Here is a 130624-nt window from a genome sequence, read left to right as displayed (position 1 = left end):
CGGCACAGAGAGGAGCCGACAGCCCTGAGTCACTCGTCGGGACCCGGGGCAGCGGCAGGAGGGATCGGATCCCCCGGTAAGCTCACCGGAGTTTTTCCGATCCTGGGTGTTAGTGCCGAGTCTGGGCTGTGATATCACAGACCGGCACCAGCGAGACCCGGTGTCCCGAAATCTTCTTCTGACGCGCCGCCGTAGCAAGGCGTCGCATCAGAAGTACCCTTAAGGGGTTAAAGGCTATGAGAAACAGAGCAAAGATATTACAGAACCACCTTCGGTTCAGAACAGTCTCTTTGGGCGTCTGAAGCAGAAAAAGAAACGGGTATTTCTGGTAGATACATTAAAAGATTAAGTGTAAGAGGAATGGTAATATCCAGAAGGATTTCGGTCCCCAAAGAGTTTAGAAACAGGTTATTGTTTGAGGAAAATGCGTTATGGAATTCAATACCAAAAGTTGATGTCCGGGTCACAAAGGTAGTTAAAAAGACATTGCCTTGATAGAAAATCTGATGCCCTATTAAATAGGGCATGGGAGACATCATTTTTAAATATTAAAACTAATATTGCTTCCACATCCGTAGCCATGACCCTCTTTTTCTGGCTTTTCGGAAATAGAATCGCACCTTATGAACGAAACCCCCAAGGAATCCATTATAGAGAATACCACTCCTTAAATTTGCCACAGCCGATGCTTCTGCTGAAGCTCCAAGATTCTCAGCTAAAGAAGCAGCTCTGACCAACTCTGTCTGGAGATCCCTCTGGATTAATGCAATGGGGGGGGGGGGGCAATGTTAAATCTAAAACTATGCTCTGCAACATCCCCTTTCAAGGAGATTTTGTGTTTGGCAGCGAACTAGATTCTATTCCTGAAAAAGTTGCAGATAGAAAGAAGGGGATCCCGGTTAGTAAGTCCCCAAGGAAGCCTTCCTTTCCCTTTTGTACTTCCAGGGAAGATTAATCTCCATTCATGGGCAAAGGTAGATGGAGCTACGCAAATGGAGGGCAGGTCGTGGTTACCTCTTTAACCCCGACCAAAAGCAGACGAAGCAATGACTTACAGGTAGGGGGGAGACTTTCTTTGTAGCCAAATGGGAAGAAATCGCCCCAAGTCCTTGGATACTCCAGACCATCCAATCAGGTTATAGGATAGCTTCTCCAAATCCCCCCACAAAATTTCCAGATCTCCCCCAGATTTTCCAGGAACCAAAATCTCCCACAACATTCAGCAGCTATGTCAAATGGATGTGATTGTTCCAGTACAGGAGACAAAAAAAGGATTTTATTCCCCTCTATTCTTAGTAAAAAAACTAAACAGGTTTATCAGACAAAAACATTTCAAAATGAAATCAATAAGATCAGCAACACCATTAATAGGACTAGACTACTTTCTGTGTACAATAGATCTCAAAGACGCATTTTATCACGTCCCTATCTGCCAAGATCACCAAAAGTATCTCCGATTTGCAATCCATTTCCCTGGTGGAGAAATCCTTCACTTCCAGTTCAGGGCCTTACCGTTTGGAATGTCTTCGGCTCCACGTATTTTCACCAAAATAATGGTAGAAGTAGTAGCCCATTTAAGAATGAGAGGTATAGTGATAGAACCTTACCTAGACGATCTTCTATTGATCGCCAAAACAGAGTCGGAGCTAAGGGCTCACCTTCAGGTCTCTATACTTCTTCTCCAGGACTTGGGGTGGATAATAAACTGGGAGAAATCGGAGCTAAACCCAGAAAAAGTAAAAAAGTTTCTAGGAGTAAGACTAGATACAAGGAAGCAAAGTTCCTTTTTTACCACAGGAGAAGGTTCAAAAATTAAGACAAAATGTAAGTCTCTTCCAGAGAAAGAATTCTTGCAGCATTCGGGCAGCCTTACGTCTCCTAGGTCTCCTGACATCCTGTATTCAGTGTGTGGCGTGGGCTAAAACCACACATGGATTATGCAGGCTTGGACTATTCGAATCTTTGACAAGAACCTACATCTAAACTTCAAGGTAAAAATCCCTCTTTTAGTCAAGCATTCCCTCTCGTGGTGGAAGGATCACCAAAATCTAAAAAACGGAGTTTGGTGGAACCCTGCCCCAGCCCTCACTATACGAACAGATGCAAGTCTACTAGCAGGCCATTATCTCCAGGGTCAGTGGGTCTTCCGAAGACCCGAGGCTATTTCGTTTTAACCCCTTCATGTGCTGATAGCACATTGTAATGAATGAGGAGGAAAATCCCCATATACTGCCATACTGTAGTATGGCAGTATATGATAGGATCGATCAGACAACCTAGGGTTAAAGTACCCTAGGGAGTCTGAAAAATACTAAAAATAAAAATTAAAAAAAGTTAAAAAAAAAAAAATTATAATAAAAAAACCTAAAATTTCAAATCCCCCCCCTTTCCCTAGAACTGACATAAATATAAATAAACAGTAAAAATCATAAACACATTAGGTATCGACGCGTCCGAAAATGCTCCGTACACCAAAGTATAAAAAAAGTTATTAGGGCCAGAATTTGGCAAAATCAAAAAAATAATTTTTGTACAGGAGGTTTTAATTTTTGTAAATGTATGAAAACATTATAAAACCTATACAAATTTGGTATCACCTTAATCGTACTGACCAAAAGAATAAAGTAGACATGTCATTTGGGGCGCTCAGTGAAAGACGTAATATCCAAGCCCACAAGAATATGGCGCAAATGCGTTTTTTCACCATTTTCACTGCATTTGGAATTTTTTTCCTGCTTCCGAATACATGGCATGGAATATTTAATACCATCACTATGAAGTGCAATTTGTTACGCAGAAAACAAGCCGTCACACAGCTCTTTACGTGTAAAAATAAAAAAGTTATAGATTTTTGAAGGTGGGGAGTGAAAAATGGACATGAAAAAACAGGAAAGGGCCCGGTCCTTAACCGGTTAAAGCAGTTTTAGAAACACTCAAACAAATTCACCTACCCATAAAAGGTCAACATGTCAGATTCCTCTCCGACAACACTACTACAGTACCATACCTTCGCAGACAGGGGGGTGCAAAATCAAAAAGCTTGACATCTCTATCCCAGCAGATCTTCAGGTGGGCAGAAACCTATTTTCTTTCCCTCTCTGCAATTCACCTCAGGGGCACAGAGAATGTAGAAGCAGACTTTTTATGTCGGGTTACATTGAATCCAAACAAATGGTCCCTGAGTCTGGAGACCTTCAAGGAAATGTGTTATCATTGAGGGACTCCAGTATTAGATCTTTTTGCGACCCACCTAAACAAAAAGTCGACTCAATTTTTCTCTCTAGACCCCGGGGGCTCTCCAATAGACCTAGATGCCTTCAGCCACTCATGGGGAACAGGGTCGGTCTATGCCTTTCCCCCCATACCCTTGATTCCCAAGGTTTTACAGAAATTGAGGACAGAGCAGGTCCTAATGATCCTTATTGCACCGTATTAGCCAAAAAGAAGTTGGTTCCCAGTTATCCAGAAACTGTCCATAGACAATCCTGTTCATCTGCCTTACAGTCAGGATCTTCTTCTGCAGGGCCCATTGTGTTATCAGGACTTACGCCAACTAAAACTCACGGCCTGGATCCTGAAAGGGCATTCTTAACAGCCAAAGGCCTCTCTATCGATGTAATCAGTACTATCCAAGCAAGTAGAAAGCCAGTAACTAATGCCATCTATCTGAAAATCTCTATTTGGTGCGGGGACCACCCTCCTTCTCAGGGCGATCCAAACCTAGCTCAAATTCTAGATTTCCTAAAAGTCAGGGTTTTCTCTCGGCCTCAGACCCAGTACACTCAAGGTCCAAATATCCGCATTTTTCTCGATTTTCCCTTAGCGGATCATCGGTGGATAAAAAGATTCATTAAGGGCTGCTCCCGTATGAAACCACATATAAAAAATTCAGTTCCCCCCTTGGAATCTTTCCCTGGTTTTAAATCACCTTGTAGGGCCCCCCTTTGAGCCCCTAGATTCAGGGAAAATAAAAAACCTTACATTTAAAACAGCCTTCTTAATTGCTATTACTACGGCATGCTGATTGAGTGAGATTCAGGCCCTTTCTTGTAGAGAGCCCTTTCTAAGAATTCTAGATGATAAGATTCTCAAACTAGATCCCCTCATCCTACCCAAAGTTGTACCAGATTTTCACCGTAGACAAGAAATCATCCTTCCCTCCTTTTGTTCAAACCCTAAAACCGAACGCGAAAAAGTGGCAGACCCTAGATGTCAGGAGGTGTGTTCTATTTTACCTAGAGGCCACAGAAGGGTGGAGGAAAGATTCAAATTTACAAATCAACTTTGGGGGGCAAGAATAGAGGGACTAAAGCCTCAAAAGAAATCTTAGCCAGATGGATAAAATGCACCATGTCTCTTTGCTACAAGACTGCAAACACCTCCCTTCTGGAAAACGTTAAAGCCCATTCCACTAGAGCCATGGCAGCCTCATGGGCAGAGAAAAGAGGTGCATCTCTGGATCAGATTTGCAGCAACGTGGTCAAGCACCTCGACCTTTGCAAAGCACTACCGCTTGGATATTGCCTCCCAGGAAGACCTGACGTTCGGCAGGAAAATCCTACGGGTGGTGGTCCCTCCCTAATAATGGTATAATCTGGTAAGACTCCTGGTGGGGGCCGTCATGGAACGTGGTGGAAATATGGAATTAGTGTTACCGGTAATTCGGTTTCCACTAGTGACCATGAGGCCCCCCTTATTTCCCTCCCTTCCTTCTTGGAGATGGGTCTAATTATTTTTCTATCTACACTTGCATCCTTCCAGGTGGTACTTGGCACTGTTGTTGGGTGCCACGGAGGAGCTTTTTAATCTCTTGCAACTTCTTGTTCCTACAGGATATAAGGAGCATCCACCAGGTGGAGGCCGTCATGGTCACTAGTGGAAACCGAATTACCGGTAACACTAATTTCATATTTTTCGTCCTTTCAAGAACACCAGAGAGTCTTTTCTTGGGAAAGGTAAACAAGGTCGCTGGAGCTAACCCAAAGGAGGAAGAGGAAGGGGCTTCCTGTTCTCCAACCCTCCTGACGGTACTGGAATCAAGAAACAGTGACGCCAGGGTGGGGGGTGACTTTTTGGGTTCGCATCTTAGTGGTCAAATATCACAGCGAATCCTTAGGTCTTGAATATTATAAAATAGGGGTACAGGATAGAATTCAACTGCCCCCCCCCCCTCAAGGTTTATCCCTCCCTTATTCTCTACTTCTCTCTACTCACTCTCTCATTTATATAAAAAAACAACAGTGTAAGAGTTTACGTGGGGCGCTAGAACACAACCACTTGAGCCCTTGAATGTAGGAGACCTCCTGTGGGGTCATATAAACCACGGTCCAGCCGATATAAATATAAGAAGTGATTTATTTCAGATCTTACCGATCAGTATGGAATAAAATGGTACAAATTAATGGTCCCTTTAACGCATTTCGGGTCTTGGACCCTTTCTCAAAAAACGAACAAGTATATACATATCAATGCTCTGACAAAGCCTTTAAATACAAATAGAGTATGTTACTTACACTCCTGGGTTGGTGGATTACATGGCGCCAACCAGGGGAAGTTACACCTGCGCACTTCAGAGGACAGTACGCCGAGTGGATTTTTTGATCCACTGCGCATGCGCCAAAATCCGGCTTGCCGGAAGTGACATCACCGTTGTCATGGTGACGCGTCCTCACCACATCACCTCCCCCGGGCTTATGCAGCGCCGCTGAAAGGTAATGTGGATCGCTCACCGTTGTTATGGTGATGCGTCCTCATGAAATCGCCTCCCCTGGGCTTGTGCAGCGCCACTGACAGATGTTGCGGATCGCTCACCGTTGTCACGGTGATGCGTCCTCAGCAAATCACCTGTCACGGGCACCGATGACAGATTTAATGTGGCGAGGGTTGCTCACCTCAGGGATAATTGTATTTAATGCCCAATGTGGTATAACATCTCTGGAGACGATGTGAATTCTTACATAGGTATGCATATTTTAAAAGACATACCATACACAAATGGCAACATACATAAAAGACAGCATACATGAAATTTACACATAAAATTTTTTTCTTAAATAAAAAAATAAATAATGCATGAGGGAAATCACATTGCATTATTTATTTATTTATGAAAAAAAAATTTTCTTAAGGAATCGGTTGACTCTTATATCAATAAATACCGTACTGAGACCCAAGAGATTAAAAAGAAGAAATTCTTCCGGGATTCTGAAGATTATAGATTGAACAAAGTCTACAGATGGCGGGATACTTCCGGTACCTTCGGCTTTGGGGAAGATTTGGCGCACGAGGCAGTCGGCGTTACTCCAGCTCAAGCAGCGACAGGAGTGGAAAACAACGTACACATCGTCCTCCTTTTCCAAGGGAACAGATCGGGGAACCTCCAGGAAGACAAGACGAGGGGGTCGCCACCACCGCCGTAGTTCCAGACCCGATACTGACGAGAGCCCAGGTAGTGATCAATCGCTAGTGATTAATATTTCGTCTAAAGTGTTGGACCCTGTGCAGTTGAACTTACTACAGAAGGGACTATCGTTTAGTCCAACTGGACATTTTGATTGTTTTGAGATGGAGTTAGATTTGCAGAGGTTTTTTTAGAAATGTTAGACTTAAGGCATTATTTCAGGAGTTGGATGTGATACAAAGACCTCAGGTTGAGGTTTGTTAAGGAGGTCGCACTGGTTTCGGACGCCATCTTGACTACTGTCCGCCATCTTAGATACAGCGGCCACCTTGGGGGGGAGTATGCTTCCCTCTTAGAAGCTATAGAGTTAAATGTTTTAATTCAGCTATTTTTCTCATTTAAACTGTTGTTTGCCTTTTCACTATATCCTTGGCATTTCTTACTGTCCTTCGGGCCTCTGTATTCTTGTTATTTATTTTGGTTATGAAGAAGCTTCTAGGAGCCATTGTGTAGATAAGCATGGCTGTAAACAAGGCCTAGTCATTTTTCCCAGAATGTGCTGGTACAAAAACATAATGTCCAATAGCTTTGCAGTATACTATTCACACCCCTTTGATGACTCTTCTGTCTGATATATATTATGCATTTTGATTATTAAACGGTAGAAGATCTTGACTAAGAGATTGACGTATGTCTTGGTCCTTATGTTCAATCATGAAAGGGTTAATTAGGACTCACCTTACAAAAGTCAAGAGGGCTGTTGGGGCCCTGCATAAAAATCCCTAACAATATTTGGCGTCCTTTCCTGGGTGGGCTTAGAAGTAAACAACAACAACACCGAGACAGCCTCCGTGAAGAGTCCCCGCCGGCTTGGTGAACAGAACTGACCAGAGAGCTCTCAGGGTAAGAGATTAATTTTTTCTTGTCTACCTTGATATGTCACTTCTGGTTCACTGGTTGGACGGACCGGGTAAGACTGTCTCTGTGTTATGTATTTGCCACTGTTGTTCACTGTAACCTAAGCTCATAGTTTTTGGCAAAGAACCACTTTGTAAGGTGATGGACAGAGACTGGACAGAGACTGGACAGAGACTGGACAGAGACTGGACAGTGACGGATGGTCAGACAGTCTGTGGTGTTATCTGGTTGGAGCTGTGGGACAGGGAAGAGTAACCCTTAGATGTCTGCAATGCTAGAGTGGGAGATATTCTGTTGTGGTAGTCGGATTATCATAGTGTCTGGGATACTGTTTGTTTGGGACTGGTTTTTCCCATAGATTGTGACAGAGTTCAGATTGCGGAGACCCGCCCTGATCAGGCGAGCGCTAGACTTTCTTCGGGAGTCTGAGCGGTCTCGTGTGGCTGTGAGAACTAGTGGAGGACGGCGGCATGTTTTAGTCAGTCTAGTCAGGCAGTGGCTTGGTGTAGCGTCCTTTGTGAGATATTCTCTGGTAGCTAGTTTCTTTGTTTGTCAATAAATCGAGATGTTGGCATCCGCTGAATCTTTGGGGATGTGTCCCTGTAACGGTATCGTAGTTGTAGATACAGAGAGCACAGCAGAGTGAATTGGAATTGAGCCAAGTGCGTTGCATTGCAGACATAGGCAAGAAGGAAGATTGTGTCCCACATGAAGGGGAAAGATGCACAGAGACAGAAGGTTGTTGAGTTCAGTAGGACTGATGGAAAAGTGCAAGTTGACATGATCGGACATAAGGCTGGTAGTTTTGTGTTGAAATGAAAAGTAATATTGAAGGTTTGAAGGTTTTGGGATGTGTCAGATGATCTGCTGATTGTACGAGTGGGAAAACTTGATCAGATTTGGAAACAGACACTTATAGCCTCTGACTGACGGACGGACCAGGACAGAGTGAAAGGAATCCTTCAGAGTGCCCAATGAAGAAAGAGACAGGCGATAAGGGACATTTCAAAGTTTTTGATGTGGAAAGAATTTGAGAAAAAGAGATTTTATTATATTTTCCTTGGAGAGAAAAATGGCCCCTGTAATCCAGACTCCACCCCTGTATCTGGTGGTTAGAGAAGATGACACGCCCTACCATCCTTCAGTGGCGGCCATCTTAAGACGATCTTCAAGTTGATGAAAGTTGATTGCTGTTGGCAGCCATAAAAGCTGTTTTGGGGCTTTGTAGGATAACAGCTGACCATGCTTGGGGCGTCTGCTAGGGGTCTTGGAGTGTGGGATGGAGGTTGTTTGAGTATTATTCAAATTTATTGATCCCGACAATTAGAGAAAAATTACTATAAAAAGTGTTACAATGTCTCCGGTACCTGCTTTCTGGCATTTAAGGGGTTAACAAAAGGGTGGGGGCTGTTGGAGCTGCGTTTTGTTTTGTGAAGAACTGACATGTGCTGTGTCTGTCTTATCTACGAGAGAGACGATAGTGACCTTGATGTTCACGGAAAACTGAATTTCTCCATATTGAGTTGCTTGGAATCTGTGTTCTGTTATCTCGTGGTTTACAGGCTAGTGAGAACATTTACATTTGGGAGGGGTAGATCGCTGCATTTAGACTTCTCCCTGACAATCTAAAAAAGACTTGAAGGAAGTTATTTGGTTGTGGAACAGGGATACAGTATGATGTGATGTCCTCCTGTGTACCCCATGAACAGACTAGGCAGGAACGAGCCCCCCAGCTGTGTTGCAGAGCCTATGACTGACTTTTGCTCCTTTTTGATTAAAAACCATCTTAAGTGTACCTGGATTTTATTGAGACGTTGGAGTCTGGCCAGAACTTTATAGGAAGCACAGAACACTGGGCTGGAGATGTGGTGGAGGGACATTGACGTTCAGAGGGAATAGAGGATGTTTCATAGACCACGCTGAAGGGAGATTAACAACATCTCCGGAAGTCTCAACCGACCAACCCAAGTGGGCGTTGCGGGGAGGAGACATTACTGTAGTGAGTGGCGGAGACGGCCCCCACAGGGCAAGACAAGGGGGGTGGTTATGGACAAGGATGTCAGCGAGAACAGCCCCCCCAAACAGAGTTATCGCCTTTCATTGTAGAACTCTCCTCTGCTAGTCCGATGATGATTTTAGCCCATTTCCGGTCAAGAAAAGACTCAGAAAGAACAGCCGGATACATGTAGCATGGTCCATGACCTCCAAGCTGCCAATGAGTGTACTGAAGCCCAGTGGTCCCTAGCCCAAACTGGCAGAGAGTGACATATTATTCACTGTTATTGATTTGGCAAATGTTTTCCTCTCTGTGCCCCTACATGAAGATTGCCAGGACCTATTTGCCTTTACCAGTTCACTATTCCAGTATATCTGATGCAGATTCCCACAAGGGGGGTAAAACTCACCCAGCCAGTACTCGATACTACACGGCCCTACAGGGAGTAGACTGGCAGACTAGCCCCTTACTGGATGTTCTCCTTTTCAGTATGCGGAGGACCTACTGTTTTTGTTTGCCAGGATGCATTTATTGACCTTATGTGTTTTCTGTTCCAGAAGGGTTGAAAAGTTTCCTGAGACAAACTCCAGTACCGCCAGGAGAAGCTGCCCCTTTCTGACTGCATTGCCTCTTCCCCATTTGCCCTTAGTCAGGAGGCAATTGATGCATTTCATAGCCTTAAGCTGGTAAATCCTGTCTGCCCCGGCCTTAGGCACATGCCACTGAACCAGACCTTTTATTTTATTTTGCACTGAGTATCTAGGCCACGCCACAGGTGTCCTAGCCCAGGAACGTGGTGGCCTCCCCAGTGGCCCACTATTAGGCCCGGTTAGACTCAGTTGTGAGGGGAGTCCCGCATGTGTCAGTAGCTGCAGCTAGCAATCTGCTCAGCAAGGCCAGTGAGTTGATCCTAGATCACTCAGTTACAGTGCAAACCCCACATACCTTGCACATTGTCCTCACCCAAGTACAGCCCAAGCATCTGAGCAAAGGCCAGACAGCTCAGACTCCAGTGTGCACTCCTGATGCCCCAGGATACACTGATAAGGTGCACAGCTCTGAATCCTTCATTCTATCGCCAGTCTTCCAGGATTCAGAGGGGGGAGAGAAGGGTAATTAACCCAGATGTTGAGATTTTCTCATAGATGTCTCCAGGTCTGCAGGAGAAGACAGACGGTTCTACACTGGATATACAGTGGTCAGTGGCGCACATGAGGTAGTACAAGCAGAACCACTCCCTCCACACAGGTCAGCGCAGGAGGTGAAGTGACGGCACTCAGGGAAGTGCTACAGCTGGTGGAAGGTAAAAGGGCAAACATCTATACTCAAGGTATAGTTCTGGGGTCTAAACACGACTATGAACCCTTATGGAAGGCTAGAGATTTCCTCACCTCTGCAGGGACCCCCTTTAAGCATGGCACGCTGGTTAAAGAGCTCATGGATGCTCTCTTACTTCCACGAGAGGTGAGGATAATAAAAGTAAAAGCACACACAATTTGGTAACTCCACAAGCCAAGGGCAAGTATGTGGCCAACGGGATGGCGAAGGCAGCTGCACAGATGGAGCCCGGAGACTGTCCTGAAGTCTCAGCGGTGAGTTCTGAGCTAAAAGTTTGATCCACAGGTGTTCCAGTCCCTGGTGGCCCGGGAGTCATCAGAAGTGAAGGAAGAGTGGAGGAAAGCTGGAGCCCAGATGCCGATGGGACCTGGATGCTGGGAGAGAGAGTGTGCCTGCCCGGAGCCCTGCACCCGACAGTAAGTCAAGTAGCCCACGGACACACACACATATCCAAAATGGCCATGCTAGTGCACATAAACCACTAGTGGTTTGCCCCGGGCATTACTACCCCTGTCACTAGACTAGTGAAAGCCTGTATAGTCTGTGCCCGCCACAACCCGGGTAAGGTGGTAAAGTCCCCACAGAAGGTGACACCCAAGCTGCTGTATCCCTTCCAGAGACTGCAGATGGATTTTATCCAGCTACCAAAAAGTGGTACGTAGGAATACGTGCTTGTGTGCATTGATCTCTTTCCAGGGTGGCCAGAAGCTTCTCCCATGACCAAGGCTACTGCCAGAGCTGCAGCCAAGAAGTTGGTGAGTGAGATTTTTCTGCAGGTTTGGACTTCCAGAGACCATAGAGTCCGGTCGCAGAACCCACTTCACTGGACAGGTAAAGACCTGAAACCTTGTCCCTCCTGGGTGTAGAACAGGCCCTGCACACCCCTTGCCCTTCCCAAGTTGGTGGTGCGTTTGAGATACTTTAAACAGCACTCTTAAGTTAGAGATCCAGAAGGCCATGGAAGAAACAGGGAAACCATGGCGCGAGTGCTTTCCTGCTGACCATCATTCAGTTAGGACCACACCCCAAAAGAAAGATGGGATTGTCCCCCTTTGAAGTACTTTTTGGCTGTGCACCCAGACTAGGCCCCTAGTTCCCATAGACCCTAGAGATGATGGCAGGAAACCAAGTGGAATATGCCACACAGTTGAGCCAGGCCTTGGAAAAGGTCGGCAAAAGTGTTTCTGATTCCTTTTTCAGATGCAGACAGAGACCTCAGGACGCATAACCTGAAGCCTGGAGACTACGTGGTGGTAAAGAGACACCAGAGAGAAAGTCTGGAGCCTCGCTACGACGGTCCTTTCCAAGTCCTGCTGACCAGTGCCACGTCTGTGAAGCTAGAGGGAAGTCAGCACGCTTTATATTCCATGCTTACTTATTCTTCCTGCTAGCTGGTCTCTTCTGACTGACTGTATGCTCAGGGACACCCCAACCATGACTATCACTGTATCTATAGGGCTGACCAGGATGCCCCCAGGGTAGGAGACTTTACCTACGGTTGGTGCAGACAGTGACCTTCTTTAACATTGAGAGCACAGGTAACCCTGTATTAGCAGTGTCTGATGTGTACAGGATTTGTGGGGATAGGAGAGTCAGGTCAGGCCTAGAGGCTGGGAAGGTGAGTGTACTGTGATAAAGTTTGTGTATTCCTTCCTCGTGATCCCCAGGGATAAGATTGATCAGACACATAAGAAAAGGTAGAGAATCCCAAAGGATTCTGGAGGTCTGAGAGAAGCACCTAGATGACAACGTTTATATAGATACAGTGGGAGCACCAAGGGGGGTCCCAGATGAGTACAAGGCCCACAATCAGATATGGGCAGGTCTAGAGTCCATTGTTCCCCAGAGAGCTATGAGCAAAGATGTTGGTTGGGTAACTGTTTTTTTATTGTAATCAACAGAGATTTGTGAATTATATCGGAGATGTTTCCCAGAACCGCACGGCTTTGGACATGACCCTTGCTGAGAAGGGAGGAGTCTGTAAGATGGTGGGAGTGGCCTGTCGCATATACATCCCAGATGACATTGCCCCCTATGGATCCATTACCCATGCTCGTGAAAAGATTGAAGGACTGTCCAGGGAACTCAAGAGAAACTCTGGGGTGGACACTTTGTCCTTTACTTTGTGGTTGGGGGATTGGAAGGGTTTGCTTTAAGTGGGGGTGATATTGGGGATTGTGATTTTGCTCTTGTCACTTATGGCATGTTGTGTGGTCCCCCTCATCAAGTCCACCATGTCCCAGATGGCCGTCCAAGCGGTAAGAACCATGACAGGAGAAGTGCCCGGAGCGGAGGATGATGCTGCCTGTTTACAAACCTATGGACTATGGGAACTCAGTGATGTGATTTGAGTGTGCGGGCCTGTAACCCCTGAGTGACCAGCCTCCAGGGGATCTGGTGAAGAGTTAACAAGTCCAGCAGGTAAGGGCTTAGCCTACCTGTGGGTACCTGGAGCTTGAGGAGGTCGCTCAGGATGGAGTTACAGGCCAGCAAAGCTCAAAGGGGGGAATTGTTAAGGAGGTCGCACTGGTTTCGGACACCATCTTGACTACTGTCCGCCATCTTAGATACAGCGGCCACCTTGGGGGGGGGGGTATGCTTCCCTCTTAGAAGCTATAGAGTTAAATGTTTTAATTCAGCTATTTTTCTCATTTAAACTGTTGTTTGCCTTTTCACTATATCCTTGGCATTTCTTACTGTCCTTCGGGCCTCTGTATTCTTGTTATTTATTTTGGTTATGAAGAAGCTTCTAGGAGCCATTGTGTAGATAAGCATGGCTGTAAACAAGGCCTAGTCATTTTTCCCAGAATGTGCTGGTACAAAAACATAATGTCCAATAGCTTTGCAGTATACTATTCACACCCCTTTGATGACTCTTCTGTCTGATATATATTATGCATTTTGATTATTAAACGGTAGAAGATCTTGACTTATGTCTTGGTCCTTATGTTCAATCATGAAAGGGTTAATTAGGACTCACCTTACAAAAGTCAAGAGGGCTGTTGGGGCCCTGCATAAAAATCCCTAACAAGGTTAATGATACTAATGTCTTGAGTCTAAACAATCTTGGGTTAAGATTGAAAAGTTCGTTTTCTCTGCCAAAATAATCTCACCCTACTGAGACATATATTAGTCTTGTTAAAAGAGATGTTGATGCCTTGCTTAATCATATTAAAATGGGTGATTTTATGGTCAATCTTAATCGTGATGAGTTTAATGCACTTAAGTCACTGATGTCTGATAAGGAGTTAATTATAAAACCGTCCGACAAAGGCGGATCGATCGTGATTTTAGATCGATCCGCCTATGTCAAAGAAATAGAACGACAACTTACCGACACTAAAACATACTTATTGCTACCTGGCAATCCGATCTCTCAGATTAAATCTAAGATCATTTCATTGGTCGATAGTTACAAAGAAAAAGGTATCATTGATGAGACACTTGCTAGATATTTAATTAATCATGATCCGGTTACACCGCTACTATATATACTACCCAAGGTCCATAAGACCCTTGTGGATCCCCCGGGAAGGCCCATAGTGGCATCTACCAATTCAATCTTTTCCCCTCTGGCCAAAGTGCTAGAAAAAGTAATGACACCGCTGGTCATGAAGACACCTGCATTTTTGCTGGATACTGCAGCTTTTTTGACGTTAATCAGAGATATAAAACAGGTGGGGAAAGATGACATTTTAGGGACAATAGACGTGGTAAGTCTTTACACGTCGATAGAGCATGACAAAGGTATTGAAGCCACAAGAAGGTTACTCTCGAGGGACCCTAGGCTTACACCTGAACAAAGAGAGTTTTTGATTGATATTCTTACAGTAGTTCTAAGGGATAATTATTTTTTATTCCAGGACAGCCTTTTCTTACAGAAATGCGGGACGGCCATGGGGTCGAACGTGGCCCCGCCCTATGCAAACTGTTATATGGCAATATTTGAGGAAGACTATGTTTATTCCCATCACCTGTTTCAGAAATATGTTAAATTATGGCGTCGTTTCATCAACGATATTGTTTGCATATGGGCGGGGCCACGTGAGGCCCTTGATGAGTTTATCATTTTTCTTAACTCAATACGAGAAGAATTACAGTTCACTACTACCTCTGATTTGGCTCAAGTGAGCTTTCTTGACACATTATTGATGAAAGATGCTGGGGGTCTACTAACTACTGATTTATACCGCAAAGTGACAGATAGGAACAGCATTCTTCATTTTAGAAGTAGTCACCCATATTCTATCAAAAAATCTATTCCCAAATCTCAGTTTCAAAGAATTAACAGGATTGTGGTAGATCCGGAATTAAAAAAGGTGAGACTAAAAGAAATGGAATATAGGTTTAGACAACGGGGCTATCCTGAAAGGGTTATAGAACAAGCTAAATTGTCAATGGATGTACCTCGTAGCAGTAGGACCGATGTAGAGAAAAGGATTGTTTTCTCACATCGTTTTCATCCCTTCAATTGGAGAATTGATACGATTGTTAGAAAACATTGGAAACTTTTAGGAACTTCGTTCCCTGATGTAGAAGAATTTAAAAACCCTCCACTAATCTGCAATAAGAAAGCGCTTAATCTGCGCACAAAATTAGTGAAAGCAGATATTGGTAGTACATTTCTTGCTTCTAGGAAGAATGGGACATTCCCCTGCTTAAATTGTGCACAATGTTCTAACATAATAAGAGGTGACACATTTTACCACCCCCGTTCAGGTCACCCATTTAAAGTAAAAGGTTTTTTTACCTGTAATTCCACTAATGTGGTTTACCTGATCAGGTGTCCTTGTGGCTATTTCTATATTGGAGAGACGATGCAGCGGATTTCTGAACGCATCGGTAAACATAAATCTACAATCCGATGCAAAGATATGTTTCAACCCATTCCCTCTCACTTTCAGAAATGTGGACATACTATTGCACAACTTAAATTTATGATAATTGAGAAAATTGAACAGCCGAGACGAGGAGGTAGTGTGAAACAACTCCTGCTGCGCAGGGAAGCGTTCTGGATTTATACGTTGAACACCCTGGAACCACAGGGGTTAAATTGTGACTTTAATGTTACTAGGATGTGACTTTGTTTAATTGTATATATGAGTTTATTCTTTTCTATTTACTCTGTTCTCTCACCCATAGAAACGTTTGGTGAAATGATGATGTTTTGAAGTACCGCCTCCTGATGGTTTCACACCTCGATCTGGATTTGCCGAGGATGTGACGTCCAGTAGGGGACCTATTCACAACTAAGATAAATAGTGTCTGTAGCATGTACATTTAGCAGTTGATAAAGGCTTTGTAAGCCGAAACGCGTTCTGTCATGTGTCTATGACTCAATAAATTTGCCGCAACGAAGCATATCGTGAGTGCTGGGATATTTCTTTCTATGCTATTTGGCGTGCATCTCGCCTGTCCTCTTGCACCACAACCAAATACGCGGAGTGCCGTCCTTACTTACACTTAAGAGACATACCTTGAACTGCCCACTGTCATGTGCTATGATAGTACCCCTACAAAGGACTACACATAGAGGAGACCCTTTGCATCTTTATTGCACTTTTCCCACTTCAAGGGCTGTATCCAGAAGATGGACTTTGCTATTAAAGACCTTCTGAGAGACTTTTGCCAACCTCAAGGAAAAGTTGCTACTTTATTTATTTTTATATTGCACTTAATGCCTTCCTTTTAGGTACGGACATTCTACATGCACTTTTATGCCTTTCCTTTTCAGGTAAAGAGACATTCTATGCTGCTACCCTGAGTAGCCTAATTATCTGTAACGTTTGTAATGTTATAAGATGTGTACCCATTGGGCTCCTAAGCCAATGTGAGTTTACAGCATGTTTGCACACTGTCAATATATGTCAGTAGTTTGCACTAACCTTTTATAGGCTTTTCAGATTGTAGTGTGGCGGATCGTCAAATCTGTAAACCTTGACCGCTATCTTATGCCTCAAACCAAAGCTTTGCAAGTGGGGGTAGTCTGTAAACTGCGGGTCCTTAGGGGACCGGGGTTGTTAAAGATATAGCACCTGGATGCCACTCACACAAGGGTAAGAATGTCAGTCGGCAGGTACTTGTACATTGCACAATGTTTTATTGTGTCACATATGCCCATGTAATGCATATATACACTATATATTTGTCGCCAGGGAAGAAGTGTTTATATAACAAATATACAGGCCCCGGTGCAAGGAGTGGATTACAGTACATGACACCACACCTTTCCTACTGTACAGTTTGGTTTAATGGCGTCAGCAACCAACTGTCACACATGTCCTTGTCTTAGTCCGACACCAACCCAGGTGCCTGTATCCAGGACCATGGGCGGTTTGTCCCTACATATCATGTAGCCTGCACTTCACAGAAGTGCCCCTATCTACCTCTGCGCCCCAATCAGTCTGTAGTCGAGCCGAGGGCGGCTCTTTCAATTGCCCCGGGGGTATGCAACACCCCCGCCGATGCAAGGCAGAGCTGTGTTTGCAAATATGTGCCACCATGTAGCTTGCAGCCTGTGTAGGGTCTGATTAGCCTCACAGCATGTCACTACATAACACTAGATAACACAGATGAACTCTGCAGTGGTAGATCCTGCCTGGCAAGGCAGGAGTTAATTCTTTGATGTGATGTAAGATGTGTCATCCAATCACATGTATTATCCTAATATATTGTAAGCTGGGATGTAATTGGAGGAGTAACCACCACATGACCAAAAGCTGAGAAAAAGTGACGGTTGGAGATTTCCAACAGTCAATTCAGTCAGAGAAGTGAGTCTGACAGGATTCAGTCAGAAAGACTAGCCAGTCAGACCAAGCAGTGAGTTAAACAGGGAGAGGAAAGGGGTATCATCCTACCTTCAAGGGTGATACCTGAAGCACTCCAGGACAAGCTGAAGCTTCCTATTAGGACACAGCTACCTCCCAGCCTGCCCTCTGCATCCAGGCTGGCGATCTACCTCCTGTGGCTCCCTCCAAGTACATCTCAGCAATCCACTACTCTGTTAAAGGCACGTTGCTGCGGTTCCTGTCGGTTCCAATAAAGAACTGTAAGTTCAACCTCTGCCTCCGTCTGGTCCCTGCTACTACAACTACCATCATCACAGGCACCCTGTCCACCACACAGAGGCTCATACTCTAGACACCAAAGGGTTGCCCCAGGGAGATCCGCTATAGCAGCCTCTCCCTCATCATTTCTTGCCAACACCACCCTGCTGGAGACCTGCCAGGCTGTAGTACAGCCCTCCGGTTCCCCATACCAAGCACCGTGACACTAGCGTGCCTAGGCCGCAACCGCCAGCCACTCAGGTACTGCGGGCCCCGGCTGACTCCAGGCCCCGAGAAAAGGCTAGACCCCGCTGGGGGATGTTGCACATACTCTATTTGTATTTATAGGCTTTGTCAGAGCATTGATATGTATATACTTGTCCGTTTTTTGAGAAAGGGTCCAAGACCCGAAACGCGTTAAAGGGACCATTAATTTGTACCATTTTATTCCATACTGATCGGTAAGATCTGAAATAAATCACTTCTTTTATTTATATCGGCTGGACCGTGGTTTATATGACCCCACAAGAGGTCTCCTACATTCAAGGGCTCAAGTGGTTGTGTTCTGTCCCTCTATTCTTCCCCCCCAAAGTTGATTTGTAAATTTGAATCTTTCCTCCACCTTTCTGTGGCCTCTAGGTAAAAGAGAACACACCTTCTGACATCTAGGGTCTGCCACTTTTTCGCGTTCGGTTTTAGGGTTTGAACAAAAGGAGGGAAGGATGATTTCTTGTCTACGGTGAAAATCTGATACAACTTTGGGTAGGAAGAGGGGATCTAGTTTCAGAACTATCTTATCATCAAGAATTCTTAGAAAGGGCTCTCTACAAGAAAGGGCCTGAATCTCACTCAATCAGCATGCAGTAGTAATAGCAATTAAGAAGGCTGTTTTAAATGTAAGGTTTTTTATTTTTCCCTGAATCTAGGGGCTCAAAGGGGGGCCCCACGAGGTGATTTAAAACCTACTGTCCTCTGAAGTGCGCAGGTGTAACTTCCCCTGGTTGGCGCCATGTAATCCACCAACCCAGGAGTGTAAGTAACATACTCTATTTGTATTTAAAGGCTTTGTCAGAGCATTGATATGTATATACTTGTCCGTTTTTTGAGAAAGGGTCCAAGACCCGAAACGCGTTAAAGGGACCATTAATTTGTACCATTTTATTCCATACTGATCGGTAAGATCTGAAATAAATCACTTCTTTTATTTATATCGGCTGGACCGTGGTTTATATGACCCCACAGGAGGTCTCCTACATTCAAGGGCTCAAGTGGTTGTGTTCTAGCGCCCCACGTAAACTCTTACACTGTTGTTCTTTATATATATGCTTTTACCAAAACCTTTGGTTTCGGGTATGTAGAGTTGTGGGAGCTGCTGATCTTCACACACAGAGCCAAATCCGGATTGGAAATACCAAGGACCGTTCCCCAGGAGTGGGAATTTATGCATAACACCAAGCTTCTCACAAGGTGAGCATCCTATATACTACCTGTAAGACTCAAGTACCCGGCTATATTACCCAAGGCGCCGTCCTCTGTTGTTCCCGTTTTTTCTATTTTTGTAGTTCCACTCTCTCATTTGGCAGAAAGTCTCACATCTGATCCACTCATGAGTGGTGGTTCCAGTTCCTCGCGATCAAGAGAAGTTGGGGTTCTATTCTCCGCTGTGTCTGATCAAGATGCCAAACGGTTCGAATCGTCTGATCATAAACCTGCAGAAACAACTACATCACCTACAGAAAATTCTGCATGGAGACGGTAAGATCTGCTACTCAGCTTATTCACGCCAATTCCTGTATGTGCACAATAGATCTTCGGGATGCCTACTATCCTGTCCCAATCTGAGGTATCTCAGATTATCGATCCTCTCTCCAAAGGGCTCTATTCTGCATTTTCAATTTTGACCACTTCCCTATGGTATTTCCTCAGCCCCAAGAATTTTTACCAAAATTATGGTGGAAGTAGTGGCCTTTTTAAGACTGCAGAATGTATCCATTATCCCCTACTTAGATGATCTTCTTGTAGTAGGGAAGGACTAGACAAGCCTATTGGTTGCAAGGGAGCTTACCCTGGGGAAACTCTTAGAGTTGGGATGGTTAGTCAACTTACAAAAATCTGATTTAAAACCTTCCACCCAAAAGATATTCCTAGGGGTTCTTTTGAATTCTACTTATAAAATGTCTTTCCTTTCCCAGGGAAAAGCGGACACCATAAAAGACCAGATGCAATCCTTCAGGAGGAAGGTTTCCATATCGGTCAGACAGGCAATGAAGATCCTGGGTCTTCTTACAGATTGCCTTCCTTCAGTAGCCTGGAGTCAGAGCCACTCTTGAGTTCTACAGAGCTGGATCCTACGTTCCTGGAACAGGAAGTCTTCCGGCCCAGACAAGAAGGTCACTATTTTGTCCTTTGTAAAAAGGGACCTCCTGTGGTGGCTAGATTAATAAAATCTGGAGAAAGGAGTACCTTGGTCCTGCCTTCCGTGTGTCACCATCATGACTGACGCAAGCAGTACGGGTTGGGGAGCAGTCTTCCCTTCCCATTCCGCTCAAGGATCTTGGACTCCATCCCAGTCAAAGAAGGCTTCGAATTATCGAGAGCTAAGGGTGGTCTGGGAAGCCCTAAGGTCAAACTCGGTCCACCTGGAAAATCGCCATGTCCATATTCTCTCAGACAACATCACGGCGGTATCCGATCTGAGGAGGCAAGGAGGTACAAGATCTCCGGTCCTGTCAAGTCTAGCTCGCACCATATTTTCCTGGGAGGAGATAAACACCCTCTCCATCTCAGCAACACATCTGAAGGGAATTTTAAACAGGGAGGCGGACTACCTCAGCAGGAAAGACATCTTGCCCAATGAGTGGTGCCTCAACCAGGAGACCTTTCTTCAACTTTGCAGCAGCTGGGGTACTCCCCGAATCGACCTTTTTGCCACAAGAGAAAATTCATAGTGCCGGCTGTTCTACTCTCTGGAATCCAACAAGAGCAGAGATCATCTGGACGCCTTCAGCCATCCTTGGAACAAGAGTCTTGCTTACGCCTTTCCCCCTATTCCCTTGGTAGCAAGGGTTCTCAAAAAGATCTTGCTCGACCAGGTGAGGGTGATTCTAATCTGTCCAAATTGGCCAAAGAAAAGTCGGTATCCTCTGCTGAGGTCCTTGTCCCTTCAGCAGCCGATTATTCTACCAGCACAGAAGGACCTCTTGAACAAGTGTCCCATCTTTCCTCCAGACCCGGTTAAACTTCAACTGGCAGCCTGGATCCTGAGTCCGAATTCCTAAGTTCACAAGGACTGTCCAGAGCTGTAGTTTCTACTCTCAAGGCAAGTAGAAAGTTAGCTTTGCCATACACCACAAAATATGGAAAAGGTTTGTGACTTTTTGTGGGGCTAATTTCTCTCTCAGGCTAATCCCAATATTTTTCAGGTCTTGGACTTCCTACAGAAGGGCCAAGAACTCGGGTTGTCTACCAGCACCTTGAAGGTCCAGGTCTCGGCTCTTAGTGCCTTTTTCGACCATCCTCTGGCTGATCACAGGTGGGTCAGGAGATTTATTTTGGCCGCATTCAGGATCAGACCTAAGATCCTCAAGAAGGTTCCTTCCTGGGATCTATTCCTAGTACTAGAAGCCCTCTCCAGGTCTCCCTTTGAACCATTGGATGGTTGTAGTATTTAAAATTTGTGGGCCGTCATGGAGGACTAGATGGAAACCGAATTACCGGTGAGTACTAATTCACCATTTTAAGAGCAACCTGGTCATCCTGGTATTTTAGCATTCTTATGATTTGTGCTAGGTAAAATGTATTAATAGTGTCAACTAGTTGGTCACAGTTAGTTATTGTTCTGGTAAAAAAAAAAGGATAACAGTAAAAACACTTGAGGAAATGAGACCAGCTGACACCATGTACCGATAATATTTATTATCCCATTATGTGCACATCAACATCATCACTCAACATTTCAGATCCTAATTAATAGTCAAATATTTCTAATTATAAAATAACAATGTATAAATAATAAAAAGAACTTGTCACTTACTGATTGAGTTAAGAAGACAAATGTAGCCCTAGTACTAGATCACTTAAGTAGAAATAAGAGACAATAGCATGTGATAATATATTTTAACCTTGTGGATTTAAAGTAAAAATTATTAACCTTTGTAGGGTTGTGAGAAGTTACTCCACCATATTAGCCTAGACCTAAAAATCTGACTACTGTAACACCCTACTAATAGGCCTTCCACTCCCTAAACTCTCTCTACTCTATTATTCATGCAGCAGCCATGCCTGTCTTTCAGAACAAACGCTACACAGATGCCTCTTGTCTGCCTAGAAGTCACTAAACTGGTTGGCCGTCTCGTACCAAATACAGTTTAAAATAATCACTCTCATCCACAAAGCTCTGCACCTCTCTTCTTTCATCTTGGTCTATTGCCCATCCAATGCTCTTCAATCTGTCACTAATCTTATATTATTCTCTTCCTTAATACTTCTCCTCAGCTGCACCAATTCTCTGGAATGCCTACCCTGGGCTGTCAGACTAATACTCAACTTCCAATGTAACTTCAATTCTCTTTTTGCCAACCCATCCTGTGGCTCCTCCTGGCTTTTTTACAGTAAACCGCAAATACCAATCTACAGGCTTCTCTGCAGTCCCATTGACCTTAAACTCTTTATATAAGATGGCAGCTGATGGCTGGATTTTTTTAAGTTCTTATACAGTACCTCTTGCATCACCCTGTTCATCCTCATAGACTGTAAGCTCCTGTGAGTAGGGCCCTCACTCCAATTGTTCCATATGCCTATGTTTTTATTCTGTAATGTAATATTTTATTTGTATATGTCCCCCAAGCGCTACCGAATATGATGGAGCTATATAAATAAATGTTATTATTATTATACCAACACCATTTTACATAAGAGGGCAGTTAATGGTATCTTTAGAATTGCACCCTATATGTGGATATATTTTCTTTGGGGTCTGGTGCCATCTGACCTATCAGCTTCAACCCCTAATATAATGGAGAAAGGGGAAGGAATGAGGGTAATGAAATGTATTTCAAAAGAAAACTGTAAATGCTATCATCGTTCTATTTTTTTTCTTGAATCTGCTCCATGTAATATGTAACACTTACATATAACACAGTTCAGTTTTCCTCCACACACAACAGCTCTTGTTCCCAATGAATAAGGATAATTTAATTTCCCTATTTTGACATGATCCCACATCCCGCTGCCAGGGCGTAGTTCAGTGGGAGTCTGAAGACTTCAGGGGAGCTGGGGAATTCTCACTTCTGCCAAGCTTGGGGGGTTAAATATTGACATTACTGCATATTAGGGAGGGATGAGCAAGAAATGAAATGCTGCTGCCATTGGGAGAGTGGTGGAGCAGATGCTGACGCTGCTATTGAGGGCCGATGTGGGGTTGGGGGAAAATTAAGACTGCCATTATGAGAACTTGGAAAACATTGCTGTTAATCGGAAAGAGTTGAAGGGGAAATTCTGCTACTAATGGAGGAGGTGGGGGAAGGTAGACATTGCTGTTGGTAGTATTGTTACATACATATTTGCTGGTGATTGGGGATGTTTAATGTGATCTGCAGTGTGATATGTGCTTGGGGCTATTCAGTACTTTGTTTGGTAGTTATATTTTTGTAGGTCTTTACCATTTTGCTATTTGGGAATATAACAGATACAAAAATATCGATTTACTAAATAATCCCATCCACCGACCCATCCTTCAACAGTGAGAGAAAAAGCCAAGAAAAAAAAAAGCAGTTAAGGCAGAAAGAAAATGTCCCCTATATACCTATACTTCTGTTAAAACCAATAGTCAATATCCCTAATTCCCTAACAACTTAACCTGTACCAATACCATTACATTTTGGGGAATCTCTAAAGCATATAATTAAACCTGCCTCATCATCTAGTACACCTACTATCGTCCCTAAGCCCATATCTTCTAAAGCGTTTAGGTATACAGGCAGTCCTTGAATTACGTACAAGTTAGGTTCTGTAGGTTTGTTCTTAAGTTGAAACTGTATATTTTATCATTAACCCCAGCCAAATTTTTTTGGTCTCTGTGACAATTGGATTTTAAAAATGTTGAATACTCATAAGAACCAGGATCAACAATAAAGCTTAATTGCTGGGCCTTTGATAACTGTTATAGCTATTTATTGTAGCCCAAGGCTGAAGTACAGTAAATTGGCAACATCCAGAGGTCCGTTTGTAACTAGGGGTCGTCTGTAGTCGGGTGTTCCGCCCATATAGTAAGCCATATCAAACATGAACATCTCAGAGGATAAATACAAAAAGGTGTTTAGAACCATCTGATAAAGTTTAAGAGCTGTGTCCTATTGATTTCTGGTTATGTCCCTATGTCTGACGACCCCTTTCTTAAACATTAGTAACGTTTTCCATAAAAGGTGAGAGTGTTCCCTCTGTGATGAAAGGGCAATTGTGCATATTAAAAGAAAATGACATCATGGTAACCAGAACTCTGGTGGTATATGGTTGGCCCTGCTGAAATTCACAAAGGCACTGCATGCTGGAACTCGATACAAAACACACAATGCTTACTGCCAATCTACTGGATCACTTACACCTCCTCTGTCTACATCACTGTTAGACACATACATAATTTTCTCCAGAGACTTAAAACTATGCCCATTAATTCTGTAATGTCCTGTGTGTCAAAATCCCTACCAAAACTCCTATATCTATGTAAACCGCATAGTCCGTACATACTGTATTTCTCACACAATGAAGTGTCTCTTGTGATAATGTTTACATTTGTGCATTTTGTATAGTAATCTGCATGTAAAATATATTATCTTTCTATTTGCTTATATTATTTGATAGCAAATCTATAGATTTATGTTATACTTATATGCATAAGACGTTGTGTTACTTCCTTGTATTTTGCGTTTCAAGACATTGTTTCGCAGAGAGTGCAGTTATTCTCTGACAGAACCAGGTCATCACTTTTCATGCCTGTTTGGCTTATGTCACGTATTGTGCTTTTAAAGATCTCTGCTACCGAGGCCTCTAAATGTGTGCGGAAGGCTTTGCTGATTAAAACATAAAGAATAGGATTAATACAGCTGTTAATAAAGGCCAGGCTAGTGGAAATAGGGATTCCGATCCTCAGCCATTCGATATGAGAATCACTGTGGTGTATATGCAATTCCAGCAAGCTAAATATGTGATAAGGAGTCCAACACAGGAAAAAGGCCACCACGATAGCTAGGACCATCCAGAAGAATTTACTGTTTCTTTCCGAGGTTCTTTTCTTCATGCGGATAGAGAGGATTGTATAACAGGTAACCATGGTTAGCAAAGGGAAGAGATATCCAATAAAGAACTTTACCAGAGTCAGTGAGGTATGGATCTTCTGGATAATGGAATAATCAGTTTCATGGAAATTGTTGAAGCATATGATAGCAGATGTTTTCATCTCTGTGTCTCTGAAGTACAAGGAAGGACTAGCAATAACTGTAGCTAACAACCACACCAAACCACTTACAATTCCTGCCATCCTCATAGTCCGATGCCGTTGTGTAATGCCTGGCCAGACCAACGTTATGTATCTGTCCAGGCAAATTACTGTTAGAAAGAACACACTCGCAAACATATTAAGAATAGCAATGAAAGAATTCAGCTTACAAAGTAGCTTCCCAAAGGGCCAATGGAAGCCGGTAGCCACATATGTGATGTGTAGCGGCAGAAACAAAATAAAGATGAAATCGGCAATAGCCAGATTGAGAAACCACACAGTGCTTACAGTTTTCTTCCATTTAAATCCAGTGAACCAGATAACCATGAGATTTCCTGGTACTCCAAGAATAAATGCCAGCGAGTAAATAACAATGGTTGCCACATGGAGTGCATGGGGTTGTTGCTCGTTGGTTGGTACCTCTTCAAAGTCATCATAGTCATACACGTAGTTGTAGAGGTAATCTATGGCGGAGTCATTCATCGATGTGTTCATGTTCATTTACGTAGCTGAGAAGAAAACACAAGAGTAAAAAGTATGAAGACAGCGCAAATATTACTCATATCTACAGTTTAAATGGCTGTTATTGTGGTTATATAGGTACTTTATCATGCATCCTTAAAATGGCTCTTCTGAAGCTTATTATTATTCAGCACAGAACATGACTGAGGAGGACAGTTAATGGATGTCACATATCTGGACTATATTGGGTCATCACTGCACTGACAAAAGCAACCACTGGCAAGGCATACCAGGCTATAGCTTAGGAATAAGGCTGTCGGGGCTAACTTTATGCTAACATTTTGTAGAGACACAGTAAGAACTATTTTTTTCTACCCCTCTAAATAGACATATACCTATAATGGAACATTTTTTATATTTTAAATGTTACGTGCATCTGCTACTGGAGGGAGTTTACTGCATACTATTCTGCATTGAACTCAATGATGACACAGCATGTAGTTATTCCTCTAGTAGTCTCTGCAGGTGGCCTTGATGCAACTCTGCCACTATGCAGCGAAGGGAGCCAAGTCAGGTAAAAATAAACAATTATAAAGCACTACTACTATTCAGAAGTTTGACAAAGGCTTATTTAAAATTAACAAACAATAGCTTTTTGGAACCTGTCATCATTGAAAGATGACCTTCTTGATAACAGATCCCCTTTAAACTGAGCAGCTGCAAGAGGAAGAGATGGAGGGCAGAGTGGACAAAGCAGACAAAGATAAAGCCTGGCAGCAGCAGGGGGTCCCTGGCAACCTAGGAACCCAAACCCAGCCAGACCCAAACATGGACCAACCACAGCTGACCAAAGCCAATATCATGGTGCTGATAAGCAAGGCCCAGGAGGTACATGTCAGTGACTGGAGGACATCATAGAGTCATCTCAGAAGCTGGCCATCTACCAGGGTCTATAGAGAGACTAGAGACTGGCCTCGTATCTGGAGAAACTACCGCACCCCAGATCCTGAGCCACTATAGACTGAGCGCCCACAACCTGCCAATGGAGTCCGGGCAGCACAGACAGAGGTATGTACCCAGGGAGAGCAGACTGTGCCCACAGTGCCAGGACCAGGAGGCCACCGAGGATGAGATCCACTTCTTGCTACACTGCTCCAATTACTCAGCAGTGAGGGACACTTATAAATATTTGGTACTGCCAATAAAGCTTTTATGAATGGAATTTGAATTTAAGTAGTAATTACTCAACAGAGACCAGAACTAGCCCAGTCTGTATCTTGTTTTACTCTATGGCTGTTCTTAAACAGAATGCTAGGTTGACGCTAGAGGGTTCAGACAGGATGAATGCAGAACATTAGCAAAGAACCATCTGAAAAAAGGTAGTGACTGTATATTGGAAAATATGATAGTTTTCAGCTATTGCAGCTATAGAAAAAACTTTAGTACCCTTTAGTACTCATTTCACTGTTTGTAATGCAAACATAGGCAATGGGGGGGGATTTAGGGCTTAATATTTTACTTATTGTAGGTCCTCACTCCTGCTTTCCTCTCCCCAGACTCCTACACACAGCAACTGTAACCTAATCCATGAGTTAAGCTAAATGTACCTTAATCTGTCTAGTTCTGCCTCGCTTAAAATGGGTATGGATATGAATAGTGAATGCATTATGGCTGATCTGAGCAGGTGGCAGGGCTTTATAACTGAGGAAATATATGAGAGAAAGAGACCTTTCTAAAAAAAGGTCCCGGGCCTCAAAAGGTCGTGGGCCGTCTGACCACAGAGCAGACTTCCAATGCAAAGGTTCTGTCTTCCTGGTGACCGGTATATGTTCAGGAAGCGGAGCCCATTATTAGGAATCCTGGCAACCCCACATTAACCAATAATGTTGGGAAGTATTTCTGACACTCACACTGAACATACTGTAACTTAAAGTGCATGGAATATGCCAGACCATTATATCCTTTAAACAGGCTAAGTATCTACAGCAGGAGCATGTACTGAGCAGTGGAGGGTTATGCTATAGGTAGTGTTAGGAGTCCTTGCTACTATTAGGGTACAAGACCACTCAAACTGCCAATAAAAGACTGGATTATACCTTTACGAAGCAGATAAAAATTATTATGCATGTGCCATTCTCTATGACACAGTCGCCTATGTCTTTCTGCTATATAGCTTGGAGAAGAGGCAGGGTCTTAATCACTGTAAAGTTTAAGTTACTACTATTGTTTTTGTATGTACCATCTGCCGGGGTACGCTGTACAAGGTAAATATATTAAGGGGGCACATTATATAAATAAATGTAATGTGGGGGCACTGTATATAAATATATTATAGGGGCACCATATGTAAATAAATATACTAGGGGGACTGTATATAAATATGTTATGAGGGCAGCGTATGTAAATAAATATATTATGGGGCACTGGATTTAAATAAATATATCATGGGGACACTGTATATAAATATATTATGGGGCACTGTATATAAATATTTTATGGGCACTGTATATAAATATATCATGGGGACACTGTATATAAATATATTATGGGCACTGTATATAAATATATTATGGGCACTGTATATAAATATATTATGGGCACTGTATATAAATATATTATGGGGGCAGTGTATATGAATAACTATACTATGGGGCATTGTATATAATTAATCCATCACTGTTCTTGATGTATATTCTAAATATGACGATAAACATTCTACAATATAGAATGACGATGATGTAAGCCTACAACTGGGACCGGAGTCTATGTGGTACCAGGTTTTCCACAAAGCCCTCATCAATAAAGCAGGTTAGACTTGTTGCGGCGTGGTACCACCAGATGTCATGCGGGCGTGACTTTGTCTGTGGTGGGTCCAAGGCAAAGTACAGAGTAGTAGAGCAGAAAAGTAGTCAGGAACAGGCAGGAGGTCAGGACAGGCAACACGGGATCGGAGTCGCGGACGTAGCGGAAGGTCAGGGCAGGCAGAAAAGGAGCGTAGTAAGAGACGGAACCGGGGTCACAACTGGAATTCACCAAACAATCACACAGCATAGGAACAATCTTTTCACGAAGGCACAAAGATCTGGCGGGACATAAGGGAAGAGGCTGGCAATTTATTAGATTGCCAGGTGGTGCCAATTACTGGCGTGCTGGCCCTTTAAATTTTGAGAAGCCGGCATCTGCGTGACATAGGAGGTGGGGACATGCACGCCGGATCGTGGGACACAGTGCTGGATCGCGGACAGGTCAGCGAGCCCCTGTGACCCGAGAGGGGGGTCGCAGGAGCACCTGTAACAGTGGACAATAACAGAAATGTTGTATTCTGGCCATTGTCCTGCATAAAGTATAAACTTTACAAATCATACACGTTGGATACGTGAACATTTCGATTCCAGGAAAAAAAGAAGTGAAACTGAGAAGTCTGACTCATTTCCTAAAGGAATGTAAACACTGCAGAGCACATTGCACAACACTAAACCAATCCCAGATTGTTGCCAGGGTCTCAGATGGCCAATACCTACAAATATTGTCAACAAATATACAAAATAAGACTTCATTAATACTGGTCTGAATGTAGTGCTGTAAATTATATACGGTAGTTTTATTCAGTATAGAAGGTAAAGAGCTTCTAAAATGCAGTCAAATCATCTCCTTATCCCAACCACATTCATGTGACAGGTTTTGGATTCATCATATATTATGCATTATGGGTTTTTAAAAAAAACACCACCCTCTAAAAGGCCACTTGTCGATGCATGTTAGGGCATCAGAATGGGGTTTTTAGTACATATATGAAACAATCTTCCATTGTCAAGCTTTGTCTATTTTGTGGATAATATGGAGACTATTATTATGGTTTTCTAAAGAGGAAGTCACATAGCTCTCCTCAATTCCCGAATGCCTTCTATGAAGTAAGCTAGAGCCAAGCAATAATTCTGTTTATGGGTATGAAATTAGTAATTCTTCTTCTTCTTTTTTACTATGAGAACTGTGAATCTGTGGAATATCCTGCCCCAGGTTCTGGTCACAGCAGGGACAGCAGAGAGCTTCAAGAAGGGCCTAGATGCCTTTTTACATCTAAATAACATTGACGGGTATGTGATGTAGAATTGTTTCCCCTCAATCCCTTCCTCATCCAATCCCTTCCGTTCCTAGGTTGAACTTGATGGACATGTGTAAGTATATAACTTGTTGCACTAAATGTTGTGGTTTGTAGGACCTTGTGGTCACAACATACGGTAACCACATTGACTGTCTTTAGGTGCAATGGAAAAATGCAAGATTCTACATGCAGCTCTATAACCTTACATTTGTTAAGGGCTCTGTTTGCATAACAGAGCCCCTCAGGCTGTTGTAACGAGCAGAACATGTCTAACTCCAACCCCTAAACTCTCCCTCTTCCAGTTGCCTGTGTAATCTAGCAGCAGCAGGAATTACAGGGGGAGGGGAGACCTGCTTTCTTCATTGTAACAGCCTGTAAAGCTACAGCACTGAGGTGCTTTGGAAACCAGAATAATTATAAAAGTTGATTATCAGAAGGAAGGAGGCCATAGATAACAAATATAAGAAGAAAACCACAGTCATTTTGTAACACTGGCAACGGGTTCCGAAACTGGTCACGTTCCCCTTCGCAGGCTTACCTTTAGCTGCTGTGTCCAGCCATGCTTCAGCTCCCTTAGGGTGCGGGCAGCGCCTTTTCATCCTTCATGATGCGAAAGGGCGTTTTCCAATAGCAAGTCTCAGAACATCTCGGTGTGCCTCCAGCCTTATTGCCCAGCTTGCCCTGCTTCCCGCGTCTGAGCAAAGGTTCTGCCCAATGGTATTCTGTCTCTGTCTGCTAACCGTGTGTGACCCCAAAGCTTCTTCCTGTCTCTGATTTGATCTGCACTGCCTAGTATACAACCTCGGCTTGTTTGCTGAACCTGTGCTGCCTGCCACGACCCTCTTCCTGTTCCTGGATTTTGATTTCTCTACTGGGACCACCACAAGAGGTAGCGGCCTTGCGATCTCTCCACAGCAAAGTTCTGGGATAATGCCCTAGGTGTGCAGCCCAAAGTCAAATCAGTTAGATAGCATGGTGGGTTCACAACCTGCTGCTTGTTACACATTCATGTAAAAGGGGATGAACAGCAAAACCAATTACGACCACTGTGCATAGTAAGGAGGCTGCAACACCTTAACTGAACTCAGCAGTCTCTTCATAGCTGGAGATTGTTAAGTGTGCCCATTATCCACTAATATTGCACGACCATCCAAAGGATAAATTAATCCTTAAATACCCCTGGGTGACAACCCATGTGACCCATATAATATCTAGCATTTTGGTGGGAACCCAAATTTCTCAGAAACATTTAACAAACATTAGAATAGTCATGTATATTGTGAATAAAGCAAGAAACTTACCAGAAGAAAGTTTTCCCTGGGCACTTAACAAGGGTGTAGTCTGAGAAAATATAAATCTGTGGATCCTCCCTTCAGCCTAATTGCAGAAAACATATTTAACACCCAACACCCTGAATGGAAATTCATGGTTTTAGAATAGGAGCAATAGTCTGTCTTCTAAAGCAGACCTCAGGATTGACTTGGACTTGTTAAGTGCAAATTCATGCATTTTTAAAGTTAATAATATTTATCTTAGAAACTGAAAATGTATTTCCTACCAAATTTATCTTATGCATATAAATCCAAAAACACAAAATATTACTGATAAATGGAATCATTTCATGGGTGAATCAAGCCAAGCAAAACTTTGCCAAGAAAAACTCACTCCCACTTTCTATTTCTAGACTTGAATTCAGATTCTGGAACAGTGACTCCATTTTACAGACTCAGAGCTTTTATATTGTCTGTAGCTGCTTAGCTGTGGAGTATGAATAGCGGTCACTTATTCACCGCTCTCAGAGAATATTACATAAAAGGGATTCTATAGGCTCCCGAGGTTATCCCACAAGTAAAAGTAGTTTATAAAAGTCACAGAAATATCTCTCCAGTATTCAAGTAATTTGTCTTTTTAGATAAAAATAAATATTTATCTTTATGCAATTTATGCATCTGGTCGGACCTGTTAAAGCTCTCGTTTTCCCCCATCTTATAGGAGGGATGTTACTTTTAGTGACAAGAAGTGATGCTGATTGCCACATCCCCGCACAAGGAAAAGCTGCCTGGAAAGGAAATACTTGCTGTGTGAGAGAGGAACAAGTGATGCTCTATTTTATTAGTAACATGACCAGATGGTTCATGACACTAACACAATGTCCTGATGGCTTCATGAACCACCCAAAGCAGGGGAAAGTCAGAACCAGGAGAAATTGAGTAACAGTTTGGCAGGAAAAGACAAGAATGAACTACTTAATCTAGAATTAACTAATTTTATTTTTCTGCCTGTAGATCACAGTTAAATAAGATATAATACATAGAAAATTATTTATATTATTTATTGATTATGTAATCATGTAGTAAGCATTCTGTTTTATTTAAAGTAAATCTACCATCAAAATAAAACTTGATAAAAAGGGACACTTACTCATCCAGGCACCAGGACTGTGGTAATCTTATATTTGTTATCCTTGACTTCCTTTCTTCTAAAATAAACTTAAAATTCTGCAAATTGTACCCTCCATGCTCTGGATTTGCAGTCTGTTACACTGTGCAGGAGATTTCATAAAGCAGAAGGAGGCGGCAAGTGATCCTACACAGTGTAACTGCCTTTAAATCTCAAGCACAAAGAGGCTCTGGTAATGCCCCCAGAGTCCTTTTGGCTCCTTAGCATGGATTCTAGACGAAAGAAGGCCATGGATAACAAATATAAGAAGACATAAGTGATAAAGTCAAAGTCCCTGGATCTATGAGTAAGTATTCCTGCTCTATCATGCTTGATTTTGTTTGTAGATTTCCTTTAAAGGGAACCTGTCACAAGAGTGCTATTTTTTTATTAGAGGACAGGTTGCTATAAACAAAGTACTGTATACGTCAAAATGTTTTTTAAAAAATGTCTGCGTTATATGGTGTTTTAAATAAAGTATGTGAAACTTTCACTGGCTCCCAGCCAGTTGGTCCCAGAGAGAAACATTTCAAATGGCAATGTCTGCTGTATATTATATTCACTGCTCTCCTGGCCCTGCCCCTCCTCCCCTTGATGACTGCAGACAATCGCTCTGACTGCCAGGAGAGCAGTGAATATATTACACAGTAGATGGAAGTTGTCATTTGAAATGTTCCTTTAAAGTGTTTGTGTAGACCAGCAGGTCTCTGCCTTTGCTGATAAGGATGTGGTTAGGATATGTACAAAACACAACTGCTGAGCATTGATTTTAACAACCACATTCCAAGGTCAGTACAAAGGTTTGTCTAATATTGAGACAACTAATTTTCCATGTGGGTTTTTTGTCACATATTTTAAATGAAATATACATAAAACCGTATGTATTCAGACTCCTATTGTTTGTAATGGCCCTAGTTTACGTATTTTACATTTCCATAGAAAAAATAGAATAGACATGTTTTTGTCTACCAAAATACAGTTGCAGTTAGCCACAATAGAATAAACAATGTACAAATATGTGGAAGTTACACCAAAATATAATATATATTTTATATATATTATATATATATACACATATACACAGTCTGTAAAGCCAGATCACAGTGGGGCTAGGGTAGCTGCTCAGACTCAGGATAATTTAAAAGTTGATTTTAGATGGAAGGAGGCCATGTGTAACAAATATAAGAGTCATGTTACCTGGATCTATGGGTAAGTGCCGCTGGTTTATCATGCTTGACTTTTTTCAGCTAATATGACTGATCATAAATCAGCTTAATTTATTATTTCTGACTACCAGGAGAACACAGATATACACTTAGCCCCTGAGCCCTCAGGCTTGGTATTTGCCTACTAGAGACAGGCAGCCATGATATGCCCCTACTAGAGACAGACAGCTGTGATATGAGCCTTCAATAGACAGACAACCATGATATGCCCCTCCTAGAGACAGGCAGCCTGTATATGACCCTCCTAAAGACAGGCAGCCATGATATTGGCCTCTCAGAGACAGGCAGCCTGTATATGACCCTCCTATAGACAGCCAGCCATGATATGCCCCTTCTAGAAACAGGCAGCCATGATAAGACCCCCTCTAAAGACAGGCAGCCATGATATGCACCTTTTAGCAACAGTCGTGATAAGATTTTTCTAGAGACAGGCAGCTTTGAAAATTCACACCCAGTTGCATACTTTCTAATTCTGTAAGAAATAAACATAGAGAACTATAAACTGGTATTTAAGTAAATGTGCCATTCAATTTATTGTCAAATATATGTGCACTGCTCAAAAAAATAAAGGGAACGCTTGAATGACACGTCCTAGATCTGAATGCATGAAATATTCTAATTGAATACTTTGTTCTTTACAAAGATGAATGTGCTGACAACAAAGTCACAGAAAATCATCAATGGAAATCAAATTTATAAACCAATGGAGGCCTGGATTTGGAGTCACCCACAAAAGTTGAAAAACACACTACAAGCTGATCCAACTTTGATGTAATATCTGTAAAACAAGACAAAATGAGGCTCAGTATTGTGTGTGGCCTCCACGTGCCTGTATGACCTCCATACAACACCATGGTTGCAGATGGTCTCCTGAGGGATCTCCTCCCAGACCTGGACTAAAGCTGGACTAAAGCTTGGAGCAAGACATGATGTCCCAGATGCGCTTAATTGGATCCAGGTCTGGGGAATGAGTGGGCCAGTCCATTACTTCAACGCCTTCATCTTGCAGGAACTGCAGACACATTTCAGCCACATGAGGTCTAGCATTGTCCTGCATTAGGAAGAACCCAGAGCCAACCGCACCCACATATGGTGTCACAAGTGGTATGAGGATCTCATCTCAGTACCTAATGGCAGTCAGGCTACCTCTGGTGAACACATGGAGGGCTGTGTGGCCCCCTAAAGAAATGTCACCCCACACCATTTCTGACTCACTGCCATACTGGTCATGCTGAAGGGTGTTGAGGGCAGCACACAGCGTCTCCAGACTCTTTCACGTCTGTCACATGTGCTCAGTGTAAACCTGCCTTCATCTTTGAATAACAAAGGCGCCAGTGGCGTATTTGCCAATCCTGGTGTTATCTGGCAAATGCAAAGCGTCCTTCACAGTGTTGGGCTGTGAGCCCAACCCCCATCTGTGGATGTTGGACCCTCATACCATCCACATGGAGTCAGTTTTTAACCACTTGTGCAGACTCATGCATGTTTGTGGCCTGCTGGAAGTAATTTTGCAGAATCTTGAACAAAGGCAGCGGTAGCGCTCCTGCTGCTGGGTTGTCGCCCTGCGTCAGCCCCCTCCACGTCTCCTGGTGTACTGGCCTTTCTACTGGTAGCACTTCCAGCATTGTCGGGAGGTCATACAGGCAGGTAGAGGCCACACACAATACTGAGCCTCATTTTGTCTTGTTTTACGGATATCACATGAAAGTTGGATCAGCCTGTAGTGGGTTTTTCCACTTTAATTTTGTGGGTGTCTCCAAATCCAGGCCTCCATTGGGTAAAACATTTGATTTCCATTGATGATTTTTGGTCATTTTGTTGTCAGCACATTCAATTCTGTACAGAACCAAATATTATTCAGTGAGAATATTTTATTCATTCAGATCTAGAATATGTAATTTGAGTGTTCCCTTTATATATCATATATAAAACTGAGTGTATGTATGTATGTCCGCTAAAGAAGTCTGCACAGCTGCTCTCTGTGACTCGGGGAACGTCATAGACTAGGTTTTGAGATGAAATTTTGACCCCACGCTTTCCAAAATACACTTATTACCCACCATATACACGAGCCATGCTGCTGTGGCAGTTGGAAGCTGAGCCGTGATTGTTTGCTGTTCTGATACATGTCATTAATATGAGCTCTGAGCCGTGATAGGTTACTATAGGCAATGAGTATAAGACAGCTCATGTGTGAGGTAAGATGGATAGGAATACAGAGGTAAAACTGTTCCAGTTGCCCATGAAAAACAGTCAGAGATCAACTGTATAAACAGCTGTGGTAAAAATGAAACTTGAGCTCTAATAGAGCAGTTTTGCTCTCAGACACTTATGATAAATCTACTAATAGACAAATTGACAGTCAGAGACAAATACAGAGACGACAGAGACAGTCACAGTCAGAGACAGACAGAGAGTAGACAGTAAGAGACCATCAGACAGTCATAGACGATTGGAGACATACATTGTTAGAGACAGTCAGAGACGGAGACAGTCTGAGAAAGTCAAAGACAATCAGAGATAGAGACAGTCTGAAAAAGTCATAGACAGTCAGACAAACCTGAAGTAAGAAACAGAAATAGTCAGAGACACACAGAAACCGTCAGAGACACTCAGAGACAGAAACGTTCTTGAGGGGTGAATAGAGAACTTAGCAAACCTTTGTCTCTGTCCACTATTGTTTCAACAGACAAACTAGTTCAGTATTCAACACTCATCATTACCTGATCTTACCTGTGTGTGCAAAGATATATGTTTGTATTTCTTATGATTTGATTACTTGTGTATATTGTAAGCTCCCCTTAATTTTAAAAAGGGAGACTGTATTGTGATGTTTTATATATTATTTATGTGAGAAATTTATCTTATTTGTGATTTTTTTTTTGCAACAGGTGCAACCCAAAGGTGTATTCCTTTAAGACTCTAGGAGTATGGGAAAATATTTGGGTATATTAATGACACATGTGTACATGGATTGTCTCTAGGTCAGAGTGTCTGATGTGACTACAGGGGAGCTGCTTGTTTCAAGGCAGCTGCAACCTAATCCCTGAATTATCAGCATTTTTGTTCTTGCTATATTCTGTTTATTTTTTTGTTCAAATAAATACAAGCCTTTTCTTTTGACCTGAAGCCTGAGTGAAGACATGTTTTTTAACAGCCAGAAGATCTTAAATCTCAACGGACAGTCAAATGCTTTTCACTACCTACAATTGAGAGATGCATATATGAAGACGGTAGATAAAACCTGTTTTCTGGTTCACAAAAACACGATGGTTGATCAAATTTTCTTTAATTGGAATTTCTAGGGATAAGAATGATTTTTCTTTTGTACTGTAACTGCTTGGATAACTATATTGTTCAATACAATACTGTAAAAAGAATAACACCATCTTGGTGATGGTGGAAAGAATTGATAATGTAAATTTATATAACCAAGCAGTACAGTATTGTGATATGTACCTATTTTTAAAATGTATGTTAACTTATACAATAAAGTTTATAAAAATTAAAAAAAAAGAGAGATAAAAATAAAATATTTTTTGTTAACCCATTCTATTTTGTTATAGCTAAAAGCAGTTATTTACTACCCCAAGCAACGCCGGGAGCTACAGTTAGTATATATAGAGAGAGAGAGACAGTCCCTGGGTTATGTACAAAAGGTTTGTTCTTAAGTTGAATTTGTATGTAAGTCAGAACTGTATATTTTATAATTGTAGCTCCAGACAAAAAATGTTTTTGCCCCGTGACAATTGGATTTTCTATTTTTTGATGTAATGGGACCAAGGATTATCAATAAAACTGTACTGTCACCTTACAGCTGATCAATGCAGCCTGAGACTAAAGTAAAGCATCCAGAGAACTTCAACAGAGGTCACAATGGGCAGAGGGGTCTGTCTGTAACTAGGGGTCATCTGTAAGTTGTGTGTCCCTATATGTGTGCGTGTGTGTTACCGATAACAAATTGTGACTAAGGTTTAGGATATTAATACAAGCTTCAATTTCAAGACAGTTGTAATTTCTTCTATACTCTTTGGTATTTCAAGGAAGATATATCCCCTGATGTCCTTGTAATATGCTGTGTCTATGTCTGCAACCTTGAAATATAGACGTGCCTAGAATATAGATATCTTTGAAACAATGAAATTAAATATAATTCAATTCTCAATTGTACTGATAAAACACAAAATGTATAATAAACATCGGAGACATTTTGCAACTACACATTGGGGCACATTTATTAATGGTTTTGCAGCATTTATGCTTACATTTGCACCTGTTCAGATTTAGAGAGTGTCAGTTTTCTGACACTCAATTTGGGCACAGCTCTTGAATCGTGACAATTTTCCTGCTTCTAGTTTCCTGACACTTTTTTGGTGAAATTTTTGACGCATAATCAGACCAACAAAAGTCTCCCAACTTCTAAACCCCTTCATGAAAACCCCTAATGAAATAGTGTCCACCCTGTTATATTTGGCTCACTGAATATACAGACAAATCTTTAAAAAGCTCCTACGCCTGATCAAAAAATGTTAACAACATTACTAACAACTGATAATAATTAGTCAGTGAAACAGGCAGAAGTGGCATCTAGTACCTTACAGGTGACAATGATCAGGACTTCATTACAACTTCTCCCAACCATGGTTTATCACAGTTGAATTCACAACCAGATGTCTTCACCATCACCTACTTTTCTATTTGAAAGTATCTAACAAGTAGTAGCCATCACTTCCTTTTCAGGTACTTTTATCATAAATCTGTCTAATGTGGTGTCAGCCAGGGGTCCCCAACCAACGGGCTGCGGCCCAAGACTGGGCCGTGGAACACCCGGTCTGGGGCCATGGCCAGAAGAACTTAAAAAGAAAAACTGTATACTTACCTCCAACGCTCCTCTTCTCCCAACCGCTCCAGATTTTTCTTTGCTCCGCTGCTTCCCGGCAGATGGCCAGAGGCACTTCTATGTGCATGGCCAGTGTACATACTCTATGACACGGCTGATTGCATTATAATTTGTGTGCACTGGCCGTACACATAGAAGTGCCTCTGGCCGCCTGATGGGAAACCGCGGGGCAAAGAAGAACCTGGAGCCCTGGGGAGAAGAGGAGTGTCGGAGGGAAGTATACAGTATTTTATTTTTAAGGGGGCTGTGCAAGGGACATTACTATGGGGCCTGGTCTGCAGACATTACTATGGGGGCAGGGCAGGGGACATTACTATGGGAGCTGGGCAAGGGACATTACTATGAGAGCTGAACATGGGACATTACTATGGGAGTGGGGCTGAGGAAATTACTATGGGGACTGTGCTGGGGACATTACTATGAGAGCTGAGCAGGGGACATTACTATGGGAGCTAGGCTAAGGAAATTACTATGGGGATTGTGCTGGGGACATTACTATGGGGACTGTGCTGGGGACATTACTATGAGAGCTGAGCAGGGGACATTACTATGGGAGCTGTGCTGGGGACATTACTATGTGGGTGACTATTTTTGCGACTTTGCCAGGGTCTTAAGAAGTTAGTTGGTTGTTGTGTCTGTTGCAGAGTTCCTAAATGTATCTTTCCAAGACAGATGTTTGCTTTGTTTTGCAACTTTTTAGATACAAATTAGAGACTTTTAGGTACAAAACGAAGCACAACTGACCCCATGCTTATTTCCATACATGCACCTCAAAAGTTGAAAAAAATAAAGATAACATTGCAAATCAGAGACAAAGTAAAAAAACAGACATGTATCACAACAGCAAATTTAGAGAGATACATAATACTGCTCAAGTATCCTGACTTTAAAAAGTTACACATCTTTCTACATAAAGTGCTTTCATAGATGAGTTATCTGGATATAAGCCTCTGGGTAAAATGAATGAGTGTCTGTAGATGAAACATCCAGACAGGCTGCGTACATACAATAGATTCATAGACAGGACATAAACACACAAAGCATGCATAACTACAGTACTTTATCTATAGATATTTTTAATGTTCTTACAGTCCGACATTCAAACATGGTAACATTGATATCAATATTATTTTTCTCTGTTTATCATTTTACCTTACCACAATAATTCACTCTGTTACTTTATTTATTAAAAAAAAAAACATTCTGACCTCAAACACTGATGCAGGATTCTCATGGAGCATAGCCCTGCACACCAGAACGGACAAGAATGCCCCCATTCACTAATCTTCAGAATTCAGTTGGCAAATAAAGCCGAGCTTTCCAACATGAATGGACTAATGCCAGACTGTTTCAACATTACGTCACAGGGCTAGATAAACTCTATCTCAGGAAGGAAACAGGAGGGATGTATGAGGGTAGAGGCCACAGAAAGCTATTGAAACATTACTACAAGCGAGATATGCGTAGATCAGTGATAACATCTTCCTGGAAGCTTTGGTTAATCATACATTTATTATCAGTCTGACTGTATTTTATTATTATTGTACAATAGGATTATAAATTATAAATAAATAGTGTTCGGTACACCAGTTTTCTTCCATTTAAGGACAAGGTGTGACTCTCCTTAGTTTGTAAGCTGGAATGGTCTCATTGGAGAACTGTAGCATGGTGCCAATAGTTAAAGGAAATCTACCAACAAAATCCATCATGTTAAACCCGGGGAAAATCTAGGCCATTTGATTGTGGTAATCTTCCTTTTGTGGTAATTTATTTTCCATGGCCTCCTTCCTCCTAAAATCAACTTTTACAATTATGCTAATGAGCCCGAGGGGCTACCCTAGCCTTTCTGTGATCTGGCTTTACAGACTGTTACACTGTCTTATTTACCCCCCCCCCCCCTTCACCCTTCATACTCCCTCAGCACTGATAATACAGCACACAATAGAAGGGGGGGGGGGAGTAATAAAGTATATTTCAAAGTTTACTATTATCGCTTCCACTGTTCATTTATGCAGTTCAGCTTAAAAGTTTAGTTACACTTTGGGGGTAATTTACTAAGGGTCCAATTCGCGTTTTCACAACGTGTTACCCGAATATTTCCGTGGCATGCACGCGACGGAAATGGGGGGGCGTACCCGAACGAAAACCCGGCAGATTCTGAAAAACCGTGCACTGAGAAAGTTTTTGATAGACACCTGAAATATAGGCCAGGACATACTCCTACCAAATACAGTCATTTTCACATAGCACCCAGTGACCTGGCATACATTTTTTGAAACAAATATATAATCTGGTATAGGTTATTGTAGTTAAGGCTACAAATATACTGGGGGCATGTGCAGGGACTACCTATATACTAGGGGGTAGTGTGCTGATGTTACCTATATACTGGGGGCAGTGTGATGAGGTTAACTATATACTAGGGGCCAGTGTGATGGGGCTACCAATATACCGGGGGTCAGTGTGCTGGGGCTATCTATATACCGGTAGCAGTGTGCTGGGACTATCTATGTACTGAGGGAAGTGTGATGGAGCTACCTATATACTGGGGCATCTGCTGGGCTACTTATATTACTTACATACTGGGAGCAATGTGCTTGGGCTACCTATATACTGGGGGCAGTGTTATGGGTACACATTTGTACTTCTTTCAGTGACACAGAACAGTAATTATGCTGCCATTCTGAATATTCATTGTTTGGATTCTTTAGTTTTCGCCCTGTGGTTACCAGCACAGCGCAGGGGTGATGGCTTAGTGGTTTACAGCGTGTGATCATTGATATGTGTACAGATGCATCATCACATATATGTATCTAAAAGATAGGTTCACAGTATATAAATATCTAATAAAGGGAGGATGGTATTTAATAGGTGGCACAGTATATAGCTAATAAAGGGGCACAGTATGAATTAAAAGGGGGAACTGCATGCATTCATTCTTTACCGAGGTACTGATTACTTGTAAATTATAGGGGCTTTACACATATGTAAAATCATTTGGGATACTGTATATATGTATATAGGGACCAAATATTGGTTCCGGTGCTGTGTTTCTGTATGAAGTTCAGTTCTAGTACTGCACTTATGTATTATTAATAATAATAATAATAATAATTCTTTATTTATATAGCGCACACAGATTACGCAGCGCTGCACAAAGCATGTCAAATTGGATTAAACTCAATAATGGTGATGTATTTATATACTAAGCTTTGTTGTGGTAAAGAATATATGTAAATCGCTATTATAATAATTCATAACAGACAATATTGTAATTTGAAAGACATTACAAATTATACTGTACATATACTAGAATTAATTTGGGGGAGCAATGTCTGAGCTAAATTATTGGGATAGTGCTGTTTATGCTAAAATTCGGGTGCATTGTATAGATTTTAATGACCTCGGGAAAAGGGCGATTTTTTACCTACAAAATGCCTTGATCCAAGGTAGTCTAAGCTGTCTAAACATAGCTGTTCCACGCCATTTCTGTAACTCCAATATTGGTGAATATGAGAGAGTGACATTCTTTCTGTAACCCCAATTCACCTCTTTGGGAGTTTAGGAAGCAGAGAACAACAGCCACATTGAGCTGTTGACAGTGATATACTATTGAAGTAGTCATCAAGGGGTTGCTATATAGTAATAATTAACAGAAGAGTTAAGAAAATACATTTTTTTATCTCTTTGCTGTGAATACCCAACCTCATGAATGAAGCCTACTATTCCTAATTAGGGAAGAACATTACAAAAAACAGTGAGCTAGTTGTGGAACTTCTTTGCTTGTAATTCCAGACATAACATTTTGAATTTAGTATTGTGAGTAGAATATACATTTTGAAAGAGACTTTGTTACGCAGTTTAAATGGTGTCCATTGTTACAGGGATTAAACAGACAGGCTTTGTTAAAAGGGGGATGGGTATTTAGTAAGGAAGGGGTAATGGGTTCTGTATTGTAACCTTCCACTAATCAGTGTATTTACAGTTGCTATACATTTCTTTGCTGTTATTTGCTATGCTGTTATATGCTGGAATATCCAGTGAAAAAAAGACAAAAGCAAACTACCCATACATTATGAAGTCCTATATATATATATTATACACTCACCGGCCACTTTATTAGACTTTATTACACTCCTCTGAATTTGTTCATCTGATCTTGTGCTGTGCTGTAGTTTTTCTATACTATTACCATCAAAATCAAGCATAGAAAAAACAGGGACACATACTCATAGATCAAGGCACTGTGACTGTGGTAATATTCTTATGTGTGATGTCCATGTCCTCTTTCCCTCTAAAATCAACTTTTAATATAATGCTAATGAGCCAGATGGGGTCAACAAGAGCTCCTGTTTAAACAGATCTCCATCTCGTGGCAGCACACAATATATAACAAATATAAGAAGGTTACTACAGTCACAGTGCCTAGATCTATGAGTACGAGTCCCTGGTTTATCATGTTTGATTTTGATGGTAGATTTCCTTTAAAGGGGGTTTTCCACAAAAGAAAATTCTCACATCTCAATCCCCTGGTGATGCTAACACAATAAAGATCATTTTAACCCCTTACTTTACAATGTACTCAGTTTTATTGCTGTTTAAGCTCCTATAACTGTCTATGCAGCTGGGTGTAAAATCCCAGGGTGTGGGCTGGGCCTCTCCAAACAAACACTCTGCTACATCTCACAGATATGTGCCTGCCTCTCCCTTACCCCCGGATCACTTATCTCCTTGTAGCTTATCTCTCTGCTCACCATGTGCTGACAGGAATTGATCAGTGAGTGTCTCTGAGCTCCGTGCAGGGGGCGTGGCTACAGCCAAACAGCAGAGAGATACAGAAATCTCATCTGCATGATCTCAAACAGAAATCCAAGACGGCCATCATTGAAATTGTACAGCAGGTCTGATAGAGACAGGTTGCACTTATATCTGTGAAATGCTGTATTTTTGTTAATAACAGTGAGTTAGAGAAAGTGTTTTTGTTATGCTGAGTACATGTAAGAAACTTTGTGGGAATACCCCTTTAGGATCTGAGTGATCCTCATTTGACATCTATGAAGGCAGGAGAGTGTCTGAGAGGTTGAGGTCCTTAGCCTCAGCAGGCCAGTACACCAAACACAGCACATTATTTTATGGACTTTGCTCAGAGGAATGCTCTTATGTTGATATTGAAGGAGATTTCCACAGGGTGTTGTCACAAAGATAAAAGGATGTAATACCCTAGAATAACATTGTTGAATGGGGCCTAACATCAGCCATGAAAGACAACCCCCCTGTGCTAAGCCATAATTTCTCCTTCACTAAACCTCATATGTGGCCATGTTCATTAGGGCAGTAGGCTTTCTCATGGTACCTGCCAGAGGATGAAGCCTGAATTGAGCCTTTGAAAAACAAGTTCCTACTTGAATTGCCACGGTCATAAACTGAGGATAATTTGTTCAAAACATTTTTCTTCCAGACAAAACTAAAACTTTTGCATATCCAAGGCTGGTTCATGTTTGTATCACCACTACAGCTGAAGAAAATAATTATCATTGATGCCAAACAATACTAGCTGGGGTAAATGTCAGCTTCTGCCACAGGGAAATCCTGATGCACATAACCTTGCAGTGTTAAAAAACATAGACAGCATATTAAGTATAAGTGATCCAGTGTGCGGACTGTTTCACTTATAATTCAATCTTTTAAGCATCTCTTTGTGTGATACTTTGTTTTACATCCTAGGTTAAAGTGTTGGTAATAAAACTTCAGTCTTTCATTATAAACTACACATTCCTTACATAGTGAGACATTCTTTACTTTTTCTATGGTCAGTGATGAAAATTCAAGGTGGTTGTTTGGGATTATAGAATTTATGTGACGTGATTGTAATGTAAATGGATGGGTTCATTACAGATTATTGTACTGTTTAGATAGTTCCAATGAGCACTGATCTACTATAGCTCACCAGTCAAGATGTGTTCACATACTGCATCATAAAAAAGTGCATTCAGTTCTGGTAGTTTTTTAGGTTAAGTTTTTAAATTTAAAGTAAAACAGATCTATTTAGGGGGTACACAATAATATAACAGATTTGACATGTAAAATAATCTGCAACAAAAAAAATTATCAAAACTGTATCCTTCCCTTGAAAATGTTGTGGTGACGCTACAAAAATGTAGTTTAGTTACAACATGTGGACGCACCATCATGAAGACTAAGCTGCAGGCAGCACGTTACAGAGCAAGAGGGACTGAGCCGATTGAGATAAGTTCAATTTGAATACTTCATTCTCTGCCTTTTCTAATGCTGTGTAATGGAGGCAATCCGCTGTATCTATCATACAGAGATAGCTGCCAATCACTATCAGTATAGAAAGACCAGAGATTTAAATCTACAAACCCTTTTTTATTACGGATTTTGACAGGTTAGCAAGTCCATTGGTCTCTCATTTAATAGACAGTTGCCATTGTGGACCTGTAGAACTTTAGGAGAAATGTTCAGTTGTCAGCCCCTACTCCCAAAAAAGTCAGATCCCAAGGTTTATTCAATGAACAAAAAATACAATATAACAGCAAAACTGAAAATGTGATTTTCATTAATTTCGTAAAGAGAAAAATTGTATTTTAATGTCAATCTATTCTTTGTAATTCCTTACCCCAAACCCCTGTCCCTGTAAGTGTTTTGGAAAGTGGATAAAGAGAACTCACCTCAATTGCTGCTGCAGTCACACACGAAATGAATTTATCTGCAGCTGTTGGGCAGAGAGAAGTAGTGTGATTCATTTTCTCCTGAGAGCCCAGCAAGTCCTTCCTTCATGGGAGGGACCATATAGACTTCATATACATTGAGGATGCGACACCCTGCATCTGGACTAACAGTGACGGAGGAACAATTGAGTGTGTAATCCACACAGGGGGCTGCTGGATTACATAGATCTGTTGAAAAGGGATTACCGTGATCTGTCACTCCCACCCTACTGGGATGCACACACAGAACGTAAGCTGAAGGCTGGATTCACACTCACAGCTTTCAGACAGTTATTTTTTAAACAAAACACAGAAGTGAATATGTAATAAAGGAAAGGTATTTGTCTTTTGTGTATACATTTGCTTCCTTTAGATCACTTCCTGTCTAAAACAACTGCATGTGTATCCAGGACAAGAGTCACATCTATTTTGGAAAGATAGAAGAAGCCCTTTGCTCACTCTCCACATGTTATAAAGCATAGACACTGGGGGGAAGGGATTTACTGAGTTAAATACACAATAATTCCGTTTAATTTCTTTATTTAGAATTATTTCTATGAATAATTGACAAAAAATGGTCTATACATTTCTCCATTTTTACATTTTGTCTGAATGGTGTCCAACCTCTGTCTTTCATCTTACGTAGAAACCACAGAGATCCCAATCCTGATAGCCGGATATTAGTGGTCCTACAGTTAAGTATTCCCCTCAGGGTAACTGACGTGGATCCCTCAGTTCCAGATGAGATATTATTCAAACACATAGATGAAAAAGACCGCCACATGTGTAATCAAGTAAACATTTAAAATATTTCAAAAGCTTTAATAGGCACAAAAAAGAATGTTTAAAAGGTCTTGTATCAAAATGAATCCTGCATTCCAAGTTCATCAAACACCCGCTGACACTGATGGAGGAAGACACCACCAATGTGATTGGGAGATCCCCTCCGTGTGGTATTTACATTGCGTTTCTAAAAACAATACAAGCACCAAGTGTGACCATGATAAAAGTATAAGTAGGATTATCTAAGGTACTTTATAAGCTTTCTAGACAAGTTTTCTAGTGTATATTCTCTAAAATTGTAAGGGACTGCATGTCACTCCACTGTGGGCACTCAAGTAAGGTACCAGTCTGTATAGAAACATATCTTTAACCCCTTAAGGACGGAGGGTTTTTCGCCTCATTTCTCGCTCTCCAACTTCAAAAATCCATAACTTTTTCATTTTTCCGTGTACAGACCTGTGTGAGGGCTTATTTTGTGCGTAACAAATTTTACTTTCCCGTAATGTTATTTATTTTAACATGCCATGTACTGCAAAGCTGAAAAAAAATTCCAAATGTGGAAAAATTGAAAAAAAACCGCACGTGCGTCACGTTCTTGTGGGCTCAGTTTTTACGACTTTCACTCTTCGCTCCAAATAACACGCCTACTTTATTCTTTGGTTCGGTGCGATCGCGGTGATACCAAATTTATACAGGTTTTATTGTGTTTTAATACATTTTCAAAAATTAAACGAATGTGTACAAAAAAGAAAAAATTTTTTTTGCCATCTTCTGACGCTAATAACTTTTTCATACTTTGGCGCACGGAGATGTGTGAGGGGTCATTTTTTGCGAAATGAGGCGACGTTTTCATTGCTACCATTTTGAGGTCTGTGCGACATTTTGATCATTTTTTATTTCATTTTTTATGTTATGTAAAAAGGTGTAAAAGTCGCATTTCGGACATTTGGGCGCCATTTCCCGCCTCGGAGGTCACCGCCGGCCGTAACCGTTTTTATATTTTGATAGATCGGGCATTTTGGGACGCGGCGATACCTAATATGTCTGTGATTTTTACTGTTTGTTATGTTTTATATCCGTTCTAGGGAAAGGGGGGTGATTTGAACTTTTAATATTTTATTAATTTTTTTTATTTTTTAAACTTTTTTTTTTCTTTTTTTTTTCACTATCTTTTAGACCATCTAGGGTACATTAACCCTAGATAGTCAGATCGCTGCTACCATATACTGCAATACTTCTGTATTGCAATATATGGCATTTTTGCAGCACATTCATTACAATGAGCCACTGGCTCATTGTAACGAATATGCAGCTGCCAGATAGCCTCGTGTCAAAAGAAGACACGAGGCTACCATGGCAACTGATCGCCGCCCCCCGATGACGTTCGGGGGCGTGGCGATCGAAAAAAAGATGGCGGCGCCCACGCGCCGCCGTCTTTTAAACGCCGCCGGCGACTTTGCCGGCGGCGTTTAGGGGGTTAATAGCCGCGATCGGTGCAAGCACCGACCGCGGTTATTAGCGGTGGGGGTTTTGTGCAAAATGCAAAAACCCCCACCTCTGTATGAAGAGGACTCAGCCAGTGAGCCCTCTTCATACATCCCTTATACCTCTGCGCCGTAGAGCTACGGCGCAGAGCGTTAAGGGGTTAAAGAAAATCTTGGTGCTCCTTCATCAATGCAAAAGATAACATTTAATAGTAAACAGTAAACAATCTAAATTTGTGTAACGTTTCAGTCTACGCTACGACTTTCCTCAGACACTAAAAATTTATATAAACTGTGAGACACTGAAGGGGTTAACTGTGGATCAGTGATATATTTCCCCTGGGTTTTCTTTTTATGCAAGGCCTTATTTGTTGGGGCAGATGTCCTGTGCTGGATTTATATGGAATGGATTCGAAGGCTGGTAGTGGGGCGGTCCATTCCACCTCCCCATTGGGCTAGGTCAGGTTTTGTGCTGTTCAGCACTTTGGACACAAGTGGTGGTAGCAGCCTAATCAGGCAGCATAAAGCTGCTGAGTATGGAGTTCTCTCTGAAAGGAGATCTGGCACTGTGCACTAAATCACTGACTTCCATGCCTGGAAAAGAAATGTCCTTGCAGATGATTTTGTATTAGTGGTGAGTTAGGGGAACTCTATGTATAGCTAGCACCCAGACAGGTAGGTGCTTATTTATGTTTGATGCCTGAATGGGAAGGCTGTTTTGGTGTCACTGTCTTGAACTGCATCACAAATCTCTGCTACCTCAGAACTCTATTGGGCCAAATCTCCACAAAACCTAAAGAGTCCAAGTATCCAGAAAACCACAGCACTCTAAATGGCAAATAAAGATAGTAAAAAGTACAGGTACATTTGGAGTAAACAGAGTTGTGGGTGCAAAGGATTATAATACATAGCAACATGTTACATAATACAGGGATAAATCAGATGTAGTACAAAAATAAATAACAATAATTAAAGTAGGTAACAGTACATGGTAGGTAATAGTACATCGTCAGGAGGGACATATGGGTGGGTAGGCAATATAAGTATCAATGAATGTCGCAACAAAATCTTCCATAGAGATTATCAGGGTATATGCAGAGCATCAGGGAAGGAGCAATGAGCGTGCTACTAGCATCACACATGATGAAATAAATGCTGTTACAAAGTCAAGATGTCTATGGTGGAGAAAATGCATATGCAACACCCCTGTCAATACATAGGCAGGCTGGTAGTTGAGAATACCGCCCTCTCCAGGTTAGGAGCTGTCAGAGGGAGTCATGAACCCTCTAGTAAGTTTCTAGCACTGAGCGATTATGTAATTGCAGCTGTAGACTCTGCCTGGCAAGGCAGCAGTTAAATGGTGTAAAGTGTTATCCAATCAGTTGCCTGTATTGTAAACTGAAGTGTTATTGGAAAGGTGCTACTACCTAACCAGGGGGGAGTATAAAACCCCTGTGCAGTGGGAGCATATTTTCCTTCAGAGTCTGTTAGCAGTCCAGACCGCATGGTCTGTGTGAAGAGAGAGAGAGTGTGGAGCACACATTCAGTGTTGCCACAAAAAACAATCCTAGGAACTAACTCAGGAGACTCTAAACCAGAGCTGAAGCTTCCACAGTTTGCACACAGCTACATCTCCATTCTCCCAGCCTGCATATACCATCAGGCTGGGGCATTATTTCTGCAGACCACTCTCCACGACCACTCCAGTACCAGTAATCCTAATCTGCTGTTTGACCATTCTGGCCTGTTTCCTGCTATCTGTTGTTCAATAAAGAATCGTGAGTTGATTTACACAATGTTGCCTCTGTCTGATCCCTGGATACGGCTGTCTACCACCATGGGCTTCCCCATCCTCTACCCAGGGACTTACCTTACAGACACTCAGGGATTGCCCCAGGGAGAAACAAGTACTGCCTGTCCCTCTCTATTTCTTGCACACACCACCTGCTGGAGACCTGCCTGGCTGTAGGACACCCCTCCGGTCCCCATACCAAGCACCATGACATCAGCGTGCCCTAGGTATTCTGGGCCCCGGCTGCCTCTAGGCCCCAAGAAAAGGCTAGGCCCCAGTGAGGGATGTTGCACATACTCCCCGTATTGCAAGGTAAATCAGATTGTAAGTAAAGCAAAGCTGACCGCTATGATGGCACCAGGCTAAAGGAAAGGATGGTATGTCCGGCCAGAGCACATACCCTTGGGAAAACAGGAAAGGTATGGAAACACCTTCCAGATGGATGGAGAGAGCTCATGGGCTGGGCCTATTTTATACAAGGTAGATGTTTGCTGCATATTGCAGCACACACCCAACAGTAACACTGGAAGTCGATGCTGGCACTGATTGCATATGTTAACCATATAAATGCCACCGGCGATGCTGCACACTGCCATATTGGATTTGATTGGTGACCCCCGTGAGGTCATTAAGGGGCAGCGATTGGTTACTATGACAGCTGCAAGTCTATACTAGACCCCCAAACTTGTCAATCAGCCTGATCTCTTAGAGATCACTAGCAAACCTGCAATAAACTGCAATACTGCTGTATTGCAGCATATGGTAGATTCATAAAAAATTGTAAAATAAAATCATAGACATGTTAGGTATCCCTGTATCCTAAAATGCCAGATCTATCAAACCATAAAAATGGTTATTTCCAGCAATGAACCCTGTAACAGAAAATAGTGTCCAAATGTCCAAAACTGCATTTTGCATTTTTAAAATTTAAAAGTAAAAGTGATCAAAAGGTTGTACAGTCCCCAATATAGTAGTAATGAAAATATCACCTTGTCCTGCAAAAAAATGACACCATATACAGGTTTGTTTGCTGTAGTGAAGAAGTTATGAATGTCAGAAGAAGATCACGTCCTTGCTCATGGCTTGCAGCAGTACTCTGTGAGCAGTGAGCTGACGTCACACAGGGGATGGGGGTATGTGGGCTGACGTGATCCAGGAGCAGACATTTTTTTAGGGTACATTCACACGCGGTATGCCCGCCGTGCGGGCATACCGCCGTGTGCTGGAGGTGAGGAGGAGGTGACCCCTCCTCCCTCCATAGGAAATAGCGGCACACGGCCGCACATCCGCCGAAAGATAGAGCTTGTTATCATGTGTGGCACCGGATCCCCGCCGTGCCGCTATTGCCGTCTATGGGGACGTACATGCGGCCGCAAATTTGCGGCCGCATGTACGGCCCCGCAGACGGCAGTGTGAATGAGCCCTTAATTTGAATCCCAGGCCACAGGACTTCAGGGGGTTGTTGGCAGGGAGCCAAGTATCTGATGTACACATCCTACCAATATGACAAAAGCACATATGCTTTTGCAGTGTTATAGGCTTTTGGAACATGTGATAACCATAAAATAGTGCGTTGGTGACAGGTTACCTTTAACCCCTTAAGGACGCAGGGTTTTTTCGCTCATTTCTCGCTCTCCACCTTCAAAAATGCATAACTTTTTAATTTTTCCGTGTACAGAGCTGTGTGAGGGCTTATTTTGTGTATAACAAATTTTACTTTCCTGTGATGTTACTTATCATAACATGCCGTGTACTGTAAATTCCAAATGTGGAAAAATTGAAAAAAACACGTGTGTCACATTCTTGTGGGCTCAGTTTTTACGACATTCACTCTGCGCTCTAAATAACACCTCTACTTTATTCTTTGGTTCCGTATGATTGCGGTGATACCAAATTTATACAGGTTTTATTGCGTTTTAATACATTTTTAAAAATTAAACGAATGTGCACGAAAAAGGAAAAAAAAATTTGCCATCTTCTGACGCTATTAACTTTTTCATACTTTGAAGTATGGAGCTGTGTGAGGTGTCATTTTTTGCTAAATGAGCCGACGTTTTCATTGCTACCACTTTGAGGACTGTGCGACATTTTGATCACTTCTCATTACATTTTGTATGTCATGTAAAAGGGTTTAAAAGTCGCATTTTGGAAATTTGGGCGCCATTTCCCGTCTCGGAGGTCACCGCCGATTATAACCGTTTTTATATTTTGATAGATCGGACATTTTGGGACGCAGCGATACCTTATGTGTTTTTTTATTTTTACTGTTTATTATATTTTATATTAGTTCTAGGGAAAGGGGGTGATTTGAATTTGTAATATTTTATAAATTTTTTACAATTTTTAAACTTTTTTTTTCTTAATTTCTTAGACCCTCTAGGATACATTAACCCTAGATGGTCAGATCATTTCTACCATATACTGCAATACAACTGTATTGAAGTATATGGAGTTTTTGCATTTTGCCAGTGGCTCATTGTAATGAATCTTCTGAAATCATTGAGCCTCGGGTCTGACAAAGACCCAAGGCTGTCATGGCAACCAATCGCCGCCCCCTGATGACGTTAGGGGGAGCGACGATCGGAGGTAACATGGGGGTGGCCATGCGCCACCATATTTTAAAATTTTTTTTTACTCATGTACAGTGGGTAAGAAATGCATGAGATTGACAAAGAAATGGTTCAGTGACAATGACGTATAGTTGCTGGATTGGCCCCTCAAACCATAGAGTTGAAGAAAAACCTGTATTTTTTATCTAAAGTGAGTCTGCCAGTATACACCAAAATTGAGAACATCTAGCAGAGACCTGTAATCAAAATTCACTTGTGACATGCTTGAATCTGATCAAGGATATACCTAAAAGGGTTCAAGAAATGGGGATATTTACAACATAACATAAATTATTGTACTGTACTGTTTTCAGATCACTGGTATTGATAAAAAAAAATCACCAAGACAGACTGAGTGTTAATGTGGTATTCTGTGTATCCATCCCACTATAATTGTATCTTATTCCCACATGTTTCCATTTATAGGCTCTCTACTGCTGAAGATCATAATTTCCCTCCCTCTGATTTTCTTTTATAATCTCTTTTTCATGTTTATTTATACATTTATTTTACTTTTGCATGAATTCTTTTTAATAATGGTTGTCATCTGTGGTGGATACACACTGGAAATGCTGTGCACTGACAACAGGAGCAACAAGGGTGTAGGGATCGAATTATGTTGTTAACTTTTTTTTTTTTCTACAAAATGCCTATACAGGCGGTCCCCTACTTAAGGACACCTGACTCACAGACGACTCAAAGTTACAGACAGACCCCTCTGCCCACTGTGACCTCTGGTGAAGCTCTCTGGATGCTTTACTATAGTCCCAGGCTGCAATGATCAGCTGTAAAGTGTCTGTAATGAAGTTTTATTGATAATCATTGGTCCCATTACAGCAAAACATTTGGAAACACTGATTCTCACTGGGGCAAAAAATGTTTTGTCTGGATCTACAATTATAAAATACACAGTTTTGACTTACATACAAATTCAACTTAAGAACAAACCTATGGACCCTATCTTGTACGCAACCCGGGGACTGCCTGTACAGGCAGTTAGGTACAAGATAGGTTTGATCTTTAGTTGAATTTGTATGTAATTTGGAACTGTATACTTTTTAATTGTAGCATCAGGCAAAATTTTTGGGTCTCTGTGACAATTGGATTTTAAAAATGTTGGATTGTCATAAGAACCAGGATTAACAATAAAGCTTCATTGCAGACACGTTTGATAACTGTTATAGCTGTTTATTATAGCCTAGGACTAAAGTACAGTAAATTACCAACATCCAGAGGTCCGTTTGTAACTAGGGGTCGTCAGTAAGTTGGGTGTTCTTAAGCAGGGGATCGCCTGTATATATATATATATATATATATATATATATATATATATATATATAGCCTCTAGCTTCCAATATTTATTTAGTTCCAAGTGGACAAGTAATATGGTGTTCTTTCGGTTTACTGGTGATGATAGAGCACCTCCTATGCTGGGAAGGATAAGTAAGGGAATGTCTGACTCACTTTACCACAGAACTTCAAGTTTCACTGAGCAAGTTATTACTGAACTGTCAATACACTTCACATCTTCAACACATGAAAATAGTTTGAATGAATGACTGCAACACCCACAGTTATCATCCAAAATTACATGTTATGGCTCCAGATTGTGATTCCAATTCTATTCAAATATTTCTATTTAACCTCTCCCTGTCCTGAAATAGCACATCTTATTAGGTGGGTTTCTTTTGAAAAACCACCATATAATTACATGCTGTTGTCAGCGGTAAAAAGTAGTAAAAGTAAAAAAATATATAAAAAATGTAAAAATCACCTCCATTTTCCCCAGAACTGATATACAATAAATAAAACCATAAACATGTTACGCATCGCCACATACAAAACTTCCTGATCTATCAACATAAAAAAAATGGTTATTCCCAGATGTGAACCCCACCACTTTTTTGCTATTTTGCAATAGCAAAAAGTTTTATAAAAAAACGTTCAAAAGGTCATACACTACCAAAAATATAAACACCATCGCGTCCCAAATAAAATGACACCTTATAAAGGTCCATATGCTAAAGTATGAAACTTTTTTTTTTTTTGTATTAAAGGTTTTCATGTTTTTAAATCTACCAAAACGTTATAAATATATAAATTTGGTATTCCTGTGTGTGACCTATCCAAAGAATAAAGTAGAGGTGTCATATGCAGTGTAAAGGGAAAGCCCTAAAAACTGTGTCTGCAAGAAAATGGTGCAAATGAGTTTTTTCTACAGTCTCATAGCATTTGAAATTTTTTTCCAGCTTCCCAGTCAACGGCATGGAATATGAAATGCATATGATGTAGCTGTGGCTCTGGTAGAATGAGCTCTGACATTAGACGGTATAGGAAGACCTTTGACTTTATAGTAATCTTTTATTGCCATACATAACAACCTAGCAATCAATGATTTTGAGGCATACTTCCTCTTCTTCTACCCTGAAAAGGACACAAAAAGATTTTTGTCTATTCTCTGGGGGCTGTATTTTCTAAATATTGTAGAACGACCCAACTAACACCTAGGGTAGTGATGGCGAACCTTTTAGTGACCAGGTGCCCAAACTACAACCAAGACCCATTTATTTATCGCAAAGTGCCAACACAGAGATGTAATTTGTGATTTATACTCCCTGCTCTGTCACAGCTTTCATTGATACCAGCCCCCTAAGGACACAGATAAAGCAGAATATAGAAGAAATTTGGATGGTCATTGTAGCTTCCTTCCAGGAAGAATTGTCAGGGTCGGAGCAAGAGCTACAATGATAATCCAGATCTGTCCACACCTTCCCACTCCTCGAGTAGTCCCAGGTAGCCCTGTCACTTTAATATAGCTCTGTGCACAGCAAGTCCTGGGCTGTCTGGGACTGCAGGAAGATACCTGGAGTCCTCTCTGGTGATGGCCTGAGTGCCCACAGAAAGGGCTCCTAGTTGCTACAAAAGGAAGGGAGAATAACTTTGTGATCCCTATGAAAATCTGAGAATATCTTTGATAGGAAGGTGTGATCTAATCTAAAGGTGTCCTCAGTGATCTTTAAATCTCAGTGTCTTCAGTGATCTTGTAGTTTTTTAAGCAAACTACTTTAAGTTACATATTTTATACGGTTGAAAAAAGACACATGTCCATCAAGTTCAACCAAGGAAGGGATTGAATGAGGTAGGGATCTATGGCAGAGGTGGCACTCAGAGCCCTTTCTGTGGGCACCCAGGCCATCACCAGAGATGAGTCCAGGTATCTTCCAGCATTTCCACATACCCCATGACTTGCTGTGCACAGATCTATTTTAAAGTGCCAGTGCTACCTGGGACTACTGGAGGAGTGGGAAGGTGTGGACAGATCTGGATTATCATTGTAGCTCCTGCTCCGGCCCTGACAATTCTTCCTGTTTATGGGACCCTAGAGGGAAGCTACAATGATCATCCACATTTCTTCTATTTTCTGCTTTATTGGTGTCCTCCGGGTGCTGATATGAATGTGAGCTGTGACAGAGCAGGGAGTATAAATCACAAATTCAATTTTTGTGTTGGCACTTTGTGAAAAATAAGTGGGTGTTGGTTGTAGTTTGGGCACTTGGTCTCTAAAAGGTTCACCATCGCTGCTATCTAACATATCCATTAATGGATAGAAGGGGAGATTGCTAGTTGTAATTCCCTATGTAGGAAAAAGAGACGTCTGGATGGCACTGAACCTTGAGAGTAAAGGTTTTCTTTTATTCGGAAGGGAATGTTTTGGAGACAACACGTTTCGCACTATGCAAAGTGCTTCATCAAGTCTAATACAATACACAATTATATTAAGTAAAAATTAGATAACATGCAAAACAAATGACAATAAAATAAATCGATACACAAATCAATATTTAAGCTAAAAATCCATCAATGTTATTTAGATGTAAAAAGGCATCTAGACCCTTCTTGATGCTCTTTGCTGTCCCCGTATGTAGTACTTTTAGCAACCCTTCCAATATTTTCCCCACAATTAAAGTTAAGTTTACTGGCCTCTAATTTCCAGGCAAAGTTCTAGAGACTTTTTCAATATTTACACCACATTGCGCCAGTCACTTGGCACCATATCAGTCATTAGGGAATCTCTGCACATAGCAATAACAGATCTGAGTTCTTTAAGAACTCTAGGGTGTAACCCATCTGGTTCAGGAGCCTTGTACACATTTATTTTATTGAGCTTAGATGTGTTAGACTTCTCAAATTTAACTGGTCTAAGGGCTCAAATGGAGAACTAGACAAACTATCTAAGAGAAAGGTCCAACTGAGGTGAATGTAGTTTTAGAGATGGTCTTATCTTAAAAGCTTCCCTAAAGAATACCGTGATCCACCTATCCATTCTGAAGGAGACCAATATTTAAGCAATACTGGGGTGATTCTGATCTGGAGGAGAGTCACCTGGCCAGGAGATGAACCTTTTTTAGATCTTTTTATGTATTGCCATCGTCACAGGTTTGCAGCTCTTTTATGCTGAGAGCTTCAAAAAAGGCAGGATTGGGATGCCAGACTGGGCCCTGGTGACGTAGGTCCGACCTGTTGGGGAGAAGGTTTGGCTGTTCTATCGTTCTGGAGACAAGAAAATCAGATCTTCTTTGGTCACCATGGAACGATCAGAATGATTTTGCACTCCTCTGTCTCTAACTTCTGAAGTGTCCTGTAAATCAAGCACAGAGGGGGAGAGGCGTACCCTAGCTGGAATCCCCATTTCTTTCTGTGGGCATCTACACCTGAGATTGATCTTGAACCTCTAGGGAGAAGGAAGAATTTAGTTTGGTGTTTTGACGGGGGTGGGGGGAGGATTCTGAGGTTTGCCACATTTCTTGACAATTTCCTGGAAGATCTCCTGATTAAGGGCCCATTCGTTGCGTTCTATCTGGTGTCGGCTTAGTAAGTCCGCAGTTTGGTTCTCTTCCCCCCTGAGATAGAAGGCTGTAATTGAGAGGACATTCTTCTCGCCCCATCTGAATATCCTCTCTGAAACCTAAATAAGTTTCCCTGTTCTTGTGCCCCCTTGTTTACTTAGGTAGGCTACATGATGACATTGTCTGAGCATATTTTTAGATGACATTGACTTAGTTAGTAAGAAAAGCATCTTCCCATACAGTTGCTAGTTCCCGCAGATTTGAGGATTCTTTCTTCATTGTGGGGAACCATGTTCCCTGGACATATCCCTCTGGAAGTTTGTCCTCCCACCCTGCAACCTTGGAGACCGGCATCTCCAAGCATTGTAGGCAGGTTACCAGTCACTGTCTCCAGAGACTCAATGTTCTAATTTTTTTTACTTTCTTTCACCATAGGAGAGATATCTACTTCTGGAGGAAACCCTCATTACTTGGTCCAAGGACCGATTGTGATGATCCCAACTTTTCAGCAGTCAGTTCTGGAGGAACCTTGAATGGAATTGACTCCAAGGGACACACTGCATCGTGGCCGTTATTAGTCCTAGCAGCCTCACAGCCTTTTTGATGGAGTAGACCTGACAGGAGAGGAAATGCTCCACATTATTTATTAGGTTTTTCATCCTGTGATCTGAAAGCAAAGATTTATGTAAGGAAGAATGTAGCAGAACACCCAGGAACACCTTTTTTTCAGGAACAAAATTGGATTTCTCAGTTGCTTATGATTCCCCATAAATGTTGTGCAAAAGTCTGCTCTGAGCCTTGTGTCTGCTATTATCAAAAAGTTGTCTAGATAAGGAATTATTTGGTGACCCAATTCCCTTAGGACCCCCATTACTTCCGCCATTAGCCTCGTAAAAAATCGGGGTGTAGAAGAAAATAGGAAGGCTACGAATTGATCTTGAAGATTCTACTGCAAATCTTAATAGATACTAAGAGTGATTGTGAATAGGGAGGCAACTACACGTGTCTTAAATCCAGGGTGCACATGTAAGGTCCTGATTCCGTCTTAAACTGTCTGTACTGCACCAAATTTTTCAAGAATTTCCAATTAATAATTGGTTTATAAGCCACATTAGTTCTTTTACCTGGACCTCTGTTTTGAGATTAGAAATCTTGATGGTGGGGGGAATTTAGATCTATTTTGTAACCCTCTTGGATGATCCTTAGAATCCAGCTATTTTTGGTTACTGACTTCCACTGTGGTTGGAAATGTAGAAGTCTCCCTCCCCCACCCCACCCCAAAGTCATTGTACAGTCCTCTAAATGGTATAAATGTAATAGTTATCTCATATTGCAAAAAATGGTATCTTAGACATCTCCATACAAAAAGTATGAAAAAGTTATTGGTCTCAGGATATGGCAAAATTAAGAACTTTTTTTATACAAAAGATTAAATTATTTAAATCTACTAAAATCTACTAAAACGTGATCGTAATGACCCAAAGAATAAAGGGGAGTTTTCATTTGGAGCGCACAGTGAAAGCTTTAAATACAGGGCCCAAAAGAAAATGGCGCAAAGCATTTTTTTTTGTCAATTTTACCACATTTAGATTTTTTTTTCCAGATATGGAATATTTAATACTGTCACGAGGAACTACAATTTGTTACACAGAAAACAGGCAGCTCCCTACACAGTAAAATAAAATAGTTATGGGATTTTGAATCCTTAGGGGTTTAGTCACATCTGGTAAAATAAAAGCAAAATAGCAGGGCACTAAAGGGCAGTGAGGGGCTGCACTCTTCTTCATTAGGCAGTCCGCACACTGCTACTGCTGTACACTCCCAGCTCTGCTGAATTTCCTCCCTCTTCTGCGCAGAAGTTCAGTGAGGAGGAGGAGGAGGAGGGGGGCACGGAGCTGCAGCCGCTACACAGAGCTCAGACAAGTCTAGTGAAGGCTGCAGCTAAGCAGCTTTGCTGATAAGTGAATCCTCCGAGGGCTGCTGTGTGTAGTGGCAGAGCAGAGAATATCACTCTCTCCCACTCATGTTACCTCCATTCATGCCCGTAGAATGACTAGAGCTCCCGGCATGTGGTAGCATCCTGTTCCCGGCAGGAGCTTCACTGATAACACAGCCCTGGTGGGCGAGTGGGGAGTGTGCAGACAGAGAGGGCGCTGCATCTTAGGGGTGGATGGCGGGATAGAGATGAAAACCTGGGACTGTCCCACTAAATCCGGAATGGCTGTGAGCTATGCATACAGTCCCATGTAACATATACCTCAGCCCCCACCAGGCATGCAGTCCTGTGTAACATACGTCTCTTGTACCAGTTCAGCACCCCTGACCTTACTTAAATCCTCATAATACCCTCACCTCCATACACACACATGTAAACAAGCATTACTCCTGAGCACCCTCCCTCCTCCCACTCCACGTGTAGTCAGACATCCCTGCTATGCTATGACACCTGTGTAGAAAGCCACACTCCTTTCCACAAGCCCCACCCTTCCCGTGACATCATACCTACTGGGAGGACTGATGCAGGCTTGTCTATCCCACATCCCTACTCCATGGTATGTGTTGTTTCCGGGAAGTACAAATGAAAGACCCCGGAATGAAATGGAAACCTGGGAAAAGTAGTAGAAAAGAGGCCTGAACAATCGGGACGGCGGGAACGGCTCAGCTGTCATAACTGAGGGTGAGAACTGTGAGAAGGAGTGTCTGTGCAGCCCTGACAGGACGCCATTCATTACAATGAGCTAGAGCGGCAGCACCGCCCGCTGGCTGCTATGTACACTGCACAGTGTGGACACCAGTCACATCACTGTCCTGTCACCCCCTGTCTTATAACTGACCTCTATGACCTGATGTAGTGCTCTGTCCCATTAGTACGTGACAACTTGTTCATAGCTCCCAACCGTCCAGGATGTGACAGGACAGTGCCAGTTTTTCATCTCTGTCTCGCATTCACAAGCAGTTGGGAGAATGTCCTGAATATTCCCTCAGTGTCCTGCACCATCCTCCGGCAATCTCCACAACAGGCTGTGCAGTCTTGAGCACAGCCCGGCACCTGCCTTATCAACACCCCTAACATGCAGCACCCACTCTGTCTACACTCTCCCCCCTCGCCCACCAGGGCCATGTTATCAGTAAAGCTGCGGCTCTAGCCATTCTCCGGCCATGGATGGAGGTAACATGAGTGGGAGAGAGTGATATTCTCTGCTCTGCCACTACACACAGCAACCCTTGGGGGATCCGCTTATCAGCAGAGCTGGTCAGCTGCAGCCTTCACTAGACTTGTCTGAGCTCTGTGTAGCGGCAGCAGCTACCTGCCCCCCTCCTCCTCACTGAACTTCTGCCCAGAAGAGGGAGGAAATTCAGGAGAGCTGGGAGTGTACAGGAGTAGCAGTGTGCTGACAGACTAATGATGAAGAGTGCAGCCCCTCACTGCTTGTAAGGAAGGGAAGTCAGGTTCTCCTGATGTCTGTATAGCAGCTGCTGTGTGATGTCGGGTTCTCCTGTGACTGCTGTCTGTATAGCAGCTGCTGTTTGATGTCAGGTTCTCCTGTGTCTGATGTCTGTATAGCAGCTGCTGTTTGATGTCAGGTGCTCCTGTGACTGCTGTCTGTATAGCAGCTGCTGTGTGCTGTCAGGTTCTCCTGTGACTGATGTCTGTATAGCAGGTGCTGTGTGATGTCAGGTGCTCCTGTGACTGCTGTCTGTATAGCAGGTGCTGTGTGATGTCAGGTTCTCCTGTGACTGATGTCTGTATAGCAGCTGCTGTGTGATGTCAGGTGCTCCTGTGACTGCTGTCTGTATAGCAGGTGCTGTGTGATGTCAGGTTCTCCTGTGACTGATGTCTGTATAGCAGGTGCTGTGTGATGTCAGGTGCTCCTGTGACTGCTGTCTGTATAGCAGGTGCTGTGTGATGTCAGGTTCTCCTGTGACTGATGTCTGTATAGCAGGTGCTGTGTGATGTCAGGTGCTCCTGTGACTGCTGTCTGTATAGCAGCTGCTGTGTGATGTCAGGTTCTCCTGTGACTGATGTCTGTATAGCAGGTGCTGTGTGCTGTCAGGTTCTCCTGTGACTGCTGTCTGTATAGCAGGTGCTGTGTGATGTCAGGTTCTCCTGTGACTGATGTCTGTATAGCAGCTGCTGTGTGATGTCAGGTTCTCCTGTGACTGCTGTCTGTATAGCAGCTGCTGTGTGATGTCAGGTTCTCCTGTGACTGATGTCTGTATAGCAGGTGCAGTGTGATGTCAGGTTCTCCTGTGACTGCTGTCTGTATAGCAGGTGCTGTGTGATGTCAGGTTCTCCTGTGACTGCTGTCTGTATAGCAGGTGCAGTGTGATGTCAGGTTTTCCTGTGACTGCTGTCTGTATAGTAGCTGCTGTGTGCTGTCAGGTTCTCCTGTGACTGCTGTCTGTATAACAGCTGCTGTGTGATGTCAGGTTCTCCTGTGACTGCTGTCTGTATAGCAGCTGCTGTTTGATGTCAGGTTCTCCTGTGACTGATGTCTGTATAGCAGCTGCTGTGTGATGTCAGGTTCTCCTGTGACTGCTGTCTGTATAGCAGCTGCTATGTGATGTCGGGTTCTCCTGTGACTGCTGTCTGTATAGCAGCTGCTATGTGATGTCGGGTTCTCCTGTGACTGATGTCTGTATAGCAGCTGCTGTGTGATGTCAGGTTCTCCTGTGACTGCTGTCTGTATAGCAGCTGCTGTGTGATGTCAGGTTCTCCTGTGACTGATGTCTGTGCAACATCCCCCACCGGGGCCTAGCCCTTTGCGGTGCGGCCTGGAGACAGCCGGGGCCCGCGGTACCGGAGTGGCTGGCAGTTGCGGCCTAAGCACGCTATTGTCACGGTGCTTGGTACGGGGGGAACCGGAGGGCTGTCCTACAGCCTGGCAGGTCTCCAGCAGGGTGGTGTTGGCAAGAAAAGATGAGGGAGCGGCTGCTATAGCGGATCTCCCTGGGGCAACCCCTTAATGTCCCGAGTGTGAGTCTCTGGGTGATGGACAGGGTGCCGGTGATGAAGGCAGGGGTAGTAGCAGGGACCAGACGGAGGCAGAAGTTGAAGAAAACAACTTACAGTTCGTTTATTTGAACCGCAGGAACCGCAGCAAACGTGCCTTTAACAGGTGGAGTACTGGAGAGGTATTTGGAGGGAGCCACAGGATGTATTTCACCAGCCTGGATGTATAGGGCAGGCTGGGAGGCAGCTGTGTCCTAGAGGATGCTTCAGCTCGGTCCTGGATCTCTTCAGGTATCACCCTTGAAGGTAGGATGATACCCCTTTCCTCACTACACTAACTCTAGTCTTATTGCTCCACTTCAGGCAGGGGCTAGGCTCTTCCTGCACTGGTCTGGTGTGCTAGAGTCTCTGAGCTGCTGCTCAGCTAACTGCTCTCTGCTTGTGTCCTACAGACCCAGAGGGCCTGACTAGGACCGGTCTCTCTCCTGAGAGAGATTTCTCTCTAAGAACTCTAGAACATTCCTGGCCAGAGGTTTTATTACCTCCCTTTGGTCAGGTGGTGGCTGCTCCTCCAATTACCTCTAAGTGCACAAAGACAGGATGTAACACAGACATTGGTTGACATAATTACATCACAGATTAACATCTGCCTTGCCAGGCAGGATTAACCACTGCAATTTCCCCTTGATCCTATAAGGACCATGTAGTGTAATGTGGTGTTACCTACAGGTGGGACGTATTCGCAAGCACTACCTCGCCATTGCATCGGCGAGGGTGTTGCATACCCCGGGGGCAATTGAAAGAGCCGCCCTCGGCTCGACTACAGATGTTTTGGGGCACAGAGGGGGCTAAAGGCACTTCTGGGAAGTGCAGGCTATGTGAGGTGTAGGGACAAACCGCCCATGGTCCTGGAGACAGGCACCTGGGTTGGTGTCGGACTAAGACAAACATGTATGTAGCTGTATGACAGTTGGTCGCTGACGCCATTAAACCGAACTGTACAGTAGGAAAGGTGTGGTGTCATGTCCTGTAATCCACTCCTTGCACCAAGGCCTGTATATTTGTTTGATCAACGCTTCTTCCCTGGCGGCAATTATATGGTGTCTATCTGCATTGCATGAGCATATGCGACACGAGTACCTCCTGACCGACAACCTTACCCATGTATGAGTGGCATCCAGGTGCTATCTGTGTAACACCCCCGGTCCCCTAAAGACCCGCAGTTTACGGACTACCCCCATGTGCAAACCTCAGTTTGAGGGATCAGGTAGCGGTCAGTGTTTCACACAAAAAGACGGTCCGACACAGCCACACTACAACCTGAAAAGCCTATGAAAGGGTTAATGCATACTACTGGCATATATTGACAGTGTGCAAATATTTTTGTAAACTCACATTGGCTTAGAAGCCCAATGGGTACACATCTTATAACATAACGTTACAGAAGTAGATAGGCTACTCAGGGTAGCACGGTAGCAAATGTCTCTTTTCCTGAAAAGAAAAGGCATAAAAAGTGCATGCAGAATGTCCATACCTAAAAAAGGAAGGCATTAAGTGCAAAATGATAATAAATTACATTGCAACTTTTCCTTTGTAGGATCTGGCAAAAGTCTCTCAGAAGGTCTCTACTGACAAAGTCCATCTTCTGGGTACAGCCCTTGATGTGGGGGGAAAAGTGCAATGAAGAAGCAAAGGGTCTCCTCTATGTGTAGAGGGACAGGGTCCTTTGAAGAAATCTCTGCTGTGGCAGAGAAAGGGTGCTATCATAGCACAGGCCAATAATCAGTTCAAGGTATGTCTCTTGACTGAGATAAATAAGGGTGAGAGTCTCAGGAAAGTCTCTGGCTCTTTAGGGAAAATGGAGATAAATACACATATATTTACAATGGACATAGTACCTGGAGAGGGCGACAGCCCTTCAGGGATTAGTCAGTATCGCTGGGTTCAGCAAAGACAGGATCCAGCTCCTGCAGGGAATCCTGTACATCCTCAACGGGAGTAGGTGCCGGCTGGGGACACCCGGTGGCAGTAGTGGGTACTGCAGGTGCAGCAACATCCTCCGGACCTTCAGGGGGAGGAGCGCTGTCGCCCGGGGTGTCGGCTGTTCCAGCCGGGGGCTCAACTGAGCCAGGGACCACGGAGGGGTCCAGGAAGAAATAAACAGAGTCCAGCGGCCGTGCCGCGGCTCCTTCCAGCTCCGGTTCTTCCGGGGCCGGGTCATCACCCCATTGGTAACCGGCAAGGGGAGATGCGGGCCTAGATGGAACCTCCGGACAAGGTTCACTAGCCGGGATGTCTTCTCCCACAGAAGAGCCGCGGGACCTGGCAATGCTCCCGGCAGGGGAGCCGGTGGGGGTGGCGCCCTGTATCATGCCCGGCCCATGGATGGCAATGGGACCCGTACTCACAATTACTGTGGATGGGGCATTCACGTGGGTCACCGCCCGGGGACTTGCAGCCGAGGAAGAAGAGGTGTTCGGAGACTCCGGCCACTCGTCGTCCTCATACCAGTCATCCTGCGGGAAGTAACGGTCCTCATCGGAGTCGGGGATCCGGATCACACCAGCCGCCCAGGGTCCTCGAGGTCCTTCCTGCAGGGAGAACTCGATACACTCTCCCGGCTTCAGGTTGTGCGGGCTCTCTGGCAGATCAGGCCTCTTGACAGACCGGCGGGGTATAAATACTTCCCGTCCGGTGTAGTCCTGGGTGGCGAAGCCATAGCCCTTCCGCTTGTCAAAGAACCGGACCATGCCGGTGGTGCGATTCTTCTCGACCCAAGCTCCCGCTGTGGATCTGCCGGCCATATACCGCTGGGCCTCCTTTTCTCGGCGTCGCTGGTCCGAGACAGCGTCTCGGAGTCGCCGGCGGGCGGCCTCACCTCGGCCTTGAGGCTGCGGAGGTTTCGGTGCTGGGGCTCGTGGCTCCGGTTCAGGCTCGGATCTCCTTGGGCGACAGGTAGGTGCCGGAACAGGAGCAGGAACCACCGGAGGGTCAGGAACCACCACAGCGGGGCTAGCAGGCCGCGCAGCAGGAGTAGTAGGCCTCGGAGCAGGTGGAGCGACAACACTAGGCCCAGGCGTTGGCTCAGCAGGAGTCGGGGCCTCCCCACGTGGCGCCTCCACGTGGACCCGCGGTACCGGGATGGTAGCCGGGATAGGGACGAGGAACCGCCCGGGTGGGATTTGGTACTGCGTCACCGTTTGGTAACATGTCCTGGTGACGAAGGCCCGAGTCAATCCTCGGTGCAGCCGATGTCCAGCGGAGGGTCTTCGGACGGGCTGCGCAGAGACCACCACCATAGTCTCTAGGACCTCGTAAAACTCCGGACGCTCCACAGGAGGGAAAGGCGGAGGACCCCACATGGCGTTGTCCTCGCTGTCCAAAGTCCACTCCAGTTCTGGCGCTTCTCTGAGGCAGGGCAGGAAGTCCGCCTCGAGCCAGTGGGAGGAGTCCAAGTCCTTCCCGCCAAGAGCTGTGGCGGGCTCTAATTTTTCCTGCGCCACAGGAGGCGGGGTTCGCGCCCTTCGCGCGTGGGTGGAGCTTGATGCGTCATCTGGGTTTCCCGCCAGTGAAGGTTTTGGCGGGCTGGAATTTTTTGCTGCGCCACAGTTTCTGAGGTAAAAATCTTTAGGCGCGGCAGCGCCGGATGTAGCAGAGCTGGTACAGTTCTTGCCAGGATTAACCTCTGGAGTGCGGGAGCGGCGCTCGACAGCACGTGGCAGCGGTATAACACAGTTCATTCCAGAAACACACAAGTCCTTGGGCCTAAACCCGGATGGCAGCAGGGTTAGGCAGCACAGTCTTTTAATAAAGGAAAGTCTTTAATGCCGTAATAAGGCACAGAAGTCTATATCCTGTTCGTGACGCCACTTGCAACATCCCCCACCGGGGCCTAGCCCTTTGCGGTGCGGCCTGGAGACAGCCGGGGCCCGCGGTACCGGAGTGGCTGGCAGTTGCGGCCTAAGCACGCTATTGTCACGGTGCTTGGTACGGGGGGAACCGGAGGGCTGTCCTACAGCCTGGCAGGTCTCCAGCAGGGTGGTGTTGGCAAGAAAAGATGAGGGAGCGGCTGCTATAGCGGATCTCCCTGGGGCAACCCCTTAATGTCCCGAGTGTGAGTCTCTGGGTGATGGACAGGGTGCCGGTGATGAAGGCAGGGGTAGTAGCAGGGACCAGACGGAGGCAGAAGTTGAAGAAAACAACTTACAGTTCGTTTATTTGAACCGCAGGAACCGCAGCAAACGTGCCTTTAACAGGTGGAGTACTGGAGAGGTATTTGGAGGGAGCCACAGGATGTATTTCACCAGCCTGGATGTATAGGGCAGGCTGGGAGGCAGCTGTGTCCTAGAGGATGCTTCAGCTCGGTCCTGGATCTCTTCAGGTATCACCCTTGAAGGTAGGATGATACCCCTTTCCTCACTACACTAACTCTAGTCTTATTGCTCCACTTCAGGCAGGGGCTAGGCTCTTCCTGCACTGGTCTGGTGTGCTAGAGTCTCTGAGCTGCTGCTCAGCTAACTGCTCTCTGCTTGTGTCCTACAGACCCAGAGGGCCTGACTAGGACCGGTCTCTCTCCTGAGAGAGATTTCTCTCTAAGAACTCTAGAACATTCCTGGCCAGAGGTTTTATTACCTCCCTTTGGTCAGGTGGTGGCTGCTCCTCCAATTACCTCTCAGTGCACAAAGACAGGATGTAACACAGACATTGGTTGACATAATTACATCACAGATTAACATCTGCCTTGCCAGGCAGGATTAACCACTGCAATTTCCCCTTGATCCTATAAGGACCATGTAGTGTAATGTGGTGTTACCTACAGGTGGGACGTATTCGCAAGCACTACCTCGCCATTGCATCGGCGAGGGTGTTGCATCTGTATAGCAGCTGCTGTGTGCTGTCAGGTTCTCCTGATGTCTGTATAGCAGCTGCTGTTTGATGTCAGGTTCTCCTGTGACTGATGTCTGTATAGCAGCTGCTGTGTGATGTCAGGTTCTCCTGTGACTGCTGTCTGTATAGCAGCTGCTGTGTGATGTCAGGTTCTCCTGTGACTGATGTCTGTATAGCAGGTGCAGTGTGATGTCAGGTTCTCCTGTGACTGATGTCTGTATAGCAGCTGCGGTGTGATGTCAGGTTCTCCTGTGACTGATGTCTGTATAGCAGCTGCTGTGTGATGTCAGGTTCTCCTGTGACTGCTGTCTGTATAGTAGCTGCTGTGTGCTGTCAGGTTCTCCTGTGACTGCTGTCTGTATGGGCAGGCAGCAGCTTAAGTCTTAAATACTGCACTTTTTAACATAAACCCCCAGCTAAATAGGATTCCCCAATCCCCTGCAGTGCCCCGCTATTCTACTTTTATTGATGTTACTTAACCCCTTAAGGACACAGCCCTTTTTCATTTTTGCATTTACAATTTTCACTCTTCACTTTCAAAATTCCTGTATTGACCTGTTTTCTGTGTAACAAAGTGTACTTCTTAGTGATGGTTTTGAATATTCCATACCGTGTACAGGGAAGCTGGAAAACATTCTAAATGCAGTGAAGATTACAAAAACACAGCTTTGCGCCATTTTCTTTTGGGCCCTGTTTTGAAAGCTATTACTGTGTGCTCCAAATGAAATTTTCCCTCTATTCTTTGGGTCAGTACAATCACGGAGATACCATATATGTTTTATTATGTTTTAATAGAATTTCCTTTTACCATATCCTGAAACTAATAACTTTTTTATACTTTGTGTATGGAGACTTTTAAGAAGTCATTTTTTGCAGTATGAGATGACGTTTACATTAATACCATTTTGGGGACTGTACAACCTTTTGATCGCTTTTTATTAAATTTGTTATATGTCAAAAAAAGTGGTGTTTAGGATATTTAGGCGCTATTTTCCATATTGATGGATCGGGACTTTTTAGGACGCAATGGTGCCTAATATGTTTATGATTTTTTTATATCAGTTATATGAGGATTTTGTATATGATCTGTCACAATGGGGCTGATTTATCAAGCTGTCAGAATAGTTCTAGTTGCCCATGGCAACCAATCAAAGCTCAGCTTTCATTTTACCAGTGCTCATGAATATTTTAGTGGAGCTGTGATTGGTTGCCATGGGCAACTAGAAATATTCTGACTTTCAGGCACTTGATAAATCTGCCCCAATGTGTCACTGGCACATTGAAACAGATGTTCAAAAACGACAAGTCCTGTGCTTTTAGAAAAAAAACCCAGGCTGTCATGGAAACTAATTGTCACTCCCTGAGCTGGTGGCATGTAAAAAGGTAATATTGATAAATGGGTGTTTGCTGTGTTATGCAGCAAGGGGTGAAAAGACATCTAGCATCAGAATCACTGATGGTAACTGCTTAGTACTTATTCCCCACCCCCCACCCCCCGTCTGTCCCCCTGTGCTGTGCAAGGACTCCCTTTCTTCCGGCTGAACTGCTTTGCTCACACAGTAATCAAGATTCTTGCTGATGCAGTTCAGCTTAGGCTGGTGCCACATGCAGCAACACTCACCGGGGGAAAAACACCGGCGGCTGGTTTCCGATTGCAGGCGTTTCCATAGAAACGCCGATGCGATCGGGCCGCGGCCCGCCCCGGTGGGTGCAGCTTTTTCTGCGTTTGCGTTTTCAAACGCAGACAAAGCGGTGCGTGTGGCACCAGCCTTAGGCAGATTTGGGGTGTGGTTAGGATGTGGCTTGGTGGGAAATCGCTATGCACACCACCTTAATTTGCTGGAGCTGAAGAGGTAAGGTGCCGGGCAGATGAAGTGTAGAATAGGGCCTTGTTGTTTCTCTGGAGCCCTGAGATGCTTTGTTAATGCCCCCAAACCACTTTAGCCTACTTTGCATATTTCTAAAGTGAGGATTTAGTTTGAAAGGGGCATCCAGATAAAAAGAAGCAAAAGAAATGTGTGGCACTTGTGGGCATAGCCCTATGCAGCACCCCTGCCAAAACATAGGCAGGCTGGTAGTTGCGAATAGCGCCCTCTCCAGGTTAGGAGCTGTCAAAGGTAGTCATGAACCCTTTAGTAAGTTTCTAGCACTGGGTGATTATGTAAAGGCAATAGTTAAATGGGTGTAAGATGTTATCCAATTATGTGGCTGTATTGTAAACCGGAGTGTGATTGGAGAGGTGCTACCACCTGACCAGGAGGGTATAAAACCCCTGTACAGTGGGAACACATGGTCCAGACCTCATGGTCTTTCCACAGGGCCTTCAGAGTCTTAGTTTGCAGAGTCAGATTGAACAGAGAGAGTATTCAGTACCCCTTTAGTGCTGTCACAGAAACCAGGAGACTCTAATCTAGAGCTGAAGCTCCCACAGTTTGGACACATCTCCACTTCAATTATCCCAGCCTGTATCTACTACCAGGCTGGTGTAGTATTTCTGCGGACCACTCTCCACGACCGCTCCAGTACCAGAATCTGAATCTGCTGTTGACCGTTTAGGCCCGTTGCCTGCTACCTGTTGTTCAATAAAGAACTGTGAGTTGATTTGCACAACGTTGCCTCCATCTGATCCCTGGATGCGGCTGTCTACCACCACGGGCTTTCCCATCCATTACCCAGGGGCCTATCTTACAGACACTCAGGGGTTGCCGCAGGGAGAAGCAGTACTTCAGCCTCTCCCTTCATATTTCTTGCACACACCACATGCTGGAGACCTGCCTGGCTGTAGGACAGCCCTCCGGTCCCCATACCAAGCACTGTGACATCAGCGTGCCCTAGCCTGCAACCGCCAGCCACTTCATCACTTTACTTTAAAATGCATATGCACCCTAAAATAAAATAAACCAATGACTGTCCCCACTGTTCCTGCTGTTGTTTTAAGACGCCACCAGGAAAAATCATCAAATTCTGTAGCTATGGGCATTTAATTAGTTTGGGAGGTGTGGTTGTGATATTAAGGGGTGGGGTAGTAGTGGTATTTACAATAAATGCATAATGCCACATGCTTCCATATGTGAAGCTGTTGGGCTATTTTTGGCTACTATATGGCATCTAGGAGGCCACTTGTTAGCTGAACTATACATTGCTCATATTAGCTAATATATAAAGTAAATACATGGCATTGGTGTCATTAGGGAGGTTATGTTCTATAATTGTATGGTATTTATATGCTCCTGTATCCGTAGTGTTTCTTTTAGCATTTTTGTTATTAGGATAAAAGAAAAACAAAATAAAAAAAAAACTATTCTAGCCATTGTGTGTCTTCTTTTCTAAATATTTCTCTGTCCTTTTTTATTCCAAAACTGCCTTCCAAGTAGAGACAGCCGTTTGACTGTTATACAACGGAAGTATTAACTACCCATAGCAGTTACTATGAGCACCAGATTAGTTGGGAGGGGGTAATATTTCTGGACAAATGTTTGGATTGTAGATTAATACTGAAGCAGGAGGCAATAAAAAAACCTTTTTTAGGCATGTATAATAATTTTTTTGTTTGCCCTGTAGGCAGCTGTGGTCCTGGTTGGCTATATCCTTTCCTTGATGCTTTTTTTTTTTTAAAGGGAGACTCGGACTAAATTGATGTCTTGATGTCTCGTGTATGTACATAGCTGGAAGATCGTGGGTGCATAAAGGAGAGGAAAACCAATTGTATGTGTGTGTTTAACAATTACAAAACACGATGTTAACAAATGTGTTAATTACTTATTAACATATGCGTTTGGTAAACACAAATGTTAACAGCCATATCTCCTCTCCTCAGCTCCTGTATTATTTTTCAAAGTGTAGTAAAAATGCCACGTGAAAAAGCAGCCTTAAAGGGGTTTTCTCACATTTCAATCCCCTAGTGCTGTTAACATAATAAAGATCATTTTAACCCCTTACTTTACAATTTTACTCCGTGTTGTTGCTGTTTTAGCTCCTATTACTCCCTAGGCTGCTCAGTGCAAAATCCCATGGTGTGGACGGGGACTACGGTGACAATGTGGTTAGATTATCAGGGTACAGGTATATATGCACTTTCATCTGGCTTCTGACATTGTACTGACACATAGAGAGAGAGAGAGATGAGACAGATCAGAGATGTACGACAGACACAGACTGACAGACTTTTACACTGTTACAATTTTAGTACTGCTATATCTGTGTTCTTACAGAGATGTGCCTACCTCCCCCTTCCCCTGGATCACTTATCTCCTTGTAGTTTGCAGCTTTTCTCTGCTCGCAATGTGCTGACAGGAAGTGATCAGTGGGAGCTCCGTGCAGGGGGCGTGGCAGCAGGCACAGTGCAGAGTGACACAGAAGTCTCATCTGCACGCTGTCACATACAAATCCAAGATGGCAGCCTCACCCTAAAGTCAAAAGTTACAGGATCGTGTCTAGGGGCAACTGAAATTATTTACACCATGACTGATATAGACAGGTTGGACTTATATCTGTGAAATGTTGCCTTTTGTTAATAACAGTGAATTAGAGAATGTGTTATTTTGTTATCCTGAGTACATATAAGAAACTTGTCTTCGTGGGAATACCCCTTTAAGGGCACCTCTTCTGATGCAACGCATAACAGCTACTTTATTATATAGGTGCCTTTATTAGTTATTCTATATTTGCAGCTTATTTGGTTACAGCCTATTGCAGTCTTTTCATTATATCATATCTGTGTGTAGTTAACTGGTTAATGTATATGTCTAACATGGTACTTCAATACTGCTTTATTGTACAGATGTTTGATAAGAGACGGCCATCTGAAGATGATTCATCTGCTTCAGTACAAGGTACTGTACCTAGAGGGGTTTGGCTCATATCCTAGCTCACTTTATGGTTCTGCGTTTTATTTATATAATATTTATCCTGTTATTCTGTTCTGTATTTTTTTTTCAGTTTGCCACCGTTTTTTTCAGTTTGGTCTTTGAGTCACAGATCATGTGTGACCTGTTTCAGTAACCTACCATAATGCGGTTGCCAATATGTGATTCACTGTATCCATTCTAAACAACAGTGCCAAAATGTAGTCCTGATTAGTGGCAATACTGTTTAGTGGGGAAGAAGGGACTGCCATACACAGTCATTTCCCTGGCAGTGTGGTTGGTCCATAAAACAACATGGCACAGTCTGGGATGCATGGACCTACCGTGGCTATTTGTTTTAGCTCTTGTACAGAGGGGCACATTTCTTCGTCCCCCCCCCCCCCCAAAAAAAAAATTATCTTTATCATTTTTCAATTTAAACTAAATATTTGAAAATGCACCGGTCATTAGAGCTTTTTGAGACTTGGTCAGAAAGGGGTTAAATTCAATAAACAATCACACATACACACAACTGGCATTGATACTTGTCACAGGTGGCTCACCTGTGCCCCTCTGCCCCCGCTGGCACGTTGCGCGCCCACCTTACTCGTCTCGGCTCCTGTTCCAACTTCATCAACATTGGGCGCGCGTTCCCAACTCCTAGGGCGCACGTGCCTGCTTCTTCAGATTTAAGGGCCCAGCACCCTGATAATTGGCGCTGCCCATTTTCAGGAAGAGCATATAAACCTGCCTCTTCCTGCACAGCCTGCGGTGCCTTGTGCCCTAGAGAAAGATTGTCTGATGCCTTGCGTTGTTGAGATTTCCCGTTGTGACCCCGGTTCCGTTCCTGACTACACTCCTCTGCTGCCTGCCTTGACCTATTGCTACATCCCTGACTCTTATACCGTGCTGCCTGTCGTGACCTCCTGCCTGTCCTCGACTACGAGATTGCCTGCCGCTCCTGTACCTCGACCTTGGGTGCCATGCAGACAGGTCACGCCTGTGGAACGACCTGGTGGTACCACACTGCAGCGAGACCATCCTGCTTTGCGGCGGGCTCTGGTGAAGACCAAGTGCCACTTAGACTCTGGTGCCAAGTGTTGGCTTGTGTCATCGTCCGCAGTGGTTCAGAGGATCCACTACCTCCGATCCTGACGATACTCATGTCATAATAATATTCATTCATCGTTTTGCACTGTAAATGCTATAAAATAATGGTTTATTGAGGTCATCATTCTTCCGAAGAAACTTAAAATATATAAATGTGTAAGCAAATCTGAAAAATGTACATTAACATGGTACCAGTAAAAAGTAAAGACAGTCCCACAAGCCTCCCACACAGTTCCACCAAAAGAATACAAACTGGAACCCTCAAAATATGTTAAATTACAATTTTTATTCTTTAAGTTATACGGTAAATGGGAACTCCAGCATAATAGTACAATGGTAATTATGTACATTGTGAATCGTGTGATTATTTCTGTTGATTGTGATAACAAGAAGATGAATAAAATGACCTGAACACTGAAAACAGACTTTTCTTATAGGATAATTTTTGATGAACGGATACCTGGCCCATCACTAGTGAGGTGTTCGGCCCATGCTAGACAAGCAGTTGGTCCTGTGTCCCATGTAGCACCCAGATGCTGCAACTGCAGCCATGGTTCTCGTACACTCAAAGGGAACTGTAGTTACAGCTTCTGTCCTCTACATGGAACAACACGCTAGAAAGCATAGGCTATTAGTGATTATTCCTGGACAATACCTTTAAAGTTGTCCATCATTTTTAAAAAATGATCATAAAGCAGAAAGTCTGATGAAAGAATAAATCAGTATTGCTCATTGTATAAGTCCCCTGCTGCTCCAGCAGTCCTTGGTTTTCTTCAGTGACAACTTGCCTAGTACTCACACGTGACACATGCACCCAATCACCGTCCTTGGTCTGCTGGGGCCGATCATTTGTCATTTGCACAGTCCATTAGCATAGCTCAACACTGTAATGGCACCTGGATTTACCAGGTAAGTACCGGTATGGCTGCACATCCTAAGGCCTCATACAAATATAATGTGAGCATCTGCCAGTTTCAGCAACTAAAACACTTCCTCATTTGCTTCTACAGCCAACTAATAGATCATGTCTAGAGATGAGCGAACACTAAAATGCTCGGGTACTCGTTATTCGAGACGAACTTTTCCCGATGCTCGAGTGCTCGTCTCGAATAACGAACCCCATTGAAGTCAATGGGAGACTCGAGCATTTTTCAAGGGGACCAAGGCTCTGCACAGGGAAGCTTGGCCAAACACCTGGGAACCTCAGAAAAGGATGGAAACACCACGGAAATGGACAGGAAACAGCAGGGGCAGCATGCATGGATGTCTCTGAGGCTGCTTAATCGCACCATTATGCCGAAATTATGGGCAACAGCATGGCCATGACAGAGTGACAGAATGAAGCTAGATAGCATGTAAAACATCCAATAATTGACCCTGACACTATAGGGGACGGCATGCAGAGGCAGAGGCAGCGGCAGCAGGCTAGAGAGTGGCATGGCGACATACCCTAATTGGACTCAGGCTTCAAACCAATGGGTGTCAGAGAGGAACCAAAGGAGGTGAGCAAGAAGCGCTCAAATAATATCGGTACATGATAAAAGTTTGCCAGTATATTTTGTGGATTACACAGCAGGGTGGCGACAAAGTTAACAACTTTGATGTGGAATGCCCTGTAATAGCTCTTGGGCGGTGTGCCTTTTATCGCCTAGGCTCAGCAGTTTCAGCACCGCCTGCTGTCGCTTAGCGACGGCACTGCTGCTGTGCCTAGAGCTACCGACTGATGGCGCCATGCCCACGGATGGTAATTCGGAGGAGGAGGAGGTGGAGGAGGGGTGGGAGGAGGTATAGTAGGCCTTTGAGACCTGGACCGAGGTAGGCCCCGCAATTCTCTGCGTCGGCAGTATATGACCAGCCCCAGGGTCAGACTCGGTCCCAGCCTGCACCAAGTTAAGTGTAGTAGCGTTCTTATAAGTTTGGGATATGGCGGGTGAGGGGAATGTAAACAGATGCGCAAGAAGCGCATGATGCGCATGGAGCTGGCGCTCCGCTGCCAGGCGAGCTTTCGCCAATTCAAGCCCCTGTCTCTAGGCTACTCCCCAAACAGCACTTCTAAGAACCTTTTGTATAAGATCAAGTGTAGTAGCGTTCTTATAAGTTTAGGATATGGCGGGTGAGGGGAATGTAAACAGATGCGCAAGAAGCGCTGAAATAATATCCCTAAATGGTAAAAGTTTGCCAGTATATTTTGTGGATAACACAGCAGGGTGGCGACAAAGTTAACAACTTTGATGTGTAATCCATGAAAACAACCCAAATTTCTGCCTGACACACCTCGTTTGATAAAGGGACGATGTATGGAGGCAGCTATATGGACGACTTTTGGAGGTAGCAATGGAGACAACGTGTGGAGGCTGCTATGGAGACAATTTAATTTGGATAGTGCCTGTATGTGGCAGTCCCAAAAATTTTTCAAACCAGAGGAGCAGGTAGGTGGCCCTCCAGTAAAATGGAATAGATTGAGTGCCTGTATGTGGCAGTCCCAAAAATGTTTCAAACCAGAGGAGCAGGTAGGTGGCCCTGCAGTAAAATGGAATAGATTGAGTGCCTGTATGTGGCAGTCCCAAAAATTTTTCAAACCAGAGGAGCAGGTAGGTGGCCCTCCAGTAAAATGGAATAGATTGAGTGCCTGTATGTGGCAGTCCCAAAAATGTTTCAAACCAGAGGAGCAGGTAGGTGGCCCTGCAGTAAAATGGAATAGATTGAGTGCCTGTATGTGGCAGTCCCAAAAATTTTTCAAACCAGAGCAGCAGGTAGGTGGCCCTCCAGTAAAATGGAATAGATTGAGTGCCTGTATGTGACAGTCCCAAAAATGTTTCAAACCAGAGGAGCAGGTAGGTGGCCCTGCAGTAAAATGGAATAGATTGAGTGCCTGTATGTGGCAGTCCCAAAAATTTTTCAAACCAGAGGAGCAGGTAGGTGGCCCTCCAGTAAAATGGAATAGATTGAGTGCCTGTATGTGGCAGTCCCAAAAATGTTTCAAACCAGAGGAGCAGGTAGGTGGCCCTGCAGTAAAATGGAATAGATTGAGTGCCTGTATGTGGCACTCACAAAAATTGTTTCAAACAGAGGACCGGGTAGGTGGCCCTCCAGAAAAATTAAATGCATGAAGTACTATAGCAAGAGCCAGTGGGCCCTGTCAAAAAATAGCCATTTTCCTCTGCTTTACTGTACAAAGAGGAGGAGAAGGAGGAAAATGAGGAGGAGGAGGAGTGGATCAATTATTCAGGTTGAGCTTCCTTCACCTGGTGGAGATTGGAAATTCTGAGAAATCCAGCCTTTATTCATTTTAATAAGCGTCAGCCTGTCAGCGCTGTCAGTCGACAGGCGTGTACGCTTATCGGTGATGATGCCACCAGCTGCACTGAAAACCCGCTCGGACAAGACGCTAGCGGCAGGGCAGGCAAGAACCTCCAAGGCGTACAGCGCCAGTTCGTGCCACATGTCCAGCTTTGAAACCCAGTAGTTGTAGGGAGCTGTGTGATCATTTAGGACGATGGTATGGTCAGCTACGTACTCCCTCACCATCTTTCTGTAAAGATCAGCCCTACTCTGCCGAGACTGGGGACAGGTGACAGTGTCTTGCTGGGGTGACATAAAGCTGGCAAAAGCCTTGTAAAGCGTACCCTTGCCAGTGCTGGACAAGCTGCCTGCTCGCCTACTCTCCCTCGCTACTTGTCCCGCAGAACTACGCACTCTGCCGCTAGCGCTGTCAGAAGGGAAATACTGTTTCAGCTTGTGCACCAGGGCCTGCTGGTATTCATGCATTCTCACACTCCTTTCCTCTGCAGGGATGAGAGTGGAAAGATTTTGCTTGTACCGTGGGTCCAGGAGAGTGAACACCCAGTAATCGGTGCTGGAATAAATTCTTTGAACGCGAGGGTCACGGGATAGGCAGCCTAGCATGAAATCTGCCATATGCGCCAGAGTACCAACGCGTAAGAATTCACTCCCCTCACTGGCCTGACTGTCCATTTCCTCCTCCTCCAACTCCTCAAACTCCTCTTCTTCTGCCCATACACGCTGAACAGTAAAGGACTCAACAATGGTCCCCTCTTGTGTCTCACCAACATTCTCCTCCTCTTCCTCCTCATCCTCCTCCACCTCCTCCGATATGCGCTGAGAAACAGACCTGAGGGTGCTTTGGCTATCAACAAGGGAATATTCTTCCCCTGTCTCTTGTGACGAGCGCAAAGCTTCCGACTTCATGCTGACCAGAGAGTTTTTCAACAGGCCAAGCAGCGGGATGGTGAGGCTGATGATGGCGGCATCGCCACTGACCATCTGTGTTGACTCCTCAAAGTTACTCAGCACCTGACAGATATCAGACATCCACGTCCACTCCTCATTGTAGACTTGAGGAAGCTGACTGACCCGACTACCAGTTCTGGTGGAAGTTGACATCTGGCAGTCTACAATCGCTCTGCGCTGCTGGTAAACTCTGGATAACATGGTCAGTGTTGAATTCCACCTCGTGGGCACGTCGCACAACAGTCGGTGAGCGGGCAGTTGGAGGCGGCGCTGCGCTGCCCTGAGAGTGGCAGCATCTGGGCTGGACTTCCTGAAATGCGCACAGATGCGGCGCACCTTCGTGAGCAAATCAGACAGATTGGGGTATGTCTTGAGGAAACGCTGAACTATCAGATTTAACACATGGGCCAGGCATGGCACATGTGTCAGTCTGCCGAGTTGCAGAGCCGCCACCAGGTTACGGCCGTTGTCACACACAACCATTCCCGGCTTGAGGTTCAGCGGTGCCAGCCACAGATCAGTCTGCGCCGTGATGCCCTGTAATAGCTCTTGGGCGGTGTGCCTTTTGTCGCCTAGGCTCAGCAGTTTGAGCACCGCCTGCTGTCGCTTAGCGACGGCACTGCTGCTGTGCCTAGAGCTACCGACTGATGGCGCCGTGCCCACGGATGGTAGTTCGGAGGAGGAGGTGGAGGAGGGGTGGGAGGAGGAGGAGGCATAGTAGGCCTGAAACACCTGGACCGAGGTAGGCCCCGCAATCCTCGGCGTCGGCAGTATATGAGCAGCCCCAGTGTCTGGCTCGGTCCCAGCCTCCACCAAGTTAACCCAATGTGCCGTCAGCGATATATAGTGGCCCTGCCCGGCAGCACTCGTCCACGTGTCCGTGGTCAGGTGGACCTTGTCAGAAACGGCGTTGGTCAGGGCACGGATGATGTTGTCTGACACGTGCTGGTGCAGGGCTGGGACGGCACATCGGGAAAAGTAGTGGCGGCTGGGGACCGAATACCGAGGGGCGGCCGCCGCCATGAGGTTGCGAAAGGCCTCGGTCTCTACTAGCCTATAGGGCAGCATCTCCAGGCTAAGCAATCTGGAGATGTGCACATTAAGGGCTTGGGCGTGCGGGTGGGTTGCACTATATTTGCGTTTCCGCTCCAGCGTCTGGGGTATGGAGAGCTGAACGCTGGTGGATGCTGTGGAGGATCGTGGAGGCGACGATGGGGTTTTTGTGGCAGGGTCCTGGGCAGGGGGCTGACTAGCAGCTGACACAGGGGAAGGAGCAGTGGTGTGCACGGCCGGAGGTGAACGGGCTTGTTGCCACTGAGTGGGGTGTTTAGCATTCATATGCCTGCGCATACTGGTGGTAGTTAAGCTAGTAGTGGTGGAACCCCTGCTGAGCCTGGTTTGGCAAATGTTGCACACCACAGTCCGTCGGTCATCCGGTGTTTCCTTAAAGAACCTCCAGACTTCTGAAGATCTAGCCCTCGCCGCAGGAGCCCTCGCCACGGGAGCTTCACTAGTTGACACATTTGGCGCTGATGCACCAGCTCTGGCCCTGCCTCTCCGTCTGGCCCCACCACTGCCTCTTCCAACCTGTTCTGGTCGAGGACTCTCCTCCGTCTCAGAAGCACTGTGTTCACCCGGCCTCTCAACCCAGCTTGGGTCTGTCACCTCATCATCCTCCGATCCCTCAGTCTGCTCCCCCCTCGGACTTCCTGCCCTGACAACAACTTCCCCACTGTCTGACAACCGTGTCTCCTCATCGTCGGACACCTCTTTACACACTTCCACTACGTCAAGAAGGTCATCATCACCCACAGACTGTGACTGTTGGAAAACCTGGGCATCGGAAAATTGCTCAGCAGCAACCGGACAAGTGGTTTGTGACTGTGGGAAGGGTCCAGAAAACAGTTCCTCAGAGTATGCCGGTTCAAATGCCAAATTTTCCTGGGAGGGGGCAGACTGGGGGGGAGGAGGCTGAGGTGCAGGAGCTGGAGGAGTGGCGATTTCGGTGACATGGGTGGACTGCGTGGAAGACTGACTGGTGGTGGACAAATTGCTCGAAGCATTGTCAGCAATCCACGACATCACCTGTTCGCACTGTTCTGGCCTCAACAGTGCTCTACCACGAGTCCCAGTAACTTCAGACATGAACCTAGGGAGTGTAGCTCTGCGGCGTTCCCCTGCTCCCTCATCAGCAGGTGGTGTCTCACCCCGCCCAGGACCACGGCCTCTGACCCCTGCAGTAGTTGGACGCCCACGTCCCCGCCCTCGTCCTCTACCCCTAGCCCTCGGGTTAAACATTTTTAAAATGAGAGTTATAACTTTATTTTTTTTTTTACTTTTTTTTGTTTTTTTTTGTGTTTTTTTTTTTTTTTGTGTTTTTTTTTTTTTTTTTGAGTTTTTAAAACCAAACAATGCTATCCTATTGCTATGGCTATTTTCTAGCCAAGTATCAAAGCACACTACTGTCAGATGAGATGACACTGAGTTAGTGCCTAATTGAAATCCAACCCCTACTAAATTTTCCCACTTCGGTCTTTGCTATGGATATGTGCGTCACTAAGCGCAGAACACAGCGGTCGCAAGTCTCACTACAAATTGCTCAGAATTGGCTAGTACATGCACTGCAGAAAGTACAGCCACCAGCAGATCAACCAGAAATCAAATATATAGAACGCTACTGTATGCGTAAGTAAGCTCTTTGTATTCTCCTATGGCTATTTTCTAGCCAAGTATCAAAGCACACTACTGTCAGATGAGATGACACTGAGTTAGTGCCTAATTGAAATCCAACCCCTACTAAATTTTCCCACTTCGGTCTTTGCTATGGATATGTGCGTCACTAAGCGCAGAACACAGCGGTCGCAAGTCTCACTACAAATTGCTCAGAATTGGCTAGTACATGCACTGCAGAAAGTACAGCCACCAGCAGATCAACCAGAAATCAAATATATAGAACGCTACTGTATGCGTAAGTAAGCTCTTTGTATTCTCCTATGGCTATTTTCTAGCCAAGTATCAAAGCACACTACTGTCAGATGAGATGACACTGAGTTAGTGCCTAATTGAAATCCAACCCCTACTAAATTTTCCCACTTCGGTCTTTGCTATGGATATGTGCGTCACTAAGCGCAGAACACAGCGGTCGCAAGTCTCACTACAAATTGCTCAGAATTGGCTAGTACATGCACTGCAGAAAGTACAGCCACCAGCAGATCAACCAGAAATCAAATATATAGAACGCTACTGTATGCGTAAGTAAGCTCTTTGTATTCTCCTATGGCTATTTTCTAGCCAAGTATCAAAGCACACTACTGTCAGATGAGATGACACTGAGTTAGTGCCTAATTGAAATCCAACCCCTACTAAATTTTCCCACTTCGGTCTTTGCTATGGATATGTGTGCCACTAAGAGCTAAACACAACGGTAGCAAGTCCCCCTGCTAATTCCTCACAAAATGGTACTAGATGCAAATTAAAATAAAAAAAGTAGAACGTTATTGTAGCCCTAAGAAGGGCTGTTGGGTTCTTTGAGAATCACTCCTGCCTAACAGTAAGCTAATAGAACACCCTAACGCTTTCCCTGACCAGCAGCAGCTCTCTCCCTAGCGGCATCCAGACACAGAATGATCCGAGCAGCGCGGGCAGCGGCTAGTCTATCCCAGGGTCACCTGATCTGGCCAGCCAACCACTGCTATCGACGTGTAAGGGTACCACGTCATGCTGGGTGGAGTGCAGAGTCTCCTGGCTTGTGATTGGCTCTGTTTCTGGCCGCCAAAAAGCAAAACGGCGGGAGCTGCCATTTTCTCGAGCGGGCGAAGTATTCGTCCGAGCAACGAGCAGTTTCGAGTACCCTAATGCTCGACCGAGCATCAAGCTCGGACGAGCATGTTCGCTCATCTCTAATCATGTCCTATTCCAAGTTTTGGCCCATGTATTCTTTTCTCCTCCCATGGACACATGGACCACAAACGAGTTAGCACAAGCTTTTATTTATGGGGCAGAAACAGTAAGAAAAGTTGTACATGCGGAAAGATGCATATATTACTTTGTGTAGTATTGTGTGTACTTTTCTTTGTACTGAACGCCTACAATAATTGCCTTTTATGGGATTTTCTTGCAGATGTTGATAGGAAAGGTGAAGCTAGTTATGTCAAGGTGGAGAGCAGCAGCAGGTAAGATATTTACACATTCAATTAACTATCTAATTTTTGTTATTTCTGAAGGAATCAGAATGATATTTTTTATATATTATACCTAATAATTGAGCAATTTTGATTTTCCCATATTGCGGCCTACGGTCTATAAGCTTGTGACACAATTAACTAGTATTTTAAGTTTTAGGTTGGTTTATAGAAACCGATTTATTAGATCTAGACATAGATAGACTATTAGATGTGTAAGTAGATGATGGTGTCTAATACAGCGTAATGTAACTGGAGATCACTATCATAAGTGCAGAGAAGTATTGTGTTTCTAACTTACTCAGATACCATTTCCGTCTTTGCACTTTCAGAATTCATTCCTGTTGTTATCAACTTTTGTTTCTAATTATAAAGAAATCTCTTCCTTACAATTCAGTTTGATGGACGTTGATCGCCATAGTACAGTTATGATGTATCTTCTGAATGGACTAACCTTCTCTACATTGGATATTCCATGTTATTTCCGACTGGTGGACTGTTCTTATATGTTGGTTTCTGAAAACAAAACAAATTTTGAAACAATTTCTCATTTTCTACTCGTCAAGGAGCCTTATTAAATGAGTTTTGGAGAGATATAAAGGATATTGGATAAACCTGTTTACTATGAGTAGAGCATTAACCATATTAATAATAACATTGTAAGTTTTGTCGTATTAAATCTTCAATTTGAATTTGCAAATTCCCGAATGTCCAGAAGTCATATATCAAACCTGAATGATGTATACGAGGGGTGCAGGATACCTCACTCGTGATGACAATAGCAGTTTTGGAGTCTGGAAACTCAATTGAGAAGACTATAATTTTGCTGGGTTTAGTTTACTTGATGTTGTTCCTGAAAGTCTATGGATTGGATTTCTTTCATTATTTCTCAATATGGTAACTATATGTAATAATTTTCAACGTGCGATGATAGTTTGTTACATAGTTGTAAGAAGACCAAGACTTAAAATGTGGCATACATCAGCTATTGGGTTCTGACAAATCCGACCAAACTTTTTCCAGGTGTTGGCATGGTTTACCGCTCTGATTCTAGATCACTGAACAGAACATGGATGTGCTGCATTTAGTTCAGTCCTTCTAGGTTTGATCCTCTAAGCCCCCTTCTACACTTGCGCTTTTCACGCGCGTGTTCTGCGCATGCATTTGACAGAACTTGCATTGCACACTGACCCATTGTAATCAATGGACTTTTCCAGACTTGCTTTTTTTAATGCACGTTTAAATCTCGGCATGCTCTACTTTTGCAAGTTACGCGCGTGAAAAGAGCACCATACAAGTCTTTGGAGACACATCAAAAACACATCGCTCTCTGAGACACATGCATTGCGTTTTTCATGCATCAATTGCCATAGAAAAGTTCGAGCTCAGTCCTGAGTCCTTATCTGCATATTGAAAATGCATTGAAAAACTGACTAAAGACTGAAAACTAATTGAACTCTGATGCAAAATGTCAGTTTTTCACTGACCAAACCCTGATCGCACCCGGATCAGACCCTGTTGTGATCTGCAACGCAAGTGTGGAAGGGACCTAAAACCCTCAGAGCACACGGAGCAAGTTTCCCAGACCAAACTTACACATGGGAGCAGGCTTTAACACACTATACACAAACCTGGTTCTTTTCTACTACAGAGAACCTGTCACCACATTTTCACTTTTGTTGTGTGACCAGCATATCATGTGACATCATCACAGGCCCTTTAACCTCCTTATTTAAGTAAACTGTGTTAAAGCCATGTGTGAATGCATCCTCAGGGGAATGCTTTTTAAACCGTTTTTAACCTCTTAACAACCTGGCCCTTTTATGTTTTTTCATTTCCATTTTTCACTCCCACCTTCAAAAATCTATAACTTTTTTATTTTTACACGTAAAGAGCTCTGTGGCAGCTTGTTTTCTGTGTAAAAATCAGATCCAGAGAAGAAAAACAGCGGATGTGTAGAAAATATAAATTTATTAATTCATAAACAAGACAATAAAAACATTTAAAAACCCAATTAAGGGAATGACAAACATAAAGGACTCTCCTCAATAAGGTATTCCTCACGTAAATGACAAAACAAAAATAGAAAAAATGAACAAGGCTGTCAATTAGATATATATATATATATATATATACACATCATCCCAATAATGGGGTTCAAATGATGCTTAAGAAAAGATTATATACAATTAAAGTGCATCGTGGATTCAATCACAGACAGTTTCACTACAACAATGTAATATAAAACACAAAGATGATAGTGCACAAATAAAGTGCTGTGTGCACAGTAATAGCAGCCAAGAGAACATAAGGGAGTAGGTTCAAGTGAATAAAACAGAAAGTAAATGCATCATATTACCTAGTATAATGTATGAGGGGGAGAGCCCACGGATCTGATTAGTATATTTTGGATGTGACACCTACTCGCTTACCCTCCCCTCTTTGTTTTCTTACTTCATAAATGCTACCATTTCCAGGACTGCACGACCTTTAGATCACTTTTTATTGAATTTTTTATATTTTTCAAAATGGAAAAAAAAAGTGTCATTTTTTACTTTGGGCGCTATCTTCCGTTACGTGGGTTAAGCGCAGTGAAAAACCGTTATTATATTTTGATAGATCGGGCATTTTAGGAAGCGGCGATACCTAATGTGCTTTTGATTTTTACTGTTTATTTATATTTCTACCAGTTCTAAGTAAGGGGGGTGATTTGAATTTTTATGTTATTTTTTTATTATCATTTTTTTTTTTAATTTTTACTTTCACTGTTTTTCAGACTCCCTAGGGTACTTTAACCGTAGGTTGTCTGATCGATCCTACCATATACTGCCATACTACAGTATATGGGGATTTTCCTTCTCATTCATTAAAATGTGCAAATCGCACATCTTTGGAAGACCCGAGGCTGTCATGCCAACCGATCGCCGCTCTCTGGTGACGTCATGCCCATCTATCTTTTTTTCCCTTAATTAAGATAATTGGAAAACGGACAAAACCTGTCAAAAAAACGTATGTGTTTTTGAAAACGAATGCGTTTTTAAACGGACTGCTTAAAAACTGCCTAAAAGCGGGTTCAAAACGCCACATGTGCCCCTAGTGTATGGTAAAACTCTGCTTTAATAACCCTGCCCTGAAGCCATTGCTGATGTTCACAGCCTATGGTCCATACACTGATGAGTCCCAGTCACTATGTGGTCACCAGCTACTGTTTCTGATGTTGAAACCACAACAATCAGTGACATGTCACTTTATTTTCTCTCACTTTTGAGAAACGCTTGGGCACATGTATGAGTCCATAGAAATGAATCTGTAGATAGCACTCAAAAACTACATCAATGTGAATGAAGGGGGGTCCATTAGTTGCTAATTAATGTAAAAGTTAACACATTTATCATCATTTAACACATTTTTTATTCTTTTCAAGTGGAAATGCTCAGATTGCGGAGCAGTCAGGAAACGGTATACCTCCGGGGCATTACAGACAAGGATACTGCAGCTGCTGCCAAGTACATTACATTAACCTAGAAAAGGTGAGAGTCCTTTTACAATGGAAGTAATGGGTAGAGAAATTATATCTTCAAGTTTTGGTACAAACAAGCTATTTTTATATTGATATAGATATTATATGTAACGGCATGTACTTTGGTTATAGTTTAATTCTTAATGTTTTCTGCATCAACAGAAAAGTGACATTTGTGAGTCACTGTCTGGCCTCCATTTGATGTAGTATTATACAAGTTTACCCAATATTAGGACACCTCAGTTTCCATACACTGCATGCACCTACATGTCATCCTTCTTCATAGATTATAAAATATTTTGGTTGTAATTTCACTTTTTGAGAATGTTACCTCAGACTGCTTAAAAACGGCCCAAAAACGGGTTAAAAACGCCACGTGTGCCACCACCCTAAGTGAACGGGTGAATTTGATTTTGAGGGTACAATCAGATATTGCAGTTAAAACTGCATCACAATCGGCTTTGAGGTGGTTTTAGGTGCAGTTTTGTCAATTTAACAGGTGAAAGACATGAACTGAACAAGTGAATTTGATTTTGAAGGGGAAACCTACTCCACAAATGTCATTCACCTGTACAGTTCATGTCTTTTACCTATTAAATTGACAAAACTGCACCTAAAACCACCTCAAGGCTGAATGTGATGCAGTTTCAACTACGTGGGACTGCACCCTCAGGGCGCATTCACACATTGGGGCAAATTTACTTACCCGGTCCATTCGCGTTCCAGCGGCGGCTTCTCCGCTCTGGATTCGGGTCCGGCCGGGATTTAATAAGGTAGTTCTTCCGCCGTCCACCAGGTGGCGCTGCTGCGCTGAAAGTAAACTCATCGCGCCGGAATGCACCGAGCTGGACCAGGTGAAGGTAAGCGGTCCTTATGCGACACATTTTCGGTTTTTAAATGCGGCGGTTTTTCCGAATACGTCGGGTTTTCGTTCGGCCACGCCCCCCGATTTCCGTCGCGCGCATGCCAGCGCCGATGCGCCACAATCCGATCGCGTGCGCCAAAATCCCGGGGCAATTTAAGTACAAGCGGCGCAAAACGGAAATATTCGGGTAACACGTCGGGAAAACGCGAATCGGGCCCTTAATAAATGACCCCCATTGCGTTCAAAACGCATTACAACAGCTGATGAGAGGTGATACACCTAATTACATTACTGTTTATGTTTTGTAACACAATGTTAACGCATGCTTTAACAAAACACATGTGTTAACATTGTGTTTAGTAAATGCAAATGTTAACAGTGATGTAATTGGGCAAATCACCTCTCCTCAGCTGTTGTAATATGTTTCAAACACAATGAAAATGCAGGTCAAAACGCAATGTGTGAACGCACCCTAAGGGTGTCCAGCAACCGCGCAACCACAACCAGGCTTGGCGCTAGCTGTCAGACTAGGTAGGTGGTGACGAGCTCACCCTGTGATGTCCCTGTGGGTTAAGGCCTTGCCTAAAGCAGATAAACCGCCCTGGCAAGGGCGAACCCACTATCAGGAACCTAGCTGATGGTCCCTGAGTGACCCTACAAGATGACAGGGAAGACTTACTTCGTCTGGCAGCTGCTGGATGGTGGAGTAGACAGGTAACCGGAATACAGATATAGGTCAGTGTTCACACTGTTACACAGAAACCGACTCAAGACTGAGACAAGGAAGTGGGGTAACACTAGGAGATAAACGATACTGAGGGACAAACAACAGATACAGACAGACAAGCGGAGTCAACCAAACCAGGTCAAAACCAAGATGGTGGCAAAGATACAGATAGTATAGCAAATAGAATGTTCAGTAGGGAAAGCAGAAGTCCATACACAGAATAGCAAGAGCACTAGAGATCACAGGAGACTGAATCACCAGAAGCCAATGAAGGGGCTGGGCAGAATATAAAGCAGTAATGGACACTACCTCCAGCACTGACTGGCTCAGCCGTCCATCAAGTTTTCCAGCAAGAAGCCTGAAACCTGATCCCATCAGAACAACTTGTAAGTCCTGACAGCATCAAAAAACGTGATGTAAAAAGCGCCCACTACAGTCCCCTATGATGAATGAATGCAATCCCTACCCACCATCCCTCGCATACAGAAACGGAGTACTGGAGGAAGTATTCCCGCCCTCCAGTATGATGTCACGTCCTGTGATTGGTGGTCTTGGGAGGCTTGTTCTGACGAGTGTGGAGCACGCTCTTTAAATAGCTTCACTAATAATGGGAGGCTGCTAATGTTAATCTGATTGCTGCTAGACACTATGACCGATCACCCTCTGATGAGCTGGATAAAAAAACCGATGAAACATGTGCAACACCCTCGCCGATGCAAAGCGGAGGAGTGGTTGTGAATACATCCCACCATGTAGCTTGCAGCCTGTGAGGGTCTGATCATCCCCACAGCATGTCACTACATAGCACTAGATAACACAGATGAGCACTGCAGTGGTAGAACCTGCCTGGTAAGGCAGGAGTTAATTGTTTTGTGTGATGTCATATGTGTCAGCCAATCACATGTGTTACACTCTGTTTCTGTAAGCTGAGATGTAATTGGAGGAGTAGCCACCACCTGACCAGTGGGAGTAACAAAACCCCTGGTCAGGAAAGTTCTAGAGAGCAATTAGCTGAGCAGTAGCTCAGAAGCAGACTGGAGTTAATCCAGTACAGACTTTGAGGAGTCTGTGCAGCCAGCACACCAGACGAGAGCAGGTGAGCCCAGCTCCCTGCCTGAAGAATGGCCAGCCACTCAGGTACTGCGGGCCCCGGCTGACTCCAGGCCCCAAGAAAAGGCTAGGCCCCGGTGGGGGATGTTGCACATGTAGGGGCACGGAGAGTATATTGATAGGCAGCATAGTGTAATGATACAGACAGAATAAGGAATGGAGCCGGGGGATGAGGATTTAAAGAGTGGATGAGACTAAGGATTTAGTGATTACCAGAAATAACATGATAGAGACATAAAGCCTGCAGACAATAATCTAGAAATGTAGAAACTGAGATGTAGGACTATAATTGGCAGCAGTCTCATAATGGTGAACACACTCCCAAGGCCGGCAGCACACGTGGCATTTTGAACCCGTTTTTGGGATGTTTTTGAGCAGTCCTTTAAAAAACACATGCTTTTTTTGAAAATGCATCCATTTTTGACCTGTTTTAATTAAGATAATTGGGAAAACCGGACAAAAACGGATGCATATTCAAAAAAACGCATGTGTTTTCTACAATCTGAAAACGCATGACTAAAAACGGGTTCAAAATGCGGTGTGTGCCACCACCCTAAGTGTCTGTGACAGCAGGCCTGACTCTACGAAGTACACTTATAAGACAGTCAGGACTACAACATATATAATTGTCCAGCTCTTCTCTTGTCTGTGCTCCCCCCTGTGTGTGAATACTGTTCTAATCAGTCGTTATACTAGCACTCGGTATAAACTGTCAAAAATAATGCAGATAGAAAAGACTCATTATCATAGGCGCATCCTGTATTTTGTGTCTGTTAGATATAAAAGCCAGTGTTGGAGATGGACATGGCTTCACAATAAAATTGTTGTATGCTGGAAACACACAGTCTGGATTCACTGCAGAATGTATAAAGACATCCTGACTGCAGCAGAAAGCACCTGGAGCTGTGGATGACCTGAAGTGTAGACAGACATTTGTTGACCTTCACGGCAGCCAATCAGAGCTCAGCTTAAATTTTCCCACATCAGTTTTCCAAATGAAAAATTGGTTGCCCTGAGCAACTAGAGAAATTTTGCTCTGACACTTTTGATAATTCTCCCTCACTCATTCTACCTTTGCTGTTGATGTCTAATGCTCAGAATTACCCTTTGCATTGCATTTTGGTTTGCCTAAAGTGTTTTTCCTGGCTTAAAGTGGGTGGCCATTAGTGAAATTTTAAAACTAGTCCCATAATATTATAAATCATACAATTAGTTTCTGCCTCCCACTGAACTATAGCTGCAGCACTCTACAAACTTTGCTCCAACATTAAATGGCGTCAGCAGGGGCATTAGGTGGGACTCTGTAGAATCTGTTGGGGGGGATGGGGAAGATGACGCCCCTTTAAGGTAATACCGTTGCATTAATAGGCCACCTCCTGAAGGGGAGGTTAGCGGGGATACTGTTTTAATGGAGACATCAGACCCCCGTTCTCGTGATCTATGGGGATCCTATCACTTATACCCCCACCAATCAGCAAGTTAGGCCCTAGCCTAGTGTTGATGACGTCCTTACTTCTAAGCACATTTCAGTGTAACTAGACCTGTAATAGCCAGGATGTCCTCCCCTCTGTACATGGGCTGGATAGATAAGTGCTCTGTCCCTGGACTATAGAGAAGTAAAAGATCACGTCTACAGAGGAATCCAGTGACTTCTCATGATGGCGCACAGCTCTGGACCAGGGCGTCACATTATATCCTTGCAGACACCATTTAATGATGGAGCAAAGTTTATGGATTACTGGCAGCTACATTTCAGGGGGAGGCAGAACCTAATATAATCTAGTAAAATGCATATTTATGGCACTGGGACATTTTATAATAATTTGTGTCTAGTTTTAAAATGTTAATAATAAAGTGGCCTACCCGCTTAAGTGTATTTCTGCATGGTGTTCTAGGGTGCTTTCCTGATCTTTGCCATTCTATCCACATGTCAAGGATAACCTGGTGGTGTCAATTTAACAAGACATTTATATTATATTTTTATAATATTTTCCTAGCATCTTGAAAGTGACAATCACAGACAGCTGTCTACATGCAACAGGAACCGTTTTGGAACCAGCATGTTGATGCAGCGCTTTTTGCAGGATGTCCACCTGTATCACCCACAGAATTATCATGATATAAGGTAACTTCTCTGCTTTATCTTTTTCTGAGAGTAAACCATAACTGAAAGCGATGATGTGAATACCATAATACAGGTGGTCCCCTACTTAAGAACACCTGACTTACATACGACCCCTAGTTACAAACGGACCTCTGGATTTTAGTAATTTACTGTACTTTAGCCTTAGGCTACAATAAACAGCTGTAACAGTTATCAAATGTGTCTGTAATTAAGATTTATTCTTAATCCTGGTTCAACAACCCAACATTTTTAAAATCCAATTGTCACAGAGACCAAAAAATTTTTGACCCGGGTTACAATAATAAAGTATACAGTTCCGACTTGCATACAAACTCAACTTAAGAACAAACCTACAGACCCTATCTTGTATGTAACCCGGCGACTGCCTGTATACAACAATTTTTTATTTCATAGCCATTTTGTAGCTAAAGGCTTAGCCCCATTTTTTGCTTTATACGGTTATAGATTTTGAACACTGTTATTTATCAAAGCGACTCTGAGATAGTTAGTTTGGTTTTTTTAGCTGATAAGTTTTGTCAGAAAAAAATTAAAAGTGCGTTTTTGGGCAGATAGTTGCTGAATAAAATTTCTCATGTCTGCTTTTTGATGTCAAGCGGCTTACAAATCGACCATTGTTTTCTGTATTTTCAGAATTGACTATTTTTTGGGATAATTACTGTTTTTAATAAAATTTTTAATATATAACATTAACCCCTTCCCAAAGTCTGCCGTAATAGTATGGCACACGTCGGGAGAGGGAGGACAGAGAAGGCTCACAGGCTGAGCCCTGACTGTCCCAGGTGGGTGGGTGCTGCATATTGCATCATCTGATTGCACGTGTATTGCAAGGTATTATCATGAACAAGCAAAGGCAAACACTGTGCCCTTAAGATCCCGTCACAGATAGGATCTTACAGGCACTGCCTGCGGACAGCCCTGGGGTCCTGATTAGATTTCACGGCTGCCTTGACAGTGATCGTGCCCCCAGAAGACGGTGCGGTGGGGGCGATAGTGGGGGAGAGACCCCCTGTCAGCCAAGTAAAATGCCAAGTTTAACGGGTTATTATGCTGAGATGTCAGCTTTTAATTACAGCTGACATCCAGTGTATTTGCAACATCCCCCACCGGGGCCTAGCCCTTTGCGGTGAGGCCTGGAGACAGCCGGGGCCCGCGGTACCGGAGTGGCTGGCGGTTGCGGCCTAAGCACGCTATTGTCACGGTGCTTGGTACAGGGGAACCGGAGGGCTGTCCTACAGCCTGGCAGGTCTCCAGCAGGGTGGTGTTGGCAAGAAATGATGAGGGAGAGGCTGCTATAGCGGATCTCCCTGGGGCAACCCCTTAATGTCCCGAGTGTAAGTCTCTGGGTGATGGACAGGGTGCCGGTGATGAAGGCAGCCGTATTAGCAGGGACCAGACGGAGACAGAAGTTGAAGAAAACAACTTACAGTTCTTTATTTGAACCGGCAGGAACCGCAGCAACGTGCCTTTAACAGGTAGATGGAGTGCTGAGATGTGAGTTGGAGGGAGCCTCAGGAGATAGTTCACCAGCCTGGATGTATAGGGCAGGCTGGGAGGCAGCTGTGTCCTGGTAGGAAGCTTCAGCTTGTCCTGTAGGTCTTCAGGTATCACCTTTAAAGGTAAGATGATACCCCTTTTCCTCACTACACTAACTCTAGTCTGATGCTCCACTCTTCAGAGGCAGGGGCTAGGCTCTTCCTGCTCTGGTATGGGCTAGACTGAGATTACTCACTCACTCACTAAGTCTACAAGGGCTTCTAGTCTTCTCATGAATCTCTCTGAGAGAACTCCAGAACATTCCTGGCCAGGGGGTTTTATTACCTCCCTTTGGTCAGGTGGTGGCTGCTCCTCCAATCACATCTCAGCTTACAGGGACAGGATGTAACACAGACATTGGTTGACATAATTACATCACAAATTAACTTCTGCCTTGCCAGGCAGGATTAACCACTGCAATTTCCCCTTGATCCTATAAAGACCATGTAGTGTAATGTTATTCTACATGCAGGTGGGACGTATTCGCAAACCCTCCCTCGCCATTGCATCGGCGAGGGTGTTGCATACCCCGGGGGCAATTGAAAGAGCCGCCCTCGGCTCGACTACAGATGGTTTGGGGCACAGAGGGGGCTAAGGGCACTTCTAGGAAGTGCAGGCTATGTGAGGTGTAGGGACAAACCGCCCATGGTCCTGGAGACAGGCACCTGGGTTGGTGTCGGACTAAGACAAAAAAAAACATGTAGCTGTATGACAGTTGGTCGCTGACGCCATTAAACCGAACTGTACAGTAGGAAAGGTGTGGTGTCATGTCCTGTAATCCACTCCTTGCACCAAGGCCTGTATATTTGTTTTATCAACACTTCTTCCCTGGCGGCAATTATTTAATGTGTATATTTGCATTGCCTTAGCATGTGCGACACGAGTACCTCCTGACTGGCATCCTTACCCATGTATGGGTGGCATCCAGGTGCTAACTGTGTAACACCCCCGGTCCCCTTAGGACCCGCAGTTTACGGACTACCCCCACGTGCAAACCTCAGTTTGAGGGATCAGGTAGCGGTCAGTGTTTTACATAGAAAGACGGTCCGACACAGCCACACTACAACCTGAAAAGCCTATGAAAGGGTTAATGCAGACTACTGGCATATCTTCTGACAGTGTGCAAACACATTGGCTTGGGAGCCCAATGGGTACACATCTTGAACGTTACAAACGTTACAGAAGTAGATAGGCTACTCAGGGTAGCACGATAGCAAATGTCTCTTTTCCTGCAAAGAAAAGGCATGGGAGTGCAAACATAATGTCCGTACCTAAAAGGAAGGCATTAAGTGCAAAATACTAATAAATAAAGTGGCAACTTTTCCTGGTAGTATCTGGCAAAAGTCTTACAGAAGGTCTCTAATGACAAAGTCCATCTTCTGGGTACAGCCCTTGATGTGGGGAAAAGTGCACTGAGAAGCAAAGGGTCTCCTCTTTGAAGAAATCTCTGCTGTGGCAGAGGAAGGGGTGCTATCATAGCACAGGACAATATATAATCTCTTGACTGAGATAAATAAGGGTAAGAGTCTCAGGACAGTCTCTGGCTCTTTGGGGTAAGGACAGAAATATACAATATGTACACAGTACAGTACCTGAAGTGGGCTACAGCCCTTCAGGGGTTACTCTGCATCTTCGCTGGGTTCAGCAGGGACAGGATCCAAAGTCAGCAGGGGATCCTGTGCATCCTCAGCGGGAGTAGGTGCCGGCTGGGGACACCCGGTGGCAGTAGTGGGTACTGCAGGTGCAGCAACATCCTCCGGACCTTCAGGGGGAGGAGCGCTGTCGCCCGGGGTGTCGGCTGTTCCAGCCGGGGGCTCAACTGAGCCAGGGACCACGGAGGGGTCCAGAAAGAAATAAACAGGGACCTGCGGCAGCGCCGCAGCTCCTTCCAGCTCCGGTTCTTCCGGGGCCGGGTCATCACCCCATTGGTAACCGGCAAGGGGAGATGTGGGCCTAGACGGAACCTCCGGACAAGGCTCGCTAGCCGAGATGTCTTCTCCCACAGAAGAGCCACGGGACCTGGCAATGCTCCCGGCAGGGGAGACGGTGGGGGGGGGGGCGCCCTGGATCATGCCCGGCCCATGGATGGCAATGGGACCCGTACTCACGATTACCGTGGATGGGGCATTCACGTGGGTCACCGCCCGGGGACTCGCAGCCGAGGAAGAAGAGGTGTTCGGGGATTCCGGCCACTCGTCGTCCTCATACCAGTCGTCGTGCGGGAAGTAGCGGTCCTCATCGGAGTCGGGGATCCGGATCACACCAGCCGCCCAGGGTCCTCGGGGCCCCTCTTGCAGGGAGAATTCAATGCACTCGCCTGGCTTCAGGTTGTGCTGGCTCTCCGGCAGATCAGGCCTCTTGACGGACCGGTGGGGTATAAATACTTCCCGTCCGGTGTAGTCCTGGGTGGCGAACCCATAGCCACGCTGCTTATCGAAGAACCGGACCATGCCGGTGGTGCGGTTCTTTTCCACCCAGGCTCCAGCTGTAGACCGGCCGACCATGTAGTGTTGGGCCTCCTTCTCGCGGCGTCGCTGCTCCGAGACAGCGTCCCGGAGTCGCTGGCGGGCTGCCTCACCTCGGCCTCGAGGCTGCGGAGGTGCCGGTGCTGGGGCTCGTGGTTCCGGTGCAGGCTCGGATCTCCGTGATGGTCGGGCAGGTGCCGGAACAGGAGCAGGAGCAGCCGGAGGATCAGGAACCGTCACAGCAGGGCTAGCAGGTCGAACAGCAGGGACCGTAGGCCTCGGAGCAGGTGGCACAGCAGCAGTAGGCCCAGGCGCTGGCTCGACAGGAGTCGGGGCCTCCCCACGTGGCGCCTCCACGTGGGCCTGCGGTACCGGAATGGTAACCGGGATAGGTACGAGGAACCGCCCGGGTGGGACTTGGTACTGCGTCACCGTTTGAAAACACGTCCTGGTGACGAAGGCCCGGGTCAATCCTCGGTGCAGCCGATGTCCAGCGGAGGGTCTCCGGACCGGCTGCGCAGAGACCACCACCATAGTCTCTAGCACTTCATAGAACTCAGGCTGCTCCACAGGAGGGAAGGGCGGAGGACCCCACATGATGTTGTCCTCACTGCTCAAAATCCACTCGAGTTCTGGCGCTTCTCTGAGGCAGGGCAGGAAGTCCGCCGCGGGCCAGTGGGAGGAGTCCAAGTCCTTCCCGCCAAGAGCTGTGGCGGGCTCTAATTTTTCCTGCGCCACAGGAGGCGGGGTTCGCGCCATTCGCGCGTGGGCGGAGTTTTGTGAGTCATCTGGGTTTCCCGCCAGTGAGGGTTTTGGCGGGCTTGAATTATTTGCTGCGCCACAGTTTCTGAGGTAAAAAATCTTCAGGCGCGGCAGCGCCGGATGTAGCAGAGCTGGTACAGTTCTTGCAGGGATTAACCTCTTGAGTGCTGGAGCGGCGCTCGACAGCATGTGGCAGCAGTATAACACAGTTCAGTCCAGAAACACACAAGTACTTGGGCCTAAACCCGGATGGCAGCAGGGTTAGGCAGCACAGTCTTTTTAATAAAGGAAAGTCTTTAATGCCGTAATAAGGCACAGAAGTATCAATCCTGTTCGTGACGCCACTTGCAACATCCCCCACCGGGGCCTAGCCCTTTGCGGTGAGGCCTGGAGACAGCCGGGGCCCGCGGTACCGGAGTGGCTGGCGGTTGCGGCCTAAGCACGCTATTGTCACGGTGCTTGGTACAGGGGAACCGGAGGGCTGTCCTACAGCCTGGCAGGTCTCCAGCAGGGTGGTGTTGGCAAGAAATGATGAGGGAGAGGCTGCTATAGCGGATCTCCCTGGGGCAACCCCTTAATGTCCCGAGTGTGAGTCTCTGGGTGATGGACAGGGTGCCGGTGATGAAGGCAGCCGTATTAGCAGGGACCAGACGGAGACAGAAGTTGAAGAAAACAACTTGCAGTTCTTTATTTGAACCGGCAGGAACCGCAGCAACGTGCCTTTAACAGGTAGATGGAGTGCTGAGATGTGAGTTGGAGGGAGCCTCAGGAGATAGTTCACCAGCCTGGATGTATAGGGCAGGCTGGGAGGCAGCTGTGTCCTGGTAGGAAGCTTCAGCTTGTCCTGTAGGTCTTCAGGTATCACCTTTAAAGGTAAGATGATACCCCTTTTCCTCACTACACTAACTCTAGTCTGATGCTCCACTCTTCAGAGGCAGGGGCTAGGCTCTTCCTGCTCTGGTATGGGCTAGACTAAGATTACTCACTCACTCACTAAGTCTACAAGGGCTATTAGTCTTCTCATGAATCTCTCTGAGAGAACTCCAGAACATTCCTGGCCAGGGGGTTTTATTACCTCCCTTTGGTCAGGTGGTGGCTGCTCCTCCAATCACATCTCAGCTTACAGGGACAGGATGTAACACAGACATTGGTTGACATAATGACATCACAAATTAACTTCTGCCTTGCCAGGCAGGATTAACCACTGCAATTTCCCCTTGATCCTATAAAGACCATGTAGTGTAATGTTATTCTACATGCAGGTGGGACGTATTCGCAAACCCTCCCTCGCCATTGCATCGGCGAGGGTGTTGCATATTCTAATGCAGACCCTAATCCGATCTCAAGCTGAGTCGGCAGCAGCTCTGTGTCTGATATTTCAGATGCTGAGCACTAAGTTACAGCACTGAGCATCGGATATATTGTACGCAGAGCGTTACAGGTTAATGACAAGATTTTCTGCAAAAGGACAGGCATATAATAAGAACATCTGTACATGGATGTGAAAGCGTAAGAGATCAAAAACGCTGGGGTGGCATTAAAATAGATAAAATAGAGGAGATCAAGACAGAAATTTACCATTAGTCACTTAGTACACATCAACATTCTAAGCAATGATGTATGTTACTTTCAGCTACATAATATGCAGAGTAGGATCTCTATTGCTATTGGACCTCCAGTTGACCGTAGAAAGCCTTATTGGCACATTTGATGACTTACCTTTTGATTTTGATTATTTGATAATGGTATTGGCTATCACTGCTGGTCCTGAATAAGTGAAGCAACAGATTACTAAAGGTGGAGGTTATGAAAATAAGTTTATGCTAAGATTTGACCTTTCTTCAGACAGGTAGCAACCTGGGGATCTTTGTAACTTTACCTGTGTTTATGCTCATAGTAGCAGCAGGACTGTAAAAATACATTTACACAACACCCCTGCCAATACATGGGCAGGCTGGTAGTTGCAACAGCGCCCTCTCCAGGTTAGAAGCTGTCAGAGGTAGTCATGAACCCTCCAGTAAGTTTCTAGCACTGAGAGATTATCTAATAGCAGCTGTGGCCTCTGCCTGGAAAGGCAATAGTTAAATGGGTGTAAGATGTTATCCAATTATGTGGCTGTATTTTAAACTGGAGTGCTACCACCTGACCAGGGGGGAGGATAAAACCCATGTGCAGGGGGAGCACATGGTCTTAGACTCAGGTCTTAGCTAGTCTGTCTGACCTCATGGTCTTTGCCTGTCAGCAGTCGAGACCACATGGTCTGAGTGAAGAGAGAGACTGTGCACACCACACCTTTAGTGCTGTCCCAGAAACCAATCCCAGGAACTGAGTCAGGAGACTCTAACCCAGAGCTGCAACATCAACAGTTTAGACACAGCTTTATCTACATTATCCCAACCTGCATATACCATCAGGCTGGTGCCTTATCCTGCGGACCACTCTCCACGACCACTCCGAATCTGCTGTTTGACCATTTTGGCCCATTGCTTGCTACCTGTTGTTCAATAAAGAACCATGAGTTGATTTGCACAACGTTGCCTCCGTCTAATCCCTGGATACAGCTGTCTACCACCATAGGCTTTCCCATCCATTACCCAGGGATTCAGGTTTGTTGATTGACAGGATGCAGGGCCCTACACCTGAATATCAATTCACCTGCAATAGCTTTTTCATCTACGTGTTTTTACATTTTAAATTTTTCCTGGTATATTTTTTACATATTTTGTGTACATCTATTAGAAGAACTAAATAGAAAAGGACCGATTAGGTCTTCACATTCTCCTATTTACGTCTTGCCTGGGATACTATAGCGTATATGTGTATGTATAGTGTTTGTGTACTATTCCCACGAGGAGTAGTATTATAAGAACTAAATAGATAAGGACCAACTAAGTCCCTGCATCCTCGTGTGTAGGACATTATAGTATACACAATATACATATGTACCCATAGTTGGTAATCTGTCTATAATGCTGTATTGCCTGTTGCATTTTAAAAATTAATTGTTTGCTGTATTTTTAAGAATCAATTGTTTGTTGAAATTAAAACTATATATAATTCATTCCCGAAGCCGTTTTTTGAGAGTGCCCACAACCACAAAATCTGCTATTGAATTATCCTCCTTGGTCTCTTTTGGTGTTGAGACTTGGTCTTTAGTGCCACTAAACCAACGACATAGCTGACTCATTAAATATGGTTGTGTCTTTCTGCTGTTATACTGATATACCAAGTATGTCTCCCCCTAGTGGTAATTTGCCGCATTTTAGTATTGAAGTAAAAGTTTTAAGTTTAAGTTATCCTGCTGCCTACATTTTTTAATTAGTTTTGCTGCCGCCAATCTACTGCTGTGTTGCATCTAAAAACATCATTGAAATTCATGCAGCTGCAGCTTAAGATCCATTTCTCACCTATATATCCAGGTCTGTAGCTCACAGAACCATAAGCTTGCAGGGTTCTGAAAGATTAGATATTTTTAATAGGATATCATAGCATGTTTCTAGGTAATATAGAACCAACAATAGGGTTTTTTTACTCATCTCTTGTGAAAATGGCATGAGATGAATCATGTTTGCCTGACTTAAGGGGAGAATTTTTTTTTTAAAAGGTAAACGGGTTAGATGTTACGTAAAAGACAAAATTTTAGAAAGAATATTCATACCCTACCTGATGGGGATAGTTGTTTAATGGAGTTAAAACCTGGTGACAGATTCTCTTTAAACAATGCTTCATGTTTATTTTGCCTTTTTTGAAGCTCATTAGCTTCTGTAATTAACTACAGTAAGTTAATGTATAATCATAGGCCTGCACACATTTGCTGGTGTTGCATTTTTTCACGGTTTCAAACATACTCACTTTTTCTTTCACATTTTCAGGCCAACTTATGATGATATACCAGAAACAAGCCTTCTTTCTTCTGCTAAAGAAGACAAACTCTTTCATCCACCTTTCCAAACAAATGAATCATCTTCTATTGTACTAAATCAAAGCTTGAACAAAGTGTCTGGAAGTGGTTCAAAGTGTCACAACTACAGTAATATTATATTTACACAGTCTCATGAGAGTAATCTGGAACAAGGTCACACTTCCAAAAGCAATGAACCTCAGAATTCTTTAAATTTCGGCAGTAACGTTATCAGTTGCCAATTATCAGACGTTAAAGCAATAAATACTGTGACCTTAGGCTCTCCTTTCAAGACTCTAAATTTGAATCAGACTTGCCAACAAATGAAAAACAATAGTTTTGAAAAATCTCCTCAATGTGTAGAATCCAGTGACAATAAAGAGCCCTATTATAGAACGGGAAAGAGACATCCAGGGCCCAACGTCGCCACATTTTCAAGCAAAAAATTGTATTCCCAAGGCAGCTGTTATATGACCTCAGGAGTCAAACCTGTAACTCAGGTGGGAAAAGGCAATATTCTCAGGGATCATAGGGTGGATGAAAAGCAGAGAGATGCCACTTATGAGTGTGCTAGATTTAACACCATCAATGACCAAGAGATTCACTTACCACGGGGCAATAAAACAACAGTGGATGACATCATTGATGAAGTCATATGGAAATACTGCTACAACTCCTCATCCAAGGTGCTAGAAGAAAATGATAAAGAAAGTGTTTTATCTTTAAATGTTCAGTCCATTATTGGTAACACCGTGGCCTCCACTCTAAGTTTTAACTGGAATGTTCCACTTCAGTTGGAAGAAGATCAGTCAAAGATGATAAATTTTGATTTCCTCAAGGAGTCTAATGTAAATGTTAATGAAGACTATGAATCAAAACTGAAATGTGTGCTTAGAACAAACCCAATTCATGAAATAGATATAAAGCCTGATCCTGAAGAGGAAATTCTTCCTGCTCTGCCTCATGTGCCTCCATCCTTTGTTGGTAAAACCTGGTCACAAGTAATGCATGAAGATGACTTGAAGGTTGAAGCTCTTGTTAAGCAATTTAGAAAAGGAAAATTTCATTGCTACTTTGAAGAGGGTCCCTTAATAAATTCTGGTCCCAAGAGGCATCTTAAGAGTAAAGAAAGAGAAAAGAAATGTGAGGTTAAGGTTGAAGGCCCAAAAGAATCTGAATGCATAAATTTGCTACCCTTATTAGACCATCATTCTGATATTGATAGCATTAAATCAGAAAAACTGTTAAAAGCCGAGCTTCCTAAACCCTGCAGAAGGACGTGGAGACAGGCTTCCAGATGCCAGGTTGTTAAAGTCAGCCACGGTACACAGACTAGTTTGGTCAATTTTCCTGTAGTAAGAAAGAAAGTCCTGAAAAATGAACAGCAAGGAGTTTTTGATTTTGTGGAAGAGAAGACACCAGATATGAAAACTCGAATGTGTGCTTTAAAACTTCCAGAGTCGTACAGCAAAATATTAACTCCTTTACAACCCAAAACTATGGTATTTGTTCTTTCCCATCCAGACCTAAAACCAAGTACTGGTAAAGCAGCTTCTGTTCGTAAGAGAGGTCGTAATCAATACTCTACAGATAGTAGAGACTCTGTATATTACAAGTATAAGCAATCCGCTCTGAAGTATTATGATCCTTTAACCAATCGCATCCTGAAGACACCTCCAAGAAACTCCATGCGAGGAGCGGGTGTTAAGGCACCTTGTGTTCGGAAGTTGTTTCGTGCACTAAGTAGTGATGTCAATGTTGATAACCCAGAGTTTGAGCAAAAGGAATCCAGTAATTCGAAAAAGTCTTTGAGTAGTTGTTCTGTAAGTTCTCTACAGTTTGAATCTAGCACAGGAAAAGATCGAAATTCAAGCATTAAGGGATGTGGATCATCAGTGAGCACTGAATATATTGCTACAGCCTGTGTAAAAGGTGGGCATCCTGAGAAGCCTTATGCAAATTTTTCTCTTTCCCCTTTTAATTCCAATTACACCCAAACAAAGGAAGACATGCAGCATAGTTCCATGATTACAAAATCCATTGTAAAGGCATTAAAACCAAAGAAGGTTATACGAAGAGAGTCTTCTAAACCGTCAACAAGGATAACCAGGGCAAGAATGGAACCCAGGGTTGTAACAAAGTCCAAGGAGAATCCCCATCGGATGGTTAAAAAACTAGTGCAAGGGAAAGTGACTCGCAATAAGAAACCAAGTAGAAAATCTTCCTCAGAAGCTGCAAAGCCAAAAAGGGAAATAGGTCAGAATTTCCAGGCCAGAAGAAAAGGCAGCAGCCCAAAGAGTCAACAGTCTGCAGGGGTCCATAAAAAGGCAGTGAAAAAGTCCCAGTTTGTTTCACAGAAACCTGCAAAAAGAAAGCCAAACCTATCCAAAATGGTGTCAAAAAAGAATACGCAGATAAACTACCAAGACAAAATTGTTGTAAGAACTCGTAGCAGAGCCTCTGATGGTCTCGTTCATAGCCCCATGCTCCATCTGAGGAGTAGACACAAAGCTTCAACCACAGACTCTAGTTCTAGGACTATCACTAACAGAATGACGAGAAGAAAATGCAGATGAAGTACTGGACTTTCATTCTAAACACTGTCTGCAGGAAAACGGGTTTATAATACGTTTTTTTATATTTTTATACATTTGAAGCTCCAAACTGTTTAAACTTATTTCAAAGTGATTTTACACATTTCCTTTTTTTACAACTTAATGTAAAATACTAAATTTTTTAAAAACAAAACTATATTAACTAAAATAATATAAAATCAGTTGTGCCATTCAATTGCATATTTCAAATAGAATAAAAATCAAGAAAAAGAAATGCACAGCTAATACCAGTGTAGAAAACTCCCCAATATGATCTTTCCATACAAATTTCACATTTCATATAATTACATTCCCTCTGGTGCACCCTAACACCGATTTAACAATTTACAGAGTGTTTAGACTTTGGGTCCAGTTACCAGGCTGTGGAAGCTATTTTATTATCTCTTGTAGAGATGGCATAGGTGTAGGTCCTAAAGTAGAAGTCCTTTCCCATAATTTTATTTCTCTGGCCCGGTGGTTTTGGCTGGAATCATTCCTCTGTTAGATTGTGTGTTTTCATAAATTCGGCAAAGATCATAGAAATTTGCATTTAAAAATAAAATCAGAATCGACATATAAATACAGTAGTGATACAAGAAAGCTATGGCTGTAACCCCTCTAAGCAACAACCTTTACCGGCTCTTTCTCATGAAGGGATATCCTTAGTCACATATAAACTAAACATATGAGAAGGTAATGTGAACTGCGCCATATTATACTTTTATTTACTTGCAAATGAGCGTTTTGCTGTACCATGTATGTGGACGCAAAGTCCGGTGCAGGTGAAGAGTAGTTGAGAGTACTGTTGAGTTTGTCATTGGGATGAATCTGCATTATCTTCACAGTATATTGATCAGCTCACAATTGCAGTTATTGGCCCCGTAGATAATTTTTGTGTATGGTTAGTAGCAGCAGGACTGTGAAAAATACAACCTGCGGGATACAACCTTATCTTGCTGGACTGTTCAGTCCATTCTCACTGGAGTAACATTACAGCAGATGGCTAGGGGTTGTGGGGTTGTGGAGAGGCTTCCTGCAAAGAGGAACTGGCTCAGCAGCTTGATGACACAGCCTATTGCATTTGGAAAAGCTGGAATTGGCTTATTAGACAAAAAGAAAGCACATTTGGTCTTCACTGATATAAAGATACACAAACAATATAAAATAAATTAGAACCAAAACTCTATTCTTCTATAATACATTATTTTTCTCAGAATACTTTTTGTCCACTTTTTGATTACTTCTTATCTTTTTATTACTGAAAAAAGGTTTAAAGAAATTAAAATTTGATGACTGGAAACGTTTTGAAACAACTGACTGTAATAAGGGAGTTGTCTGAATTAAGTGGCCCTCCGACTTCTATTTACTGGGGGAAACTAAAGTGATATGTTAGCAAAAAGGAAAAAGTCGGTAACAGCTCACCCACAGGAGGCAGTGAAGATCTGATGTAGTCGTCCCTTGTGACTGGGTGCACGGTAACCCCTTGAGAGCTGGTCCGGTAATCCAGGGCAAGTCAAGCTTGAAATGGAGATCAATAGGGAGGGCAGGGGAACCAGCACAATAGGACTCCACAAATCCGGTTAAAACTTAGTCAAAAATTTATTCTTCATGTTAAAAAACACACATATCCAAAAGGAAATACATGGACACAAAAAAGACAAAAAAATGTAAGACAAAAAACAGCAGCGGTAACGCGTTTCGGACTTCTACATATCAGTCTTTAGTCATACCTGTGGTAGAAGTCCGAAACGCATTACCGCTGGCGTTTTTTGTCTTACATTTTTTTGTCTTTTTTTGTGTCCATGTATTTCCTTTTGGATACGTATGGTTTTTAACATGAAGAATACATTTTTGACTAAGTTTTAACCGGATTTGTGGAGTCCTATTGTGCTGGTTCCCCTGCCCTCCCTATTGATCTCCAAAGTGATATGTTGCCTGTTCCAAAACGGAAGCTGTGATGCTATTTGTAACAGGTTTGGGGCCGGATATTGGTCCCCATCAAGGTTGTCGGAATGCACCCAAAGGTGGATTTTCATATTCCAGTGTAATATCTAGAAAGTGCTATTACATGATGCTGCACCTGACAAGTTCCCTTTCATAAAAAACATCACTATGTTTGAAATTGAGAGTTGTACAGGTCATCAGAAATAAGGGCAAAAAAAAAGAAAAATCTGTGGAGGACCTCTATGGTCTCCGGTGCTTTCTTCTGTCACCTGAATGGGATTGTTTAGCTAGTGCTTGGTTTCGGTGGTCACTGGTATAGAACTGACACTTGGCCACTAATGCCAGTGATTGCTTTAGTGGTCACATGCAGAATAAAGATGATGTCAGCAACGGGATCAAACAACTGGAGCCGGGGGGGCCGCTTCTTGAATGCATTGGGATGCCAACCTGAAAGTGTATTTTCTGTGTTATAACAAACTCTGCCCCCTAGGGGATTTCTAAAAGGGGTTTTACCCACATTTGTATCTTTTGACCTAAAGAAGTTCTCTGATGAGGTCCCTCCCCCATGTTTAAGTAAGGTTTCCAGCACAAGATATCCGGAAATACTAATGCCCAACAAAGATTATGGTTCCCAGTTCCCTAAAATCAGGAAAACTGTTTATATTTAGAAGTCACTTCTATCAGTATAAATAGACGAAAAGTAATAATGTGGTCAGAGTGTTGTGGAGCACATAGTCATCACGTGTTGACACACAGATCTCTTGTATGGTTAGTCATTTTTGTTTTATATGTCTAGCATTGTAATACCACTGGGTGGCAGCGTTTTCTTGCTCATTCTAGTTTTTTACCTTGGATGTGCTTATAGAAATTAATACTAATGTATTGTCTGGATGATTCCTTTCATCTATAACCATATGGCAAGAAAATATATTTATGAATACAGTATATTTTACTTTAACTGGTTGTTTATGACATTGGACAATTCTGAGGTATAGATAATTTTAATACTATGCAAATGTTTGGTATTTGTTTTGATAATATGTTTTACTCTATTTTTCTTTAACATGAATGGGATAATAAAAAAGAATATCTTGTATAAAAGTATTTTGTGGTCATTTTTTAAAAGAATTAAAGGGGTTCTCCAGACCCTGGGTTCCTTTTTGAAGACCCAAAAAGTTTCTATCACGTCAGTGATATATATACACATACTCCCCTCCCAATTAGATCAATAGATCTAATAAAAGTTAGAATTCCCCCTCATATTCCCTATATATCTCCTCTATATAAATATTATTTTGCTTTTATACAACCGTTTTTTTTCATATATTGTACAATGACTAATACAAGAACTAATATATATATATATTATTTATTATATTTTAAAAAACGTTTCTATATATATTTTGTATATATTTTTAAAAAACCTAAGTATATATAAATATTTTGGGCCACCACTTTATATACATAAACACACATACATTTTTTACATATATACTATTAAAATGAGTAAAAGCTTTGCAGTCACGCAATACTCCTCCATCACTACCGTCATATGTACACACAATCACTTTCACAATCGCCATTTGCTTTGATTACTATTGCACATGCGCCACTCTCCACTATCACTTGAAAAATACAAAACAAGTAAATCTTTAAACAATAAAAATGTTATTTTGGAAAACATTTTTTTAAAGTTGTAAGCAAATGATTGGAGTATTTTTCTGACAAACGATCAAAACAAGATACACAAATTCAAAACATGGTTCAGTCAAATGACAAACAAATTTTAAAATTTTTCCAATAGGGTGTAACCAGTGTTATAGAAATTGCTCTTTGGCTTTTTTATTAAAAACGGGTGAGTATTTTTTGTAACATTGACATGGCATTGGAGCTATGTTTTTTGGAAGCTCACTTGAATTAGGTGCCCATTCAAATTGACGTTCCCCAGCAACAAAGAGAAGAAGTTATTTATTTATTTCTGCTGTAAAATCATGCATTTTGTGCTCAACATTTTTGGGCTTTGGGCTATAACATTTTTATGACCCAGTCCTTTCTAGCCTTTGAATATTCATAACAGTGTTTTTTTTCCATCTTCTAACGGAGCTTCTCCCATAGTGTATTTACGAGTAGCTTGCACTCTTTCCACATTAAAATTGTGATCTATGATAGCAAATTGAGTATGTGCAACGATGGAATCAAAGTAGATATGCATGCAGTTTGGCCTATATTTCAGAACACTAGCGTGAAACACCTCAAAATCTCCTGTATGGCCAAAGTTAGAAAGATGACGAATATTCTGTAGAATTGGCTTCTTCTCCACAGAGTACTATCTTCCTGTAGCCACTTTGTTTCTTTGGGCAATGGTGGGTGGCTGCATTGGCGGTACAATTCAGCTTCAGGCCACTCTTGTTTCTTTATTGCATGATGGATGACAGATACACATTTTTCAACTAGTAGGTCAGGAACCACCACAAATGGCTCTTCAAGGGAGCAATCTATGCTGATTGAGTAGATCAGGAACGTACTTTGGGTGCGGCCAACATTTTTTGACCAATTGATTTTGCCATGTGCCATACATCAAATTCATGGATTATTTCTTTGTAATTTTTACACCGTAATTTGCTGATTCCAACATAATACCTACAAAGACCCCTTTTTGAAGGAGAGATTGCAAAGTTTTGCCTTCTTTTCGAGAGACACAGAAATAGCTGGAGGAACTAGTTGTTCCGCTGTAAAAGCAATGATTTTTTTGTTTTTCATTTTCATCATAGTGTAAACTGTATATTTGGGAGAGAAAATTGGGCTGTGTGTTTGGCCATCTCCTGCCACACATATAGCCTTATTAATAATGATGTCATTTTGTTGTAACCTCTAGTAATGATCAATTGTTGGGAATAAGTACTTCCGTTGATGTTCATAATATGCACTTCCAGAAATGGCTAATAGATATTTGTGGTTGGCTATGCCATATGCAACCAATATGTCCCCTACTACATTTTACGTCCACGATTATCAGGCTCCCTAATTGTCGTCGACGGAACTAATGAAGTATTTCATTACAGGTCGAGGGATCAAGCTGAGTAGATATTTTAATGCACTTTTAATAACTATTTTTTGTCCAAAGCTGGGTTTGATTCTGTTGCAGTTAGTAATTCAAAATGTGACAAATTATCATCTTTTTTATCATCATTTTCTGTATATGATGACTCTTCTTCAGTGTCCTCCATAATTTGGTCAATAGTGAAAGTAGTGTCATGCTCGTATGCACTTGGAAAGCTCTCTTCCATTACCTCTTCTAAATCTGCTGAAATATTTCTTCTTGAAGGGAGGGAAGAAAATTCTTCCTGAATTGTGGATACAAGCTTCAATTTTTTTTTTGTTGGTAGTCTGATGGATTTACCAAACTGAGAAATGCTTCTTCTAAGTTTGGAGTTGAAGGCATTATTCCTTTTACCGGTGTTGACGTCAGAAAATCAATTTCTGGCAGTAATGCAGCTCTACCTTTTTTTTTTTTTTCCTTTTTCAGGTTTTTTTTTTTTTTGCCACACCATCTGCTGTGGATACTGAAATATTGCCTCCCTTTCCAGCAGTCTCTTTTGAGGGAAATGTAGAACTGAAAATTGGACCAGTGCTTTGCAGTAATGTTGTACCGGGTGCACTTGTGTTGATACCACAATGATGTCACATTGAATACCAATGGACCTTTGTGGTTGTTTATACAGGTTTTGTCATTGCAGCACGGTCAGATGTCAACACTGGTAAATAAGTGGGGTGCTTGTATTGTCTTTATTTGTTGGAAAGCAGTGCATAATTATTTTTGTACATCGGTGACCCAATGTATGCGTACATCTAAGAACTATACACGAAGGCATTTTCTTGATCTGCAAAAAAAGAAAACTAAATTAAATGATAGTAAATGGTAACAAAAACTGTTATAAATAAGGAACAAGGAATAGTGTAACGTAATAACAAGGAATAATGTAACGTATGTAATTTATTGCGTATTATTGTAGATAAAATTGGAATACAGTGAAATATAGTTTAAACGAGCGTTCCTTTTTTACCCGGAAAATAGACGTAGTAGAATGCCAATAGTGCGTGTTCCGATTAGAGCACAAACTGTAGAAGTAGCTTTCATTCGTATGATGATTCTGCAATATAGAAAAATGTAAAAAAAATTTGAGTGCAAAGATTCTCAAGTTTCATTCAAGAGAAAAAAAATTCAAATACATCTGAATTTGCTTTTCTGCAAATTTAAAGATTTACGTTAGCTTTAATACGCTAAAGGAGAGGATCCCAAGTAATTTTTTTTTCAATAATTTTGTGGGAAAAATGACGTGGGATCGCCCCTAAAGGAGGGGATCCCACATAATTTTTGCTTCAATAATTTGGGGAAAAAATGAAGTGGGTTAACCCCATTTTCTACCAGCGAGATACAAAATCAACAGCGGCTGGCTGACATTGTTGTGGTGGAATAGCGCACTTTTTTGGGGCTTTTCAATCACAAAAATACCTGCCAGCAGCCAGCCCAATACATGAGCATCACTTGATGGTCATCTACTGGTTTTTACCCAGCTCTTCCCGGCACCCCTGGTGGCTGTGGTACCAGGGTAATGGATGTGGGCATTAGCGTTATATTCTCTTTTTGTATAACACTAATGCCTGCCATTAGTAAGGCGTCTCAAAAGTCAGCATCACTACTATGGCTATACTTACATATTTTGCGCATAAATAAAATAAAAATTAAAGACATAGGGGCTTATTTGCTAAGGGTCCCGCGGATCGCACTTTCATCAGCTTTTAGAAATTTTTAGGATTTGCGCTGCTGTGACAGGAATTTAGAAGGGGATTTCAGCCGACAGAAATTGGGGGACAGGCCGTCGGACAACTGAGCGCGGGATTTAACTTTAAAATTGCACACTGGGAAGAAGAAGGTGAACTCTGGCAGACCCGAGCGGGGAAGCGACAGATGCAGGAAATTGAGCGCATGATCTTTGTGAATCACGGCAGAAAGCATTGTCGGACAGTGGCGATTGCTACAGAACGGGCTGAGTAAATGTGCCCCATAGTGATGTAATTTATTTTATTGGAAAAAAAATACAGGCACGCCCTCACTGACCATTTTATTCCCAAACAAAAATGCTAAAAATGATGACCTGGAAAAAAAACAAGTTGCTTTACCATAATGGGTGCTTTGCGCATTGTCAATGGGATGATATGGGGTCATGGTCTTTGCCCAGGGGTGATATGGGGCCATGCTCGTTTCCAAGGGGGTGATATGGGGCCATGCTCGTTTCCCAGGGGGGGATATGGGGTCATGCTCATTGCCCAGGGGTGATATGGGGTCATGCTCATTGCCCAGGGGTTGATGTGGGGTCATGCTCATTTCCAAGGGGGTGATATGGGGTCATACTCATTGCCCAGGGGTTATATGGGGTCGTGCTTGGTCATGCTCATTGCCCAGGGGTGATATGGGGGTCATGCTCGTTGCCCAGGGGTAATATGGGGTCATGATTGTTGCCAAGGGGTGATATGGGGTTATGGTCGTTGCCCTGGCGTGATATGGGGTCATACTCGTTGCCCTGGAGTGATATGGGGTCATGCTCATTGCCAAGGGGTGATATGGGGTCATACTCATTGCCCAGGTGGTGATATGGGGTTATGCTCGTTGCCCTGTGGTGATATGGGGTCATACTCATTGCCTAGGGGTTATATGGGGTCATGCTCGTTGCCCAGGGTTGATATTGGGTCATGCTCTTTGCCCAGGTGGTGATATGGGGTCATGCTCGTTGGCCAGGGGTGATATGGGGTCATGCTCATTGGCCAGGGGTGATATGGGGTCATGCTCGTTGGCCAGAGGTTGATATGGGGTCATGCTCGTTGCCAAGGGGGTGATATGGGGTTATGCTCGTTGCCAAAGGGGTGATATGGGGTCATGCTCGTTGCCAAGGGGATGATATGGGGTCATGCTCGTTGCCAAAGGGTGATATGGGGTCATGCTCGTTGCCCAGAGGTGACATGGGGTCATGCTCGATGGCAAGGGGCTGATATGGGATCATACTCGTTTCCCAGGGTGTTAGAAATAAGTAACTAAAATAGAGAGAAATACTCTTACCTGCCTCCAGCGCTGCAATGTTCACATGTATTCGTAGTGCCTATGCTCTATGCTTGAAATGGCATGCGGGCGTGTTCACAATTGAAACACGTGAACAAGTGGTCCTGCAGTACATGGAGGAGACCTGGGCAGGTAAAACAGGTTTTTTATTATCTTTATAATAGCAAATTTCACATAATTATAGCCTATTACTCTATTACATATGAGCAATGATGTTAACAGCCAAAGAACCCCTTTAATAATGCCTAAAGGTACAAAGTGCTTATTTTTCCCTGGTGTGAAGAGGGTTTTCTCTGTATATTGTAACAAATTATCTTCCTGATATGTGAAGGGTATTAACTGTTTATTTTAGCACTTGCCCCTAAAGTAAACTGAACTCTATATGGGTCTCCTCAACAAACATATCCTACCCTCTTAGAAGAACTATTTTAAAAAAGTGCAGAAAAAAAGGTGCCAGGGTTTGTCACAGCTTTATTCTACACACAGTCAAAGCAACAAACATAAAATGTGGCAGGTTACCTTTAAGAATTAACATCTATGGAAATCTACCACCAAAATCTTTCATGATAAACCAGGGGAACTTACTTATAGATCCAGGTACTGTGACTGTGGCAATCTCCGTATATTTGTTATCCATATCTTCCTTCCTTCCTTAAAATTTTGACTGAACACTCATTTTTCCATACTCAACATCCACAAGACATAACTTTTTAAAACATTTTCATCTGACATATTGTGGGCAGATGAGGACTTATTGTAAGAGTTGTATTTTTCAACTACTTAATCTTTAAAAATTGTCTATTTCGCCACTTTTCTTATTAAAATATTTATGCTGTTCTCCATACAGCATAAAAATATTTAGTTTCTTTAGGAAAAAGCTGCATCTAACTAATCTCCCTTTTATTGTACAAAACAGCATGCCCCCTTACCCTAGAATAGTGATGGAGAACCTTTTAGAGACCTAGGTGGGTATTTATTAGGGCTTCTGCGCCACACCAGTCCACTGGAGTCCACTACTTACTTATTAACAATTTATGTAAGCTAATGTCTATGTTGAAGGGCCTGAAGGGGTCACAGGGGATGGGAGATGAAACTTCATTTGGCAAAGGAAGGCCAAAGGTCCCCTTTCAGGTAGTGTTCAGTCCTTAAAGAGGACCTGTCACCGCGGAAAACCCACAGACCAAATGTGCCCCCCATAATCCTCCCCGCAGCCCCTTTCTCCCTAGCCAATTTTTTTTTTTAATTTCTGTCCAGTAAATTGATTTAAAACGCCCCTGCCAGCGGTCACACTGTAGGAGAAGCCAGCAGCATCGCTGCCGGCTCTTGGTGCCGCTGTAAATAAGCCCGGCTCGGCCACAGCCGCTGACAGTGCTGTTAGTGCGGTGCGGCCGCACCGCAGAGACCCGGCAGCGATGCGATGCAACCGGCTTCTCCTACAATGTGACCGCTGGGAGGGGCGTGCTGGGGGTGTGTCGGCACGCCCCCTAATGAATAACGCTGACTGCCAGCACACCAGATACACGATCCGATCTCTTATTTGGTAAGAGGTCGGATCGTTTTAAATCAATTTACAGCACATAAATTAAAAAAAAAAACGGCAAGGGAGAAAGAAGCTGGGGGGAGGATTATGGGGGGCACATTTGGTGGGTGGGTTTTCCGTGGTGACAGGTCCTCTTTAAGCAATTTCTCTCTACCCAAGGTCCATGTGGCCTCCTGTTCAAGCCTCCCGTAAAGTCCTGGGTGTAGAGTTGAGGGGTCACATGAGATGTCTTAGTAGGTCCAATAGTGTGAAGAGTACGCACAGCTGTATCAGTTGTGGCAAACCAACCAAGGCACACAAGAAAGCGGAATAGATATATTGGTTTGTTCTGAGGAAATCTGTAGTTTATTACCCCCATGTCTACACTAGTTCACAATCCGCACAAGATGAGTGGCAAGTTCAGAGAGTTTGAGCAAAAAATCAATGAGCATGCAATGCAAGCCAGTTTCCCAGCCTCCCCAAATAAATGTGGTGAGGGTGGATAGTAGAGGGAGGGAAAGTGGAAAGGGATATTATCTCAAATGAATTGAGATAAAATGTTGCACCTCTAAAATTATGTAATGATCCCCTTTTTTCATGCGTTAATTTGAGCGCGAGGAGGAAAGAGTAGCTGGCTGAAATAGAGTTGCAAAAGATCTCTTAGCAGGTAGATGACCATCTAGTGAAGGCTATCACAATGCTATCAGAAGGGGAAATTATCTGCAAGTTCGGACACTACAGTCTGTGCGTTGGAGATGTTCAGAGCTTCAAATTTAAATGTGGTGACTCTTACTATGTCTGTGTTATCCCATATCATTCATAGAAATGGTTACAGGCAGAAAACAAGCGGATTGGGGGCAGAGGGCAACCCTACCTGTGCCATTTGTGAGGAAAGTGTCCTTTTCACCTTCACTGTACTAGGGGAGGAATATAGACTGATGCAGCTGGTCATATGAGGGTCGATCCCCACGTAGTGAAGGGTCTCCTGCATGAAGCTCCAGTTCATCCTATTGAAGACTTTATTTGTGTCCATAGAGAGGATGCATGCTGGTTGGGTGGTAGACAGATTTTTGTTGCAGAGAAAGGAGCAGCTTATTTGGCATTTAACCGTTAAAAAGCAAACAGAAAAGTTTGTGTGCAACCGTTTGCAACCGTTTGCTGGCTGAAATAGAGTTGCAAAAGATCTCTTAGCAGGTAGATGACCATCTAGTGAAGGCTATCACAATGCTATCAGAAGGGGAAATTATCTGCAAGTTCGGACACTACAGTCTGTGCGTTGGAGATGTTCAGAGCTTCAAATTTAAATGTGGTGACTCTTACTATGTCTGTGTTATCCCATATCATTCATAGAAATGGTTACAGGCAGAAAACAAGCGGATTGGGGGCAGAGGGCAACCCTACCTGTGCCATTTGTGAGGAAAGTGTCCTTTTCACCTTCACTGTACTAGGGGAGGAATATAGACTGATGCAGCTGGTCATATGAGGGTCGATCCCCACGTAGTGAAGGGTCTCCTGCATGAAGCTCCAGTTCATCCTATTGAAGACTTTATTTGTGTCCATAGAGAGGATGCATGCTGGTTGGGTGGTAGACAGATTTTTGTTGCAGAGAAAGGAGCAGCTTATTTGGCATTTAACCGTTAAAAAGCAAACAGAAAAGTTTGTGTGCAACCGTTTGCAACCGTGCATTTGCAAGTGTGTGCAGTGATCAAAGTGTGATTTACTATTAAAGGAAGAAGTTCTTTTTTTGTTTGATCACAGCAGTCTAGAGGCCTAAAATAATCGCCATCCAGGATATACAGGTACAACTACGGAATTAGTTGAAACAAATCTTTAAAAACAATTAAAAACCCACAGAAAAGGGTTAAATATCAAAATTCTCCCCAAAAATTAACAAAATTGAAAAAAATTGCATTACACCAAGGTGCCAAAAACAATTGCATAGATACCATACAGGGCTACATCACCTAGAGAAAAGGTCTAAAGATTAGGACACAATAACATATAGTAATGCTCCAACGCGTGTATAATAAAGTAGTAAAGCCCAATAAACAATATCAAAATAAAGACATATATATATGGTAATATAAGATTCTAATTGGGGAGAGCAAATGCCCCACGCGTATCGCCCGGCTCGCGGGCTTTGTCAGGGGAAGCCCCTTAATTTCTATTATTACCCCACCCTTCTATGTTTCTGTGCGGAATTAGATAGTTTATACTGGAACTAGGGAGACAATTGAGGCAATGACCCCTGACAAGGCAACTCGCGCAGTACGTGGGTGCAAGCCAGCCCATGGAAGTTGCACAATGAGAAAGTCCTGTGCAAAAGTGCAACATAACAACGATCTGGCCACAGTCCAACTAGTCAGTGGCTTGCTAGGGTATGTGAATCAGAGGCTGTCAGGAAGTGCAGAGGGGTGAGCCCAGCAGCATAGGGGTCAACACTGATGAGCAAGGCAGAAGCAGATCCTTGTCTAGAGCATCTGGTCTTGGACCCCTGTCAAAGATCAGAGACGTGGATGGAAGAGTCTAGTCAGGTACCGGGACAGCTAAGGATTCCAGGAGGGAGCCGTCAACATTACTGACATAGTGTAGCTTGGGCAGGAGGGTGCTGTTAGTAGAGATCGCAGCTTAGCGCGAACATCTGAACTGGAGCCTTTATCTGTAGAGCTGGAAAGGTAAGTGCCCCCCTAGGTACACTGGCAGTGGAACCAGAGCAGACCGTTCTTGTATCCCCACCATGACATGCCATAGCCATGCCCCTAGGTGTTTCCATTTTTCATGGTTTTCCATTTATTTACATCAATCTAGCATTTTTCAAGAAAAAACTATACTAATCTATATAAAGATCTCTTATCTATACATCTCCTGGAGGGGCACTTACCTCTTGAGTCACTCCCTTCATCCTCATAGACTGTAAGCTCTTGCGAGCAGGGCCCTCACTCCTATTGTTCCATATGACTGTAATGTAATATTATAATTGTATGTGTCGCTGATTTGTAAAGCCCTACAGAATTTGATGGGGCTATATAAATAAAGATTATTATTATTATCCGTAGATTCTGTAGACACATTTATAATATCTATTATTCACAATGATCAAACTGCCACTCTTGCCCATTCAGGCTCTACTGAATGAGAAGGTACCAGGTATCTCTCCTCGAGTTGGTTCCTCTCTTTCTTTTTTCTTGCCACAAAAATAGCAATCGCCACCTCATGGAAAAAATCCACCGTTCCACTTGAGTGGGTCCAAGCCAAGGTGATGTGTATCATGGTGAACAATAGGCTGTATTGTCTACTCAATGATAAAGAAACTCTATTCCAGGATAAGTGGTAACAATGGATGAACTAAGAGTCCAGAGTTTGAAAATGTCTGCTGTGGACGCCCATCGGGCCATATCCCCCCTTCTCCCAACTTCCAGTTACATATTTGTTTTATTTTGATGTTTTATTCAATGTTATGGACATACACGTGTCTCTACCACTATATTTTGCGCTGTAACCTTTTTAATATATTTTTTTTAAAAAACAATAAAAACATTGTGAAACAAATGCCTGTGAAACCACTATAATCATCTAAATATCCATTTTTAGAATTATATAGGGCTTAAGTATGCACTTACTTTTCAAGGTGTGTAATTCTTATACTTTTGTTTCCTCCTTGTGTAATATTGTACAGTTAGTTTGAGAACCCTGTCTTAAAATAGTTCCTTTGAAAACATGCTGCAAAGGAAAGCTCTTATACAAGTCGGTGGAAAAATAAAAGATCTGCCTTTTTGGAAGTGAAAAAAATTAAAACAATGCTAAAATGAAATATACCATATAATCTAACCTCTACAAAGCACTGGTTTTTAAAAATCTGATTGCCAGCATACTTTTATAAATTAGCCTAAAGGGCTCTGGGGATATAAGTGGAGCACTCCGACTACACATTCCCCACAGTGCTTCCAACCCCCCACAGTCTCCTTATCCCCCATCCCCCTCCTGTGGTCTGCTTCATGATCTGATTGCCTCACCGGAACATAAAACATAAACAAAATCCTACCCGTCAGGTTGCTAACTAAACAGAGTTATTCTAACTCACCACTAGAATACAGCACAGTCTGGGCGGTGTGTGCTCTCCAGCCTCCTGTCAGTGCCAACACTCTCAGCTCTGCTCAGCAGCTTTATGTAGCCTGATTAGGCTGCTCCCACCACCTGTGTCCAAGGTGGTGGACAACACAACCTCTGCATTAAGGCCTTGCATAGTAGAAAAACCCAGGTGAAACATAGCGCTCATCCACAGTTAACCCCTTCAGTGTCTCACATACCCCCCCCCCCCTCTGTTTGACCCTGTGGGGGTGAACATCTTTGGCCATCAGACAGTGGGTACGAGACAAGGTATTGGCATTCCCATGCAGCTTCCCTGCTCGATGTTCTACCGTGAACTTAAAATTTTGTAACATTAGGAACCACCTTGTGACCCTGGCGTTCCTCTCTTTAGCCTGACTCATCCAGGTGAGGGGAGAGTGATCAGTTATTAACGTAAACTGTTGCCCTATCAAATAGTATCTCAGGGATTCCAGGGCCCATTTGATCGCCAAGCACTCCCTCTCAACTATACTATAGTTCTTCTCAGGGGGTGTGAGCTTGCGGCTAAGGAATGTCACGGGATGCTCCTCACCCTCCACTACTTGGGACAGGACAGCCCCTAAGCCCACGTCAGAATCGTCAGTCTGCACAATAAAGGTCTTGGTGAAAAGAGGGGTGATCAGTACCGGACCCTTACAAAAAACTGTTTTAAGTCGCTGAAACGCCCCCTCAGCCTCTTCACTCCGTTTTACCATCACAGACCGGTTACCCTTCGTCAGGTCAGTCAGGGGTGCCGCTATTGTTGCAAAATCAGGAATAAATCGGCGATAATAGCCCACTATGCCTAGGAAAGCCCTCACTTGCTTCTTGCTCACAGGTCATGGCCACTGCTGTATCGCCTCCACTTTATTTACTTGGGGTTTGATGACACCTCGCCCAATACGGTACCCCAGGTAACGAGCCTCTTCCAGACCAAGTGCACATTTTTGGGGGTTCGCCGTCAACCCTGCTGCCCTGAGGGAGTCTATCACTGCCTGTACCTTGGCTAGATGACTCTCCCAATTGTTACTATAGACTATGATGTCATCCAGGTAGGCCGAGGCATATCTCCGGTGAGGTTTTAACACAAGATCCATTAACCTCTGGAATGTGGCGGGAGCCTCATATAGCCCAAAATGGAAACATACTGAAATAGCCCATCAGGAGTAACAAAAGTTGTCTTCTCTTTAGCCCTATCAGTGAGGGGTACCTGCCAATACCCTTTCGTCAGGTCAAGGGTGGAGAAGAACCTAGCCCTTCCCAGCCGCTCTATCAACTCGTCAACTTTGGGCATAGGGTAGGAATCAAATTTAGATACCGCGTTCAACTTCCTAAAGTCATTGCAGAACCGTAGTGAACCATCAGGCTTGGGAATTAATACAATAGAACTCGACGAGTCACTTTTAGACTCCTCGATAACCCCTAGGTCTAACATCTGCCTGACTTCTTCGGATATGGCTTGCCGGCACGCTTCAGGGACCCGGTGGGGTTTTTTGCCAAGAACTTGCTCTCGACGGTGGGCACAAGAACTAACACTCTGTCACCTGGGTTAAAGGTCCTGAGTCTGGCTGATCTATTGTAGACCCTACGCTGGGCCTCTTCGCCATTGTCATGTGTTCCTTTACAAGGGGCATCACCGCCGCTATGCAATCCTGCATAAGGGAGACGTGTTCGATCACACTATGGTGGGGGGGTCCTTTCCTGTTCCCAGGTCTCCTTAGCTACGTCCAGGAGCCCACGTGGGGAACAGCCATATAATAGCTCAAAGGGTGAGAAACCCATGGAAGACTGGGGAACTTCACATATGGAAAACATCAGATAAGGCAACAAACAATCCCAGTCCTTCCCATCTTTGCTGACCACCCTCTTTAGCATCCCCTTCAAGGTCTTGTTGAACCTCTCGACCAGGCCATCTGTCTGAGGATGATATACAGAGGTGTGGAGCTGTTTAACCTGCAGTAATTTACACATCTCCTTCATTACTCTAGACATGAATGGGGTACCCTGGTCAGTCAAGATTTCCTTGGGGAGGCCTGTGCGGGAGAATACCTGGAAAAGCTCCCTAGCAATGTTTTTGGAGGAGGTGTTTCCTAACGGAATCGCCTCTAGATACCGCGTAGCGTAGTCCAGGATAACCAGGTTGTACTGGTGCCCCCTTGTGGATTTTACTATGGGCCAACCAAATCCATGGCAATCCGTTCAAACGGCACCTCTATGATTGGTAACAGGACCAGAGGACTCCTGAAGTGGGACACCGGGCAGTAAGTTGACACTCCGGGCAGGAGCTACAATACCGGTTTACCTCCTCCCACACCCAGGGCCAGAAAAATCTCTGCAGGAGCCTCTTTCGGGTCTTCTCAGCACCTAAGTGATCTCCCAGCACATGTTTATGTGCCAAATCTAGCACCAGCCTACGGTGAGATTGGGGTACTGCCAGCTGCTCAACCTCCTCACCCTGTATCTGGTCAACCCTGTACAACAGTTCCCCAACAATCACCATTCGGGGGTACATTTTGTCAGCTCCTGGTATTTGGATCACACCATTTATGACTTTAACATTCTCCTGTGCTCTAAACAAGGTAGGGTCCTGGAGCTGTGCAGCCCCAAAATTTTCACAGGAAATCTCAAATTCCGGCATATCGGCCACCTCCTCTTGACCATCGGCCTCACCAGCTAGGACCTCTAGGGGAGAGAATTCATCACCTGGGGTCACCCCTACTGCAGGTGTGGGTACTGTGGCCTCAAAGGGTTCGGGGGCCAAGGCTGGACATATATGATGTCCATCATCTGCAATAGCACCTGAGGTGGGTCTTCGTCTCCACAGGTCCCAGAACACCGGTAAGTCTCTGCTGATAATAGCCTCATGAAACTGGGTCCCCACCACCCCCACTTCATGGGTGATAGTACCACAAGGTGTATGTCGGTTAATGACGGCAGTGGGATATTCGCGAGTGTCCCCATGTATACATAACACTCCCACTTTACGCCCACTGTATAGTCCAGGATCAACCAAAGTTCCCCACACCAGGGTGACCAGACTCCCTGAGTCTAACAAGGCTTCCACTGTGTGACCCATGATTGTGACCATACACACTTGGGGTTCTGCATCCGTGACTGACTCTGTTGCCAGAACCGGCCGGGCAAACAGTGAGATTCGCCGGGTCTGGTTGCAGTCCATTGGCTCCACTGACAGGGGACAGTTGGCAGCAATAAAGCCCATTTCACGGCATCGCCAGCACTGGATACGGCTGTGACCTCTGTCACGAGCCTCGTTGGGTGTCTGTGTATCCATAGGTTTTGGTGGCCTTGTCACTGGTACTGCTTCGTGCAGGAAAGACAAGTAGAAAATCCTCCGTAGCCCGATATCTCTCTACTAGGGACACAAGTTCCTCAGCATCGGTGGGACCGGCCTGTCCAACCCATCGTTGGACCGAGCGTGCAGAGAGTGGGTGAACTTGTCAAGAACAACTCTCTCGACCATCTCTGCTGGGGTGCAGTCCTCCGGTTGTAGCCACTTCCAGACAAGATGGATCAGGTCATGCATTTGGGAGCGCGGGGGTAGTTTTTCCGAGTAAGCCCACTGGTGGACCCGGCTGGAACGAACTGGTATGGTGACCCCAAGACGAGCCAGAATCTCTGCCTTTAGCCGGGGGTACTCACGGGCCTCCTTCTCACTCAGGTCGTAGTAGGCCTTCTGAGATTCGCCTGTCAGGAACGGTGCCAGGACATCTGCCTACTGCTCAGCTGGTAACTCCTCTCGCTCAGCTACTCGCTCAAACACAGTGAGATACGCCTCCACGTCGTCAGTCGCCATCATTTTCTGTGAGGCTTTTTGCTCTGCAGCCCGTGTGGAACGCTGGACAACCGGGTACCCTTGCACACCAGTATGGGACCCCTCAGTAGCCGTCGCTTGCGGTGCTGCCATAATGCCAGAAAACTTTTCCATCATCAGCTGGAACATGGCTTGGGACTCTTCCTGCTGCTGCTGGAGCATGGCTTGCTGTTGGCGGGACCTCTCCTCCTGTTGCTGGAACATGGCTTGCTGCAGCTGTCGATTAGCTTGGGACTCTCCCTGCTGCTGCCGGGACCTCTCCTCCTCCTGCTGGAGCATGTCCTGCTGCAGCTGCCGATTAGCTCTGGACTCCTCTTGCAGGTATTTAATAAAGTCCTCCATCTTGGCTTTATCCTGCAATTTGCCTGCTGCTTTCACCCAGGCCCTGCAATGTTGCAGGATGTAGTGAGCTTTTTCAGGTGTGTCTTTTGAACTGCCCGCATCCTCCAGCATATGTGGGAGATTTGGCCCAGTAGAGTCCGTGGTAGCGGTGATTTGTGATGCAGTCCAAGAGAGTGACACCAAAGTTTAGTCCAAAACAGGTCTCGCCTGCATTTATTCCAGGAGCTGGTACAAAATAAAACAGCCTTCACGTTCAGGCATAAAACATAAACAAAATCCTACCCGTCAGGGTGCTAACTAAACAGAGTTATTCTAACTCGCCACTAGAATACAAAATAAGTCGCTGCTCCCAGCACAGTCTGGGCTGTGTGTACTATTCAGCCTCCTGTCAGAGCCAACGCTCTCAGCTCTGCTCAGCAGCTTTATGCAGCCTGATTAGTCTGCTCCCACCACCTGTGTCCAAGGTGCTGGACAACACAACCTCTGCATTAAGGCCTTGACCCAGGTGAAACATACCGCCCATCCACAGTTAACCCCTTCAGTGTCTCACACTGTATAATTGTAATTTATGCAGAATTACCATTAAAATCAGTCTTATGAGTGCAACCACAAAGCTGAACATAATGTTAAATAACAATAACCTGAGGCTGGGTTCACACGTGGTGATTGCATTGCATTTCAAAACACACAGGACTCCTTTTGCATTTACTAAATGTGATACAAACACAATCTTAATTAAATAGGTGATCACAGGAGGAGTCTGTGCATTATGAAAAACAACCAGAACGCAATAGCCACGTGTGAATGCTGCCTCATACATGACATGGCCAGTATGTGACCTCACAGCACCCAGTAGCCAGAGTAGCAGCCTGAAGGCCCCAACAAACAGCCCAGTGCCCTATCCCCCCCAGAAGCGGCCACATTGCTCCATCTAAAACCAGCAGCACACTGTCCCACATCTCCCTTCCCCCCAGCAGCAGACAAGGTGCCCCACTCCTCCCTCCACCCAGCAGCAGCCACAGTGCCCCACATCTTTCCCTCTTAGAAGCCTCAGTTCCCTCAACCTTTCTCAGCAGCTACAGTGCCCCTCATCCCCACCCCCAAGCAGCCACAGGACTCCTCATCCCCCCCAGCAGCCACAGTGCCCCTCATTTCACACCTCCAGCAACTGCAGTGCCCCTCATTCCCCCCCGAAAACAGTGCCCCTCATTTCACCCCCCCTGGCAGCTACAGTGCCCCTTGCTTCCCCCCACTAGCATCACAGTGCCACTCATTTCCCCCCACAAGCATCACAGTGCCACTCATTTCCCCCCAAGCAACCACAGTGCCCCTCATTCCCCACCCCAGCAGCTACAGTGCTCCTCATTCCCCACCCCAGCAGCTGCAGTGCCCGTCATTATCCCCTCAAGCAGCTACAGTGCCCCTTATTCACCCCCAAGCAGCCACAGTGCCCCTCATTTTTCCATCCAAGCAGCCACAGTGCCCCTTATCCCCCCCATGCAGCCACAGTGCCCCTCATTCCCACACCCACGCAGCCACAGTGCCCCTCATTCCCACCCCACGCATCCACAGTGCCCCTCATTCCCTCCAAAACAGCTACAGTGCTCATCATTCCCCACCCCAGCAGCTACAGTGCCCCTCATTCTGCCTCCCCAAGCAGCCAAGGTGCCCTTCATTTTTCTATCCAAGCAGCCACAGTGCCCCTCATCACAGTGCCCCTCATTCCCACACCCACGCAGCCACAGTGCCTCTCATTCCCGCCCCCACGCAGCCACAGTGCCCCTCTCCCCCCCCCCCCATTTAGCCACAGTGCCCCTCATTCCTGTCCCCACATAGCCACAGTGCCCCTCATTCCCCCCAAGCAGCTACAGTGCCCCTCATTCTCCCTCCCCAAGCATTCATAGTGCCCCACATCCCCCTCAACAGCCACAGTGCCCTTCATTTCACCCCTCCACAAGCTACAGTGCCCCTCATTCTCCCCTTCCAAGCAGCTACAGTGCCCCTCATCCCCCCCAAGCAACCACAGTGCCCCTCATTCCCCGCCAGTAACCACAGTGCCCCTCAACTCTCCACAACCAGTCATAGTACCCCTCATCTCCCCACAAGCAGTCAAAGTGCCCTCACCCCCCCAAGCAGGCACAGTGTCCCTCATTCCCCTCAGCAACCACAATACCAAATGATATGGTAGATTTTCTTTAACTTCTTTAAGTAAGAAGTCATTATGGGGTTAAAAGTGTCAATAGCTAAATATATATATTTTTTAGAGCTAATGGGAATGCATTGTGATATTTTCAGCATCACATTTTTGAGACATCTATACAGTTTTTTGTTTCCCTCTATAAGTAGGACAGGTCACCTGTATATTTTGCTGAGATGTATGTTGGTAACTGGGAAATATTATGAGAACATTAGGTATAGGAATTCATTCCTTATCAGCACTTTTAAAATGCAGAGCCAGCAAATGTAAATGTACTTGTTCTCCAGGTTTTCTTGTAGTTAGGAATTTACAAACCTACATTGTTCTAATGGCCGATAGAGTAATGTTGATGTTTTGAGGAGGCTGAGGTTTCACTTTTCTTGGTCACATCTAATCCAGTGAAATTAAACCAGGGGGTTGTAGACAACTACCTTTTTTTAATCGAAAATGATTTAATTAACTCATATATGGACATATAAAGCCCTGTTAACTTCATAGATCCAGAAGGCACAACACATTCAACACCAGAACCATGTTTAATACAGCACCAGTGCCAAGATCATACCATAGATACAGCTCCATAACCAAGTTCCATACATATATAGCAAAGCCCAATACGTACAATAAATACAGCAGTAAAACCACGTTCGTACATATTTACAGCAACAGAGCCAAGTTCAGTATATAAAAACATGGTGCAAATTTGCAGCTCGGCAATACAATAGAACATGATACCTCCTTTCACTCCTGTGTCCGGCCGCACAATGCGAGTGCGCATGCGCTGTCACGGAGACCTACGTCACCGGATGTGACGTCACTGGGTCACGTGAACCTGCCGATCATGTGACCGCATGGGCGCTGCCATGACGCTCGGGCCGCACACCAGCAGCGCGGGATGCTATTATCAAACCAGGTATTTAATAATACTAAATATTATAATAATAATAAATACTATCAGAACCCAGCTAAGTACATAAAGATACAAAAAACTCAATATTTTTTTTCACAGAGCTTGTGAGTGCAGAATTGTGAGCTCATGTGTAAGGGCAGCACTTTCTGTCAATCCAATTATTTCTGATTGAAGGATTCTCTTTTATCTTCTACCCACTCCCAATTTCAACTTCTGCCAGCCACTATTCCTTCTGGCATCAACGTCTCTATCTTCTTATGATAAACTTAAAGAGAACCCGTCAGGCAAATTAACCCCCTAAACTAAATATATTTTCATAAACTGCCATTAGAAAGCATTGCCTCTATCCCTGCATTGTCGCTCTACATGCCTGTAAACCCAAGCAATGAGGTCCTAAAGCTGTATGCAAATGACCTGTGAGATGTCCAGTGAGTCATTAGCATATTCAAGCTGTCCAGCTTATTCATGAGTGGATGTCACAGCCACACCCCCAGTGCTTGACTGACAGCCTGTGTAATGATATGAGGTACAATGGTGTAATGGCTCCTCCATGTGCTTCCTGGTGCTGGCGGCCACCACCCCTGCAGCCTGTGTGTGTATAGGAGAGATACAACAGCTCCAGGCAGCCATGTTATAGCAGAACATGTCAGGTACTTGTGTAGCTGATGTCTGTGTATCACACATGTGTATAGGAGGACAGAGCATGTCAGCAGATCAAGCACAGACACTAGCAATGCTTTACTATACATTACACACAGACATGAGCAGGGGGAGGGGAGGGGAGGGGTAACAGGGGTGACATCACTGCCTCTGACCATGTGACCAACCTGATTTACCTAATAAAGAAAAGAGGATTTTATAATGATTAATGTATGAATTGACTAGATAAGGCTGTGATGGAATCCTTGTGAGCTGCTCCAGCAGGTAGAGGTGACAGAAATAGTGACAGAGACCTGATGACAGGTGTCCTTTAATACTGCTCTGTTGTTCCCTTAGTGATCACTACTATGTCCCTACAGTAACCAATATATTAACATTCCCCTCACAGGAGTCAATATAGTAACTGTGCCCCCAAACAGTAACCAATATACCGGTAGTCAAAGTGCCCACCAACAGAACAGTAGCTAATCACAGTGCCTGCAAATGGTTCACAGCGCCTCCACACCGAAGCCAATAGTCACAGCAGCAAACCCAAAGTAGGGAGTAGTCACAACAGCAGCTCTGGGCAACGATAAGTCAGTTGCGAACAGTCACAATGATGCCTCCAATAGCCATTAGTCACAGTGAAGTTTCATGTAGCCACAATAATGACCCTAGCATACACCAGTCACAGTGATGCCCCCAGTAGCCACAATAATACCCCCAATAGCTAGTAGTCCCAGTGATTTCCCCATTAACCTTCAGTCACAATGATGACCATATTAGCCTTCAGTCACAGTGATGTCTCCAGTAGCCAGAAGTCAGAGTTATGGCACACAGTAGCTAGTAGTCTCAGTGATGACCCACAGTAGCTAGTAATAATAATAATAATCTTTATTTATATAGCGCCATCAAATTCACAGTGATGCCCAACAGTAGCTATTAGTCACAGATTTTAACAATAGGCTTGCCGAGCCATGGTGGGCCAGTCGGATTCCACCCCAGGGTAACTTACAAGTCCCCTGTTCCAGAATTGACTAGCTGGTCACCATTGTCACTGGTCTTTGATGGCTTCTTGTGATGTTCTGTTCCAATCAGTGATATAAAGTGGTAAATGTGTAAACCTTATAAGAAAGGTAGAGAAGATGTGAACATCAATGTTCTAGATCTGTCAGCCAAGGACCAGAGACAAGAGGTTAGTGAAGAGGGGAATAATGGGGGGTATGGTTTGTGGCGGGTGATAGGAAGACCCCACTGTTACAACCTTTAATACACAGCGGTGTCAACTCACAGAATAAAACAAATTAACTAAGTAACTTTTCAAAGGCAATAGGTTTGGTATCAGTGGCGTAACTAGAAGCTGAAGGGCCCCAGTGAAAAGACCGTGCCAGGCCCCCGACTAAAATGTATGGTTTATAGTAAGATAGTCTTCTCATATGGGAAAGTGACATCATAGGGGCCCCCTAAACCTCTTGGGCCCGGGCACGACTGCAACCTCTGCACCCCCTCGAATTACGCCCTTGTTTGGTATGTCAAATGGGAGACCTTTTTTTTTTTTTTGAGGAACAGTATGATATTGTAGGCATGGTATAAACATGGCTGAATGAGACTCATTACTGAGGGTTTTACGGGGTAGCTACAGTATATGTCATAAATACATGATATATGGGAGTAGTGTGGTTTGCTGACCCCTTTCCCACAACGTGGCCAAATGTAAAGTTGGTTATACATGGGGGCTACTCGCTAGGCCTATGGGTTTGCACAGCAAACTCTCCAGTCAGCTGGTTTGCGGTTAGATTCTCAGCATCCTTGTCACGGCCACGGGTGGCCCTGCGACCCATACCCCGGGTTGCAGGTGCACTCGTGTGCCTTACTCTGCCCCCAGAGCCTGCTGTCCAGCCAACTTACCAGTCTTGGCTCCAGCGGCGGTCCCCTGCGATGTGTGTGCCGGCTCTGTAAAATTTAAAGGGCCAGCGTGCTCATAATTGGCGCCTGGCCAGCTGCCTTCCCTGATAAATTCCAGCCCTTTCCTGTGTCCCCTTCCATATCTTTCAGCCAATGCCATAGAGTAAGCTCCCCTGTGATATATCTGAGTATTCCTGCGTACCTGGTTGTTCCTGTTCCTACGTTTCTGTGTGTTCCTGCTCTTGAGTTCCCATATTCCTGTGTCCCATGTTCCTGTGTGTTCCTGTTCCTACGTTCCTGTGTTCCTGTTCCCATGCTCTTCTGTGTTCCTGCAATCCTGTTCCCGTGCTCCTGTGTGTTCCCACTTTCTTTTGTTTCCATTTCCCTTCTGCCTTGACCTCCCATTGCTGACCCCGGATTGGACTTGGTCTTGCATCTCTGCCACCTACCCTGACCCTGTGCCTGCACCTGACCACGAGACTGTCTCCTGCAAAGGTACCTCAACCTTGGCTGCCACCGCGGGCTAGTCTCAACTGTGGAACGACCTAGTGGAGCAAGACCATCCCGCTTTGCGACGGGCTCTGGTGAAGACCAGGTGCCAGTTAGATTCAGGTCCCAGGTGTCGGCTAGTACCACCTCCCGCGGTGGTCCAGAGGATCCACTGATCCCGAACCCCGACAGTAAGATCCGGCCATGGATCCCGCCATGGTTCCGCTACCTATTTGGTCCGGTCTTACCACTATCGTGGCTCATCAGTCCTGGCAGATTGCTGCACAAGGTGAACAGATGGGACAAGTCACCGCCATATTGCAGCAATTGATGTGTCAAGTGTCAAGCTCCTGCGGCCCCTCCTGCTGCTCCTCCTGCTTCGGTTAGCCTGCCTGCTCCTGAACCTAGGCTACGTTTATCTATGCTCGATAAGTATGAGGGGGACCCCAAGCGGTGCAGGGGCTTTATTACCCAGCGCTCCCTGCACATTGAACTCATGCCATCTCAATTTGTCACAGAGCGATCCAAGGTGGCATTTATCATCAGTCTCCTCACCGGGAAGTCCCTGGCCTGGGCTACCCCTCTTTGGGACAGACACGACCCGGTCATGGCTACTCACACAGCATTCCTGTTCGAAAGGTTGATTTAGCTAGAGAAAGGCTTGCTCAGTGTATGATCACTTTTTAACAAAACTTCTGTTCTAAGTACTGGCTTAGACAATTTACTTCCTGTGACGCTGCTGCCTATGGCCATGAGACAGCTACAAAGCACATTACTAAATGTTGGTAACAGAGCTCAGATTAGATAGCAAATCCCATAAATGCAGACAGAAAATGAAATATAAATATCTTAAAAAAAAAAATAAAAAATGAGTAAATAAAATCAAATTAGAAAAAAATCTAACATTTGTTTTGTTATCTGCTATTAAGTATAAAGCTGGGCGCAGGTTTATTGAGTCTGTTCTTGATGACAGGTTGCTTTTAATAACACTATATCACTACTACTAATAATAATAATAAGAATGGCCTAAAATAACAGGGTTGTTTACTGAGGTTTAAAAATTTAAATAACATTCCTAGTGATAAATCGTTAACAAACCTTGTTTTTATGTGAATGACTTATGATCTATTATTATTTTTATTAATTAATGCCGTCCTTGAAATTCTTTGCCCACTGCTGGGAATATGCATTTATATATTTCATAGTTTCATAAACTGATCGATTCAAAGAGCAATCTAAACATATAGCTTTAAATAATGGATGAAGTTTCAGATTATAAATGTAGCAGGATCAGCAAATATGATCGCATCTATTAATTATTGCTCTCTGCTTCACGTGTCATCTTCTTGAGACAGTGCTCTCTGCTCAGTCATAGTCTGGTATAAAGGACTTATCAGAACAAGAATAGATTTATTCTCCAGAGTAGTTTGTTCAGCAATCATATGTTTATACATCATAGAACCAATTCAGATAATTATAAATCGTTATTTGACTTCATTATGAATAGTATTGTATATAGAGATGGGCGAATTGATTAGAACGAAGTGGAATTCGATACGAATTTCACAGAAAATTCGATTCATCAGGAATCCGAAGTTTACGCTGATACATTTTTTTTTTTACTCTTTTTTAGTTAAATGGGCGCAAGCACAGCGTGTTACATGGGGCAGAGAACTTTGGGAAGGAGAAAGGAACACCCTCGATGACATGCTAAAGTTCAGAGCAAGAAATACATGTCGAATCCACAATGTTTATAGAGTGATTTTCGCTTCAATTACAGGGTGTCCGTTGTAGGGTTTCTGTATAACGCAAATTCCAATACTTTTTTGTTGCTAAAGTTGAGTGCAAGAAATATGTGTCAAATCCACAAAGTTTATTAACTACTATGTCAGACAGAGGGGGCAGGTGGATCAGGCACAGGTCGCAGCACAGTAAGGGGACGTCGCAACAGGGGTGACTCTATGAGGCCAGAACGGCAGTGTGTTGATCAACAACCCAAAGGTTTTTGATTGGTTGAGTAGGTCACCCCCAGCCAAGAGTCAGTGGGTTCGTCATATACAACAATTAGTTGGCATAGCCCAGGAGCAGGTCAGCGGCCCTCACCTGTCCTCAACCAGCATCTGTCCTGTTCATTTACCTCAGCTAGAGAGCTACTAGGTGGTATGGGCTCAGCGCCACTATACAGCGAGGATGAAGTGTGTGAGGACAGTCAGCAGCTGCTTGGCAGTGAAAACATGGGGCACACTTCCGCTGCTTCATGCAGTAGGCAGGCTGTGCATACTGACACCGTTGAGGAAAATAGCAGTGACAGGGAAACGCAAATTGACGATAATGTAGCCGATCGCACTTGGGAGCCAGGTCCAGCAAGGGATTCAGCATTGTCAGGCGCAGAGATTGTCAGCATGAGCATCAGGCAGCGGAGCAGGCAGCAAGTCACTACTGTGGCCGCGAGTCAGCAGGGTGGCAGAAGTGCGAAGACGAGAGCCAAACGGCCGTGGGGTACAAACCCCGCTTTGGAGGTCCAAGTAAGCAATGGTACAGGGGTCAGCGAGGCAGCGGCATTAGTAGTCACTAAGTGCAGAGTGTTGGCAGTAAAATCACCACCTTGGCGGTGTGGCAGTTTTTTGTTAAGATACCAGAGGAGCCAAGGGTGTATATATGTAGAATCTACGTGCAGAAAGTGAAGCATAGCCAGGGAGCTAACGTTGGCACTGTAACCCTGCGTCAACACATGCAGCGTGACCATCCAATGGCCTGGAAGAAACGTGGAACAGCAGCAGCACCTAGTGGCACACATGCCATTTCAGTCAGTCAAGGCTGTAGCACCTCTGCCGAAGGGAGCTGTTTGTCTTTGACATCATCTCCCAGTCCAGATGCTCCTGCTCCATGCTACGCATGGTGCCAGCAGTCATTGAAAGAGGCGATTACAAAGAGATAATTGTATGCGCCCAGCCATCCTAAGGTGCAGAAGCTGACCTTGCTCTTGTCCAAGTTGTTGGTACTGCAGTCCCTCCCTTTCCAAGTCGTGGACTCTGCACCGTTCAAAGAATTAATGGCTTGTGCCGAACCGAGGTGTAGAGTCCCGGCCCTTAATAAATATGTGGGTGGCCAGTCCTTGAGTTTGTTGGTTTCTTCCAAGCTGCACGGCAGCGCGGACATGTGGAGCTGTAACTATGGTCAGGGCCAGTACATGTCCTTTATGGCCCACTGGGTGAATCTGCTTCCCGCCCAGCTACACCAACAACTTGACGCCGCTTTCTCCTCCATGTTGTCAAACTGCTGCTCCTGCACCAGTGTCCGCCTCCTCCTTCTCTACCACCCCCTCACCCTCCACAAGTCTAATTGCTGCTCCATCAGCGGTGTCACAGCGGTCACACAGTTCTCCACCTGCCACTCCGCCTCTTCATTTTTTGTGGACTGTACTTGTCAATTTTCGGGAGTTAGAGCACAACCGCAGTGAGACAGCACATACCTCCCCACCTACCCCTCCACTGCTCCTGCTTACCTTTAGCTGTCTGAGGGCCATGCTGGCTGTGCCCATGGTGCATTTACCTTTATAATTGAGTTCTCCACCTGGTTTGCCTGGGCGAAATCACACAGGGGAGGAACTGCTCCGCGTCATGCAACAATAAATCAATCTGTGGCTTTCTCCACGACAACTGAAAATCGGAACCATGGTGACAGACAATGGGAGGAACATGGTGTCCCAGCTGCACCGAGGAGGTAAGGCCCATGCGCCCGGCATGGTGCACGTGTTCAAACTGGTTGTCAACAGGTTCCTCAAGTCTTCCACCCATCTGCAAAACAATCTTAAAATGGCCAGGAAACTGTCCATGCACTTCAGCCATTCTTACAAAGCCAAGCATACCCTCCTCGAGTTGCAGCGTCAGAACGGCTTCCCCCAACATAGTCTGATATGCGATTTTTCCACCCGTTGGAATTCCAGCCTCCATATGTTAGACAACCTGTATGAACATAGAAAAGCCATTAATGATTTTTTAATGATGCAAACGGACCGGAGTACTCCCCTGTGTAACTTTGATGTCAGCCATTGGCAGCTCATGCGTGACACCTGCGAGGCCACGTTGTTTGTCAGTCGCCACATTGTTTATACACTCACCGGCCACTTTATTAGGTACACCATGCTAGTAACGGGTTGGACCCCCTTTTGCCTTCAGAACTGGCTTAATTCTTCATGGCATAGATTCAACAAGGTGCTGGAAGCATTCCTCAGAGATTTTGGTCCATATTGACATGATGGCATCACACAGTTGCCGAAGATTTGTCGGCTGCACATCCATGATGCGAATCTCCCGTTCCACCACATCCCAAAGATGCTCTATTGGATTGAGATCTGGTGACTGTGGAGGCCATTTGAGTACAGTGAACTCATTGTCATGTTCAAGAAACCAGTCTGAGATGATTCCAGATTTATGACATGGCGCATTATCCTGCTGAAAGTAGCCATCAGATGTTGGGTACATTGTGGTCATAAAGGGATGAACATGGTCAGCAACAATACTCAGGTAGGCTGTGGCGTTGCAACGATGCTCAATTGGTACCAAGGGGCCCAAAGAGTGCCAAGAAAATATTCCCCACACCATGACACCACCACCACCAGCCTGAACCGTTGATACAAGGCAGGATGGATCCGTGCTTTCATGTTGTTGACCCCAAATTCTGACCATCCGAATGTCGCAGCAGAAATTGAGACTCATCATACCAGGAAACGTTTTTCCAATCTTATACTGTCCAATTTCGATGAGCTTGTGCAAACTGTAACCTCAGTTTCCTGTTCTTAGCTGAAAGGAGTGGCACCCGGTGTGGTCTTCTGCTGCTGTAGCCCATCTGCCTCAAAGTTCGATGTACTGTGCATTCAGAGATGCTCTTCTGCCTACCTTGGTTGTAACGGGTGGCGATTTGAGTCACTGTTGCCTTTCTATCAGCTCAAACCAGTCTGCCCCTTCTCCTCTGACCCCTGGCATCAACAAGGCATTTCCGCCCACAGAACTGCCGCTCACTGGATGTTTTTTCTTTTTCGGACCATTCTCCGTAAACCCTAGAGCGTGAAAATCCCAGTAGATCAGCAGTTTCTGAAATACTCAGACCCGCCCTTCTGGCACCAACAACCATGCCACATTCAAAGCCACTCAAATCACGTTTCTTCCCCATACTGATGCTCGGTTTGAACTGCAGGAGATAGTGCATTTAGGCATGTAGACATGGTCAAGACAGAGTTGCCGCCATGTAATTGGCTGATTAGAAATTAAGTGTTAACGAGCAGTTGGACAGGTGTACCTAATAAAGTGGCCGGTGAGTGTAAGTCACCAGTTGGAGAGCACTTTACCACCCCAGGTAGAGGATCCCCTGGACTACTGGCAGCCAAACTTGATGCATGGCTGCGGAGTTTGCAGTAGAAAAGCTGTCCTGCTCAGCCAGTAGTGTGGCATCAGAGTGGGTGTTCAGTGCGGTGGGGGCCACCGTTATCCCAAGGAGAACCAGCTTGTCCACCCATAACGTTGAGAGATTGACCTTTGTCAAGATGAATCAGGCTTGGAATGGCCTGCATTTCAACTCACCAATGCCTTACGCATCAGCGTAACTCCACCACACTGTCATTGTGCCACTCTGTGGCCTCCTGCTGCTGCTGCGCCACCCCCGCGCTTTGTCATTGTGCCACTCTGCAGCCTACTCATGCTGCTGTTAACTGACAGCTGTCTCTCTGGAACACACTGTGATTTCCATAATGTTGTTTTCACCCTCCACCGCTCTATGATGTTGCCAATATGTTTAGTTTTCCCCTTTCATCTGTCAGAAGGAATGAAAAGCCTGAGGATTGATAGCCAAAAGCAGGAGTAGATACAGAACACATTCGACATGCAAATATCCCATTTACTGGTAATCTCTGTTTTGGATCCACTCCTGTTTGTTTTTGGCTTTAGCAATACTAATGATGGATTATTGACCAATTGAAAGCGGAGACTGAGGGATTAAATGAAGGGCAAAATGATCAGTGACGTCAATGCAATATTACTGCCGACACCCTCTGCACTCTTTTGGGTGGTTTCTACATGTATCCGCGTTTAACAGAACAGGTTCAGTCATAATCTAAGAATCATCTGTTGTCAGTGTAAAAAGAGTGCACTCTTTGATGTTATAGTGGAATCTTGGCCCTCAGCTCGGTCCTTCCTCCTTCACTTATTTGGTGAAGTT

General features: G+C 44.1%; 2 protein-coding genes across 7 annotated transcripts; one reads left to right on the top strand and one right to left on the bottom strand.

Annotated features, from left to right (window-relative positions):
• Positions 1–21604: 21604 nt before the first annotated feature.
• On the bottom strand, positions 21605–59540 carry CMKLR2 (chemerin chemokine-like receptor 2). Of its 4 annotated transcripts, none has more exons than XM_072121082.1 (2): positions 59397–59540; positions 21605–25699 (listed from the first exon to the last, which is right to left on the bottom strand). In XM_072121082.1, exon 2 carries the CDS (start codon positions 25689–25691, stop codon positions 24624–24626), a length of 1068 nt encoding a protein of 355 aa, XP_071977183.1. In that variant the 5' UTR covers positions 25692–25699; positions 59397–59540; the 3' UTR covers positions 21605–24623. The 4 variants fall into 4 exon arrangements, with proteins under 4 accessions (XP_071977183.1, XP_071977182.1, XP_071977180.1 ...); XM_072121081.1 differs by lacking the exon at positions 59397–59540 and adding an exon at positions 59065–59230; XM_072121079.1 differs by lacking the exon at positions 59397–59540 and adding an exon at positions 45009–45212.
• ZDBF2 (zinc finger DBF-type containing 2) lies at positions 59067–101963 on the top strand. Of its 3 annotated transcripts, none has more exons than XM_072121076.1 (6): positions 59067–59239; positions 71184–71235; positions 80729–80780; positions 84214–84319; positions 89009–89136; positions 97790–101963. In XM_072121076.1, exons 2-6 carry the CDS (start codon positions 71184–71186, stop codon positions 100392–100394), a joined length of 2943 nt encoding a protein of 980 aa, XP_071977177.1. In that variant the 5' UTR covers positions 59067–59239; the 3' UTR covers positions 100395–101963. The 3 variants fall into 3 exon arrangements, with proteins under 3 accessions (XP_071977177.1, XP_071977176.1, XP_071977178.1); XM_072121075.1 differs by lacking the exon at positions 59067–59239 and adding an exon at positions 65686–65912; XM_072121077.1 differs by lacking the exon at positions 59067–59239 and adding an exon at positions 67668–67786.
• The last annotated feature ends 28661 nt before the right edge of the window (positions 101964–130624 follow it).

This window comes from Engystomops pustulosus, chromosome 8 (genome assembly GCF_040894005.1).
Source record: "Engystomops pustulosus chromosome 8, aEngPut4.maternal, whole genome shotgun sequence".
Classification (NCBI taxonomy): domain Eukaryota; kingdom Metazoa; phylum Chordata; class Amphibia; order Anura; family Leptodactylidae; genus Engystomops; species Engystomops pustulosus.
This window is presented reverse-complemented; position numbering and strand designations above follow the sequence as displayed.

Bases quoted from the DNA above. Each gene is read 5' to 3' on its own strand.
- ZDBF2 (XM_072121075.1), top strand. From the start codon at position 65,868: ATGCTTCAGCTCGGTCCTGGATCTCTTCAGGTATCACCCTTGAAG. The intron at 80,781-84,213 runs GTAAGATATTTA...ATTCTTTTCAAG, and splicing joins AAGGTGGAGAGCAGCAGCAG to TGGAAATGCTCAGATTGCGG. The intron at 89,137-97,789 runs GTAACTTCTCTG...TCACATTTTCAG, and splicing joins CAGAATTATCATGATATAAG to GCCAACTTATGATGATATAC.
- CMKLR2 (XM_072121082.1), bottom strand. From the start codon at position 25,691: ATGAACATGAACACATCGATGAATGACTCCGCCATAGATTACCTCTAC.